General features: G+C 32.7%; 3 protein-coding genes and 1 long non-coding RNA gene across 4 annotated transcripts in view; 2 read left to right on the top strand and 2 right to left on the bottom strand.

Moving 5' to 3' along the window:
- Positions 1 to 1,400, top strand: part of LOC147066187 (uncharacterized) — a 9,814-nt gene extending 8,414 nt beyond the window's left edge. Inside the window, exon 5 of the long non-coding RNA XR_015071611.1 lies at positions 1,259 to 1,400. This is a non-coding gene — a long non-coding RNA (uncharacterized LOC147066187). The remainder of the gene's footprint in view (positions 1 to 1,258) is intronic.
- Positions 1,401 to 9,719: 8,319 nt separating this feature from the next.
- On the bottom strand, positions 9,720 to 19,075 carry Tpr2 (Tetratricopeptide repeat protein 2). Its single transcript, XM_085955576.1, has 8 exons — positions 18,948 to 19,075; positions 18,515 to 18,765; positions 18,126 to 18,324; positions 16,287 to 16,425; positions 16,088 to 16,205; positions 14,402 to 14,819; positions 12,843 to 13,012; positions 9,720 to 11,688 (listed from the first exon to the last, which is right to left on the bottom strand). Exons 1-8 carry the CDS (start codon positions 19,019 to 19,021, stop codon positions 11,585 to 11,587), a joined length of 1,473 nt encoding a protein of 490 aa, XP_085811702.1. The 5' UTR covers positions 19,022 to 19,075; the 3' UTR covers positions 9,720 to 11,584.
- An 11,132-nt stretch (positions 19,076 to 30,207) lies between these two features.
- On the bottom strand, positions 30,208 to 86,826 carry LOC147066189 (muscle, skeletal receptor tyrosine-protein kinase-like). The gene is made up of 8 exons (XM_085955735.1): positions 86,823 to 86,826; positions 86,557 to 86,709; positions 71,221 to 71,315; positions 69,454 to 69,621; positions 39,210 to 39,381; positions 32,361 to 32,522; positions 31,145 to 31,296; positions 30,208 to 31,059 (listed from the first exon to the last, which is right to left on the bottom strand). The coding sequence occupies exons 1-8, from the start codon at positions 86,824 to 86,826 to the stop codon at positions 30,343 to 30,345; spliced, it is 1,623 nt and encodes a 540-aa protein (XP_085811861.1). The 3' UTR covers positions 30,208 to 30,342.
- Positions 86,827 to 129,758: 42,932 nt separating this feature from the next.
- Positions 129,759 to 131,367, top strand: LOC147066190 (uncharacterized). Its single transcript, XM_085955736.1, has 3 exons — positions 129,759 to 129,900; positions 130,191 to 130,218; positions 130,419 to 131,367. The coding sequence occupies exons 1-3, from the start codon at positions 129,759 to 129,761 to the stop codon at positions 131,365 to 131,367; spliced, it is 1,119 nt and encodes a 372-aa protein (XP_085811862.1).
- Positions 131,368 to 144,179: the final 12,812 nt, after the last annotated feature.

Here is a 144,179-nt window from a genome sequence, read left to right on the forward strand (position 1 = left end):
TGGTACAAGTCAGTTTAAGGGGGAAGCCAGGCGGAAACCGCGACAATTTTCATTGACAAAATTCAAGAATGAAAACCTTACTAAAGCCGCGTTGACACGGTCCAAGTACACTTGGACCGAGTGCCATCCAAGTGCACTTGTATGAGACATCTTCATACTAATTATTCCTATCCAAGCTACTTGGACCGCGTCCTACTCATCCAAGTTAACTTGGATAGGAATAATTGGTATGAAGCTGTCACTTGGATGGCACTCGATCCAAGTATACTTGGATCGTACTTGGACCTTGTCAACGCGGCTTTAACCTAACAAATATATCAGCTATTTTCAAAATTTGTTTGCTGCTGACTTCCCGTAAATCAACAACCCATGTTTTTATATTATCTGTACACCAATATTTCTTGATGCACTTGATTTGGTGGTACTTCGTAATTGGCGATCAGGCATTGATTCTCTTATATCAGTATTTGGCAAAGTTTTAATTGAAATATTGATTCTTAACCCTCATTTACTCAGGGTTTTGCCATGTGGTTGTTTGATAGATCATTTCTGTTTGATTTTTATTTCGTTTAACGATATTTAAATTTAGCAAGAAACAAATTATAGTTAAGCAATTATTTGTAATTCATGAAAAACTACACTACAAAAAATTTTGTATTATTGAAGCAATACTCTTCAATTCTTGGTGGAAGGTTTTACTAATTTTACACACTTCGTTTAATCTGCAGTTTACTATAAATACTCTTCTGAATGGTTATGATTAAGTTACATTACTCGATGTTGTATCATGGGTGGGTAACCTAACATATTAAACAACATTATTGTTTACAGTATGTTGTGGGGTTTTGGTTTGTTTATAGGCCTCGAAAGAACCGGATCACGAAAATAATTGTCTTTTACTTGCTTCTATTGTCAGTGTGAAAGGGGGGGCATGGTGAGAGTTTGCATGTGGGCATCCCTGCAAGTAATCCACTGACTAAATCTTACCACTGCCGACAATACAAAGCGATACAAAACAATAGAAAATACTGCATCTTTACCGATGGCTATGTTATTCAAATTGTTTTGATAATGATTTTCTTAGCATTCATTTACAAGTCTTTCATTTAGAATTTTCTATGCCAGTCAAGCGACCTAAGATAGAATATGTGGTAATCTGTGATATTAGATTGCGGGTTGATTTTTAAGTTAGGTTAGAGTCAGACTACCTATTAGTTTTTTCTTTATAAATATTTTGATTTGATATTTTCCTTTTCAGGTTCCATCGCTGCACCTGGTGGCACCTGGCATATAATGATGTACAAAACACTTTTTAAATTAATAAGTACAATAAACATTATTGCCGAATTAAATTCTTTTAATTTTTATATTTTAATAAATGGTCCATAAGTCAAACCTTTCATTTCTGTTTCATTCACACAGCTTTTCCTAATCCATTTTTCCTATTTTCGTATGCTTTACACATTTTTTGTTCAGTCACGGAGTATCTTTACTTGGTGTTATACAATGAGCCCGTGTTATCAATATGCAAACAAGTAGTGACTATGAGTGGCGTTCACATGTTATAAATTTCATGTTCGGATAAAATTTGTTTTTTTGCAGCTTAGGATTTTGAATCTTCCATTTTTTTTCTTATCGGCTTTTTACTGAATCTCAATTGAACATTTTTCTTGGAAATACACTTACGGTAGAAATAGTATCGATAACATGTGTTTAGTATCATATTGAAAGAAAATATCATTACTCTACATGCGGTATCAAATTTAATGCTTGCCCAGAATGATTTATTTCCAAATAAAATCTGAATGCTTTGGCTCTAGGTACAAGCTCTTAAGGGGGGACATGCTCGTCGAAGGTCAAAATTGAGTTTTTATTGTATTTTCAAACCATGATCCTGGACACTCCTTAAACGTTGTAGATAATCTATTTATATAATTTTGAAGCCTTATTATCCTTTATAGTTATTTTAAACATTTGATGACTGCATAAAGTATTTTTGTTACATAAAATAGTATTCTTTTAAACCTCTCGCTCTAATGTTTTGGAATATAGTCATATTTCGGTACATAACTGTGCAGTGGTGTTAAGATTTTTTACATTTATTAATTTTTAAACGCATTTATAAAACCATTAGCATAATTTATTGCGAGATAATTTTTGTAAAATATTCACGATAAAAAATTATATTGATAATCTCTGTGATCCCAAATTTGACAAGAATTAGGCATTATATTATTCAAAAAATCGGCAAGATTAACACATTTGAAGATGATTCTAAAGATATTTATTATAAGCTATGTCCTTGACCATTCAAGTGTGATAAAGATCTTATGAATAATGATTGCATTATAATAATTATTGACCTAAGAATAAGGTAGTGTTTTTTTGAAATACACCGTTTAAAAAAAAATTCGGTTAGGTACATGTTCAAACACGCGCGTCAATATCATTTTACTCCCTACTTCAATTATAGTTTGTCAATTTATGGCTACGGCCGTATGTTGTAGCTTAACTACTGGGGAATGACAAAAGAAATAGCGTATTTCAAAAAAACACTACCTTATTCTTAGGTCAATAATTATTATAAAGCAATCATTATTCATAAGATGTTTATCACACTTGAATGGTCAAGGACATAGCTTATAATAAATACCTTTAGAATCATCTTCAAATGTGTTAATCTTGCCGATTTTTTGAATAATAAAATGCCTAATTCTTGTCAAATTTGGGATCACAGAGATTACCAATTCAATTTTTTATCGTGAATATTTTACAAAAATTATCTCTTAATAAATTATGCTAATGGTTTTATAAATGCGTTTAAAAATTAATAAATGTAAAAAATCTTAACACCACTGCACAGTTATGTACCGAAATATGACTATATTCTAAAACATTAGAGCGAGAGGTTTAAAAGAATACTATTTTATGTAACAAAAATACTTTATGCAGTCATCAAATGTTTAAAATAACTATAAAGGATAATAAGGCTTCAAAATTATATAAATAGATTATCTACAACGTTTAAGGAGTGTCCAGGATCATGGTTTGAAAATACAATAAAAACTCAATTTTGACCTTCGACGAGCATGTCCCCCCTTAAGTAATTAAATTTAAAGGGTGTTACCTGCCGTTAGCTATTGGGTGTAAACAGGTTGACGAAACTAAGGCTCACAAGCTACGTAATACAACTTGAAAATATTGTGAATAAAAGACACGGATTATTAAATTAGTGTCCTATAAGTGAATACATATAAATGTTTCCCGATTTCAATTATACAAAATGCCTTTTTAAATAATATGTAAAAATTTATGAAATACATTAGAAGACATTGGCCACCAAACTGATGCGATTTTGTGATCGTAGCACCGAATGTGGGGAAAATGGCACACATAATGGGAGAAAGAAAAGTGAAAGTCATCACCGTGGACTAGGCTGGGTAAGTACTTTTATAGCCGAGACCATGCCTGATCCTGAGATAATATGGGCATTTACATTATCCCTTGGCCGCACGGATGCCCTAAAACCTGCTGGATAGATGAGCTCATAAAGTTCAGTGAATGTATGTGGTAGCAGAGGACCGAAAAGAGTTGAGAGCTGGGGGAGGCATTCATCCAGCTGTGGATTGACCCTGGCTGGTAAAATTTACACGGTCGAGGTTTGCCTTATCTACTAGTTTTTATGAGAAATAGATGTTGGCCACTTGCTCCACCTATTGGGCCAAGGGGCCCTGGCACTCCCAAACATGAAAATCAGAATGATTTTAAACATTGAAATTGAAAGCCAATAAACTATACCTTTGGGCTTAGACAAATAAAAACACTGCAAAAAAATTATTTGTAATTCTCCAGCAATGGAACTCAAAATTCTCGGTGTCCACCCAATTTCCGGAGTGGTGTAGGTCATGGTTGGGGAGGGCTGACAGGTCTCGAGCCTGGGGGCCCGGCGTGTCAGGTTGACCAGATAAATGAGTTTAACACATCGCACCATGAGTGTAAAACCAAGGCATCTGCAAAAGACATATTTTGCATAATAAACCTGTTAGTGTTTGAAGTCTTCGTTTTAGGAGAAATAGAGTTTCTAAAAAAAAGCCATAATTGAGGCGCCTAATTCCAAAAAGTGATACATTTGGTCAAAATCGAGAAAAAAATACGCATGCATTCGTATAATTTTACACAATATGTATGTATTGATCTATAAATTCCAAAACGCGACATAACCCTACGAAAAAAAATATTTTAAGTCTCGATTTATTACAATAAGCGCCAAGTCCGTGTTTCATATTATTTAAAGCTCGGTTGATTTCGCGCGTGTTTAATTCAACCAATAAGGGAACGTTCAACATTGAAAAGGGCGTCTCCCATGCCGTAGCATCTGGTAAACTTATGACAGTGCCATGGAAATATGTGCCTTATGCGGTGTAAATTAAAAAGTGAAGTACAAATAGCGCTACATCCAATTTTATTTTGCCTATATTACATTTAAGAGTTTATCGGCTGAAACAAATTGCCATTTGGTTCTAATTTCGACATAGAATACAACAGAGAAAATAATCTCACGTTAAAACAAATAATTGGAGCTTGAAACATAAAAACGTTTCCTGAAAATATTGAATTGTGGACTTGTCGCTTTTTGTAATTAGACACCTCAATTGGTTTATATCTACAGTATATTGCATGTTCTTTCAGTTGCTTCACTTTTACATTATCAAGTTCACGACTTTTGCAGTTTTGCATTTAATCTTGAAATTGAAAAATTTGCAGATGCCTTTGTTGCAGTTGTAAATTACTTCAAAGGGACATCACACCCGTTTAATCCAAGTTTCGTGGCCATTCTAGAATAATTCTCCAGACTCCAGATGTAAATAAAGAAACGTCACTTTGACACTTAGCTATTTATAAAAAAAAAGCATTAATAAACAATAGAATAATTACATATAATTAAATAATAAGTTATAAATAAGTAAATATACTAAACCAGAGGCATATTAAGCTAGAGTTACTCTAAGGGAGAACCTAAATTTAATTGTCAACTATTATCGAGATTGGTAATAAATTTTATCTAACGACATATAGTTAGAAGTGAAGCCTAGTGAAGCATAATTAAACCAAGGGTTCACTGAAAGCGGCCCTAACTTTTTGTGGTTTGTGACTATCAAAATAATTGAGAAAACAAAAGTGTACTTGTGTTCTGAATAAACGATAACTCAAAAGTTCTGAGCGTTTTATTACTGGAAATAAAATAAAACTGTTACACACCCGGATATACATAATCAACGAGAATGACTATAAATAACAAGTTAGTAAAAAAAAAAATTATAATTTTAATTTTGTACTATCGAGGGATGCTAAACACACCACCTGAGCTACCTGACACCCCCTAGATATGTCAGTACCAAGGCCTGAACAAAAACGATGCATGAGTGCGAGTGAAAGTATTCGGCACCCTTATTATCTCTGCGACACGCGCTAGAGTAAGATAAAAGGTCTACATATTTTTGAGTCAGTTTCCAAAAGTATCGCTGGCAAATCGTGGTGAATCGCTTCACGTAGCATCGATAATCTGCGAGTTCGTGTTGTTAAATTTGCTATTTTTTGTGTTGAACATAAAATCAGTGGTATATATTTTTAGTTAATTAAGTAGGCTTCATTTAGCAATGCAACGGGTGGCGTCTAGATGTATCTATAGTCTATGGTCAGTACCTTGGGTACCAGGTACTTGGGTAAACTTACCAGGAGGCACCTAGCGGAAAAATACAAAGCTTGCAATTTGAAACATTTTTGTTAATAATTTACACTAAGTACAAAATAATTTATTATGTAGGTACCTATCTAAAAACATTAAAAAGAAAAAAAAATAATTTTAACTGTCTAAGATAAACTTGTAATTATTATTACATATTATTTTATGGTCATATTTATTATTAAAATTTAGTCATGAAGAGATTTTTGACTAATAAATTCATAGTTTTAATATTTTTTATATTTATTTAAAAAAACGGATTTTTATAAAAATATGTATACCTTAAAATCGTTCTTATTTATGTTGCAAATTGACTTTTTTAGGTAGAGAGTAGATTATTTAAATTATCATTTATTATAAAATATTATTTATTATGTAGGTATGTCATACTAAATAAAACAGTGTTATAATAGTAATATTCTTACTGTAATAACATTAGTTTGTAGTCTATTCGAAAATTCCCTCCACAGATAAACAAATGAAACTCAGATAAAATAATTATTTGGTACATTGATGTTTGAAAATCTTGCCTATTTTTGTTGACATTTCGAACGGTTTGTATTTTTATTGTTATGGCTACTTTGGCAAGATTAAGGAATATAAGGAATATAAAATGCGAGAGAGTTTTACCAATTCGTCATGAAGATAACATCAAGTCTTCAGAATACCAAAAACATAAGCCTATATCTTGGAAATATTTGGTGCGTACGTTTTCAAAATACATACTACAAAAAGTGTACTGAAATTTTATTTTGAATGAAATTTACTACTTACCTAACTATTAATCTATAAACTTTCCATTATATCATGCCAGTGGACCTCAGCATTGATCTGTGGAATTGCGAATTCCCATCTCTTTTACATACATTATATTCTCTGACTTAACAGTGCTATGAAATTATAGGCATAGCAATATGTTAGTGTTAGTCATCAGACCAACTGGTTTGAATAAATACTTTTCGTATAGAATTGTTTACCCTATTGAAATCAATATGTAGCTCTCTAAAATTCATCATTGATATGCGAGATAAAATAATAACGATTCGAGAATAACGTTTTTTTGAGTACATACGCAAATCCAAAACATTAGCTGTTTGAAATTTATGTACTCACTGGAACACTAGATTCCGAGTGTTAAGCCCAAAATACCTTTGGTTGATATATTAATTTAGCTATTAAATCATTTGAAAGTGGTTCAAACTTTTGAATATTAACTGATCCCAGAATCAACCCATTGGGTCTGGTTTAGTCAGCTTTTGAACAGAATGTCGGCAAACAATCTACAATGCTTGCTCAAAGGAACCTTTATGGCAGTGATTCCAAACCTTTTTTGTATGGTGGAACCCTGTCAACGCCAGTTCAATTAATAGAATGATTCCTTTGATAGGAAGGTGAGCCTGATATGTGTTTGATAATGGCCCACGAGTATCAGAGGATGTGGGTAGAAGAGGAAAAGCAGTGGCAAAGTATCATGCACCCTGAAGATCCTGAAGAAAATAAAGTTAAAAAGTATGTGCAGAACTTTAAGGCAAATCATCCAGTAAAAAAACCTCAGGAGAAGAAGCTACCATTTAAAATCAAAAGGTAAAAACTATTACACTAAAACCTCGATATAACGGACTTCAGATAAAATGTGTCTATTCATCTGATAAAGAAATTCAGTTTTATTACATCCATTTTCGTATTTTTAAGGAGTTAAAATAACTGCAGACTTCAAAAGTCCAAATCGAACTCGATAGTATTTTCAAATCAGGATTATCGAAACCATATGTCTTGACATCAAACATTAACATTGCATTACACGGGTGTGTGGATATATTATTTGAATACAAATAAATAGGAAAACCCAAGGTTATACTGTATTTGGATATTTTTGAGTGTTAAAATGTAATTTGACACAAGTTGTCATCTTGTGGAAATAATGATTATGTAGTTTTCATGTTGCCGTTTCAATCTTATTTGCGGCCACCAGATTGACTTAAATAGAAGTTTGCATCGTCATGATCAGGGTCATGCGGTGTTTATGCACTAAAACCGATAGAAGGTGGCGGCACATGCGTCAACCGTAATACAATATGTTCTAATACAGCATGACAGTTAAGTGGTGATGCCATTCACCCATCTTTTTCATTATTTGGCCTGTCAATCTGAATTTTTCGCCAATCTATTCTTTGTGATTGGTTTCCCGATAGAAATGTATAAAAAATATTTCACTACATGCTAACTAACATGGGCAGTCTGCTTTTTTGTGTGTTGAGTGATGTATCGTAAACCCCCTGCCTTGGGTCTCAGTCAGACAAGGACCCTAATAATTTAATCCTCAGTCCAATATAGTACTGCCAACTTAGCGTTCTTCTTGCCAGATATATATAGCATTTTTGAATAGGCATCTAGCTCGCAAATACGAATCTGGTGTTAAATGTTGCTTTTTTTGACACCATAAACGGTTTAATAGTTCTAATAAAAAAGGTAGAATATTAATTTGTTTAAGACCTGGTTAAGTTTAGAATCTACAGTATAACCCCTATTTTACGTTTTTTAAGGGACTGGAAAAAAAAAACCTAATTGGAGGGAAAATGTAAAAGGGGGGGGGGGGGGTATTGAAAAAAAGAAGATTTAAATTTTATGTTTCTAAAAAAATAACGTTTTATTAAACAAGATTCAATTTAAATCTTTATTGAAAAAATCATGTATATTAATTTGTTGCATTTTTGTTATGTAATTCTCTTTCAAGACTATATAAACATTTATAAGTGTCATCTTGAATATCAGCAAAGCTTGTAAAGTAGGTTTTTAAACCCTCGGTGATCCTCATTGCTTCTTCTTTTGTTGGAATATCAACCTCTTCTTCAGAAGCGCGCGTAACTCGCATATTTTGAATATTTCCGACGTAAATCGCAGGAAAGAAAAACGTAAATGCGGGTATTAAATGTACTGAAATACATCGGGACTGAAAAAATTACACGCAATTGCCGGGAAAATGTGGATTCCGGGCACGTAAAAACGAGGTTATACTGTATATAATTTTTTAATTGTATGACTTAACTATTAGTTGAGAAACAATAAATTCTTCTTCTATCTTTGTTCTCGTGAAAACAAATTCATAAATGACTTCTTGTTTCTAGGCATGTTTTTCTGCCAAATAGCTTATTTTATTCCAGTGTCTGGCATATTATATTATTATTTTTGTGAGATGTTTGCAATTAAAAATTTTGATAATTTAAATTTCTTACATTCTTGAAGGTTTAGATATTACCATAAAAATACTTCTGTGTATCATTTTCATAGTTTTATATCTTTTTGAAAGTAGGACATTATAAAATAAGAAGGATCCATTTTTTTTCCAAGATAATTTTGATCAAGCCTGGATTTAGTGAGCGTTTGCCGAGAGAAAACAAATTAGTTATAATTTATTGTAAATTTAAATAAAAGTGATAGTGAATAATGTGACCAAACAACCGATGAGAGGAATAAATAATATTATAATTATGTATTTTTTATAGATACGAAAACATACCAAGTAAAATTGATGATAGGGGTAAAAATTTGAAAATACGACCAAAAGAAGCACGGATTGAATTGAAACATTAATAAAAACTTGTATCAGCGATTTATAAAGACAATTATAATGTATTCCTCTTTGACCAACACAGAAATTTTGATTAAATACATGAAGAAATTGAATATATTATTTTCAGTAACTTCATTAAAATCATAAAAAAGGTGTTTTCATTTCATGTGAGTAGTAAATGGGTTTATATCAAAGATGTTGAATAAAACTTCAAAAAAGAGCTCCAGTCTACTAATCCATAATATAAAGTACAGGATTAGTACATTGAGTTTATTGTATAGACAGATAGCACTTCTGGCGTATTGGAACTTGCTTTAGCTGTTTTGGTTTTGAAACTGCAGAAGGTTCTAACGTCGCAGAAGAAAGGTTTCTTTGACATCTCTGGTTAAATAAAGAAAAACAATGTTCATGTAAATATTTAGGAATATATTTGGAAACGGTTCTTGTATTATAATAATATATTATATTTTGTTTACAATAATTTTTTGATGTGGGTATTATTACAACACAATTTGCACATATTCCAAAACAAGTCTAAAATGCTCCCAAAAAATAAAATTAAAATAATATTAATGAGCTATTTTTTTTTCAATTAAAGTTATTAAAAATACTAATCACCAACTTAATAATTTACTGTCAATGCAAAAAGAAAACAATTAAATATGTTATGATTTATTCGGTAAGATTATAAAATTTCAAGCTTCCTAAGTCGGGTTTGTAAGCGATTTTTCTTCTACGTTTTTCATTCATCAATTCTATTTGAGCCAGCTGTAAATCAAGTATCTCAATGAACACATGAAGGTGAGGATTAGATACGAATTTTATGCAAAGTCGAATCTTATTAAATTCTTCCGACAGATTAAAAGCATTATTTTCACCGACGGCTTTATTAATCTGAAGAATGTTTCACTATGTCCCAAATGTAAATTATTAAACATAATGTTTTCTTTGTATGTAATGAAAAAAGTCAACTACTTATAACAAATTGACATGAATACAATTGAAGAGTTAGAAACACTCTTTCCAGAGTAGTACACCGGTAACACTATATCACCATAAGACTAACATGTTATAAATTACACAACATCTTGTGAATCCGTCATAACTGTATCAGATGAGCCCATGTCCCACAATTCAGTTATAATGTATGCCAAAGAATATATCATTATTGTGTAAAATTAGCTATTGATGTACAGATAATTAATTAGATATAGTACCTACATACATGTTTTGGCATTTAGTTTATAGAATTGTATCAAAGTGTACAAGTAATCATTTATTACGATGGTGTTACTATTTCATTTGACCATATGTATTAAGACAGTGTGGCCAACCATATTATAGTACAAGACGAAATATGTTCAAGTACTCTAGCTTTTTTAGAAATACTGTATTTTTACACCGTTGTACTATAATCAGCATAGAAAAAGATGGCAACACTGATTTAGAATATCATTAAAATAACTTATATAGCTACCATAATAATCTCTCGGATATCAAAATACAGTGGATTGAGCCACCATTAAAATTATTAATCAAGACTAATAAACTGCATATAAATCAAAGATGTAGAAGAAACACTTCTTCTGCCGAGGGTGCCTTTTGTGGTTTCTTTCTCAAAATCTATGAAGCTAGTTTCAGTTTGCCATAACTGCCATTTTTCAATGCAACAAACAACACTTATTACCATTTCATAAATGCTTAGATAATATATAAGAAAGTTTTCTTTAACATCTTTGATAAAAACAGAGAGCAACATGCTAAGTTTATTTTGGGACATATTCCTGCCAAGATATATTAGTCCAAGAATGTTTCAGATTATAATACTTTTCACAAACGGCCTATAGCTAAACATTGATAATGACAATATTGAATGGTAAAGAATGGGACAAATGACCTAAGTAAGTGAATCTTAGTGAATAGAGGACGTCCTAGTATCCGAAGTAAAGAGACTAAGAGAGAAGTATAAGTAGATTACTTTTATATATTCCTATAGTCGATATAGTATTTTAAACTAAACACGAAAACACTGTCGATTGGAACATACATCTCAGCGTTTCACCGCACCGCAAAATGGATTCAAAACATTTCATTCAATATTTTTCTATGCATACTTTTATTAATAATAATTACAAATAAACTTGAAAATATCGTTAGTAAGAACTCACATATCAGTTCTCGGCACACTACGATTAGTCGATTCATGTAAAATAATACATTCGTATGAGATAATGTCTTTTCGAAAAGTAACCACCGAAAGGAAATTTCTTTTAACCGAATTGGAAGCTCACGCCTCCTCCGTTGCTGAAGCCAGAGTTGGAGAAGTTGAAAGGGACTCCCCCACCGAAGAAGGTGTGGAACATCGCATTCGGGTCTGCAAAACGAACAATAGGATTCAAAAACAGTTACATCATCATATTATTAAGATTCATTTGACATACATCCAGACCAAGATACATCTGTCCGTGAACAAATTATAATATGTCTGTAAACATCTGTCCGAACACAAATATCAGTGCATAATCATTTGCTTGTAAGTAGTGTATGTCCACATATCCGGTAGACATACAATTTTTTATAGAATATCAATATGCTGGTTTCTATAATTTAGTGCCTCAGGTAAAATAATAGTAAAAAATTGCCCCCTATAAAGTCGGAATGTATGTAATCACATCATCATTTTTCTCTGCATATTGTATTATTTCCACAACCACACAACACAAAAGGTTAATAAATTAATGAAGTCATATAACACAAAGTCACAATTCAAACAAAAATATACAATTAAAATTTTTCCCCGAAACAAGCATGGCATTCATAAACTACAAAAGAAGTTGTTTATTGTAATGAACGTTGGTAGGTATCTAGTAAATTCACAAACCTTGGATTTTTTACATGCAATTTCAACCATATGCGTGTATATTTTTTCAATACTGTCGGCAAAAACACCAATTAGGTAGGTACTTAGACACTTAACTAGTGTCATAAACGTTATCCAAATCTGGCAGCATCCTGTCTGGTCAGATTTTATTGCTTAGGGTCAAAATGTTTTTAAACGATCGAAACATTAACAGTTTTAAGAAAATTTTTGACCATATTTAAGCTCGGTATAACCAATAAGTAGGTTGTTATAAAAGTGAATAAATGTATCAAGAAAATCATAAACTAAAATATCAACGAATGTTTCATCCGAGATCTCGCTATATCCGTGATCGTTAAAACCGAGTGCGACTGTATGCATGTATAATTTAATTAATTAACTACTTTTCAATGTGTAATGCAAATTTCGGCAGCACTATTTCAATATGTTTTGTTCATTGTCATTGACTTCAAAATATTGTATTGAAAATTGGAGCTAGGCTTCATTTCTTGGAAAATGTTAAATTATATAAATAATATGGGATAGTTATTTTAAATTTGTATATTATATTCGTCACTTACATAAAGAATAAAATAATTCAATACCAAATCAAATGAAGAATAAGGAAGTTATATTACAAGTAAATTTATTATTATAAAACACCATACCTTGCATATCAGGTTCAAGGTCTTCGCCGCAATCGTAGGGCGCTTTCTTTTTTGGGTCACTGAGCACTCCATATGCCTCACCGAGTTCTTTGAAGCGACTTTCCTGCTCTAGGCGCTCTTTCTCTGTTGCACCGACATGTCTGTCAGGGTGAAGTACTAGCGCTCTCTTCCTGAATGTTAAAAAAAAGTATAACGATTTGATTATTGGCTGAAGAAATTCTCATGAACAAATCAATCCGGGGAAATCGTATGTAATATTAACCTTTCACTAATTAAACTCAAACATTGAAATGTCGGTAATATATGTGTACATAATACATGAACCGTAAAAGGATAATTTTAGCTAAAGATCATTAATGAGAAATGTGTGTCTTCACCTTTCATGGTGGGGCACGCAAGTCGACGAGGATAATCTTAATAATTCTTCAGTATTGGAATTAGGAATATTTGGATGTTTTTCCAGACGAACATTTTCCTAAATCTTTTTTAAGCTCCCTGGCTTTCAAGATTTGAAGTATGTTATAGCCCGTTCACACGGTGACATATCGTCTTTTTTCAGGATCGTGATTTAAAACAAATCGTTATATTTTTTAGTGGCTTCTACCAGCGAGTTCACATGCGCCTACGGCTTTACGAATCGTGAAAAATGACGAATCCGTCAGAACGCGACATACGGTTTTGTCAACACATCACGAATGCGGAATAAGGTAAAAAGACGGATCCGTCGTTAAAAACATAGAGATATATGAACGAGTTCACACTATACAAACAATTTTTTTTTGACGAATCGTTTTTTTTGCGATCGCCTTTCGTCGTGTGCGGGGTGGAGGCGAAATGCAGGACGGGAGCTTCGGACTCGGGACTCTTCGGCTAATATAATACATTGTTACATTCGTTTTTGACGGATCGCATAGAATCGTTATTGACGAATCGTGATTAATTACGATTTGTCAAAGACGGATCGCCGTGTGAACGGGTATTTAGGTGTTTATATGAGGGTTCTGGAATAAAAACGGTTATTTACAGAACCCCTCATAATATAAACTCTTGTATTATTAGGTTGAATGCGTCAAGTTTAGAGTAGAAGCTCTTTTGGAAACGTGAAATATTGGAACACCACTCAGGATTAATCTATGACCTATGTATTAGGATAGAGTATTTCTCCCTGCCTGCCTGTCTTGTGCTGGGGGTTCTGTATTAATTTGGGTCCAAGTCAATTATCACAGCACAAACTAACTAACACCAAGGTTAAAAACCCTATTGTGCTGCAGGGAAATTTGGGATTTATAATTTGCGATACGGAAAAATAGAAATACACAGACGCAAAGGTGAGTAAAAAAGCTAGTAATCCTATAGATTACTTCATAAGAAATGAATAATTTATTTAGACCGTGACTGTACACATAAATATAAGTAGCTAATATACAGAGGTTTAAATGTGACTGTATGAAGCGGGAAGCCATATCGCTCCTCAGTATATTAAGCTTGATAATAATGAAAGGTAACTACGATTCAGCGTTTGGAAAACAATAAATAAATAAACAAAGACTTAAATTTACCTGTATGCTTTTTTAATTTCGTCATCGGAAGCATTTTTCTCAACACCGAGAATTTTGTAATAGTCCTTACGTTTGGATTTCTTTAGAGCAATTTTGGCATCATGTAAAAATCGTTTGTTTGTGTGACTCTTGTCCATTTTGAAAGCTTTTTCATAATCATTAACCGCTTCTTGATGTTCCCCAATATCTGAATAGCATTTGGCTCTTTTGAGTAACGCTTTGAGGTATGTTTCGTCAAGGTTCAGTGCGTCAGTGCAGTTCTCGATGGCTTCTTTTAGTTTATCCAATTTCGAGCAGACTATCGCTTTGTTGAAGAATAATTTTGCGTTGACGATTTTATTTAACGGATCAATTTTCAATGCTTCAGAATACAAGTCATATGCATCTCGCCATTTGTTCATTTTAAACGCATCATTGCCTATAAGTAAACATAACAAATACACATTATTAATCATTCACCGTATTATGTGAAAATTCAGATAAGTGGCCTACTGTTTCAAATAGAAAAGATGCGGTTTGGTGATACCACATGCCTTTGCCTTTGCAGAGATATCAGATAACTAATAATTGTGTTATTATTCAAACATATTTTAACAGATTAGGTAAGTACATAGCTTATCTGTTGTCAACACAAAAACAAATATTCAATGCGACACAAAATAATATATAATATTTCCATGAGATATGATAATACTAATGAGACTGTTTAGCTGATACTAGTTACTAATGATAACATTTCAGACTAGTTGACAAATGCACAAATACAAAAATCTAGGCAATCGTTATGATGTGTACCAAATGATCATTTTCTGGTGTACTAAATCTAAAGTAAAAATCGTTGTTACTTTCGTGCTTGGACAACACTATTGATTGCAATGATTTGTTTTTCGAGAGCAGGCATTAAGTTTTTCAGTAATGTTTTTACAATAAAGCCTTGATTAATCAAATGAAAATGATTTGGCATAAAACCACATTGGTGGACTCACTTCAATTGTAAAATTACACAATCGTTTAGCGAAGGAGAAAATAGTCACATTTCAATTAACACAACCACTGCTGACCTGTTAATTAATATTTAATTACCACATTTAAATAGCACGTTAATTATATCTAATGGCCAGTCGCGGTGTCGGCACTAAATGAGTTAATGTCTCAGCGATTTAATTTGTAATTGAATAAACAAAATGGCTTTATAAATAGTTAAATATTAGGATTAGAAGTGAGTATAAAAAAATAATACTATTATGATTTTTTTTTGACATATCTTTTATAAACCTTGAGAATTGGATAGCTCTATATGAAAATTCGAAAAAAATTTAGTTCATACTCACAGAAATATCTCTCGATTCATATTTTTTTTATTCATTAGCACTAGATGTTTGCTATATGAACAAATGTCTATAACCTTGTGGTTTTTAGGATACAAAAGATAGTTTTTAATTTAAGAAAGCAAGATTAATATCGAGTTAATTGATATATTTTCAGTAACACCCTAGAAAAAAGCTACAACTTAGTAATGGAATAACTTTTACCTACAGGACTTTGGGATGATAAAAATGAAACTAACATTCCAAACAATTTAACCACCTAAGTATGAATGAAACTCATTTTTACCAAAATCTCATTATGCCTATTTCGCATGGCATTGGTACCTATCTTCCTCAATATAATAATATGCAAACTTACCCTCTTCTTTCTTTTGCCGTAGTAATTTAGCTTTCTTGTAAAATTCCATAGCCCTACGATGGTCTGGCGCCAGTTTCAGAACGTGCTGGAAGTGCTTCAGTGCTTGGTCTACATTATCCTGTAATATAAAGAAAAATTGTCAAGAAACGAGAGCAGAGACGAAAGAGATGTTAAAAGAAAATGTAGACTACCATTTTACCTGGTAATAAAGGCACATTCCACGAACGTATAAAGCATCAGCGTTCGAGCTGTCCATGCGCCAAATATCATTTGCAATATCTAATGATTCTTGACATCTGCCAAGAAAACTCAGACATTCAGCTTTGATTAATTTCAACCTGAAAAAAGATAATGGACACATGAGAAATTAAATCTTTAAAATGAGATAGTGAGGTGGTAATGGAGTGGAGCTGCCAGTGACTGCCGTATTCTGGGGGTATAGGTCAATGACATTAATATGGACGAAGCATCTAGAAAATAAAATGACACTCACTTTGTGTCGGGTCTGCCGGATGGCGAAATTCATATTTTAATATCGGTATCCTACGCTCAAATGAACATTCTGCTTGCAAGCGGTCTGGTGACACTGCTGGGTCTGCCCATACAAAATTTCTGACTGTCAGGTTTCGACTCCACCGTTATTATTGTGTTACAAAATGTCAATGTGCCTAGTTAAAAATTGTAAAAAAAATCTACTAAACACTCCAAGAAAGATGGGATATCACTTTTCATGTGTTAGTATGATTTATTATTTATAAAATGCCATTTTAAGATAATGTTTATTCAATGCAATTGAATGACAGAAACCATTGGACAGTCGCCTGTGATGCGCTGGGTTCACTTGCGTCTAATCTCCGAGAAGTCGTAAGTAACCGAGAATCTGTTTCTAACGCAATGAGTCATGACACTAATACGCCATTACAATAAAGGTTATATTACTATAAATTCTCGAAGCTTGTATCGCATAATGGAAATGGATACGTCATATGGTCACGTGACGTCTACCTATACATATGTGAATGACTTTCATGCACAATTTCTCGTGCGCGCCGGTATGAAGTGAGTTGTCCATTTAATATGTCATTGGTATAGGTAAATCGTTTTACAGTGGCACCATGGGTACGGCAAATACGGCTTGCAGTTGTAGTGGTATTGTTTGCTAGCATTGAAACAGGCATTGTCGTAAGCAATTCAATACACGCCCGAATCGCCTATGGTGCCACTGTAGAATGATTTACCTATACCAAATTGGAAAGCAGCCACACTGGATAGGGACAGGTGGAGGGAGCTGTTGGAAGAGGCCAGGATCCACACCGGGTTGCCGCGCCCCTGATGATGATGATGAGTGAGGTGATAATGGGAGTCTATTGTTCAATGAAGCCACTATAAAAACATATTCTAAATGTCGATTGAAATTTTAATAAATTAACATGACTTAAATATAAATACACTTTAAGTTTTTATCACCCCGCGTGCACTGCCAGCATAAATAATGGCTCGATGACATTGAGCTACTTTACAAGCTACAAGCCAGCGAATTTACAATCTGCTTGTAAACTCGCCCAGTGTCATCATCGAACTAACTAGCAAGCAGATTGTAAACAATCTACTGAGAAAAGTTGAAAACCGGGCTACTTTACACGCTACACACTGGGCGATTTGCGTCTGCGCAGTAGAGCGACCTCACGGAAAAAAAACCAACTACTCAATACGTCCTATCAAAATAGTACCAAAAACGACAGTTTCAACTCGCTAGCTTGTTGGCTTCTGAGCGAGTGGAAAGTTATGTGTGCCATCATCACAATCGTACTAGCTGACTCGCCCGCTTTTAAATTCGCCGACAAGCAGCTTGTAAAGTAGCTCAATGTCATCGAGGCTTAAGATGATGCAATTGATTGCATCATCTATAATTTTTTAAACAATGTGCAGTTAGTCACCCTTTGTGTGCGCTTGTAGATGGTGATACTCAGTTAAAATTTGGAATTTTACTAGGTTTTTACATAATTAAAATGTCAGGTTTAATAAACGGTTGGCTTACTTGGTACTGGCTGGGCAGTGTTCAAGGCAGCGATCCATTAGGTATATGACTGTTCGGTAATCTTGCTTGTCATAGGAGGCTTGGGCGTCATTTTGAATACGTTTCACTACAACTAACGATTTTGCTTCTGCTGCTAAACTATCTTTCCCTCCCAATTCTTCAGTGCGGACCATGGCTTGCTCTAAGCCTACTAAATCACCTAAAAGAAAAAATGTTTTTAATTATAATCACATAAATAATATAGATAGGAAGGTAGGTATTAAATTTTATCTTCATTTTAGAAAAAAAGCCTTTTAATACCATTAATTATGTAAATGCAATAATTGATGAAGGTAATAAAACAATCTGGTTAATCGACTGTATACAATAATAGTAAGATTGCCACTTACCAAGTGCGAGACATGATTTTCCAATACGTGAATAACCTTTCACAAATGAAGTGTCTAAGGCGACAGCTTGCTTAGCATCTTCCAATGCTTGGTTGTATTGACCAAGCATAAAACTGCAGGCTGAACGATTTCCATAGTATGATGACTTGTCAGGGCACAAACTTATTGCTTCCGTATAATGTGCTAGTGCTGCTTTGTAATTCTTGATTTTGTACAACTGATTTCCAATATCTTTTTTCTCTTCGGCAGCCCTAAGACACATAAAATAATGCAAACGGCATGTAAAACAAAAACAAATTATATTTAAATGAGATGTGGTATAATAGGTAGGTATGTATAGTATTTTTTTCAACAACAATGAGCGTGAGCGTACGTCAATGGGTTCAAGATGTCAGGGTTATTACGAGAATTGAGTCAGCATCTTAATATTTACCTTTCTTTGTCTTTTGGGGCTACCTCTTCAATTTGTGCATCCAAATCAATAATTTCCGAGTCTGCCATGGTCATGTCGAAGCTGGGGAGAAAAAATGCCAATCTCCTAAACAACGACGTAAAAAGAAGAAAGTGGGTTAGTTCAGCACTGTGCTGCCAGTGTAAAATTTAGTTTTCGTCACTTGTCTTTTCAAAATAATTATTTTCTCCAAAAAAATGTGTTTTCATGAAAAAAAAATCACTTAATCAAACAAGCAAATATTATATATTGGTTTCAGTATTTTGATTTGTTTATATGGGGAGTGAAAAATAATTCAAACTAGTTTTTACCTTGTCTCTGTCCAATTATGTTTAGTCTATGCTTCAGGCCCAGAGACAGCAAATCGGCAAGGCTACCACTATACTAATAATATGACTCGTAGAGAATAATACAATGCACCAACATAGCAAGATAATAGCGCCAAGTATGAACAATTCAATAACGAAAAAAATTGCATAACATAAACAACTTTGAATAATATAAGTAAGTATTCACAATTCTGTTTGTGTTCTAATAAGTTCAAGGCGGTTATTGATGAGTATCTATATAGATATTTTAAGTTTGTAGGTTGGTACTAATATCATTTAATTGTAAAGAAATGTCCATAATGTTAGAACTCCTGAGTTTTTATCGACATAATTCAATATGATTTTAATTTCCAAATCATATTCATTAGCTGTTGTCAGTTATGTTATGATCAAAATAATAAATACCTACATCAAATTTATATTGTATGTTATAATATTTAGTGTCTGGGAAAAATAATTATGCAGTGGGTACCTACACTACCTACCTATCGTATTTCATCATTTACTATAGGTACATATTTATAAATATATGGTATTTTATGGCCGTGTTCAATTGGAACCTAAAACCAAGCCAAAACCAAAATCTAACATAATATCCTGTATTAACCCATAATAAAATAGTTTGTTTTAGGTTTTGGTTTTGGCTATGGTTAAAAACTGTAATACTATCGATTTTGAATTATTTTTCAATTTTTTCCATTCGAAGAAATCGATGCAATATAGATAATATACATAGTGCGCAATAAACTTTTCATTGTGATTAAAGAAATGCTCCAACTTCTTTGGAAATGAGCAATGACACAGTGATTATGGTGTAGGTACCTACTGTACTTTGGCGAAAAACACATTTATTATTTCGTTGAATGGAATAGTAGGTAGGTACTTCATTTTCTTCGTCGGTACCTCATGACTGAATACGTGACCTGAATGATTTTGCCATTGAGCAGTCTCGGCTTTTACTCATAGTAGATACCTAATTGTAAAAAAATATTCGTTTATCTATAAAATATCTGAAATTATGACATTTTTAATGATTTTACCGAGGATTTGACTCGCTGTCGTATCACCTCTTCTCATCGAGAAAAGGGTTCGCCGATCAGGTCCTCACTCCAATTCTGTTAAAGAACTTTACAGTTTTTCCAAGCTCTTCCGTCTTACCCACCGCTAGGGCACCGCACCTTTCAATTCGTCGACATTCTCAAAGATATCCGCAATTCGCAGCTGTACTCTTTCTCGTTCGTATTTAAGTATTGTACTGCTATAATATGTACAATGTCCTCCAAAACATGACATTCATTGCAGAGCTACGAATCGCTTCTTCCTATGAGGACATCAAATCTTTTACCGTTTACCCATTGTGTGTCCTGTTCTTAGTCTCTTATGCCACTAATGTATTAAACTAATTAAACCATACATCATTTTAGATATTTTATAGATAGAAGAGTAGGTTTTATCGACAATGGTTTGGTTCGAAAGGGCTTAATGACTTTTACAAATAAGAATGACTGAAAAAGTGTGCACTATTTTTGTCGGATCGCCCATAACATACCTCAGCTATTTTGGCTTGTTTTTGTAAGGTTTAATTGAATTTTAAAAACTAACCAGCACTATCTGCAAACTGTATTATTCGTATTATTAGTTCAATGAAAACAAATAAGTATGACTGACGAAGATTAGTGTGCACTATTTATGTCGAATCTTAACAGTAGGCTCCACCTCTCGCCACTGGATGATAGGCTATGAAAGGATTGACATAGAAATAAATACACCACAATTATTTATATTCAACAACTTGGAACGTTCAATTTTTATTTCCACCAAAAATACAACAGTCAAAACATTTAAAAAAAATATGACAATATATAACACAGAATAATGTAGTCGTCTATAACTATGCCTTAATGCTATTAATTGCACTTTGAATAAACTTATAATGTAATATTAAAGTAGATACATATTTACATTGTTTATTTGATTCATCTTAAAATAATAAAATGTTTCAATAATTATAGAAAAATGTAAATAAAACAATCATTACTGTCCACATTTTAATGGAAGTTTATAATAAATTAAATATCACTATAAGTACGTGTAGGTATAAATATCTCGTATTCAGTATGGAGAATAGGTACATAACAGTTGTGGAATATTCATAAATGTAATATGTAAACATGTAAAATAAAAGCATTCTTTTCTATTGTCATGAGATATTTATTAATCGAAACATTGACTAGCTATTCGTACTATTACATAAAAAAGATCATTTCGAATATTTTATTCTGGTGAAGTGATAATTCGAGTTATCGCATTTTAAGCTTTGAACAATAATTTATTAAAGCTTTGATACTACATTTATTATGTTATAAATGTCAGATTTAATAATAAAATAAACGGAAAACAAAGCTGAAAACGTTTTTTTTTCTATTTTATCCACATTGTATATCTTCACCCTAACTAGATTTATTCATTTTTGAAAATATTACTGGATAATGTGAATTATTGAAACCCCCTTCTCTAAATACTACAATGCAATCAGAAGATAACTCATAAACACAAATAATTATTCTATGCTCTAACTCAGGGTTTCCCAAACTTTTCCTGCGATGGAACACTTCGCAAATCCTGAAATTTTAAAGGAACACCTTGTTTATTTTGTAAGTAAATAAAAATTTTAAATTGATAATTCAATAAAAAAAATTAAAATACGCGATAAACCAATACTTATTATTTATTTAGTAATAATTTTTAAACATAACACCTACAAATATAAGTGAATTAAGTTCTTAAGAAAGTCAAACATGTTTGAATTTGTTGCAGCCGTTCCAGCATATAAAACCATTCCAGGTTTTCGCGGAACACCTGTTCACGCTCCACGGAACACCAGTGTTCCGCGGAACATAGTTTGGGAAACCTTGCTCTAACTCAAAGGGAACCGTCTAGGCTTGCTTTCAAGCTTCTCACTCCTTAGATTCAACAACAATATAATATCTACAGTAATAATATACTGACAAAAATAGTTATCTTAGCGTTACATACTTTTTAATATTAATTTGCAAGTGCATATTTCCACAATGACGTGACATGAAAGAGCCGGATCACTCTTGTAGGAATCATGAGCTAAATCATAATATATGATAAAGTTGAGTCCAGACTTTTTTAATTATTATTGAAACGTACTTATCTACACAAGCACAGAACGAACTAGTCAATCATCCAGACTTCAGATAATGGAACGACCCTCGACAATGTGTCTGAAACGTATTATACCGTTATTTTGGACATATTATTCGGCATGGACCGGAAAAAATGGAGAGACTGGTGATTTTGGGGAGCCTTCAGGGAAGGCAAAGCAGAGGAAGAGCGTCAGCGCGCTGGAGCGATCAAGTGAAGGAGCTTACTGCATTAGATAAGCAGATGACTGAGAGGGGTGGAGAGTCTTGGTCGCTCAGAAGATGACGGAATTTGAAGGTGGTACACGATACTAGATATAGATATTGTCATTAGAGAAAATAAAGATGTTGAGAAATAATGATGTCGCGTAAATGATTTGATTTGTTGCTATCTGGAAAATATTTTTTCTCTGGTCAATTAACATATTTATCAGGATACGGGGTCATTTTAACTGAAAACATTATTATTTTGTAGGAAGCAACTTTTTATGTACAATATATAGTAGGAATGATGAATAGGTATAATAGAATTATTATACAATGCGAGAAGAAAATATCACTCATTGAATATTATGTAGTATTTTTTTACTGTGTATAATGGTCAAGAAATGATCTTTCCATAAGTGTAGCTCAATTTATGTTGTTCAAGCAATTCTATACAGGTGGCATGATTCGTTTTTAAAGTGTATTTATAATGATATTTTATCTTCAATGTCAGTCTTCAGTCTACACTTATGTTTTAACGTTTTTTGTTACAGAAGGTGTACAATACAATATTTTTTCTGATACTTTTATTCAGCATACGTATAGTTTTAGTTATAACTAAAATTGAGCGTAGTTATGCAGAAAGCAGACAGTTCACAATTTGAAAAAAAAAACGAGTTAAGTATCGTGTTTGTTCTGCCTTCTGCAAATTATTAGCATGCCAAGTACAACCAACCTTTACGTGTACTATATATGAACCAACCTCTAGAGCCGCCTCCTCACATTGGGACAAGCATCGCGAATGTTGATGCCCTTTGAATCGTGTATATATCAACACTGCGTCGAAGTGCGACCGACATTTGCCGACCATGGGTCACAAATCACATGTGACGCTCTACGTAGAGTCTACACCAGTGGTCTCCAACCTTTATGTTACTACGCCTCCCTTTAAAAAAAATCTAATCTTGGCGCCTCCCTCCCTTTAGTTCATTAAATAATACAGACACTTTTTTAACACACAAGTTTTTACTACTTACTTATATCAAATTCATTTTTAATTAATTTTTTTTTCATGCGACGAATGAGCTTGTTTATTACCACAATCAATTTTAAAAGAAGTCAACCAAATTCATCATCGTTCATTGACAAAAATTAATGGATTCTATCATGAGCTCCACATAGTGAATAGGGCCCACAGGCCAGGATCTTTCACCCATATATTAAAAATATTTAATAGCCCTGAAACAAAGCAGCGCCGCAGGCGACTTTTTTTACTATTAATAAAATTATATGAAAAATGCATTAGCAAACTAACCAAGAACTCAGGAAATAGATTTTTGTTTGCTTCAATATATCTGGCGTAGAAATCATTTAAAAGTGGAGACATGTATTATTGTTATATTATATTAAAGAAATCACGTCAAAAACAATTTAAAAAAAAAATATCACACCCTGCTTACACGCTTCAGTTGACACTTTAGCTACGAGTGACATTTAAATTTGAGGTTATTGTTTTCATGCAACCAGCGGTCGTTTTGTGCATTACCGAAACAGAGCGTTTGCAAAAGCGCCATTTTTAAATTTCTCTGCTCCAAATATTTTTTTAATAGGATTTAAATATATGTATTATATATTAAAATAAACATTCATGCACTGAATTTTCACTGTTACGTTAAGATATGAACTTTTATTTATTTGTAGATATTATGGTATAAAAAATAATTTATTCAAAAATTTTGGCGCCTCCCCTGGCAATAGATCGCGCCTCCCCTGGGAGGCGCGCCTCCCAGGTTGGAAACCGCTGGTCTACACAATGGTGATCGCGTATATTTGCCTTGCTTGACCAAGTGTGAAGAGGGAAAATACTGTTCGCGTTGGCCTCTAGGTTTTTTTTCAAACACCAAATTTTGTCTTTTATTATTTGTTTGGCATTTAAAATGAAAAAAAAAACTAGTTTTTCCCGAATTGCAAAAGTTTTTTTTATTTATTAATTTATAATACAGCACCAAGGCCGCCTGTAATGAGGCTGTGGCACTAAATGGAGAGTTCCGATGGTAGTGCTAGTTATTGGTTAATTTAACGTATTACCATTATTTTCAATATGAAACAATCACAATTTTCTACAAACAGTTAACCATTTCACATTTTAAGTAGAAGCTATGGCTAGCACTACAATCTAAATTCACAGATTCGTGCTACGGCCTAAATATACTTAGGCTTGAAAAATGCAGTTGTACACACACACCTTCGATGATTACCATACATCTAGGTACTGTTATTGTGAAAAGTGTGATTGTAACTAGTATGATTTCTATTTATATCAATGATGCACAACATCTCTATCAGGAGGGCACAACTGTTCGTAAGCCATACACAAGGTTGGACATAGTTGGACTTTCTCCATACATGGTAGAAGATAAATATTCTCTTCCGAACTCGAAAAGGAAGGAAGCGAAAAATAGTGTTTAATTTTTAAACTTGCAACTTGACGGAAATTTGGTTCTTAAGTGTATATATGTCTATAATCTATATATATATATCAAAAATTCCCAATTTTTTGAAGTTATACTTCTTTTGGCGCGTTTGGGAAAACAGATCAGAGTGTATTTTTGGCGTGTGACGCCGATGTAACGCCTTTGGCGTGTGACGCCGATGTAACGCCTTTGGCGTGTGACGGAAGTTGCGCGTGCCGATGCAACACAATTTATTATTATGATTATTCATTAAGATTTGGGGCTATATTTATGTAAGTATTATTTATTAGTAAAATTATAGTTAAGTATATCAATAAATAAATAAATTGTGTGAATGTTGAGTTGGTAAATAATTCAAACAATGTTATGTTGTAAATTTACAATATTTAGACACTTCATACACGAAAATACTTATTGTTACAGTTTAGGATAATATTTGTCGCATATCCCATGTCAATTTATTTATTAGTGGTTTATTGAAGACTATAATATTGTTATGTTTCATCACAAAAGCCAATATCACGTTTCAGTTAAACCATTAAATATGCTGTTTTATTCTTGATTTGTAATACATTATTATTGTTAACGAAAATAGTTGTACAGTCATCTGTTTAAGGAAAGATGGTCGAAATAGCGGTTTGCTAAATTTTTCAAACACAGGTTTTGAGATTTTTTTCTTCCAAAGTAGGTACATTCTGCAATAATATTATTTATTCGCATACATAATGTTATTGCTGACGGTACCTATATCGATAAAATACCCTTGAGATCTAAATGAAAAAATCATAATAACACGCCAATAAAATTTGATTTTCTATTAAATCATCATGGGTACTTCTGAATCGATTATAACCGCTGTATGGCAAAGATGAGTTTTTTGTTTTGTTAAGCCAAAGAAGTATAACTTCTAACGTGCGTACATAAGTACACACACCGATTTTTTGTTTAGTGGAACCCTCTGAAGATTTTGAGAAACCTCAGTGAACCTGGTTAACTCACATTTTGGTGCAGAGGGGTAAATTACAACAGTTGATAACACCAATACAGCAGACATTGACATACATAAATACAACTTATCGTCACCCTTAACGAGACTCAAAATGCCACCCCAAAGTACTTTAGTCCCATATTATATAATATACATTCATAACCTTTTACATATATTTTATTATTTATGGGTATCTAGAGCATCATTACTGGATACCTAAATACAAATAAAACCTTTAAAAACTGATACCCACAAATATTGATTACACATTTGCGCCGCAGGTGAAAAATTGTCATTTTCACGTAATCTATTCCAAAAAGTTATAGGTAGGTATTGTTCATTACTTCCTTACCACCCTCCATAAAACGTGACGCAACGCACAAACTCGTAAGTAAGACGATATTACCAGTTGAGTTAAAAAAATGATTAACTATTTATATTTGAATATTTTAAAGCAGTAGTTATGTATTATTTTTATTGTCTACGTTTTGGATACACATCGAATATACGTATTTTCTTAAGAATTTTTAATGATATGCTGTAATTGTAATTGTTTTTCACTCAATTACCAAAAACGTTTCAAGTTGAAAGTTTTAGCGATATTTAAAGAATTCTCGCGGAACCCTTGATAGCGGTGGTGGAACCTGATTGTAAATCACTTAACATGATATCTGTTGCAGTACAATACATTTTATAAAGTATTTTACTGTGATGCACAGTACATTTGGTTTATGTTATTATTTAAATATGTTAAAATTGTAGCATACCTATTTCATTTAGTGGGTAGGCTGCGGATTATATAGGTACCAAAAAAGAAAATGTATTTTCAACATAGAGTAATTGTTCAAGATAAGAAATCAACAATAGAAAGTGAAATGTTAGAAATTTACGACTAATTTTTATATCACGAGTAGTGGCAGAGCAATACAGCGTATTACACATCAATCAAAACAACAGGCCTTAATGTTACGGATCCATTTTTTCTTTTTTTATCTTATTTTTTATCTGTTTGATTTATTTTAATAAGATATACGATCACTTTTCTAGTCAGTTGATTTGCAATTTTCACAATGTTATCCCCTCCTTCTTTCAGATCGGTTCATTTTAATGAAGAAAATATGGTCACCATAAAATAGATACAATAATAATGATATAATTGAGACTATTAGTTTCAAAGTCGGTTATCTCAATATTCCGCCATTTTCAGATAGGCGCAAAACACCGTCTAGCACATTTAGGATTGCAAATAGAATGTTGTGTTTTCGCCAAAGAATTAGTAAATAATTGGACAAAACTAATATGGTGAAATTAAAAGAATTAATCGAAAGCTATAAAACCCACAATTACCGAGCGGCTTAAGCGTCGGCCTATAACATCGTGGGTCCCATGTTCGAATCCTGGGTCTGGCAAAGGTTATTCTATTTGTGTCTTGAGTCATAGCATGGACCCTAATAAGTTGAGCAAGTGGCTAACATCCATTTCTCGTAAAACACTTTTTTTTATAGAAACCTCCACCCTGTGGAGGACCATTTATGACCTTATTAGGATCGGACATGGTAAAAAAAATGAATAGAAAAAAAAAGTGTGGTAACCGACTTTGACTGACCAATACTTATCCTCAATTATCACATAACTAAAAATATGTTAAAATTTACACATTTACACATTGACAGTTGACACTGTTAACACCTAGTCCAAATCGACGTACATCCCGCAAACAAATAAACATATCATAAACTATTTACTAAGATTTGCATATAAATATTGTGAAAGTTTTATACAAATGCCCATGTTTGTTGGGATTCCGCCGCGGGTGGAAAACATGTGCAAATGCACACTCAAACGAGTGTGCCACGTTTGCGAGATTTTTTTTAGTTTCATCGAAAGTTGCGACTCGTGGTCTCGTGAAATGTTGTTTTGATTGCGCGGATTTTTACGGCGTGGACTGTGCATACTACATTCTATATGTTGCTGATGTTTGTAGGTGTGGAAATTGAATTTGAATGTTGAGTTTCAGACAAATATTTGTGTAGTGTCAAAAGTTTACAAACAATTAATTGTGTACTTTGTTTGCGGGAAGGTGTATAATATCGGTATTTATATTTTTATTACTTATCCAATATGTTCATTATTCATTACATTTTTTTATAATTAGGGATATACATTACATACACGCTTTCTTCTATTATAATGGTTTTTATATTAAACATTTTCACATGGCATCATAAGTATAGGTATCTCATGGCAGTGGCGAAGAGTGCATGTTGGACGAAAGTAAATAATGAGCTATGGAAAGACTAAATTGTGTGAAAATAATGGTGGTCAGTTTTTGAAATTTCTTACTGCGACGTTAGTTGTTTTCGTACATTTCCGAGTAATAATACCACAACCACAGAACAGATTAATAAATATAATTCAGATAAACTATACCCCCAATACACTACATTTTGAAGCAGGGTTTTGAATTTGTGAGTGTCATACGAAAATGCAACCTTCAAATACACCAATATTGAATGAGCGTCGGTGCATAAACTGAGAGCAGTTATCAGAACGAAGGACAAGCTTAGAATGACGTATTCTTGACAGTTGTTTAAGTTTGTCCCATACTCTTTCACACTCGAGATCGGTATACAAAAGGCTGCTTTCGTCAGCTAAAACCGCTAACTAGGGTATGTTTGTATCAAATTATTAACACGTATTGTAACAATTATAATTAGCCGGTATTAATTGTTGCAATAAATGATATATTTTAACGGCATGCCCCCTGCCTGTGCTAAAATTTAGAGCATGAGCGATAGAGAGAGAGCGAGAGAGAGACAGTTTCGACTGATTAACTGATTACAATACAATTACAATTATAATATTTCAATATAAAATGTATGTAACAAATACTAACACATTATCACGTTAGCACGTTAGCGGTCGATATTCGCCTTTTGTATAGAATAGACCCGCGTTCCAATTAATTCTGTGTTCCCTGAACATGAAAATAATAATTGTTACACTACAATAAAATTAACACCCCGCTGTAATAATATCTACTATACATACTTCTATAAATAGGAATAAATCAATTAATTTTCACCATTTGTTCCATTTATGGTTAACAAATTCTCGAAGGTAAATGTTAAATAATAGCTAGTAGGTAATAACTCTTCGTCAATATTTTTTGACATCATAAGTATATTATAATATTATTATACATTGCATTTTAGTTTGGACACTCTTGGAAATGTTGAGCATTATTTGGTAATTTTGGTACATACATATTATGATAAGTAACACTATTGTAAATAAACATTATGATAAAATTCACTGTTACGTGTTAATATAATATTAACACTAGGTATATTAAGCTCACAATTATTTGGTCAGTGCATATAATTATTTCCAAAAGTTATCTATTTTCCGGATATAATTGTGCTATTAACAGATATATAAACATTACGATCTGATATAATTAATTACTTTCATGATACATTATGACAACAGTAAATAATTACTGATAATAATAATATATGTACTCATATATTATACTTTTTAATAAGAAATTAATACAACAGTCTATTTTATAAATTCGGTAAAGTTATTAATAATTAGATATATTTACAATAATACAATATTCTAGTCGTATCGGCATAGATTATAGAGGGACTGTTACCAAATCCCTAAAATATAAATAAATATAAAAATTTGCGTTATGTACATAAAACTTTTTTAGAATTTTCATCGGATCATTGATTAGAATATCGACTTTAGAAATGAAAAAGGACGTAACCCTCCGTTTTTTAAAAATAGTTTTCATTGGATAATAACGTTGTAAACGACTAGTAATATACGCTGTGTCTTGTGTCAAAGTATTTAAGCAGCAAATGCCAATTTATAATCTAAATTAAGTGGAAAAAACGACTTAACCATCATTTTTGTTGGTTTTTATTTTATTGACTGTATAATTAATACCTATCAGATTAGGAATATAAAAACCAAATGATTAAATCTCACGCATTTCATGGTTATGTATATTGTGTATTTTAACGTTGACCGAAAACCATAACAAAAATCTCTTTGTACCTCCTGTAAAATTTGATTTTTGTGTATTACTTCCTTTTTCCTGTTTACAGTCGATATGAACATAGGCTTCTTTGAGAAGGTCGATATTTTTTGTTTACGATGAGGATTTATTCACGGTTCATTTTAATTAAATAAATATTACTATGCACTGATATCAGGCAAGGTAGTGAGGTAATCTGATATAAGAGGGGGTAGAGCAGGTAAAAGATACCCTTCAAGATCCGTAAGTTCCAGTTCCTGTATCATTGGCGTAGCGGGTGGCAAATCAATGGGAGGTCTCGGTAAAGGTTCACTCGATTCGACTGACCACTTGCTTCTCCGATCTATCGATCTCGTCCAAGTGTTCATGTTTATTCTGGCACTGTTGTCAGACCCACCGGATCCTTCCCATTCTCCATTTTCTTGAATGACCCTTAATTTGTCGCAGATTTCTAGAAATCGAATCCTATCCTTAGGATCTGTTCTCCAACAAGCCCGCATAAGCTCGCAAACAAAAGTAGGACAGTCTTCCGGAGGTATCAACATGATCCCCTGTAAGATAAGCTTGCTGGCACCGTCGTTGTTGTGGCCGTAAAATGGCTGTTTTCCTAAACTGTAGATTTCCCAGAGAACAACGCCGTATGACCAGACGTCGGACTCTAGGGTAAATCGCGCGTAGACTATTGATTCCGGGGACATCCATCTTATAGGCATTGGTCGATTACCGCCCATTTTGTAGTAATCGCACGTGTAAACGTCTCGGCTCATGCCGAAGTCTGCAATTTTTACGATGAGATCTTTCCCCACCAAACAATTGCGACATGCTAAGTCCCGATGCACGAATCGCTGAGCTGCCAAATAATGCATGCCGCATGCTACCTATAACAATAAAACGGTGTTATTTTCGGAGAAGTGTGATGGATACAATAAGGAATTCGTATAAACAAAATGAGTGGCTACTTACTTGAAGTGCTATAAAAAGCAAACTCTTGCTATCGAGAGTTGGAAGGCCTGGTATCGGCTGGCGCATGGCATGAGAGTTACTCCGTAGCACGCCAGCTAAATCGCCGAATGGCATAAACTCGAACACCATCCACGGATTAAGCCCGTTTTCTACTGAAAACAATAATAAAATATGATATGAAATCACAATGGGAAAACTCCTACCTAAACTAATATCAACCATTAGTTGAAATATTTATAATATTCATGTACTATTAAGAGTTTTAATCTGAATTGAATCATTTTGTTATGTGTAAATACTTTGCAATGACTACCTGTGGAGGCAGATAGGTAATGCGTTGCTTAGGGGTGGCACATACAGGGCGGCAAATGAAAGAGCGAGTACAAATATTACAACTTTTGAGTAAAGTATCGACATCTTAGTTTAAAAAATCTTGACATCATTACTATTGTTGTATTGTAATACACAATGTAATACATATTGTAATGGCGGTTTATCGCAAAGGTAATATTTTATAAGAATAACTCCAAATTTATCAGTGCATTCACACACCTAAAACTACTGCTTTTTGAGAGCAGGTTTCGTGGAAATGCTCTAATTTTGGGTATAGGGTATGTTTGTCAATTTAAAGATGTTTGGTGTATTTGTCTGTTTAAGATAGTCGAAAATTAATAATAAGATAAGTAAGTAGGTACCTAACAACGAATTTGCTGACCATTTAAAACTAAAAATAAAATTGGACGTTATTATAATTCTGTTTAATACTTTGGACGCGGAAGACGCGCACGGCGCGTAATGGCCAGGCGGCCGATCGATGTAATTAACGTGCATTTTAAAGGGGGCAATTAAAATCTCATTATCTCTTCAGCAGCGAAAGCGTTAAGGGCGGCACTTTGCCTAAGGAAGTCACTGATTGATTAGTAATCGATATTAATTCATCGTGTGACTACTCTGTTCGACTTAATGATTATAACTATTTTATTTTTAAATATAATAGGGTTTTTTATTATCACTGATTGTTGTAAATGAGAGCATTCCATATCAGAATATCAATGAGTAATTTAAAAATCATAATATTCGATTAAATTTTACAAGGCAAATGATACAATTTATATCAAAATAAAATAAATCCACCGATTGTGTTAAATAATAGTTATAGCAAAATATATATTATCCTGATGAATTATCTAAAAGTAAAGTAATTGATGATGCAAACCTCTCTGAACGACGCCGATGAGAGTAAGAATATTTTCGTGGTGGAATGCGCTCATGATGTTCACTTCTCTGATGAAATCATCTTCAGCCGTTCTGCTGGCACTGTCTTTCAGGACTTTGATCGCTACGGTTTTGAAAATATTTCCCTCTTCCTCCATTTCACCTATGAAGTGAAGAAAATGATAAATTAGTAAGAATAACATAAAACTACGAAAGTCAATACGATGGAAAATACTCAACAAAATAATAAAAGTTATAATATTATAATGATCAAGATGGAAATGCCTGTATAAAAGTTACGCTAATATGCAAGTCACTCGACTCTTTGAAGTATTCTATCTGGAATCGATATAGTACATAGGTATATTATAATACAATATGTATACAGAGGCAGTCCCAAAACATACCCAAGTTTCTTACATACCTTATACAAAACTTATAGTAAAGTTATGGACACTTGTACCGATCTAGGTCATATTAAGTTCAACTATAATAATATAATATAACCAGAGAAAACTGTTCAACAATAAAAAACTATTTTTATTGATAATAAAAACAAAAAAAAAATGCAGGCGATTTTTTTAAACAATAAAACATTATTTTTTATGTTTCCTATAATTTAGTGATTTCAGGGTTGAAAATTCCGATTCACTATTTCCGTTTTCTTACTTTAAAAAAACCGGGAACACTGCATTGATATTTGGTGGAAAATTTGGCATCTATATTCTATCTATATAGAGGGTGGAATCCTAGAAATGAAGGGGGCATGGCAATATTAAACTTTCCGTCTCTTGATATTCATTGAATTAAACACGACAATATAACGTAGGTATATATTTTTTTCTAACTCCATACCTACAAACATGGTAAGGTAAGTACCCACCTACTATGTTATGTTTTTTTAGCAGTTATAATCATATTTCCGCGATTCCCAGCTTTAATACTAACATCATAGGATAATGATATAATATTGTTTTATTGATAGATATCAACTAACGGATTTATGAAAATAAGCTGATGAATTGTGGAAACTTTTTGAAGAATTATATTTCCTTTCTTTCATTCATTCAATTTCGTAGCATTATTGGACATCTGGGTTTACCTATAGGGTATCTACTTAACCATCTGACGTGGAAAGTATTTTTGTATAAAGATTCTTATGAATATAATATATTATATTATCCTATAAGTGAAGCGAGGGTAGGATCTTCGACCATGTCCGATCCTGATAGGATCATATGGGCCTCCACAGAGTGGAGGTTTGTATTGACAGATTTTGTTTTTTACGAGAAATGGATGTCAGCCACTTGCTCAACCTATTAGGTCCATACCCTGACACACACAAATTGAAAAACAATATGTGTACTTGCCAGACCCAGGATTCGAACCTGGGACCCACGGCTTTATAGTCCAACGCTTATGCCGCGCGGCCACCGTGGGTAGGATCAGTCGATATAAAGTACCAAAGGCAACAAAGGTATACTAATATGATATACAAATTCAATCATAATAGTATGTATATATAGGTGAGAACAGAATATTCAATCACTCACGGAGATACACGTCCAAGTAAAATTATGTCGTTTTTATATTTCTTGTTATTAATAAATTATGATTTTTTTTATTAAGTACAAAAAACACTCGTAATTAGGTACTATAAATCTCACATTTTATAGAACTATCTTTATTGATGATAAGTATAACTTTTAATTATGAAGTTTTGTATTGTCAATAAAATATGTAAAAATATTATGCTATGATGTTAGTACAGGGTCGTACAATAATTAACGCTAAGAATCACGTAAACTTTAGAGAATCCCGGCAATATGATTATTACTGGTAAAAAAATTTGACAACAATTTAAATAAACAGTGATATACAAAAACAAAGTAAGAGAAAGAACCTTTCCACTGTGCCGCTATGGGTTATAATAATGTCGGCAGTTATCTATAGGTCATTAAAACTTTTGTTTTGTGGGAAGGTTGTTCATAATATCTTTGATGACTTCATTGATTACTTTTTTGATTTCCGATCTACAAAAATTGGTCTTCAAAGTCTCAAAACAATAAAAATACGAATTATGAAAAAAAAATGTAAGCATGAGCTTTGGCATGATGAATAGGTTTAGTGTACCTATATGGGTGGTTCTAAACATATCATGTTTTATTGTAAAATTCTTTAAAATTAATGTTTTAAATAGTGTAAATCTTTTTATAAATTTAATATAATTGCTTAAAAAAACATTAGGCGAATCAGAAAAAATTAACAACGTGATTTTTGACCGCCAACTTGGCCATACTGTCAAGTATTTATTTTTCAATTAGTATTCAGCACCATAAAAACATATCTTAGTATACAGAAATGATACACTACAACTACACTAACTTACCAAACATGGTTTTATTTTCAATTTTAATACGACCTCGCTTACACTAATACTATTAGTATATTCAATGAGATCACACAATGTTAATTTCTACGTTAATCAAACATATGGAATAATATCGACATTTCTTTCTATCTTTCATATAAAAACCTACAGTATATTTAGGCTAAGGTTGCAAATATACCCCAAATTCTTCGTTTTTGACCATCACGCAGAACTTTGCCATAAACAAAAATCTAGATGAAACAAAATGTAAAATATATTATTTAATATTATTATAGAATATGAGCATTACAACTACGCGTAGTAGATTGTTTGTATTTAATTGTTAATTTGAAAAACTCGACTTAATAATAATAATGATTTCATAATTTAAATAAAAGATTATAGATTAACGACATATATTTTTGTAAATTTTGGAAAATATTAAACAATGGTTTATTAAAATAACATTTTATGTTCTGTAATATTCAACATGCTTTCTTTGTTCATTACGAAATCCTAGTATTAACGGATTAGTCCAGATTGGGTATATTTAATGATCTGTAATAATGATTTTTATCAACAAATATAAAGCTGAACAATAATTTTATTATGAATCACGTTATTAAATTTATTTAAGGATTTGTGTCCATCTCCTTATTTAGATTCTCCATCTCCTTAATTTAGCCTTAAGAAATGGGATTATTCTTCTTAGAGAAATTTGCCATTGTTCGCTTATATTGTTATATTAATTTTAGCTGAGGCATTTTCTGCATTAAATTGCAAAAAAACCTTTTTTAGGTAAGTAATTTTATATCTACGCAGAGAATTTGTAGATACGTAGGTACAACACAAAACTCTCAAAGACTCTCAAAACCAACCTCCCCACGCACCAAACACAGTTTTAATCGAGCGTATCACGAAGCTCTGTATTTGGATGTGAAGCATCAGTAATTCTTAACTAGGAATATCTCAGGAGCAGATACCAAAGTCGCTCTCAGGTGAGCTTTGACTGAGTTTAATAATGAAAGACGTAATTTAATAAAAACGTGCCATGAGAGAGAAATGCACGGAGAATATCAAACATGAATGCATTTAATGATATAAGAGACAAAAAACAAAGCTAAAATAATACGGACAGAGATATGTCATTTTTTAAATGCAATGTAATTTGTAGATAGGTACATGCTAACGTAGTGACAATACATTCTATTACATTTGGAGATGGTCAAGTGCTTCCACAGAACAGTTTAATAAGATAGAAATGCAAAGCCAACTTCTATATACTAAGATTTTAAAGAAAGCCTTTGGGATGTCTTCAAATATTACCAATGTTGAATGCGCGTTTTGCTTACGTGGCTAATTTAAATGCGTATAGACGAAACTGTTGAAAATAACATATCCTTCAACACGTGTTTAAGTTTATGTCATATTTCTCCACACTCGAGAATTAAACCTTTTAACTGCCCTACCCAGAAGGTAACATACTTCCTATTGTTTTTATGTTTCCTGCATGTTTCAGACGTGCCATTCCATATATTTAAATTTCTGATCTCGTAATCTCGCGAACATTGGGAGATGCTTGGTATTTTCATGAGATTTGAATATTTTCACGAGCCAATCGTTTTATTTAAATTGCAATTCTTTAGCTGACAACAATGTTTTTTTTTTTTACACAATTCCAACATTTAAAATTCCTTGATTTTTGGATCACCGAACCGAGGGATATTCTGGTATCACCGACACTCTAGTAAGTAAAAATACTGTGTACCTACCTACCTAGTCTGAGTATCTAAATTGATTTTTAATTTGCTAAGGATTGGACTATAGATTTAACACTATAAGTTGTCCGACGAGTGAGGGCGCCACATGCTAACATTTGACATATAATTCAATACTTTTAATACTGCCATGAGCTTAGTTCTAAATTCGAGCACCGGACGATTTATGATGTTATATCTTTAGCTCATATTACTGAAATTGTTTCTTAAACCAGTGGTTCTGAATACTAAATTATGACCAACTTTATTTTTTAAGTTCTGCGCCCCAACCTACAACGGGCTCCTCATGCACACCCCTAGTTTCGCCTATGGTTATAATATTATGTGCAGATGATAGAATACAAGAAAAAATCACCCTGTTCCATTAGTGACCGAAAAATTATTAAATCCATATTATAATATTATCAATTTTTATCATAAATAATCTTTTTTTTTTGCAAATTGCATTCGTATGTTGATAAAAAAAATATTACGGAGATAACAATATGATAAGCATGTTTTAATATTTTACTTATATCATAAAAAAAGAAAGTAGTACTGATATAAGCGAAGCATATGGGTCTCCATAGCGTGAAGGTTATGGCTATGTCATAATTAATTATTTTTTGCTTGCCGTTAAATAGACGTACACAATTTATTGTGCTCGATTTTTGATCCGAATTCCCACAAAGTCGATAATATCAGAATCTTCGAATTTCAGGATTAGTTTTGTGATTTAATGAAAGTGGCAATTTTATAAATTAAAAAATGTATTAAAATCTCAGAAAAATATTATGATTACTATCAACCAACGTAAATTAAGAGAAAATTTTAAATCTGTTGTATTCTTTCAATATTGATTATAGTCGGTGCATTGATTTTTTCCCACTGTTTTATCAGTATGTACTGGAAACACCGATAGTAATTAATTAGTTTGGAATAAATACGTCAACACGTCGATGAAACATTTATAATTTTTGAAGCTAGTCACATTAATAATATTATTATTACTTACGTCGGTACCAGACGGGGATTTTTGTTAAAATTTCACTATTGTTTTCTAATTACGGGATTGAACAAATTTCATGCAGAAAAAATACTAGATAGATATATTTTGTAAAAATGAAAATTAAGGGAAACATATATTTTTTTATATTGTTGTTACTAATTACATAATACCTACTTACTAAATAAATGTTTCATAATGTAATACTCATAATCAAAACTATTCGTATGTACATATTTTATTATAGGTACCTACCACGTATGGGATAATCGCTATCGAATGGAGTCTTCAAATACAAAAAAGGTTGGACACCCATTATAGTAATCAGTCACTATATTAGATTCCGGTATACTGGAGTATCACTATATACCATTCCCTTTCCCTAGGGATTGCAATACCGAATAAATATATCAATACCGGTATTTCGGTATTTCTTATTGTATTTATTCATATTATTATTTTATTATAGTATTATTATAGTATTATTTCGTATTAATATCGGTATTCGTCAAGACATATTACAGAAAAAAATAAGTACCTACCAATAGACATAACTATTGAAATATATTTAAAACATTATTGTATAGCAGCCTAAAGTACCTACCTACATTAATTATGTGGACCTTTGTAAATATGTATAGATCATAATATTTTAGGACTGCTAATTTTTACAAATACTATAAGTCCTGGGTACAGAAAAATCTCTGAAATTCAACGTTCCTTGGATGTTCTATAAACGTTGTATCAATATAGTTATAGAATAATTGGAAATATTTGCCACGAATGTTTTCTTTTTCGAAATATGTTAATTTATCGCGACAAATCTTTATTTAGTATATTTGAGGGATTATGTTTTAATTTTATTTAACTTTTGTTGTTTTCCAGTCAGTATATTTGCGTTTTGGCAGCAAAAAACTTAATTTAATATACACTACAATAGTCAGTAATGAAAAAATAACATATACGTGCATGCTTTCTTTATACCAAAAATACCGGTATTTTGGATTTTTGAAACCGGTTTTTCGGTATTGCAATCCCTACTTTTCTCCGTGCGATGCCGTTTTTAGGTCGGCGATCAAATTTCACGATGTGTCCTTATCCTGAGGCTGTCGTATTTCATCGATATTACGATGAAAACACTTGCGGAGGCTACGAAGCCAATAGAATATCCTTCTGCTTAATTTGTATACTGACTTCTATCTCCTCCTGAATTATGAGATAGGTAAGCAGCCTTTTTGCGCTTAATAGTAGCTATAAATTCTCTTTGCGTATTAGCTCATCTTAAAATCTTTTCGTGGATAATATGACTAGACCATGCTACACAGACACAGCAATATCTATAAAGCCTCCAACCCTTTTATGTTAAGGCTTTGACTCAATAGATTAGTACGAATATAATATAACATCTGATCGCCGAGACTTATGATTCGATAGCAGAAGACATGTTTCAGTTAAGTTATTCAACACTGGGCCCCGATCTTCTTGTAGACGGCAGCCGAAGAGTTTCACATGGTCCACTTTATAAGTCGGCTCACACTCAAATATCTTCCACGTGGCTTATACGCCCGAGCTGATGGTGCTGACATGATTTGGAAAAACCTAAGAAAACTGCCGAGTGACAGGGATTTTCGGATGCGTCACATGTTGTACACCTAATGAGCGAACTTTGATAAAGAAGAAGAATATGTATTATGTTAAGTTAATATTATATTATACCTTTATATACTTTCCCATAGCACCCTTCGCCGATTTCTTCTAGAAACCTGAGTGCTTCACGCTGCAGTAACGGGACCGCTGGACCTCTGGAATGAGCAGGGGCATTATATGCGCTGCTGTATTGTGGGTTTGCGATGTAGCGCTCAGCCAATAAAGGCTCGCCGGTTCGGGGCTGAAAACAATATCAAATAAAAATATATTAAATTTTAATATATTACCATAAAACGACATTATTTTAGCATTGACATCGTGATATATTTTAAAAGGTTTTATTACTATTTTATAGAACTGGAATGTGAAGTGCTTTTGGCCGCCTACACAATGTCTTTAATAATGATTGTGATTAAAAAGAAAAGTGTTTAAGCAGTAACCAGCAATCGCCAGTAAAATAGAGATCCAGAAACACAGAGGAGAACAGTGCTGTATGGAAAGGTGCATGCTGTTCATAACGAGTATGGCCAAAAAGCGAAATGATTGTAAAAGGAAACAAACAGAAAAATGTATACCAATGTCCAGATTCAAAAAAATTTGAATTATAAGTTTTTTTCGGGGAACCCCATCCCATCCATAGAAAAATATATCTTAAAATAATATTCAAAGTAGATCAATGTGTTACAGTTACTTTATGTAAAAGACAATTAAAGAAAATTATTGTAATTTTTATTAATTTTTATTAATTTTTATTAATTTTTAAACATAAAATTAATGTAATTCACTCACTAGTAGCATCAACTAGTTCCCCAGCTGTCTCATACCTTTGCATTATATTTAGTGACTGGGGTGTGCTTGCATTTTTTACACAATTTTTCGAAGTCTAGGTCTATTTGTCGATTTTTTTTGACTCGCGAATTTTTATTTTCACTCGCGAAACCCCGCCAGAAAGGTGCTGTGGAACCCAGTTTGAAGACCACTGCTATATATGCAGCCAGACTCTATTTTCTAAAAAAATAGCTTACAATAGCAATTTTGTTTAGGTTACGTAAGTAATTTGATCTACAAGGTTTGTTATGTGGTAATTTCGTTTTGTGAAAAGTCTATTGTCATTTCATTTTAAAAGCTGCCTCCCTAAAAGTAAAATTATACGAAGCCAGCTTATTTAATTTCTTGAAAAAAACGGCGCTTTTAATACAGCCTTGCTCCATAGTAATTATATAATATAGATGTATTTATTACGGTATTATTACAAGATATTTTTTTTAAATTATAAACCATTTTAATATTACAAGATAAGATTTTAAATTATAAACCACTTTAATACCTATTATGCAGATACATTTGTACCGGTTAAATGATCGATATTATTGCGATCTCACTTGGCGATTTTTGTCGTTCAACAATGTATTGAATGACAGTTAAAATCAATGTAAGTAGGAACCACATCTGAACAATGTTAACCAACTCGCACGTTGAGTTGAACGAAGTTGGGGTCCTTTCTACTTTTACTCCTTTCACATTCAAGTCAACTGGTTGCATAGGCAACTAACATCTCAGATTGACACGTCAAATTTGTTTGTTTCATATCGATTTATTATTCAACATTAAACATTTGGCAGATTTGAAAAATAAAAATCGCCGCGTGAGAATGATGCATAAGACACATTAGCTTTGGTGTCCCAAAGCTGTAATGAAAACAAAGATCTTGAAGAAAAACCTTCTTATAAGAATGTAGAGCTTTTATGTATAAGGGTGAAACTAAACATATTAATTTAGGCTTTGCTTAAAATAGGCGCAATTCAATTCATGATGTAACAAGTTTTACTTGCGATTTCTTTACTGATTAATAAAAAGTCTTACATCATTGTTACAAGCCAAACAGACGATTTTTTATATAATGAACCACCATTATTTACATAAACATACATCGTAAAAATAGCAGGTACATAGGTAAATAATCAAAGCAATATGTCAACATCAGCTGCCATGCTCTTTTACAAGCATATTGTCAGCGTGGAGAATATTATAATTTGTTTTATAGTGCTGAACAGGAACAAGGTCATTCATAGTTCATTCAGAGACTAATCTCAGCGTTGAAAGGACGTCATTTTAATTCAGTCTAACCTCAAAAACCTCTAACCATCGGGGATTTATTTTAAGGAACGCAATAATTATTATTTACAATTCTCGGTCGAATGAATAATCATTATTACTTTTATTATTATTACCTCCAAACATAACATATGCGACGTAGCCTGGTGCCGGCCGACGGAATACAGGGCTGTCAAAAAATTTAAAGTTAAAAATAGCTTATTGTACAGATGGAATAATTACATACTTCCAAGCGTCAAACGGCATACAACATTCATCTAAAATAATTATGAAAAGACTATCTGATTATGTTATGTTATTTTTGTATTGTTCTTATTTTTTTGCTTATCAAAATATTTCACATATTATCTGATGATGTGTATTTTGGATATATCGTAATATGTATCTGGTCTCATTAAAATTGCTATTAAGTTGATATAACATAGGAAAATCTGTAAATCATTAAAACGTTAATTTCGTTATAGTTTTTAATTAAACCGGTGCATTACATATTAGATTTAAACACTGTTGTACTGTGTGACTTTTATAATATCAGATAAAACTGTAGGATGTCAGCAGAAGAGTAAACAAAACCCAGCTCATGGGATAACCGAATGGTAAGCAACTGTATATATTATATTTTCCCGCCAAATTGCACACAATTAAAAACAATTTATCATAAAAACAAGTAAGACGTCTTCGACAGCCCTGGGTGATTGATTCGATAAAGTCGGCAGTTTTTTTTGTCTTGTTCTCTGCGATCGCTAGCTTTGAATAAAAAAAAAATCTATGGGTGACCACGTTAATAATCATTTTTATGAGTATAAATTATTTCTTGCATTGGCTTTTATTAATTAATAATTATTGTACCTACCAACTAAAAGTAAAGTTGCGTTACTTGTTTGTAAAAGTGTCAGACTAAATTAATTAAACTAATCGGGTAAGTAATAAAAAGTCATTAATTGAGTTAGCATTTACTTGGTAGAATTCCATTTTAAAAGAAATGAAAATATAATTAATTATATTTTCATTTCTTTTAATGAAAAGTCACTTTCTTTTATAATAAACAGACATCACTATATTATTTTTTTTTAAAATATGCATTAGAATTAAACAATATGTACCTATTTTTTTTAATAGTTATGTAATAGGTCTTACATATTCAAAATAAATACTATTCATTAATAATGTTTTTTGGATAGCACATGAAATAAAAATGTAGGTAGATATGTATTTCAACATCCTTCGTATGTTTAGCTCTCGGACAATTTCAGGTTAAAACGTTATTAATATATTATTATTAAGTTTATATCGTGGCTATCCATCATATTGGTTGCAATGTTTTACACCAAACACCTGATTAACAAATTGAATTTAGTAACATTTACGTATATCAGAAGATATCATTTTTGGGTCACCCCATATTTTATACACTTTGACAGTGTTATGATTTAAATTAAATAAGAGATCATTATTATTACTTTAGCCCAAAGCATTGTCGGCGACCTTTGCATATTACCAGTAGAGCAACAATTCCGGACCACATGTAAAAAAATCATATTTTCAATTCTCAAGGGCAATTCTGTAGAGCGTCCCCTTAACAAATTGTACTATACTAAAAATGAAATTAGTAATAGGTCCACAGTGACCGAGCTGGTAACGTATCGGTACATAGAAAACATGCTTTATAACAAAATTCCTTCGAAATCTCATTCTTATAATTATTAGAAATATGGAATACCTACTTAATACTTTTTTCTGTTACACGTGTTACAAATCCCATTTTTTACCATATCCGACCCTAAATAGGCTTCATCAAAGTAAAGGTTGCATTTACACATTTTTGTTTTTACGAGAAACGATAGCCACTTGCTCAATCTAGTAGGTCCATACTCTGGGTCCAAATACACATTGAAGAACAACATGTGAATTTTTCGCTAAGTAGGTATTCCATATTTTTTATAATTATAAGAATGAGATTTTGAAGGAATTTTGTTATAAAGCATGTTTTCTATGCTCACACAAAATTTCAAATTCCTAAATAAATGGAACAACTCCGCTCTTTGTATAAATTTTCTTTATATATAAAAGGGAAGCTAAAATTGAGTTATAATTAATTCATAGTGGAGCTTATTTCTAAATAAAAAGTTACCAAGTGTATTTTTGGAATATTGTTAAATTTCGCTCGATAGTCAAATTATTTAGTTTATTCTATTTCCTGAACAAATTGCTCAGATGGATTTACCCGGTTTGCAGGTTAAGCAGTCGTATTGTAATGAATAAAAGCTATGATCTAAAACTTAAATAATCTTAATCAAAGGTTTTTTATAGATAATACAAATTAAAGCAAATGAAAATATTTCTGTTTCACAATTTTATTCCATATTACCGTTATTTTCTTTGATAAATAAGACAGACCATCCAAATATCCAGATACTAATAAATAGTGATGTAATTCGTTTGTACAATGTAAACAGAGGAGTTTAATAATATTATTTTGCCATGAATATAATCATCGCAGCTTTTCTTCTTCATCTTCTTGTCTTAATAATTTTTTCGTTCGACAAAAAATGAATATTAGTACCTATTGGGTAATAGTTTAGCCGATTATAATCCCAATCCAATCTTTAAACCCACACAAATATCTCATACCTACTATCCTCATTTATTGTTGTCATCCAGGCGCTTAACTATTTAACTAGTCATCAGTCGCCTGTGATTGATACCAAGACAGTTATCCGTAGACCACGACCGTGTCAACTTGCTACAGCGTAACCGTCGTCGAAGCAATGCTTCAATTCCAGTCTCCTTACGAACTCAGTTAATTAGACTACCTACCAAGCCGTGTTACCGGCACAGGTGTCTCATATAACATATCTGTACGACCGTCGAAGCGCTAAATCTGATATGGTTCGAGCGAACGCTGCGTCTCATCATTCATACAAACTTAAGTGTAACCGTGAGAATAGCACTCAGAACCATCCACCTACGAGGACGTGATTGCATGAACCTGGGACCTGCTCCAGCCAGATAGCCGAACAACATCAATATGAGTGACTGGATCGCCTACCGTTTAAACCGCCCTAGCAAATCATCGATATTCACAATCATCCCAAATTACAGTCCACTAAAAAGCGCCGCCAGGTAATAAATAAAATGTAAGTATTATTACGATTATACTAAATACTTTGGCCATCACGAACAAAGTTTGTGAATGTGAGACTTTTTTTGTTTTATTATATTATAATGTGGGTGCACCCTGGGTATTGCTGACCTATCCAGTGTCTCATAATATGAAACTTGATATGATTTTTCCATGTAAAACATAATTCCCAAAATTTGCGCTGCTCTCCTATTGGGGGTGGTGGAGAGATCTGGAGGGTAAGTTATGACCACAAGGATAGGAGAGAGCACTAGGAAGCGAGTTTAGCAAACAAATGTTCGCTTTTCACTTTTTTATTTCCGTTATTCTATAGTAACTAGGGAATCCAATCCCGAGCCAAAATTCTGATCCCGGAATTTCGGAATTTCGGGATTACAATTTGACAATCCCGGGATTGGCATTTTTTTCCATTGTTAATATAAAGTTTTTATATTTACAAATAACATTGATAAAATCGATCAAAAATAAATCTAGTATAATTTATACTATTTAAGACATTTATTGTTAATATTGTATATGTTCAATCTCGGAAATACATAAGTTTACTGGGGTAAATAATATTGTAATATAAATAGTAATGTGAATTTAATATGAGATTGCTGTTTCTGATAGTAAAGCAAATCATGGTGTACTTATGGCCTTTCCGCTTCATAAATCTAATTAGTCAGCCAAATATGAAACTGCCGTAAAATGTATGGTGGAATGGTGGAATTACTTTGTTAATAGTGCTAAGCATTGTTTTTTCCAACCTTTCTCATTTTTATTAATCTATGTGAAAAAATAAAATGAATCGGCAACTTACACATGAGTATAAATCAAACTTCATTCAAACTCAGTTTATTTCTAACGTAGTTATTGGTTATTAAAAGTATTCTTTCTGTTATATTTTCGTTTTTATTTTATTTACCATAACAATTGATAAAAAGAAAGTTTCAGGATTATGTTTATGAATCCCGGGATTCATAGGTATCGAAAATAGCTCGGGATCCTTGGATTGGAATCCCTAATAGTAACCCAATGACTTATGGCGGCAGAGGGTCAAGATAGGATTAGGGGTTACAGGGTTTTTTTTATTAAAACAAATGCATTTGTATTGGTTATTACGCACTACGAATATGATCTTAGCCTTAGACACAGTTACAATGGGGAGTTATACAAAAATGTTTGCTATAAATTGTCTAGGAAAGTACATCGATAGAGTAGGTAAATATATATTTTTAATTTCTACATGGAAACAGAACATAAAGGAAGATTTAAGAACTATAATAGTGCCAAACAATTTAAAAAAATAGTCATTGGAAAACCTCGACTGGCGTGCAAGTGGCGTCGGGACGTTTGCCGCTCCACCGATTCTCACGTGGTGATAAAATGGCCGCCCGCACCTTGTTCCACTGAGACACTCTGCACTATTAGTTTACATTGTATTTTGGTTGAGTGATCTTGCAATTTGTCAAAGTGATGCTAGGCGCCATCGCCACGCTGCTTTCTGTGAGCTATGCGGACGGAGGAATACAGGGTTCGCTAGAGAAGTATAACTAGGACATTTGAAAGCAATCACGATTCTCGACAATGAGGGACACAAAAAAAGAAATATACTTTTAAATAACAGTGTTTACCACATGAAATCGCACTCGCATTATACGAGGGTGGGTCAATAAGTCCTTAGAAAAGCCGACAGGTGGCGCGACTAGTACTGCAAGCGGTTTGTTTTCATGCAGCGGCACTACCGATTCAGTATGCTGCGAAGTTTCAATCAGATTGGTCGGGTTGTTGTGTGTTTCTCGTACATTTAAAAAAAAAAATTTGCTTGTGGAAAATGGAAAAATGGAAAATGGAGAAAATTGAGTTTAGAGTTGTTATTAAACATTTTAATATAAAAGGGTTAACAGCAAAGGAAATAAAAAATGAGTTGGATTTAGTTCACGGCATATCTGCTCCTTCACTTGCAACTATTTATAACTGGTTAAATGAATTTAAACGTGGTCGTACATCAACAAAGGATGAACCACGCTCAGGACGTCCTGTAGAGGTGACTACACCAGAAATGATCAATAAAATCGACGATATGGTGTTAAGTGACCGAAGATTAAAGTTGAGTGAGATAATTGAGGTTACAAGGATCTCAAAAGGTAGCGTCATTTCTATTTTACATGACAAATTGGGCATGAAAAATATTTCTGCAAGATGGGTGCCGCGTTTGCTCACAGTCGACAATAAACGCAGTAGGGTGGTGGCCTCTAAAGCCCTGTTGTCGCTCATGCAACGCAATCCGGATGAATTTTTTTGTCGCTTTGTGACTGTAGATGAAACATGGATACACCACTATACTCCCGAGACGAAAGAACAGTCAAAGCAGTGGATTGCGAAGGCAAACCATGTCCAAAGAAGGCGAAAACCGTAAAATCAGCTGGTAAGGTTATGGCTACTGTATTTTGGGATGCACGTAAAATTATTTTCGTTGACTATTTGGAAAAAGGAAAAACAATAACAGGGGATTATTATGCATCTTTATTGGACCAGCTAAAAATCAAAATTGAAGAAAAACGGCCTCATTTAAACAGGAAAAAAATCCTCTTTCATCAGGACAATGCCCGTGTTCACACATGTTTACGATCAATGGCTAAAATTGAAGAATTGAAGTTCGAATTGGTCGACCACCCACCGTATTCGCCAGATTTAGCCCCCAGTGACTTTTTCTTTTTCCCAAACTTAAAAAAATGGCTAAGTGGACAACGTTTTTTTTCAAATGAAGAAGTCATCGATCGGACAAATGCTTATTTTGAGGACCTTCCGAAAACTTATTTTTCTGACGGTTTAAAAAAAATGAGAAACGTCTAACCAAGTGTATTGAGCTCCAAGGAAATTATGTTGAGAAATATAAAAAAAATTCAAAAATAAAACCTGTTTTAATGCTTTTTTCTGAGGAATTATTGACCCACCCTCGTATAACAAGGTCACTTAATTTATGCCAGTGGCGAAGGGTGGAGGTAGGCTGTTAAGTTTCGACATATAAATAGTGCACACTAAACTTTGTCAGTCAGACGTATTTGTTTTCATTGAACTCAGACTACGATGTGTAGATAGTGTTTGTTACTTTTTAAAATTCAATTATACCATCCCTAATCCATGCCATAGTAGATAACAGTAAAAAAATATTCGTTTATCTATAAAATATCTAAAATTATACCATTACACCATACATAGTTTTAAATATTTTATATATAGAAGATTATTTTTTATCGATTATGGTTTGGTGTAATGGATGTATATGTACAATATTGTACATTAATTAAAAAAAAAACTCATCAACATCATCTGTAATATGTATTCTTTTCAGCGAAAACAAATAAGTATGAATGAACAAATGTGAACTATTTTTGTCGGATCGCCCATATCATACCTCAACTATTCTGGTTTGGTTTGAGCAGTGTTTAATTGAATATTTTTTTTTTTTTTTAAATTATTAATAACCATGCCCTTGCTTTTTCGTACAAGGTGGTTGTTAGTAATTTTGAACAATCACAAACACCCAGGCTTTGAGAAATACACATACATATTGTGTCCTGACCGGGATTCGAACCCAGAACTCCCGGGTGGAAGGCAAGCGCCTAACGTACTGTACCACGAGAGCCGCCTTAATTGAATATTAAAAACTAGCCAGCACCATCTGCAAATTGTATTCATAGTTTAATGAAAACAAATAAGTATGACTGACAAAGTTTAATGAGCACTATCTATGTCGAATCTTAACAGCCTACATCCACCCCTCGCCACTGATTAATACTATATTTTTTGACAATATGTCTGGTTATATCAGAAAAACCATCTCGTTTTAAAAAAAATTAAAAAATTAATGCTCAATAAAATATAGTATTTGAATTACTTTATTAGAAAGATGAATGATATTGTAAATGCTATGAGAATGGGCGGAGTACAATGAAAATGTTTGGATAAATCAGATTTAGCGTAATGCCTAAATATACATTATAAAAAAAACTAGACGTCTGATCGTCATAGACAAACAATCTTAAATTACTCCGCACAAGAAAACATTGATATGAGAGTAGACTGTAGAGCAGTGGTGCCCAACCTTTAATCTATCTTGAGCAAATTAAGAATTTAAAAATTTTGGGCGTGCCACAAATAGGACAATGATCTTTTTTTTGAAAAAAAAAATCAGCACAATAGGTAAAAGAAAACACAATAATATTACACTGCTACTGTTTATTACTACTTTTAATCTACTACAAATTAAAAACAATACAGGACAAACAAAACTTATTAATAAGCAATGTGAAGACTGGCATTGCATGTCTTCGGCCAGTTTATTATGACCTTGATTTAGTTACGGGCTAAGTAAATATAGATTGTTGGGCATCTAATGTGCTTCTCAATCTTCTTGAAAATTGTAAGTGTCCGTTTTTTCTTTTTCTCTATCTCATATTCAGACATAATTATTCGGGTAACTATATGATAAATATAATTGTCGCCTTTTCGCCTGTGGTGATTGCCGACGAGGTGTTGCCACAGTGAGTAGCAATTTTGTCGATTTTTTATATACACTGCGTGCTTAATACATAATCTGAATACACGTGCCGCGAGCCACAATAAAACGGTACGCGAGCAACACGATGCTCGCGAACTACGGGTTAGGCACCGCTGTTGTAGAGTATAGACTATAATGTAAATTATACCACATATTTGCTTTTCCGATAAGCTTCAATCAGAAAATATGATTCAATTGTTTTCATTGAACCGAAAAAATCATATTGACGTGTATAAATAATATGAGTCAGTTTTATGAAAATGTTTTGAGGGGAAAATAAAGCAGAAAAATAATCATATACTTATCTCGAAGTCTCACAAAAGCGTCAGAATGTCAAACTATATTGATCATATAACATCTTAGACATATTCTATAATATATGATGTAGCTGTAGGTAGGTACGTATTATTTATGTTATAGCATTTGCCATTTTTATCCATTCCCAATTTCCGAACACGGAAATGTTTATTCGTACAGAAAACTTACTTAAAGAAAATATGGTATTTGTTCGGGGTGGCTTAGCACACGAAAATCAATAACTATTTACATACACCATAAAATGTGTATTTATTTCGTTCATATTAATTAGCGAATTGCCATTCATTATCATCTACTAACAGTTTACCATATTGCAATCGAAGTATAAGCAATAATTAGCACTATGATCGAAATTCACAGTTTCGTGCCGCTGTCTGAATATAGTGGGGCTTGATATGTGATATATCCTACAAAATCTTGTCTGACTTAGAAGGAACGTTGATTAATGATTTGTTTTCGAGATCCAGCCCTGCGCGTATGGACATTATAATATTAAATAATGCATGGGTAACTTACTCTTAAATTGTAGATAAAAAGAGAATAAGTTCTCATTATAAAAGGGAGCTGTCAAAAAAATTAAAATGTTAGTATTGAATATTAATATGCTTTGAAATTAAAAATGTGAGATGTGAGAAAAGCTTGAAACAATACGCCTGGATATTTTCGCACATTGTGGTGAAAATTTAATCAGAATCTAGACCTAGAGGGTAGGTTGTTGTATATTATGTAAAACGTACAAGGTTGTTTATTTTTATAACCATAGCAAGAATGCGGAAAGAATGAAAGCCTCAAATACCACGATATTTTCTCAATAGTTCAATATTATTATTTTATATAAGATAATTAGATATCTATTATAACTGCAGTACCCATCCGTCTTTTAATCATATTTTATTTGAGCATGGTGTTCTGTAAATGTATTTTATTCTGAAAAAAATAACGGTTTCATACTTTAATGTGAAAATTTTAACGTGAATTTCATTTTAGTTGAACTCTGTAAAACATTTTTGGTTTTTAGTCGAAAAGTGTACTTATCCTACTGGAAGTAAAAACAATTTTGGTCCGTGGATGCCAGAGATGAAGATAATATTATTATGCATTTATTGTGCAATTATATTGAAATTTTTACTTAGCTATACTTCCTATGATGGTTCTATGTATGTATCTATCTATGGTAGTATTATAACGCAAATATTTTTAGAATATTGCAGAGCTGCTACTCCAAAATACTATAATATTTCATTATGTATCGTCTATCCGCCTCTAGAGTAATATACATATCAATATATACTGTATGTGTGTGTATAGTTTTGAGTACATTATTGTTTTTTTTTACCAAGAAAATTGTGTTTTTTATAGGATTATTTCCGACACGATTTGGGTGACGCTATACCAGTTTTTAATGAAAAATATATGCTATTTTCAAAAAATCAGGATAACCTATAAAAACTCAATATTTCCTTTAAAGTTTATTATATAGGTAATTATTATTGAAAAATAAAGACTCGATAGAGCCAGAATAAAACAAAAGCAAGCACTTTGTTAATGGCTCTCCATACATGACGACCACTAGACGTTGCCACAAATAGCATGACAATTTTCTCAAAAAATGAGAAGTTAAGATTCTTAGTTTTGATTACGATGTGACGTTGAACTTGGCTTGGCTACGTATTACTACTAAAGGTATGCTAAAAATTAACCTCATCGCTGAACGCAATTTTGCGATAAAACAACGAGTCAGCAACTGCTCTGGAGCCAGTTCAGCGAAAGAATGTTCGTATGAGTAGGTACGTTAACTCTTTTGTAAGTTATATCTAAGCAAAAAAAAAACACCGCTATTATGTGTTATTTAACCAATTATTCAATGAATTTACCTTATTTAGAATAATTACTAAGTAGGTATAATTCGTATTATTAATTCATTTCCATCTTACATGTGTAATATAGTTTTAGCGATGTATTTCCTTTCAAACCTAAATTAATTGCCATACTCAAGAGTAAAACCACGCATTAATAAATAGAATTCAGATAGGCTATTCCTCAATACACTACATTTTGAAGTAGGATTTTGAATGTGTGAGTTTCCTACGAAAATATAACACATATTATAAACGTGCAATAGTGTGTGTTGCAACCTTCAAATACACCAATATTGAATGAGCGTCAGTGCATAAATCGAGAGCAGTTATCAGAACTTTATGCAGTCATCAAACGTTTAAAATAAATATAAAGGATAATAAAGCTTCAAAATTATATAAATAGATTATCTACAAAGTTTAAGGAATGTCCAGGATCATGCTTTGAAAATGCAATAGAAGCTCCATTTTGACCCACGCTGAGCATGTCCGCCCTTAAGGGCAGTTTATTGTTTACACTGTAGTGTTCTCCAAATGGTATTCAGTAGAACCCCAGACTTCCCCGAGATTAAATGAAGAGTATTACATGTATTTTAGTGATTTTTTGTATCTTTCAATAAATTCACTCGATTTATTGAGTTGTCGGCACTCGACATTATCTTTATTTATAAACATAATGCATTGATCGCAACCCCATTTAATGTTAGCCAAGTAGGTAATATGCGCCCATAAATAGGCATTTTTATTAGTCAGGAAACACACTAGGTACAAATAATTATAAAATTAAATTTATTATACACGTGAATTTGCATTTAATTATAGCACATATTTTAAAATTATAATATTGTTCAATTAAAATAACACCGCAGGCGACTTTTTTTTTCCCGGATACCCCTAAGCCCAGGCCCAGAGACTAGAGCCCTGTCGACCCCCCTACTCGACTTCAATTTGACATGATCAAATGTCAAATTGAAGTCGAATTGAATTAGATATTATCCTGTGAATTTAGGTATTTTAGGCTCTGACAATATCTACACCTAGAATCATGTCTGTAACTAACTGTTTGTGTGAATCTGAAATTATAGTGGAATGTCATCGTAGAAGTGTGAATTTCCCTTCAAATGAACCTGCCATTCGAAGTCATTAATTGTAGCTGACTTAATCAGTAGACCAGAGTAGGGATTGCAATATCGGTATTTCAAAACCGGTATTCCAGTATTTATCTATACCGAAATACCAGTTTTAAAAATCCCAAATACGGAAATTTTCGGTATTAAGAAACCATACACTTTACGTTTTTGACGATGAATTTAACGTTATATCTTCATTAGTTTATACTGTATTTCCTATTCAATTTAGTGTATAAGTTGTGTGCTGATAAAATGCAAAATATTGACTGAATCCAACATAGGTGAAATAACAATGAAACACAATTCATTAAATATACCCATTTATAAAATTGTCTCGATAAATTAACCTACTGATATTATTTCGAAATAAAAAACATCCGTGACAAATGTTCAATTATTCTATAATAACATTATTGATGAATGATGATTGTACAAGTTTTGAATTGAAGAAGCTTTTCCTGCAGCCACGCTTATTTACACTTAGTGAACTAGCCTTTTTGAGGGCTTTAATTGAAATTATCAATATATTCAGATTATTTGAAAAAATCACTAATTCTACAATATTGTGATTAATACATATTTTTAAATGTCACCATAATAAATGTGGATAGGTAGGTTTTTTCTATAAAATAATGTTTTAAAGAGATTGTAATAGCTATATTTACCGATAAGTAGGTACTTATGTTTTAACGAATACCGGTATTCAATAAGAAATACCGAAAAAACCGGTAGTGGTATTTTCATTCGGTATTGCAATTCCTAGACCAGAGATACTTTTTTGCTTCATTTTCATACATATAGGCTCCATCTCTATAGAAGCAAATATATGCAAAATAAATTTAAGCAAGAATATTGTTAATATATTATGAAATAATGATGGAATGAAAATACGTTGGTAGTAAAGTAGGCATTCAGAATTATTCGACTTTTAAAATATTAATTATCTGATTGGGTACTAAGTTGACCGAAAATAGATTAAATGGTTTTAAATTTTGATACATACAATAATGAAACAATGATATTTTTTGCGTTATAATAATATGTCGGTGGGTTGTTTTTTTTGAGACATGTATACTTCAGAAACAATTACCTCGCTTACCATTCTTTTATATAAATAGCTCCCTCTGTGTTGAAACACTGTAAATTTAATAAGGAATAAAAAAGTAGGTATGACTTGCCATGTTATATTTAGCTAACACAGCTTTATCTAAAAGATTTTTATGATATACCTCTAACAAACAATGGTAAAAGATAAATTAAAAAATAAAACAAATTAAATTATATTTATTTTGTACGTATTCTCTTATAAGTAAATACCTACTCAATTCAGTGATATATTTATCCGGATGATTGGTTGGGTTTCACTCACTAACCTTTTCGCAAAGCATTCTAATGTCTCAGTCTAATGATATTCTAAAAGCTTCTCTATACTTATTTTATTTGTCCCGAATTAATCCAAAGGTAAATAGATGGATATACCTATTACTTCCTGTAAATCAATTTTGATATATTACTAATTAATGAGTTCCGGGTTTGACAAAAAAGATACGAGTAATTAAGCTTTCGATGAAAATTTGTAATACGGGTAGAATTAGATGAGTCGAAAGTGATTATAGTGAGAGTTAATAAAATTGGTATGTGTGTATTCTTCTTCTTGTATACAAAATTAACTCCGCCCCAATTTTATAAACAATACTAGCAGCATGGCCCCCACAAAGGGGGGCTGACAGAGCTCTAGCCTAGATGACCTGATAATTGAGATAAACACACATCCCAAATTTGCCCTAATACGGAAAAAAGTCGCCTGCGGCGCTATTTTATTTGTAGAATTTTAACATGTCTAGTTGTGTGATGCAATTTTTGATTATTGTGTGTCGATATTCGACAACTCCATGATTCAAATGGATTTATTCAACAATACAAAAAAATCGCTAAAAATACACGGAATACCTTTAATTTTACCTGAAACAACATTTAGAAAACGGTTCTGTAAAAAATTCCACTGCCTTTAAATCCTAGCGATAGGTAGGGGGGCCCGCCAAATATCCCGGTCTGGGGGGCCGCTTCAATATGTGGGGGTCATGACTAGCAGTATCACCCGGCGCTGCCTGGGAGTGGAATGGTTTAATATTTGATAATACAAATTCTGAATTGAATACGTAGAGTGAAAAGGATTGAATTTAAAAAAGTAAAAAAATATTATATTATAATTTTTTATTTTTAACATATTATAGTGAGTATATTTTTGTACATGTATTGCATTTAAATATCTTAAAAAGTAGTAGATACAAATTCAATTTATTATTTTAAGGCTTTTCTATATAATATAAATATCCAATCCATCATTCCAAGGCTTTTCGATAATATACAATATTTGTGGCTTTTCCATTTGGTGCCAAAATATATAGATTTTTATTACTCCCCTCTCTTGATGCCGCTACATAAAATACTTATCCGTGAGAGAAGCATTCCGATCTAATGTAGCAGCACTACGTCGCCCGGGCCGCGCCGGCTCGGTTGGCTCCCTGCCGATTAGCGATTCTAATAACACAAATATTTGCATCTAACTTTGCCATTATTTGTCCTCTGATTGAGCTGAAATAAATGCCAATATTTTTTTAAATATACACATTCTAGCAACATTTTCAATAAAAAGTGAGGTTTGGTGTATTAACTGCGTTTCAAGGTCTTTTTCCACAAAAACCGTAAAACTGTTCCTGAGGTGCAACGAAAACGCAAATGAAATTTGAGACCCCGACCACGCACTCCGGTTCGTCGGTCTCCGTCTACTGTCCAAATTTTGTCAAAATCCGACTGCGCGTGTGGATCTGTGTAAAGAAAAACCGAAGGACGGTACAAACATCCAAATATATCCTTCAAATTATAGTATAGATTAATCGCATTTTCTTTATTTCCCGTGTAAATGGATATATACAATATAATATATGAGATTTTTCACGGATTAAAGTAGTGTAATGTTATGAAACGTATGCTTTTAAATATACGTATAAGGTATAAATGTCATGAATATTCTGATATAAGAGTAAGATTAATATAACAATATCAAATACGCCCTCCTGAATAATATAGCATCTACTTAATAAAAACTAGGCAAAATTTACTGACAGAACAAAGCAATTGATTTATTTTTAATGCTTAATGGATGAGTGAATTCAGATAATGTTGGTTTTTTAGAATAATTTCAATTTTCAATCTTAATATAATTTTCCTATCGGGCGGCTTATTTTGTCAAGATTAACTCATCAATAATTGATGAGTCTTCGTTATAATAGTCCGTGGAATTGCGAGACGTTGACAAGTTTGGAGCCGCCCTTGAGTCAACCTACGTGATAAACCGCAATTGAACGTTAAAATACATCAATAGGTATGCTGGTAAAACCGTAGCAAGACGCTTAGAAAACGAAAATGCTTTACATAATCGAGACTATATGGATATGCAGATATCGCGTAGTTATAGTATCCTGGACGGAACACATGATGAATGCCTCGATACTGCATAAGCTGTGTATCAGCAAGAGACTGTCCTTTGGGTGTATTTGTCTTAATTGTTAGATTTGATACACTGTTGCCCCTCGAAAAGCTACTTAATTATTTTGGGCATTGTGCCTGGCCAATGGACCTGAGAGCGAACATCGATGAGGTGGAATAACCAGGTGACCAACGGATAGATTGCAGAGGATATAGAAAATTGGAGAAAGCTGAGAAAAACTCAGTAATCCCAAAATGATCGTGAGGGTAGCGATGAGGATGAGGATGAGAGAATGTGGATGATTGGGGCGGGGAATTTGATCAAACGTGTTCGAATTTCTTCATTCACATTCAACTTAGTGGAGGGGTTGGTGTGTTAAGGTGATAGTTTTTTTTCGAGATTGTTTACGATTACGAGCCATTCTATGAACAGCAACTGGTTTAAATTGCGTTATACTGTGTTATTGTGCTAAACCGATTGTATCGAAGAATAATTTTGTCATTCACGAGTCTAAAATACCTACACTATATAACGAGCTTCGCCGACCTAATAAAACCACAGCCTTTCCACCATCAGTAATAAGTGCTGCCATTTTATATAACGGGCGGAACATGAGGACCTGTCGTCGCTCATTTTTGACGTCCAAAGTTTGAAAGCGTACCGTGACAATAGACAAAACCACCCGTAATTGTGATTAGGATATAAAGAGATGTGGCTAAATTCTTAGACATAAACGACTACAGATGCGTGACTCATTTCCAAATAATGTGATAATATTCAAGATGATGAGGATGCTATATGCAAGCAAGCAGACATGATTTAGGTTGCGAAATGTTTTTATGTTCATATTGGGAGGAAAATGATAGCGTATTCAGCATAACCTGGAGCTCTACAACGTCTTCCAAGTATATCTTCTATAGTATCTCCGCATCTCCACACAAGGTAGAATCCATTGGGCGGACCATGTAGTAAGAATGGACAATGTTCAACGGCCGAGAGGAGTCCTGGATATTCCAGTGGTTGGACGGTGTCAAAAAGATACTAGAGAGGCCAGCGTATGCACCTGGAGGACACTGGCGCAATATAGGGGGAGATGGAAGACGTTCTTCGAGGAGGCTAATGCTTCAAATAAATTATCATCACGTTATCTACTTTCACGTGCTGTCACAGTAAGCTGTCGCTACAGGGAAAAATGTGTATTGTCGTTTTTATTGGTATTTAAAATGTCATCAGACTGATGTTCCTATCCAGTAGCACATTTTGGACCTTTACAAACATGGTCAGTTAGCAAAATCTGCCGAAATCGCCAGAGCAACAATGAGATCATCTCACGGGTATCGCGCTACATCATAAACTGCACTAGTCAGTGAATGTTTTTTTCTAGGCAGGCCAACCCATTTTCGACTCGCTTCGTTCTTTCTTTTTAGTTGTTTTCTCTGTGGATTTTTTTATTAAATTATTATCTATTAATATAGTTGTTGGGTCACTACTGTGGTATTCGATGTGTGGGTTGAGGATGATGATAATGAAGTCTACGATGTAGCAGGGTGAGATTTATTAGCAGCGTATCGGTACAATAGTATATTATACAATGATAGTACATATAATCTACTGAGATAGTTACGAGCTAGGTACTTGGATTCGAGTGACATTTAGATAAATTATTCTTCGTTATTTATACAATAAATAGTAACACATTAACATTAAATTCTGGTACGTAATATTGGACTAATTATAGAGTCAGCGTTTTAAATCGAGTAGCGAAATCAAATATTATTTATTATTACAGTCGTAAGAAAATATGATACCATGAAAAATGATTATTCGGCTAATACACCGTAATGATATATTGTGCTGTGATATGATGTAATAATATACCGTATCTAATATTGCCAATCAACTTGCTGATCTAGCTGAGAGTTGTTTGCTGGAAATTGATTCGCTCGGAATATATTACTGCAGAGTAATTTGATACATTAAACAATAGATATCTGATCGATATTATTCTACAGCTACATAACCCCTTTCCAGAAATTACGAAATCTCGATACTGTATAATATAATTGAGTGGTTTTTTGTGTTGCAAAAATGGATATAAAAATGGAATTTAATTACGTGTTAACCTAAACGATTTACTAATGTATAAACGAATTATTATATCTATGTTCCGTAGCACTATGGAATATGCACTTTTGGTATGCTTCTCAGTAGCCTAGACGGTCAGGAAAGCGTACACGTCTGCCTATACGTGTGACGTAATCATGCTGTCTGATGTCTTCTGGTGCTGGATCGTTCAATGCCGGTTTCTCCTTTGATGAGTTGTCGTCCTCTTCTGCCATTATGTATGCGGGTTTAAGGTGGTCTAAAGTGACTGTGATGTCCTTGCCTCGAATGCGAATGATGTAGGTTCGAGTATTCCGGCTGATTACTTCGTGTGGGCCAGTGTATGGCGACTGCAAAGGTCTTTTGACGGTGTCATCTCGGAGTAGCACATGCGTGGTCTTATCCAAATCTTTGAACATAAATGAGTGTTTCCTGCCATGGTGCGTTGTTTTGGCGGGTTGCAACTCATAAAAATGTTGTCGGAGATATTTGACAAAATTAGCTGGTTCACAGTCGTTGGGTTGCTTTGAACCTAAGAATTCGCCTGGTAACCGTAGAGGTTTGCCTTAGACCAGCTTGGCTGAGGTAGTTTTGAGATCTTTTCGCCAAGCTGTCCTGATTCCCATCAAGACTGTGGGCAGTGTCTCTGTTCAACGCGTGTTTTGATGGCATTTGATGGCTGCTTTCATTTGACGATGTAACCTCTCGACCATGCCATTTGCTGCGGGATGGTACGCGGTGATGTGAATGTGAGTTGTACCTGCCAGACGATTTAGTTGTCTGAACAGCTGTGACTCAAACTGTCTTCCTTTGTCCATGGTGATTCGTACTGGAGTTTCAAACCGCGTGATCCATACGGAGTAAAATGCTCGTGCCACTGTCTCTGCTTCTTGGTCTTTCAACGGGAAGGCTTCTGGCCATCTAGTAAAGCGGTCTACACATGTTAAACAGTATCGATATCCCTCCGACGGTGGTAGGATGACAATGTCGATGTGGACGTGCTCAAATCTAGTTGACGGTGGCACAAACGTGCCTAATGGTGCTGAGACATGGCGTGTAACTTTATTTTTCTGACATTAAATGCAACTGCGAATCCATCGCTTGCAGTCCTTTTCGATAGAAGGCCACACAAAACGCTGTGTTGCGAGTTTCGTGGTTGCGATAATGCCAGGATGTGAAAGTCGGTGTATTGCATTGAATGCAGCTTCATGGGACGGCTTGGTGATGAAAGGTCTTGCATATGCAGTAGACACGTCGCAAAAGATAGCTACGTTAGCTTCCGGAATCTGCACCTGTTTCAGTTGTAAGGCGGATCCGTCGCATAGGAATATCTTTAGCTCTTCATCTTTTTGTTGATCAGCTGCCAGGCTTGCGTAATCGAGTGGGTTTTTGGCAATCGCTTCTACTTTGGAAAGAGCGTCGGCAACGACGTTGTCCTTGCCAGAGATGTGGCGGATATCGGTTGAAAATTGTCCGATGAAGTCTAAATGCCGAAACTGTCGTGGAGTACATTTCTCGGCTTTCTGCCTGAAAGTAAAAGTGATGGGCTTGTGGTCCGTGTATATGACGAATGATCGAGCTTCTACCATGTGTCGGAAATACTTGACTGCCACGTAGATCACTAGAAGTTCACGGTCGTAAGCTCCATACTTCTGCTCGACTGGGCTGAGTTTCTTGGAGAAAAACGCGAGTGGTTACCATTGATCATCGACCAATTGGTGGAGTGCTGCGCCAACAGCGGTGTCTGAGGCGTCACTGATGATAGTTAGAGGTGCGTCATTTTTCGGATGAGCTAGCAGTGTTGCATCCGCCAAACTTTTCTTGCATGCTTCAAATGCTCTGATAGTCTCGGGAGTCCATGGAATAGGCTGCTTGCCTTTTACCTTAACCTGGAGAAGTGTGTGCAGAGGTGCTTGAGTACCTGCAGCATTGGGTATGAACCTTCTATAGAAGTTCAAAATACCCAAAAACCGGCGTAGGCCCTTGACATTCTCTGGGCAGCTGTACTCCCGAATGGCTTCCACCTTGTCGGGTAGTGGACAGATGCCATCCGCAGATACGATATATCCGAGGAACTTGACCGTTGAGGTACCAAAGTCACATTTCCTTGAGTTTACCACAACTCCGTACTCCTGCAAACGTGTGAAGAGCGTTTGCAGGTGTTGGAGGTGTTCCTCTTCTGAGCTTGAAGCGATCAAGATGTCGTCAATGTAGGCATAGCAGAAGTCCATGCCTTGTAGTACTTCGTCGATGAATCTTTGAAAAGTTTGCGCCGCGTTACGGAGACCAAATGACATATATGGGAACTCGAAGAGGCCAAAAGGTGTCGTAATGGCAGTCTTCGGTATGTCTTCTTCGGCGACTGGGATTTGATTGTATGCTCGGACCAGGTCGATGGTGGAAAATACCTTCCTCCCGCGGAGAGCTTGGGCAAAATCTTGGATGTGACGTACCAGATACCGATCTGGTATGGTTCTGGCGTTCAGACTTCGGTAGTCACCACATGGACGCCATTGTTCGTTCGATTTGGCGACCAAGTGTAATGGTGATGCAAAACTGCTACCTAATGGTCAAGCGATTCCAAGTCTCATCATATTCTGAAACTCCCTCTTTGCAATCTGTAATTTATCTGGGGCGAGTCGCCTTGAGCGAGCAGCCACTGGTGGTCCCGGTGTTGTGTCGATATGGTGTTTCGTTGTGTGATGCGGCGTTTTGACTGTGCCATCAGGACGTGTGAGGTCTGGAAACTGCTGCAACAGGTCGTGATACGCAGACCTGCCTGAAACGGTTTTGATTGACAGAATCTCTCCCGTACTGCGGTTTCCGGAAGTGGTGAGATGAGTGGTTTGGTCCAACAGACGTCTATTCTTGGCGTCGACTAACAATCCAAAATGGATTAAAAAGTCAATTCCAATGATGGGCTTACTAACATCGGCAATGACGAACCTCCATGTGAAGTCTCGTCGTAGGCCCAAGTTTGATGTCAGTGGAAGGTGTCCATATGTAGCGATTACTGTTCCGTTTGCCGCTGACAGTTCATATGTCGTTTTCTTTAGACGTCCTGGAACCTTAGAACGTGGGTACATACAGAGATTGGCACCTGTGTCGACTAGAAATTGTGTTTTCATGTTGCGGTTGGTGACAAATAAGCGGCTTGACATCGGGCTGTATTCGCTGGCCGCTATCAGTGATTGCCTGGAGCATTTCCCTCTTGATGGCGGCAGGGTTGTCTGCACTTCTGTGCAGCTGCGCCGAGCCTATGATGGTACCAGCATTTGCCTTGGGTATCTTTTCTGTTGCGACTGGATGAACGTCCAATTGTACGGCTTCGTGAACGGTCGTTGAATCGCCGGCCGTGGTTCTTTACCCGTGGGCGTGAGTCACGGCTGTGGATTCCGGCAATTTCATTTCGGATGCTTGTCATTTGCTCCTGCAATGACAATGTGAGTTTCCGCATCCTGGTCTCAATCAGTGCTTCCATAGAAACCTCCGAGATTGACGGTCTTTCTGTGGCTTCTACCATGGCATCAGCCAGGTCCGCCACTTTATCCAGATCTGTGTCCATTTGGGTGGGTGGCAACCTACCCATCCACAAAGTTCTTAGAAATTCATCGGAGATGGCGGTACCGGCAAGCGCCTTTAAATGCCATAGGAACTGTGCCGGTTTCCGATCTCCCATCTCTTCGTGTTCTAGAAGACGTCTTGTTTTTTGCTCTTGAGTGGAGCTGAGGCGACGAATTAATTCCTTTTTCAAGAGCTTGTATGCTCCCTCGTCTGGTGGGCTTAGTATTATGTCGCGTACTTCGGAAGCATACCGTGGGTCCAATGCTCCTAGAATGTACCCGAACCTCGTCTCCTCCGTTACGACTCCTGCTGCTGTCTGCCATGCAGAACCACATCTCTGGATCCTCTGGGCAGAAGGGTGGGATTCGTACAGCGACCATATTGACTTCTCCGTCAGCCTTTGAAGGTTCTCTGTTGCTGGTTGCGGCGTGGCTGTAGGTGTCGTCATATCCTCTCGGCATTGTCTTGAATATGTTGAATTTGCGGTTGCGTGGAACCTCGGGTTCACCACTGTTGGGTCACTACTGTGGTATTCGATGTGTGGGTTGAGGATGATGATAATGAAGTCTACGATGTAGCAACGTGAGATTTATTAGCAGCGTATCGGTACAATAGTATATTATACAATGATAGTACATATAGTCTAATGAGATAGTTACGAGCTAGGTACTTGGATTCGAGTGACATTTAGATAAATTATTCTTCGTTATTTATACAATAAAAGTAACACATTAACATTAAATTCTGGTACATAATCATATTGGACTAATTATAGAGTCAGCGTTTTAAATCGAGTAGCGAAATCAAATATTATTTATTATTACAGTCGTAAGAAAATATGATACCATGAAAAATGATTATTCGGCTAATACACCGTAATGATATATTGTGCTGTGATATGATGTAATAATATACCGTATCTAATATTGCCAATCAACTTGCTGATCTAGCTGAGAGTTGTTTGCTGGAAATTGATTCGCTGGGAATATATTACTGCAGAGTAATTTGATATATTAACGCTTTCGCTGCTGAAGAGATAATGAGATTTTAATTGCCCCCTTTAAAATGCACGTTAATTACATCGATCGGCCGCCTGGTCATTACGCGCCGTGTGCGTCTTCCGCGTCCAAAGTATTAAACAATAGATATCTGATCGCTATTATTCTACAGCTACATAGTGTTAATGAAATACCTAGCTAACGAGAGAAAATATAGCAACAATGGATTAAGGAATAAAAATTGAAGAGTTGAGTAGTCAATTATGAGTATCGCCGCCTACTATGCACTGTTTGTATTGTGTATGTGAAGGTGTTTAAAATATGTATGCTAACGTCATAGTAGCTCAGTTGAGTGTTTATTTATATTCCAAGTGTTACAATAACTCGTATATCCGATTTTACAAAACGCTTCAAGTGATCTACCAACCATAAAAAACTTCAAAATCTCTTTTATATCACAAAGACCTAATTGCCTGTACAATGAATATAATATTATAGTACTATTAATAAGTACCTAATACATTACACTAATTCAGTTGTTTAGTCTATTCCGGTTTTAATACTATGATCAATAGATACTGGTGTATTCATGTTTGACTTACATACAGCAAAAGGCGAGATGACACTACTTCTTCATTATAATCGTAAAAATAGCTAACGACTTAATATACATAATAACATATAAACATAATATAAATTTATGAAACCTCAATTTCAAATTATTGAATGTTGCCCAGCTGGTAGGTACCTACCAAGCAAACCTAAGTAAATTACATAATAATATATGTAAACCTTCCTCACTAATGATACTTTATAATTTAGTAACCAAATGTAAATCAATATCAGTTCAAAATAAACCAGGTAGATAGGCACCTTTTTTCAAAACACTAATGTTCATGTTTCATAACTATGTCTGCTGTTTACGTCTATTATTTATAGTCGCCTTGTTGGCTTCTGCTTAAAATATTATCTATGGATGCAATATCGCAAGATATTTTAACGTACGCACACGTAGAAACTGTTAAAATTAATTGAACTTAGCATGACTAAATACTAATACGTTAGAGTTGGCATTATCGATCATTGAATTTATAGAGAAAGTGATCATTCAAAATATTCTGCGGAATGACGAAACCATAGACAAAATTTGTCGCCGTGACAGCACATAACCTGATGATAATGTATTTGAAGCATACTATCCACCCTGAGTTGTTGGGCTACTTGTGACAATGAAGTCAAATTATATAATATTTGACCTGATTTGCAGTTTTAAAATGTCGAATTCAATCCCATTCGGGGAATTAAGGTTCGACATCACTGACATAAAATAATGTATGTGTCTACTACACAATATAGGTACATACTATACTTTTCGAAGTAATCAATCTTGTTTATCTCCCATATTAATATTAAATTTAATGTTTGGCATTCACACCAAAAGTTCATGACATACATACGATGACACTCTTCGAAATTAGTTCCGAGCTACTCTCAAACTTCGGACGAATTAAATACAAATTAGTTAATAATCTGGGATATTCTAGTAATTCTAACTATAAGCCACCTCTACTAATATTAGATTATCCAGATTATTATTACCCAAATCTTTTTTGTAAAAGTATTATCCCAAGTTATTTATTAATTACTTAAATCAATGTTTCTAGTTGTTTCAAATGTTTTAGTTTTAGATTTAGCCATTTTCGTTATTTGTGCGAGAGAAATTTGTCCGAAACCATCTGGACGATTAACTAAAGACAGAATTTAATTTCCATCGAATATCTTTTTGGTGACCCGGTAATTTATACAAATTAAAAAAATACGTGGGATTTAACATTTTTATCAAGTAGACAGTTTTTAAAAGCAGTTACATGTTTTAACAACTGGTACCATATGAGGTTATATTACATTATAACAACTTGGTCTATTATGTAACCATCAAATTGTTTTTTAATGTTTAAAGCTCAAATTACTTTGGCAGATTCTCAGACCAACCGTCTGACCCGACCGTGTGCCACGTTTACCCCCGATCGTGAAAAGTCACTTTTGAGTCGTTCCTTGGAGTCGTGGGGGAATTGGAAAATTCCTATTTTTTGAGCACGGTTGCTAATATCCGAACTGACCTTGAGCATCCACGACTGGCCGCGCGAACGTGTCATGTCTTGCGTCTGACATAACAATACAAATTTGACGTTTTCAGCGCTCGAAATGGAAAAGTTCACGAACCGGAGCGCTCAACAATTTTCTGAAGATATTTACATAGTTATCAAATTGTATGTGTATTTTATAATAATAAGTGTATTAGATTGTCTATTATAATATGGCCAAAATATTTTTTCCACGAGACGGAGCGATAATTTTACCGATTTCACTAACCGGAACGGTGCTCCGGTGCGCTCCAGCAACTAACTTTTACAGATTTACTAAACTATTTAACTTTATTAACAACTTAAATTTAATTAATCGCTTTATTTATAATTATTATTGTTCACACTAGCAACTGAACGTATATTATGAACCAATCAAATCAAGCGGCAACATGATTGAGTTGATAGCTGAATCGTTTCGTGTATTTTGTATTTACTATTTAAAGTCGACGATTGATCACGACGATCGTTGAATCTGGATGGGTTTTCGAGTCTGCTGGTCTAATTAGGCCACCTTTAAATGCATACTGTACCTACTACGTATTGTACAAACTTTAGTTTCGGTTTTTTGAGCAACACAGAAATCGATTTTACCATACATTTTAATTATATCTAATCGCAGAGTAGGAATCATTATTTCAATTTTGCCGATATGTCATTATACGTTGTGGTTGTTGGGTATAATTTGTTCAAAAGACGCGCCGGAGATGATAATATTATTGTTATTTGTATGAGCCGAATAATATAGGCAGCTATTTTTCTTAACAGCTATAATATTCAAATTCAATTTTAACCACGAAAATATGAGATTTTGACCGGAAAAAAATATTACTGGATTCTATTATACTCGTATTTATTGATTGAGTATTTATTGGATGAAAATATAAAGAAAAACTATTAAATATTTTTTCAATCATTTTTCCCGTAATCACACTTATCTGATGTATATGGGTATATCGTATATATATATTATATTTATTAAAAAGTAAAAAAATCATGCATTTAAATGTTAGCAAAGAATACGACGGGGAGTGCTTTCATGCATAATAAAAATACCGTTGGGTTAATTCATTCATGATATCAATTCGCTAAAAATACATTATACAACCAATTTTATGTTTGCAAAGGCATTATGCTAATACAACGAATTTGGGCAATACCATAAAAATAAAAGTAGCTACTCGACGTTTATATTTCAATTTAGAATTCAGTGGGGGAAAAAGGTTGAAAATACAAAGTGTTATAGAAACATAAAGAAGGTCGGAGATAATAATTAATACTATCCCCTTAGGACAGGGGTTCCCAACCTTTTTGTACTCTAGAGCACATTCTAAAATATCGGTAGGGTGGCGGGCATCACATATTTTTAATCGACAAACTCCATCCATAACTTCTCATTTTCCCATAATTTATTTTCTTATATTCATAATTTATTAATAAATAATAAACAAAAATGTTTCAAAATAAAACAATTATTCGAATTGCATACACACAGAGAAATGTATTTAGAAAACGTAAACAAAGTAAACAAAAAACACAAATACAAAGAAAACATTTTAAGTATAATAAAATAGAATATCAATATGTCAATGTGATCTTTGGCATTGCATATCATTGGCCAATGCCTCATAATTAGGAGAGAATGACGATAATCCTGTTAGCAAACAATCATAAAGATGCTCATCGGTGAGTCGAGATCTATATCTTGATTTTATTAAGTTCATGTTTGAAAACAATGATTCGCATAAATATATTGTCGAACCGAAAAATGATTCAATTTTATATGCCGCTTTTTTCAAAAATGGGTACTTTTCTCTGTCCACTGTATTTCAAAAGTCCTCTGATATTAAGGATTTAAGCAAAATATCATTCTTAAGCTCCAAAATTTCTAACTCTAGTTCTTCTGTCTTACCTTGAACAAAATCTGCAATACATGCGGCCATTTCCATTACATTTATTTGGCAAGTAAAAGGATTGATACAGAAGGAAACAATTGGCTCGATGTCTGTAAACTCCAAAAATCTCTCTTCAAATTATTTTTTAACACTTGAAGATGCTTAATAAATAATGACCCGTTTAATTCATTGTTACTTAGCATTTTATTCATATGTGGGAAATGCACGAGAGAATTGATCTGCAGATGTGATATCAACAAATCCAATTTAGGTTTAAATGACTTTACAGAGCTTATCATTTCAGCTATGTTTTTGTCTTTCTCCTGCAATTCCAAATTTAAAGAATTCAATTTTTCCATGATGTCAGCGAAAAATCCCAAATCCATCAGCCAGCGAGAGTCAGCTAGTTCATCATAATTTTCCTTTTTATCGTTTATAAATGTTTTTATTTCTTCAATTAAACTCACAAATCTTGTAAGAACCTTTCCTTTACTGAGCCAACGTACTTCAGTATGCAGAATAAGATCATGTTTTTTATCTTCAGTATCTTCTAACAGGGCTTTGAAAAGTCGGTGCTGCAAAGGAGCTGCTCAAATAGAATTGATTATTTTTGTAACTATTTTCATAACGTGTTCAAATGGCAATATTTTACAACACAGAGCTTCCTGGTGGATTATACAGTGGTAGGACATAATGTTTGAAAATGGTTCATCCTTTTTGCAGAGGGCATTAAATCTTTTCTTTTTACCTATCATTGCTGTTGCCCCATCGGTGGTTATTTCAGACAGCTTGTGCAAAGGCATATTTATTGACTTGGCGTATGTTCTGAATGTATTATAAATATCCTCACCCCTTGTCTGTCCTTTCATATGTAATATTTGCAACATATCCTCTTTTACTGTGAAGTTACTAAATACCATTCTCACCATAACTGCTAACTGTGCGGTGTCTGATATACCTGTTGACTCGTCAAATTGTAGCGAGAACCAGTCACATATTTCCAAGGCAGTCTTTAACTGAGTTTGTATGTCTGTTGGAAATGCATGTATTCTTCTTGTGACGGTGTTATTTGGCAACTGTAAGTCTTGTATTGCTGAGACAATCTCAGGTTTGTTAGAAAATCCACCAAACAAACAATCGGCACCAGTCAAAAATAGTTTTTTAAACAACTCACCATCAATGAAAGGTTTCTTCATTTTTGCGAGCATGTGAGAAATTTTGAAAGAAGCAATGGTGGCCTTTTTAGAATTTTCCACATGTCTAGTGAAACCAGTCTGTTGTGCAGTAAGACTTGATTTTAGTTGACATATTTTTTTCTTTCTAAATTCAGATTTAAGTGGATAATTCTCATCAAAAGTGGCATGAATTGTCTGAAAGTGTCGTTCAACATTATGTTTTTTCGGCACTGCAATACTATTACCACACAACAAACAGACGCATTTATTTTTCACATTAAAGAAACAATACGATTCCTCCCAGTCAGTGTTAAAATTTTAGGTTCGTTGTCTTTTACTCGGTCCACTCATTTTAGAACTATATAGAAGGAATATCAAAATTCCTAATTCGTGTTTCGTCAGACGAAGATGTCTCCTAGCTAACTGTCGCGACCCGAACTGGGCAGCAATCGCAATCACAATGACAACAACGCGGTTCCAGGCGGGGAATGCTATTTGCACATCACTCCTTGTACACGCCGAAAACCCGAACTGAGCCGATGATAGTCACGTGCTCCGGCGTTCATCGGCTCAGTTCGTGGCGTTCGTTCATTTCGGATTTTCTGCGTGTGTCAGGCTAGCGTGAAAATTCTGTCTCTGTCGAATAGTGGCGGGCACATACGAATCGTTCCGCGGGCGCCATGGTGCCCGCGGGCACGGGGTTGGGAACCCCTGCCTTAGAAGATTGTCGTGGCCTTTGTTTTACATTTTTGTAAATATTGACACACTAGGATGCTGCGCATAAAAATGATTTGGTTGTGTAATATACGTTTTATAATTTGGTATTATGTGCCCCACTTTTTTATTTCGTAATGTCCCCATATTTTAATGCTAGATAATATAATAAGTACCTACATAAATTTATTGTTCTTGTTGAATTCAGGTGTCAACTTCTTGATGTCGTATAGGTATTCAATAGAATTAGTTGTAGTCTAGTATGTTATTATGTTTTTTTATCCACGTTCGTCGTTTTCTTTGGGCTGAGCATGAAGACCCTCCCATCCTTCACATTATTAGAAGAATTCTTTTAATGTTTATTGTGTGTAGAATACATAGATCAAAAAATCGAAGAAATACGACTGGCAACATTAACAAGAATATTTGTGTGATTGTTAGTCAAACTAGCGCACAAATTGTAAAATTTTCCAAACCGGAGTACCGTAAATATTTAAAAAAGCGTGAGACTTTTTATTACCTATATACCTATATATTATATTGTCTACCTAAGACCAAGTTATACGTTCTTTACCAGCGCCCCAGGCGAATAATTATCGTATCTATGAAAAATATACTCCCGAAATTTGTATTATTCCTTTTTTCTTTGGTATAATACCAAAATGTCGACTCTGCACGTATGCATGAGCAGATTTTTCATTAATTTTGGCTAGCTGCGTGATGTCACTGTCTCGGCATGACCTCACCTATGCGCACGGAAGTAAGTTGCAACATTGCGCCCAGTTTTGAGAAGTGAGATTTTTTTGAGTATAAATTAGTGAGTGAATGTGACGAGGTGCGGTAAATAAGGAGTGGGGGAAGTCAGTCTAAAGAAATCAATAAGAAATTATTATATTACGAATACCTTTTCGAAATGTACCCCTATACAATTTTCTGTGTGCGCGAATGGTGCATGTCATATTTTCCGACATGCTACGTCAATGCACCATATGGCTAACAATACGTGTTCGCAATGTTTTGTACATAATATCTTTGGAGACCTAGACTAGGAGAAATAAAAGGATATTGCAGGAGATTAAAATTCTTATAGAACGAATTAAAATAATATAATGCATTCTCTTACCGCTTCAGATTTCCTCGAACTCTTGTCTTTGCACATGACGTTGCCAAAGTATTTTCTCTTCCACCAGCAGATCCCAGAGAGAGCTATGATGAGAAGCAGGGCTAGACTGGCGGCTCCCGATATTATTATTAAGTCCGGTCCTTTGTCGAGTTTGTTGAACTTTTCCGCCTGAAAAACAGGCTACAGCATTAAAAAAATAAACTACGCTACAACGTCTCTATATTATGGTCGACACGTCATAGCGATACATGTAGTGTAATATAACGAAAACCGGGAGAGAGATATAAAGATGAACGAGAAAGTAAGAAAGGGGGGAGGGTATTGTAGTGTCTAAGCTCTCTGATATTATATGAGATTATCTGCAAACAGCAATAATTATTAAACTACTAACTGACGAATATTTCAATTAGTATAATACATTGTAATATACAATATATATATATATGTATATATATATATATATTTATATATGACCTTTAGCTACCTAACTACTACTTTCATGGATAAATAAGTCAGTATTATTCAACTGTAATCTTTTAAAAATTTGTACTTTCTGTCAAATTCGTTAAAAAGGAATTAACAATCAATCCATCATTATAACTAGAAGCTTAAAGTCTTTAAACGATTTGAAAAAGTTTTATAAGTATAGATGATTCGAGTTGATAAACTTTTTTCCATTACACTGCTGGGATTAATTAGGAAAATGTTTTCGGTAATATATTTAAAAGAAAACGACATTTCTCTATCGACATTTTTTATATTCAATAATGTAAAAAGGTCAAAATTTTACATAGTACCTACGTTTAACCTTCGAAATCCAATATAACACATTTCAAATAAGAAATCAAAATTTCAATACAATTTTGTGTCTATTTTATATACTTATCATTATAAAAAAATCTAAAATACAAAATAAAGCAACTTTTATTTTTGAAATTGAATAGTGGTAGGTATAGCTAAAGTTTTTGGTAATTAGTATAATAGTGGAAAATCAAACATTTTATCATTATTATTCATCGCTTTTCGAGATCTACGAAATTCCATTTTGTAGATCTCAGAAAGCGTATTGTCCACGAAAGAGATAAATTTAATGAATAACAAAATATACAGAGAAATTAAAAAAAATATATGAATAAATTAATAGATTATATTATAAAAAAATAGTATTTTATTTAATATGTGTTTCATACGCGGTGAAAATGAGAATTCTGCCATTCTTGGTAGTATTATCCTGTGTCTTCCTGATAACTATCTTAGAAATAGGAAGCATCAGTTGTTTGTTCTCTCAATGTGCAGAACTAACCTGCCATTGGTAATGTTCAACCAAATCAATTTGGGTATTGAAATATTCCACATACGTGAGGAGGAGTATAAATAGGTGGACATTCTTAAAATAATATGGTCTGCTTAGCTCATTCGGTGTACTTCCTTGTACCTAATTTATATTTTTTATATATTACACAATACCTATATTTACACTTTTCTACTGTTTAAATAACTTTATATTGATATATATATAATTTTAATAATACTGTTATAATAATATTTCTTTGTTTCTGACTGTCACGTTAACGTATTAAATTAATAATTTATAATGTTCACCATATATAAAAATAAATCAAGTTTTAATTTTAATTTTAAATTTGCAGATATTTTTGTTTGCAGTTATGAGGAACTTAATTGCGTGAAATGAAGTAAACGGGTCATTGATTGTATGAAATAAATTATTCTTATTTATATGTAATAAACAAGCAAAAGTTACCTTACCATTTCAGTAGACGTGCTGATGTTTGATGACGGAGATGTGCCATTATTTCCGGTGGGTGGAATAATGTTGTGAATGGGCCGTGGCGTCAAAGGAACTGAAACAATGAAAATAAACAATTCAGTTTTATTTCAATTATTTTTTTTAAAGTAATATTCCAATCATCTTTATATCTGTGACTTAAGCCTTATAGTCACAGATAGTTATTTGGGAGTCACTAGTTGATCAATAGCCCGAATAAATATTAATTATTTCGTAAATAAAGCTTATGAAATTATTGGTTATTACGTTGTAACAAACAGACGTAAAATAAAATCCTTTGATTGGTGTGGAACGAAAAATCTCTTTGATAAAAAAAGATTTTAAAACACAAAACATTGTTACCTGAATTCGCGTTGATTGTAATTTGAACAATAAATTTTTAAACCACACAACAAAGAAAACAATATTTCTTTTGACACAACATGCAAATTTGGAAATGTTTTTTGAAGATTACTGTGAAATAACCGACATGATCATTAGAAAATAAGTAACTATACCTAAAAATTAATATTAAAATTTGAATGAACGAATAGCTATCGAAATTATTGTTAATTATTATGTTGGTATATTTATAATTAAGGAACTTGTCTCATGTAAAATAACAGAAATATATTGCCTAAAGTCTCATTATAAAGTTGGCATATTTTGCCAAAGGAAATGTTCACTATTAATTAATTTAATGAAGTCATTCAAATGACAGGAATGTTTTTTTTTTTTTTTTTTAATATTTTAATAAATCTTTTTTGTGCTTTGAAAAATGTTCCCCATTATTTAAAGATTCCGCTATAATATTATTATATAATGTTCTTGTATAATTCAACTAATACATAATACCCCGTTTACACGTGCATAGATTTACTGTGCACAGTAATAAAATGTATGGGGAAACATGTACTATCCTGCAGTTGGCAAGATTGCGTGCATGAATCAAACATGTTTGAAAGGCTCCAAATTTAACGCGACAGTAAGATTATTTTCGATCTACTACTAATAACGTAACTAACGAACTACTCATTTTGAGCTCCGATTTTCAATACGACCTGTCAGATAGTAATATAAAATGATAACCTCACGTCCCGCTTACTCTTGAAGAATGACAGTTTAAAATAAGCACAATTGTCGACAGTAATTCCATGCGCATGTTTACAGGCGCTATAACCTTCTAACCTAACAGAGGACAGAGACAAACAGAGAAAATGATACATACACAAATCATGTTATTTTTGTAAGAATTATCTTTTATAACAATATTGATAATAAAATTTGTATAAGAAAAAAGATAACTAAACAATAATTGGTACTTAGTAATAATGAATTAAATTGTCAATAAAAGAGAAAAATAATATAATTTCTAATCGATTAGATTTTTGTACTATTCCATAGGTATCACCATCGAGTTACATATAACATTGAATAAATACGATAGCTATAATAGAACCTTGTTATGACATTTGACAATTTTGTATATATTCCATTATAGTCACCTTAAATGCATGTTTCGACAAGCTGTACTAGGATAATGTATATAGAAGGTTTTTTTTTTTTTTTTTTTTTACATATTATGATATTTGTGAATGTCTATTTTTATTTAAAGCGCCCCCCCGGGACTGCTTCTGAATATTGAATTTGATATTTTGATTAGTCGCACTGAAATTTCACTTAGCCGAAGAACCAGGGATATGATCAAAGACGTTTCTTTTGTATTATGAAAGAAAGACAGGAACGAAGCGAAATTGTGAAAACTTGAACACGTTAATCCGAAAAAATATATCACGTCAGTATTTTCATAATATGAGGCATTCGTTTTTTTTATTAGAACGAATGTTTAAGTGAAGTTGGTAATTTGATAATATTTTATTTTTCACGCTTTTCTAATGAAGTCTGTTTTGCGAATCGTTGACTTATTTTGCTTACTTACTTTCTTAAGGCTGTCCACTGGACGCGAAATATTCCGCACAAAATTGCACGAACGAAATGCCGGCGCTCCATTGGCACGCAAGTCAGACGATTTACAGTCTTCGGACTTTTTTTTCGCGTGGAGCACCCCAGGTCTGCGGACTTTTTAATCCGCAGACCAGGCTCGTTGGATTTCAAACATGTTTGATATTTTACTCTCCGAGTTGCCAGACTTCGTCCGTCGATCGCAATGCAAATTCGATTTGACATTAATACGCAATCATTCGGACCGCAAAAAAATCTGTAATTGTTTTAAACATTTTCATTGATTTATTTGTTAATTTACACATTATAAAATGAGAGATTTACCAATAATTTTTTTATTTGTATTTATGAAATTCATAAAGGAAAACGTAAATCTTGTGTTGTTTTCACTGCTATATTATTTTACGCAAGTCTAAATATAAATAATACAAAATTATAGGGTTATCAGAAGACATTACGATAATCGCAATTTTTGACTTTTGACAGCTCGACTTTTTTATTCGTTCATTGATCAGTAGCAGGGCATAGACAAATCGGACGATTTATTGTCCTCGGACTTTTGGCTTGCCAATGGAGCGCTGGCATAAGAATTTTGTCGAGCTTATTGTTTAAAAAAGTAATATTGTTGAACATTTTCGATCAATTATAAAGCCTCTTTGGCAGGTGTCTATGGGCGCCGAGGACAACATAGGGAAGTCATATTTTGAGTAATAAAATCTCGGTTATTCGATTTATAAATTAATTAAAAAACAAAAAAGTCTTATAAATAGTTTAGTAGTATTATGAAATAGCCAAAAATGTAATGACTGCAATTATTTTTTCAATATTTAGAAGCTAATTATTGATATTCAGTTTGATGGGCTTTTAAAAAAGCCCTGAACAATTGACAACTAAACGAACAATTATTGAAAAAAAAAAACATTTTGTTACATAATCACAACCTCTACAGACGTAGCGTTATATTATTGTTTGTCTCAGTGTTAAAATCACATTATCATTTCGAAAGAACGACCACATTTAAATACAATTTAATGATATTATATAAACAAGAAAAATTTGAAATGAACAACAAAATTTTCAGAATAGAGTTTTCTACGTAGGTAAAAAAAGTTGTATTATTCATTTTTCATTCATTTAGAAAATAACATCAATTACAGTTATGTTTTCAATTTATATTAATAAATCTACATTATATACATTGTAAAAATATGATTTCCTTCAAAAATAAGTAGGTACTCACTTTCAATTGACTGTCATAGTACAATAATTATTATAGTTTCAACAATTCTTTGAAGAGGGAATATTTTTTCAATTAAGTACAAATAAGCGATGTTCATCATAGATTTTTTAATGTAAAAAAAGTGTTTGGAAACTCTGCGTTTCCTCTTTTAGTTACAGATTTTTGGTTAATATAAAATAATAATCGTGTTGGATCGAAAGATGCTGAAGCGTAAAATATAGATTACAATACGATTATATTGTCAATCATAAAACATAGGATGTTTGTGTTTTAAAACAACATGTTTGCTTATTTGTTGGGTCAAAGGGATTGTGTTGAAGTAAAATATTTTCTTACTGATAGGTCAAAGGATTGTGTTTTCGCAAAGTGAAGATTTTTTTTAAACACATTCGAATATTCTCAGTTCGACGAATAATATTTGAAACAAATAAAGCGCTTATTTGAAAAAAAGAATATTTGAAAACGTTCTTTGTTATTATTAAAAAAATCATATTTTGAACATTGAGAATATGAATATTTTATAATACGATACGACAAAGATTTACTATCGGGTGTTAATTTCTTTCATCTTATGTGAGAAACCAAGAAATAAAAGTTATTTTTACACATTAAAAAGACTGAGAATATGCATGATAATATTTTTGACTATTTAGCCAACAATTGGTGAATTTGGATTATTGGTTTTCACACACGTTTCACATTTATTTTTTTCACAGAAAAATCATTTTCGCAAAAAATGTTCCTGGAAATGAAAGCCTGAGACGAGTCCAGGAAATTTACTGATCAATCGGGGCAAAAAAAATGTCACCCATGCACTTACTATATATTATTATATTACCATACACATTCCGGCCACTGTTCTATGCAAATTTACCCACATGGGTCTTCTTAATTACTTTGGAGAGATCAGTACGCCGATAATGAATGAAGATCAGTAGGTACCTTTTATCAGTATCTTGATTCAAAACACGAAAGCCCAAATGTTGCCAATATTAATAGTCGGACCGTGACACGAACCTGTAAACTTTGATGGTACTGCTAGTTATTGCTTATACTTCGAATGCAAAACGGTAAATTGTTTGTAGAATTTGATGATTATTGCATAATGAAATAAATGGTAATAATTTGAACGAAATAAGCAATCGCAAATCTTTATTACCTAATTGTGAACAGGTTACCGAATTACGTTCGAAGATAATCAATAACTAAGCACTACCATCGTAATTCGCGAATCGTTGCCACGGCCTAAATATAGTCGCCCTTGACAAAATTCGAGAAGAACTTTTTGAAGGTTTTTTTCTGATTGTTATGTTTATGAGGTATCTCCACATTACGTGTATTCAATATTATTTATATACATATATTTTAACTATATTGTACCAAGTTTATTATACCAAAGAAATGGTTCCCAAAGTTTCCGGTGTCGCATTATGATAAATAATTGGACCCAATTAATAATAATTTTACGAAGGCATATTTCGTGAAACGGAAATCTTTAATTTATTCTATTTGAGAATTCAGTCGTCAAAGTTCAAGTATTTATTTATATATTTTTATTAGGTCGGCTTATGTTTATACTATAGGACGATACAAGATCATATTATTAATAATGTTGTATAACTCCTGGGAAGGCTTGCTAAAACTTCGGATTGTAAATAATATGTTAATGATTAAATACTGATGTGTACCCCCTCAGAACTTCCTTACGGAGAGACTCAACCTTGAAATTAAAATATAACTCAAAAGCAAACATCACTGAAAATTATTATTGGTATTTTGATCTATGGGCAGGATTTTATTTATTAGTATTTAACCCTTCTTTTACTGTGGTATGCTGTGCCGTCAAAATGGGTTAAAATGAGTATTTCACTTTTGATAACCTGTACAGATACCATTATCATCAGTCAGGGTTGATTTACAGCTGGATAAAGACCTTCCCTAGCTTATCCCACTCTTCAAGGTCTATAGTTCATCGCTGCTGTGTACAGTTATCGGATTTAGTGAGTTTGTCGGTTTTTAGCGGTCATATTGTCGGTTTCACTATTTGACTGCATTTGTCCAGCGGTTATTCAAGGTCGATCTACACTTTTGAAGATATATGTATACATGTTTATTTATCATTCATTGTCCACTATTGGATCTTTCTAAGAATAGACAAAATATGAAGGAGAAGGCCTGTATATTAATTGAAATATAAACTATAAACCACCTGTGTAACATAACTTGATATCACATAACGTACAAGGTTAATAGAAGAAAACATACACATTTTTTAGAAGGTGATTAAAGTCGTAAGTACTCCATTAATAAATTGCTTAAATTTTTAATAATAAAAAAATACTACAGAAGATTGTGTTGTTTTTTTAACGAGAATATTAAGTCTCTCTATTGGAGAAATTGTATTTAAGAGATAGTAGACAACCAAGCAATTATTTTTAACGGCTTTTGGCAATGCCAGAAGAAAAATATAAAAGATTTTTAACGAGGAAACTTCCCATCTGGATTCTGGATGAGTAGGTTATCAGTTTGATGTTTCTAAAGAACTACTTATTTCACTTAAATGATGTGGAAAATACAATATTGTGTGTTATCTAAACATAAATATGTAAAGGATATGATATAATCATTATTTACAGTAAATTTGTAATTAAAAAAATTTTTTTTTTTGCACTAAGCATATTGTTGTGTAAACGAAATTACTTGTTCACTCCTAAACGCAAGCCAATTTGTATACTTAGATAGAGAATGTCAATTTATAGTCAACATTAAATCGTGTATCAGTGGCGAAGACTCCATACTAGACGATTATTTAAAGACTACCTTCTTAAGATTTTCTTTAAAATTGCATAGTAAAATATTTATATGGAATATATTATATTCTATAAAAATAATTTAATTTGCCAACGACAAATGTCATATAATGTAGGAATGTACAATACAGATTATAAAACAATCTGCAAAGGCTTAAAAAATGTACCACAGCGCGCCATCTGACGTAAATAAATGTCGGATTATTTATCAAGGAATTGTGATATTTTTTCGTATGGACTATACGTCAACGTAACCTTAGTCAGTCTATCAAACTGTATGAAATATGGTAGGCTCCTATCGCAGATCCTAAAACCTTCACATAGGTATAATATTGTTGACATGACTGCACTTTGTCCAAAATAATTAATAATTGAATAATTTATAGCGTTTAATCGCATATCAATAAATATTGATTGTTTTTAAAAATTAAAAGAAATTTTATCTAATGATTTTCGATATGTATAGGACATGGTGTGAAAAATATGTAATTTAAACTCATCTATTAATTTTATTTCGTCAGTGGGTTTTTGATGTTTCATTGAATTAGTGTGTCGTTGTAATTAGTGAGTACCTATTCATTAGTAGTAATATCGTATCTTCTTATTTTTTGTAAGTATACCTGACGAGTGTGTACTTTTTTCAGATCTCCATTGGGTCTATTCTATGCTTATCGACCGCTAAAGTGATAAAGTGAAAAATATTATCAAACTTAGGGTAGGTTTGTATCAAAATATTAGCACTTATTGTAACAATTACACGAAGCCGGTTTTTATTGTTGCAATAAGTGCTATATTTTAACAGCACCTATCTTGCTGCTGTTAAAATATCGCACTTATTGCAACAATAAAAACCGGCTTCGTGTAATTGTTACAATAAGTGCTAATATTTTGATACAAACCTACCCTAAGTTTGATACTATTTATCAATTTAGTGTTCGATAAGTATAGAATAGACCCACATAGCCTACCTCTTTCCAAAAGTCACCCTTGGCCACTGTCGTGTATGTATTTTAACCCAAAGATAGAATGAAAAGGTTTGGTTTTAAAGCTCACTGTTGACAAGGGTCGACTTATGTATTTTTAGCCAAAAACCACAAATGTAATCAACTTTCTTTATAAGGAGATGAAGGTTATTGATGATTTGATTCGAGATTTTGATACCCCATGGAAGCAATTTACGGTGTTGTCAAGGTCAGTCAGGTTAAATGTGTGAGTGATATTAATTTAACTGTTCCTAGAAATTACCGATATTGATCGTTGATTTTTACATTAAAATAAGCATACATTTTTCAATAGTATAACAAATTATTCAGTATAAAATTCACATGGATTTATTTTCCAGTGCCAACATATTTTAACTCACAGAATTTCACTACACCAAAACGTCTGTGATGAAAGTAGATATTAAAACTGTTTTTGGCCTACCATTGGGTAGCCTAATCTAACTTCTAATTATAGTTCCATTATACTAAATATACATAAACAATAATTTAAATATTTTTTTTTTTATACTGACTATAATGTTATTTTTTATTACCCTTTTAAGGTAGGTATTGTAAATTGTATCTAGGGTTGCGATTGTACTGAAACAATATCCAGATAGATAATATATAATAATTTGGTAATGGTAAGTGAAAGTTTTTTTTTGTCTCCGTTAAATTTCATTTACAATCTAGCTTCCATCTGAATTTCTCAGTGTTTCACCTCACTATTTGATTCTATCATTAATCATCAAAATCAGCGTAAAATACCGTTTAATTTACGTCGTTGTCAGATTTGCTTTCCTCTTCTAATTTTTGCCGAGTTTTATGTTTCATTTTAACTTACTGCTTTTCTTAACGTACATTACGAGTCTACTAACGGCTAGGGTTAGAATCTTCTTTCTGGTGACGATTCCGGTCAAACTGCGATGGTTGGCAACCATAGTGGTTGTGGGATTAAGGCCCTCCTCCCACGGCGCAACTGAAATCTGGTGATACTGGTTGGTGATGGTACTCATAAACTGACAAATGTGATGATTCGCACACGGCGCTACTGAAACCACTTGAAATAATAATCACATAACCTCAAACTGTCAAACTGGACCATCAGTTCAATCAGCTGTTTTGTACAAAAACCAACAACACGCACGCTGCCGCGTTTACTTGAATAAAATTAGGTTATTTCAATTTTGCTTGTCTTGTACTTTTGACGTCTTGGGTTGTAAATGGTTTTTATAGCATGACACTTGTTCGCAGTGCTACCAATTTTGGTAAGAAAATATGATTTTTCACCGAATCTAATGATGTTGGTACCACTGTTTTACGGTGACTGGAAACTTGAGAGACCGCGCGACTAGCATGTCGCATCTCTTCGCGACCGTTTTGATGCCGAGAGATTCCAGTCTCGCCGTCAGCGAGCGGCCATTGAAATACATTAGCTAGATACTGGCTGGAATTTTAGTTTCAGTTCCGACGGACATAAGTTGCGCCGTGGGAGGATGGCCTAACAGTAGCTAAGTAATATCCGCAGTGACGTCCCGTGGGAGTAGGCAGGCCACACAGGCGCCACATTATAAAGGTCGGCGAATGAATGATAGAATACAAAGTATTACAACTTTTCAGAGCAGTGGCGGTTTTCTATGAACCAAACGATGCAGTTGCTTCATTAAAAAGTATCAACATCTTACTTTAAAAATAATCGAAGTATACAAAAAAATTGTAATACACAATATTGTAATGGCGGTTTATCGTACAGGATTTTTATTAAAAGGGTGCATCATTCAAACATGTCAGCGCCACAGATCTCCACGTATCTAAAACCACCACTGTTTACGAGTAAGTTTCGTAGAAATGCTCTAATTTTCAGTAGATGTTGTGTATGTCAATTTGAACATTTATAGTGTATTTTTATGTTTCTGCGTCCAACGCAACTGGTGCGTTGTCCATCAGGTGGCCATTAGATATAATTAGCATGTTATTTAAATGTGGTAATTTAATATAAATTAAAGGATCCGCAGCAAATGGGTTGAGATACTTGTGAATTAATATAAAATAGGTATTTAATGGATTTTCAGACAATTTGAAACTTAAATGAAAGGTGGCGGTATTCTAAGTTTGCTTGACGGTGGCGATTTGCCTAGGAACGTCACTCAATATAAGATTTATAATAATTATCAGGTGCATCAGGTGCGTGTAAGGTAGTCTTTAGATCATGAAAGAGCTTTGACGATGATGTTTTTTATCAAACGTTTTATAATATTTATAACATGAACAATTACACAAGCGACAAAATAAATCGCCGGATCACTCTGGGCAACGTGTGTATTTTGGGCTCCGAAGGCTTCTAAAGAACAAAACTCTCTCAAGAAAAACAGAAATAACTTAAAATAACTCTCCTACGTATAGATCAAAATGCTGGGCACTCAGTAAATAGAATGAGGGAAATGTGAATATCTTTAAGAGGAGAGTTTTGAGAAGAATTTCTGGGGCTGTTTAAGAAAGTAGTATTTGGAGGTTTAGGTATAATGAAGAGCTGTGCACACTTTATATGGGATATAAAAATGCAAAGACTACGCAAGAACATACCAGCAAAGTGGGCCAGTGGCGCACCCAGGGGGGGGGGGGAAGCAAGGGGCCTTGCCCCCCCCAAAAACACTGAAATTGAAAGCCAATAGATTAGACAAATAAAAACACGGATTTGAAATTCTCCAGCACCCTCTAGAAAAATTTCTTAGATTTTAATTTCTAACACAAAAATTTCGAAACACTAATGTCGGGTTTTTTTAGAAACTCAATCTCTAATGGAAATGTCAAAAAATTCTCGGTGTCCACCCGAATTCCGGAGTGGTGTACACCGAGTGCAATATACAAAAGTCCGATAAACGAGAAATTAGGCTGTGTTCTGTTTGTAAATTTGTACGTAAACAGTTCAACGTAGAACACTTATTCGTGTGCCGCAGTACGTGAAACATGAGTTCGTGCAACATTTAATCAAATGACGAGTTCTTCGTTGAACATTTTACCGTGGAATACATTTCACCGTGGAATGCGTATTCTACAACATGTGGTGCTAGTTTGCTGTTCCAATTAGATTCAATACGAATTTTATGAGATGTCTTAATTGCTTTTAAATAATTTAATGTTGAAACTACATACATAATATACCTATACGATGTGATTGTATTTATAATCTACTAACCTACCTATTTTTTAATGTGTGTTCTTTGTATTACGATGGTGGATACCTGACACCTCCCAAACATAAAAATTTTAAGAATGATTTTAACCATTGAAATTGAAAGCCAATAAACCTTTGGGCTTAGACAAATAAAAAGACTGGCAAAAAAATGATTTGTAATTCTCCAGAACCCTTTTTAGAACAATTTCTTAGATTTTAATTTCTAACACAAAAATTTCGAAACACTTATGTTAAGTTTTTTTAGAAACCCAATCCCTAATGGAACTGTCAAAAAAATTCTCGGTGTCCACCCGAATTCCGGAGTGGTGTAGGTCATGGCTGGAGAGGGCTAATAGGGCTCTAGCCTGAGAGCCCGGGCTGTGGAGGGCCCGGCGTGTTGGGTTGACCAGATAAGTGAGATAAAAACACATCATAAATTAGATTTAATAGTAAAAAAAGTCGCTATTATACTTCATGGCCATGAAAATTTTCAATTACTTATATAATTGTGCAATATATTTTTGATTATTGTGTGTCGATACTCGACAGCTCCATTATTAAAGTGGATATATTGAAAATCGCCAATAATTCACTGTATAAGTACCCTTAATTTCAACTAAAACACAATGTGAAAAACGTTAATATAGTGTTTCACACTGCCTTTAATCTTAGCGGTAGGTAGGGGGCCCGCCAAATATCCTAGCCTGAGGGCCCGTTTCAGGATGTGGGGACCATTGTGTAGGTACACCGAGTGCAATAGACAACGAGAAATTAGGCTGTGAAGAAGAAAAAGAGCCTATGGGACTAATTTACTTTCTCCTCCTTGCCCCCCCCAATATTAAATCCTGGGTGCGCCACTGAGGTGGGCTATGTGCGCAACCCCTGAGTATAAAAAAAGACCTGGACGACCGAAATTGAGATGGCTGGACTGCGCCACACGAGATTTAAGAATGCTCGGTGAAAGAAAATGGAGAGTGTCGATGCTGAATCGTCCAGGATGTAGGAAGTTTTTGAAGGAGGACAAGACCCGTCAAGGGTTAAAGTGCCATAAATTATGATAATATGAGCATTCTTTAATTAAACACGAGATGGCATATTATCATACTGTATACAGTCACAGTCACACAACTTATCTGAAGAACGGACAAAAATGGAACTACTATGATGCCATATTGACACGTCATTCCACTGTCAGATTCTATCCAGTTGCGAGTCTTGACTGGCTAGTTTTCGACTGTGGCTACCACATCAATTCTTCAGATAAGTTTGTGGGCACGGTACAATATTGTATGATAGTCAGACTTAAAAAATGGACAACGACTGTAATATGATGGCTTATACGTTTATGTTTCTAGTCTTTTATTTTAATGTTTGTAATCTGGGTGGCGATTATTATATGGGATTTTATATTTTTTGTATTATAAAATAAATATTTTTTGTTGGTTAATTTCATGTCGTCTTCCATTTTGTATTTTGTAATGTGCTGTCAAAACAACAGTGGCGCCCCAGTGATGACAAGCTTACTCAAATTTACTTAAGTATCAGTAGATCAATTGATACATTTTTGATTTAAAGATTACATTTCCTTGACTTTTTAGAAGATACTTGAGATTTTCCCCAATAGCCGACTGGTTACATATCCGCTTGGTAAGTCGAGTCGGCAAAATTCACTTTTTCTTTTTCAGTGCGTGTTTAGAGTATGGACCTTATAGGTTGAGAAAGTAGCTAACATTCATTTTTCGTAAAAAAGTTAATATTCGTTATGAACTTGAGACGGCCAATATTCACACAGGATTGTAGAACCATTGAAAAAAATTGCGAAATTCTAACAATACCACTCTTTAGACACTTTTTAGACATTTTTGTAAATCTATACTACTATATTTTAAAATTTTGTCTGGCAATATTGTAAAACGCCGTGGCATAAGAATTTTTTTATTAAAGACGTATTTTATAAAAAAAGACAATGTAAAATGTTTTTATAAAATATTATTTGTAAAAGATATTTGTCAAAGGTATTTGATACTATAATACACTTACCCGATAAAGCTTACCATGTGATCGAAACACGTGTCGTATGAACAATTTGCAAATGTGTTTTTTTGACCATACCCGATCCTCATATCATAATATGGGCCTCCATTGAGTGGAGGTTTCGTATTAACAGATTTTCGTTTTTTTATGGGAAATGAACGTTAGCCAATTGCTCAACATTATTAGGTCCAAACTCTGACCCAAGCACAAATTGAAAAACAATATGTGTATTTGCCAGACCCAGGATTCGAAGATGGGACCCACGACAGTATTTGAATATCACGTGATATACATACCTATTTTATAAAATTATTACCAAATACCTACCAACATTAAAAAGTTGTCGGTAGCAAATAAATGGATACTCATTATATACCTACTGAAAATGGCTGCCATAGAAAATTATAATGTTAATTATATGTTATAAATATATACATAGTTCAGATTATACTATTGTCACTACTTTGTGAGTATTTTCCGAAGCGTGTCTTCATTGGCGTGCTTCGGTATACTATGGTTTTGTCAGTGAGTTAAAATAATGTATGACTGTTTTGTTCCTGCCTATACTTAACTATTTATATTCGAGGTATATTCTCACTACAATTTATAGAAATAGTGCGCTTACTATTTCAGTCTTTGAATAACATTAGCCATCAAATACTAGGTCTATGAGCAATCAACTACGCATTTCAAGAGAAAGGGATTAATGTACACAACGCTCATCAAATGAATATTTGAGAACCTTTATTAAACTCAAGTCCTTTGAAATAGTATATTTGCGGAAATCTCCGGAACAGTTTATTTGTTTTGGTCTAACGATTAAGTAAATCTTATTCTCAGAGCTTTTAACATATATTTAATATTAGAAAGCTACGTATTACTTACACAGTGCCATTTTTTTAACGCAGATGACCCAATTGTTTCGTCAGAAGATTTAAAATGGGGTCTCTCAGTGCTCGAAATTGGCCGGAGCACACCGGAGCGTACCAGTTTACAAAATCGTTTCGTGAAAAAAAAATATTACATTCCCATTCATGAATAATTAAAGGATAAATAAATTAAATTATTTTAGGTACTTATATTTTTTTTAGTTTATTTTGAAATAATATGTTTGACTCATATAATAAAATAAAAATCATAAAAAAAATAGTATTTTATGACAACTCTTACATGCCTTAATATTATTATATGCGACAAGTTTAAAGAATGTTATTCCATTTGACCGTCTGAGCTAGGTAGCTATAAGATGAAAAAATCGAGCACACTTATTTTTATACAATACAAGCTGAAGTACCCGGCTTCGCACAGGGTCGCTTCGTGGATACATTTATCTTAGATATTAAGAAATATAATAAGTAGTTATCTTTTTAATATAAAAATATCTGTGTAATACAATATGACAATATGAAAATAATTCTAATAGGAGGTCAAACAAAAGAACACTAAATTAAATCGGATAGAATAAACAAACAACAAACTTTGTATTTTACATAATACTAATAAATTTAGAAACCTTCGCGGGTGTGCGCACAGTAACTGATCAAAATTTCATTGCAGTCGGATGAATGGTATAGGAACGCATGTGAATAGAAGAAGAAGAAGATTATTGTACTAATTCAGAAACCTTTGCGGATGTTGGCACAACAACTGACGAAAGTTTTATTGCAATCGGATGAATGGTCTAAGAACCATACGAATAAAAAAAAGATAGAATGAAGAAGAAGAAGATGGTTGTACTAATTCAGAAACCTTTGCGGGTATTGCCACAGCAACTGACGAAGGTTTCATCGCAATCGCATGAATGGTATAGGAACCATACGAATAAAAGAAGATAGAATGAAGAAGAAGATGCTAATTCAGAAACCTTCGCGGGTGTGCACACAACAACTCACCAAAGTTTCATTGCAATCGGATGAATGGTATAGGAACGCATACAGACAGACATTCATTTTTGTATATAAGATATAACCTATAACCTTCGCGCAAGTGCAAGCAATAATTTGACAAAGTTTTACCGCAATCGGATGAACCGTATGGCAGCGCATAAAATACGAACAAACAAACAAATATTGATTTTTATGTATTAGATACATAAATATAACATTTTTATCAGAAAAATATCGATCTCTTTGGTTCGTAAAATTCTACATTAGCATATAATAGAGCGCTGGCGGCATCCAAACGGTTCAAGTCAGTCATACAATTATTAAATTATACCAAAATCATAAAATATGCGTATTTCACATAAATTGAGTAAATATAAAATATTACCCAAAGCATAACAAAATCCCTACAACTAAAACGAAAATAACCACTCACACAGATACGTACTTCTACCAAAAACAAATCATATAATTATGTTATCATTGTCATCTTTTATAACAATTATTTTTAGTTATTATTTTATTATTATCGTAGGGCCTCAAAATCAGTCAGCGCCTCGGGTTTCTACGTCCCTTAACCCGCCACATAAAAAAACTCCGAGCTACGACTAATGCATCACAATTTTATACCAAAAGCATACTCTCAAAATCTCAATAGAACCGGCTAGTCTTCTAATTATAGGCATAGAATTTTTTTGCAAAAATGATGTTAGGTATCCGGACGGGAAGGAGTGCCAGGAAATGGACTGGGTCATACAACCATAGCATTTGAAAGATATTTTGGATTATCATGGGTAAGAAAAAAATCGCCTGTCACGAGATATTTTTTATTCTACTCCGATGATGGGAATAAAATCTTTTATTCATTTATTTTATATTGTCATTAAAAATATTTATGTTTGTGAGTAGGAGTGATAATTTCAGGTTGGTAACCAGGCGGAAACTACTCTTGGTGCGGCCCTGTACTTAATACTAGGCAAAACTAAAACATGATATGCGTTTGGTGCGTAATTCTTATTACTGATCATATCTGATTATATATATGTAAATTAATTATTATCAGTCTCTTTAGTATGTTTATAATTTTATTTAAGAAAAAAAATCTTTATTATTTTCCTGTAAGAGTTCGAAATGTAGGTGCATGTGAGTGGTGTGAGTGCACGCGTATCGGGTTGCTACTACTATACTAAGATTTGATTTTATTTTATACATATTATCAAAAGTTCTCACCTGTGATGCGAATGGGACATTTGAGGTCAACTGTAGCCGGCAAGGAGTTCTGTGGACATAGACAAACGTACTTGTCACCTGTAATTCTCATGCAGGCAGCTTCTTTTCCGCAAATTCCTGGCCGGCATTGTCCTGACTGCTCTGGACTCCGTTCTAAAACAAAACGAAAAACCCTTGGTAAGTTCATACAAACTGTATATTTTTTCTTCTTAATTAATTGATTATATTACCATTCTAAATTCAAAACGATGTATTTTGATATCTACTCATTTTAGACAAGATGAAAAAAAATCAAAGGCAGGTTGCAATGAAATAATGTCATTTTGATAAAAACTATGTTTATATAATAACTATCAATTTAAACCAAATGAAAAAAGTGTCATTTATTTTATTACAGTAAAATATTAATATTTTATCAAGAAAAGCTGCTTCAAAGAAAGTAAATTGTACATTATCTCCTGAAAGGAGTGGTTCTGGGCAGCTAGTGTATTAATTAAATATGTTAATAAAATAGGAAATAAGTTAAAAAAAGCACAGGTCATACAAGTAATATCATGTCCTAAAATGTTTGTAGGTATCAGAAGTAAATTTTATACTGAATGTCAAATTACATAAAACAGATAAATAAAAATGTATAATAATAACAAGTGTTTTAATGACATTTATTTTTTGTATTATTTAGTTGTCCATATATGTGGGTTGTTTAATTTGAAGGTTTAGTTTTATGTTTATGTTATTATAGTCTTTAATACTTTGGACGCTGAAGACGCACCTGGCGCGTAATGACCAGGCGGCCGATCGATGTAATTAACGTGCATTTTAAAGGTGGTAATTAAAAAAATCATTATCTAGTCAGCAGCGAATGATAAAATTTAAGAAATTTTAGCGGTACATTAGGAGGATACTCAAGCACAGCGGTTGAAAAATACTGGTCCAAAAACCCTATACTATTTCAACACGGGTTTTTCATGTCCACATAACAATATTTAATATATACATTTCGATTTTGCTGCACTTGATTTCGATGCACACTATTTATTATCTATGTTCTTTGTTCGTGGTATGGAAAAGGAGCAGAAAATCAGCTGAATTCAAATTGATTACACAAATTGATTGAAAATATTAATAAGCTATAGCTGATATTGGTATAGCAATATTACATAATGACGTCATTACCAAAATAGCATCTAGTTTATTCAAAATTATTCTAAGAAACTGTCGTTTCAATAATTCTTAGCGTGGAAAATTTTGGTTGTCAGCGAAGTAAAGTCTAAATTTAGCGATCCACAAAGTTGGCAGTGCTGGCACTGATGGGTACATAATATAAGCCAGACTATGTAATGAGGGTTGAAAGCGGAGACTGGATGAATTTGTAATCCTTGACATATTTTAGAGTAGGTAGGTACCTTAATATTTAAAGAAGCCAAGATTTTCAAAATCATTTTCTTTAAAGTAATCCAAAAAAGATCAAAATAGTAGAGACCAAGTAGAGGTAACAGCTCCTATTAATTGGATGAAATAGCTTCATTTATTTATTTTTATTGGTCTGACGGTCAGTTCCATCTTGGCCGCGTTGAGTTTGTTATTCATCAAAACTATTATTCAGTATTCCTAAAACTTTTTTATGCAACCCTCAACGAGGATCCAGCCCAGAGTATATATCTATAGACTAAAACATAAGACTAAAAAATAGAGCAAGGGTTCCCAACCGGTCGATCGCGAAGCAAAATTTGGTCGATCCCAATTACGATAGTGTATGTTGAAAATAATAATGATTTCCATATTTTAAATTTGATAATCCACAACACTTGTTCCAGTGATAAACTATATTCTAACGACTGATTTTAGTGTTGAGATATAGCCGTCTAATAGAATAATATAATATAATAAATAAGTACGTGTCGACATCTATTGCTCGCTCCGCCGAAGCTAGATATTGACTATTGTTTGTAAGAGGGAGATAGATTCTTCTTCCCCTTCTTATGCCGCACCGGTGTGTGGCGTGATAGTTGTCATCGGTTTTTTAGAGCACACGCGCATTTAAAATGTGATCATTCTGTATAATAATATTCATGCAGATATAAATAAGTTAATCGTATATTAAAACTACGTTCCTCAAAACAATCCACGATTCCCAAGATTTAGAAATAGGTTTTATTTTATTTTACGGTCTTATTCTATACAAAAAACACTATAATAATTGCTACAAAGATTATATCAGCATATTGTAAGAAATATTGGATTATTTATGTAACAAGATATTTACTGATTTTAATGAGCTTCATAAAATTTGCAGTTTCTTATAATTGCCTCTAAATATGAATGAAAATATTGTACACAGTCTAACAACTCTAACTCAAAACATTGCCTATTTTTCTAATGGATGTGGGGAATTTAGAATTACAATTGAATTGTAAAAAGCACGTTATGTTGACAAAATTGAAGTCTTCTGATAATATATGGAATATACTGAATACAGGACATCTATCGTAGAATTTTATCATGTTTTGGAAGTACATGTTTATGTCAATCCTCATTTCCTCGTGTGGAATTTATAATATATTTAATCGAAATATCGAACACATTTGACGGATGTTTTGCGTTTTGCAACAAGTAAAGCCGAATTATGTGAAAAAAGAATGATACATAAAATAAAATATTTCACTAAATTATTTTTATTCTTCCTTGCTTGCTATAAAAATGTATAAATAGTATTATTTTTGCAGGTATTTAACGACATTTTTCCTTTTAAAATGAATATTTTTAACTTTGAAGAAGTAAAAAAGCAACAACAAAAATTCTTATAAGATTCTTTCGATCGTCATGAAAAATAAGATAAAAAGTAGCTCTCAACCTGAAAAGGGTTCTATATTTAATAGAGGGTGGGTATTGGCTCTCTATATGCAGCCGTTTTACTCTGGCTCTCTATATGCGAAAGTAAAACCTCAATCATCCGAAATAATTGGAAGAAAAGTGTTTCAGATAGCTGTATATTCGGACAGTTGAAAAAAATAAACACATTTTATTTCATTGCACTTTTTTAAAATTAAACCTTTTCTTGTTTTTTATCATAAGGGTCCAGACGGCTAGCTTTAGAGTGAAACGGTAATTAATATAATTAGTCAAAGACAAGGACCTTTCAGTTTTGTCCAATTTAGAAGAGATCTTTATTTAGCTACGTTTTTTTTCGACTTACGAGTATACGAGGTATAAATGAGAACTCTGCCATTCTGGGCAGTGTTAACCTGTGTGTCCCTGATAACTATCTTAGAAATAGAGAGCATCAGTAAAGTTGTTAATTCTCTCAAGGTGCAGAACCAACCTGCCACTGGTAATGCCAATTAGGAGGGCGATAACTCTGTTCAACCAAATTGCTTCGGATGTTGATATATTCCACTTGCGTGAGGGTTTAGTTGGATAAAATAGGGTCTCCTAAGCAAACTCGGTATACTTCTTTGAACTTCTATATGATATTATGTATTTTCACGGCTTTGTATGTTTATATTATGGTCTCTTTTTATAGTTTTTATCACTTTTTCTTTATAATAATGTTTCATGTCATGTGAACGTCTTAAACTTATAATTTGTAATGTCCACATTGTCCAATTGATAAGATTTGTTATATTCACTGGAAATAAATTGAAAAATTATGTCCCTAAAATCGTTAAACCAGAGGTAAACTATCCCTCCTACTATCTGACGTGGTCTGCCAGAACCATTAAGTCAATTCACAAATAATGATAGAACAGCATTCATCCGGACGGAAATTTTGTTGATTACGTCTACAAGAAAGCGGTAATGTGTACGAATTTTAGCAAAAAATGGATACATCGTTATGACCACGTTTAAAAAGTAATTAAAGTCTTACAGATAAGACATAATTTTGGCGTAAATAAAGTTATAAGAGGAAGTTGTGATGAGATTGTGTAAAAGAAGGACAAGGTTAGTATAAAAGGCTTTAGAAAATATTATATCCTCCTAGAAAAATAAGCTTTCTACAAACTTTATAAATATTTTAACTTTATATTATTTAATTTCATTAAAATGATAAAAAAAGTCACGAAGTGTTCAACGTAACACTTTTGTAACCAGCGGCGGCTGGTCTAACATCATACAAGTGCACTGCACTGCTTGCATTGCTATGAAACATCGTTCAACATCGTAAATCATATTTTTTCTTCATAGGTTTTTAATATTATCGCTCACTTATTGTAATGTAAACCATAAACCGATGTGCCCATATTGCCAATAGGCAATAATACAGGCACTATGCACTGTATACGTCATCCTCACTGAAATCATTTGCGCCCCGGCAATATATTTAGTTTACTTAAAATGAACCCAAAGCTAAGTATGAACTAAAGCCATTATAAAACGACTTAAGCCATGCTAATCGTTTTCGCCATGCGTAAGTTCCAGAATATCGTGCGCCGACCGGGTAAAATGAAATCATATTGGTCTGAGTAGAGAGCAATTACAGATTTTAATTATGGTTTGTTATTATAAACGCTGCAGCGTACTGTTCATGGTCAAATTATGTATAGTATCATATTTAGCAATCTCGTATGTAAAATGCCTGTAAAACTAAAAACAATAGAATTCATTATTTTCTAAATTTAAAATCGGTAAGAAATACAATGTCGGTATGATCTTATGATTTATGTGTACTTCAATTTTAATCAGCGAATATAAAAATAATTTTGCTACCTAACGCATTTCTGGAAAATAAATATTTCATTATCCTGTGTTGACTAAACGCGAAATGATGTCGGTTATTTATAATATAGAAAATTATTTATTCATGAATTGAATTCTAGTGATAATTTAATAAATCTTAATACTATTTCACAAAGTGCAGTTTCACAATAATCATTATTCAGTGTACAAATTGCTAAAGATACGAGTACCTAATATACTTATATAGAATAAGATGGCTTCTATTAAATGTAAGAGGTATTTATCTACTATAAGAGATACAATGGTTTCTTAAAACTAATCCAATAAAGATTTAAGTAACTCGCATCATGCTTTATTAAAAATATTTTTAAAACGATTTATTGATGGACGAAGGCCTTTACATAGGTTCGTAGTTCTTCGCAGCAAAACAATTCTACCGAATTTACTACTATAACATGTCTAAATATAAAATTAATTGAAAAAATCTCTACTAACCATTTCCTAAATCTTTTTAATATTTTGTTATTTCTTTGAATTTTGAGGTTGGGATAGTTTTAAAGTTTTTTTCTGGTCATCTCTAGTTTATATTAAATTTAATAGTATCATAATATGTCACCCTACAATAGGAATTAGTAGGATGGGTAAGCTTAAAGTTTTTTCAATGTTGGAATCAAACTATATCTAATCAGTGGCATACTTAGACTAACCCCGGTTTCAGATGGGACACTGGTGTCGCGCTCGTATATAATAAGGAGGTCTTTGTATTCGAACAAAAGGGTATTTGTATTATGTTTATGAACGCCCCGAGCTAACAAGTCAAAGCGTGTATGGTACACTTTTCCGTCGGCCGCTACATTTTCAAGCCGCCGATACACATGTTTTTATGATCGCAGCCAGTTTTATGTTTTAATTTATATTGCGAAATTATACGTTGACTCATTAGCTCTGAGCGTTCATAAACATAATGCAAAGTCCTCTTTATTCGAATACAAAGACCTCCTTATTATATACAAGCGCGACACCAGTGTCCCGTCTGAAACCGGGGTAAGAACTGCCCTTAAGAAGACTCAAATTCCACCCCTCACTTCTTTAGTTGTAAGTTTTATTTAAAGTAATCACCCAGATTGACTGCATTAAATTACAAATGAATTTAAAATTCCAATACAGGTAGGTAGGTACACATCTGCAAATATATACAATTTGTTGACACTACAAATAAAAAAAAACCTTGATTTGCCACCCTCGAGAAACGCATATCACAACACGGGAGGTCACCGTAGCTCCCCATTTTTTTCAGATTTTGAATCCATGTGAACTTTTCCATTTTATCTTCATGAAACTATTTTCGAAACCAGTTGGTGAGTGCGAAGGCGGATGTCCAAAAACAATTTACATTCGCTATAAGAAGTGTTAAAGTGCTAGTAACTGTTGTGCTAAAACTAGTGCAACAATAATGACGTCTATCATTGAACATACATGATTTGAAAGCATCTCATGTACCTATATACACACTAGAAAAAATCTTTTTGTAGAAAAAATACGACACCCGACGGGAGATGAACGTGTATCCGCTGGATTCGCGCCAGTGTGCTTTTCCAATTAGCTAGGGACATCCTACTTAATTACTATGATTTTAACTAGTAGTTGTTACATGAAACACTTATCGAATTGCGATATAATATTGGCTATCGGTTTTAGTATATTAAATTAAGGCGAGTCCCATCGGGTGTCGTATTTTTTTTTTTCCTACAAAACGATTTTTTCTAGTGTGTTAATGAGATGTTTTTAAATTATGTTTATTCAATATATTTAATATTACATTCTCTGTGTCTTATTCGTTGAATAACAGAAATACTTTATTAAGATTTTCTGGGATTACCTTTTAAATTTTTACAACCGCTCGTGTCATCCCTGGCGCATACTTGTCTTTTAATATCATTGCCATAATACAATAATTAATAATTATACTAACACGATTGTTAAATAATATAAAACGAGATTCAAGTCTACTTCAAAAGTGTCTAACATATTTTTTAATTAAATTAGTTTCTGCTGTCTAAGAGAGTTATCAAAATACTTAAAGAGTGGGTATTTAGCTTTAAAAGATCTTGTTTTATTACATTGAGAATATTAAAGTAATGTCAAAGTTATCTGCAAGTAGAATTTGGAAATACAACCATAATAATTATCGCTACAAAAGAAAATTCTTAACGCTTACGTGATGCTAATTGATTTGAGTTTAAGAATATGACACAATACAAAATGCTATAGCAATCGAGACAATAAGGTCTAACTAAACAATGTGCTTATTATCTTAGACAATATATATTTTATATTTATTTTAGTAAGAGCATTCTTTTATTAAACATGAGATTGTATATTATACTAAACATAGGTACGTCTGTTTTGTAGTTTACCGATGTGAATATTAATAATTAACATATTTCACGGAAATAGAGAGGTTCCTCTCTATTTTACAAAATGCTACCGCCAACCAAAAATGGTTGAAAATCAGAAACAAGTATACAAGTATATACTAAACTATATTCAATTAAATAAAACGTACATATTCCTACGTAGATATTTTTTGATATTAAACTATAATCATCTGACACGTTCAATTTACGCATACTGCTTGTCATGTTTTATGTAAATTTTGTCCCATAACATTTAAATGGCCATATTCAATTTGACAAGAAAATATTCTAGGGTCAAATAAATGCAAAGTTCGCAGAGTTAACTGTTTATAAAGTTCTTCAAACAAATTTAATATCTAACAGACTTTTGTTTGACTTTCGATTGTTTTACAACATCTAAACGATTTTCAACCATTAACAAATTGATATCGCATGACACAGATTAGCGAACATTTACAGTATTTTTCTGTTATGTTTATATATTGCGTATACCCAAAGACTTGATACAAACGTGTTAATGAGGTGAACATATCTGTCATTAAGTTTTGGGGGAGGTTCGGTACCTACTTAAAACGTGTCGGGTTCAATACAGCGTTTTTTTGGGAATGGGACAACTGGACTCCGGACAATTGGACGCCGCACTGTCGTAGACACGTATACAGAACGTAGACGAGGTATTTTAATCAGTTTCTCTCTACTACTTAGTAGTTTTAATTCATTTTACTCTTAACATAATGTATTCTTTATTGCGGATTGAGAATTACCATGCCTAAGGCTTTATATAAAATAAAAACTCTTTTTTCGTTGGAACTTAAACATATTTATTTACGTCTGAATATTTACATTCTCACCAACTATTAAATCATAATATAATAATTTAAATATAAATAATAATATTAAATATTTTTTTTCCAAAGTACCTATAAGTAGGTACCTAACGTCCATTTATTTTCGAATTCCGTGGCGTCCAGTTGTCCCGGTGCCAAATCGTCCTAGACCCGTTTTTTTAGAGTAAATTAATCATTCACTAATGTGTATATTCTTACTTCTCGGTTTCAAGACAAAAATATAAATAATATGACATAGTATACAATGGCCAACTGCCTTCTGATGAGAACGTGTGCATTATTTTTTTTATCATTTTGTCACGTTGGTTTGATTGATAATAAATATATTAATTTACCAGGTATTTAATAATCTCGTAATTATGCTTGCCACATAATTGATAGACTCACTGCAAAAGATTAATATCATAATATAAAGCTATTTAGCAGTAAAATACTGTTTGAAAATGTTGTTATAGTACCTATTGTTTATATTATTTTCATTACAGTTGATCCAAATTACGTTTAGTATACATATTTTGAAAATATTTCGATTGCTTTTATTGTTGACGGTTCCGGCTGCAATATAGATAATATTCCCATTAATAATAATAAAAAAACAAGAAGTAAATTGATTTTATGTTTCAAGATTTTTTTTTTTTTTATATTTTAAGGTTGTTTTTACCCGACAAAAATATGAAGCATGGAATTCCAATTCACTTTCGCTAAGCTATGTAAATATGAAAAGTAGTATTTTTCAAATTTCGTTAAAAAAAATCGCGTTTGACACGTTTTCTGAAATCCATTTTAGTAGGAACATTTTATTTGACACTTTTGTTCGTAGGTAAAAAATGTCGAATATTATAATATTTTTCTATTTTACACAATAATATTTTACCTATATTAATGTTTTCTATGTGATAGTTGTACAGAAGCGTGCTCCAAATTATATATTAAAATAATATTTTTGATATTAAACATATATTTTTCTATAAACTTAGTGAACTTTCTCATTCACATAGGTAAAGTTTGATATTTTTAGAGATTTTAATCATTCGTGGAGGGATGGTCTTAGCAAGTGCGAGGCCCGATTAGATTAAAAATATGTACAAGGCTCCTGCTGTATTTTATTACTTACTGAATTTCGTATTGCTAATTATAGCTATACCATTATATCATGGCTGAGGACGTATTAGCAGTGGTCTGCGGAACTACGGATATCCCGTACTTACATCTGATACAGTTCCATAAAGTTGCAGCCACGATATAATGGTTCTCGAATAAAAATATTTCCCGATAATTGTATAACTCTACCATACAAATATTTAAATGAAAATTAAAACCATCTATCGCTTCATTTATTTTTTTATGGCGAATCAGTTATGTTTTATTCTCAAATCCAGTGAATAAAATTATTCGTTGAACAAAAAAAAAGTTTTTATAAACGTTTTATTGCGAAAATATCTCTTACTAATCATAAATGTGCTCTTGATCAAAAACCAGTTGTACAACCCTGCTGAGCAGATATCTACTTGGGTCGGCGAATTTAATTTCATGTAGGTAGGTACCTATATTATAAAGCATCGCCGATAATATTGGCATTACATGCGAAAACAGCTTATATATTTTGCAAGCAAAATAGTTATTCTCTTTTATTAGACATGTAATGCAAAATTAACATTAAACAAATATTTGTAAGATGTTAGATAAATTTTCATAATTTGAATAAACAATCGTGTAGATTAAAAATATAGATATATATATATATATGTATATAAACCAATAATAAAACTAGGTTTCCCCAAGTTTATAAAATACCTTTTCCAGTCCCCTGGATACACCAAGAGTACCTAAAGCAGCGACTGCGTTACCTCTTTGGATTTATATGCTTATTCGCTGTCTCGGGTACTTAGTTGAACGGCACTCATCTATTTTATCAGTCAAGCGGCGACAGATTTCAGCCATCGTCTTCAAAGTAGAAGGTCCGTAGGGTCCAAATGTCTCAAAACCCAAGGGATAGACAATTTAATTTTATTAGTTGACAGACAGTCGTATTTTTTGGTTTTGTTAGACTCAACAAAAAGAGCTGATTATTAAACATGTAGATTGTGCCAAATTGTTTCGTTTGTTTGATCGAAAACTCTATTCTTAGTAAATTTCAAAAGCTCATGATTCCACTAAACAATTAATTACAATCAATAGTTTTTCCAGCACAAAATTGACGATAAAAAGGGACGTTTAGTTTAGATTTAATACAATTTTTTTGTTATAATAATGTACACCTAAATTCTTATATTCATGAATTTATGTTGGTCGTGTATTATGTACCAATTCGCGGTTAAACGGTATTTAATATATGATCATATTGTATTTCCGATGCAACATTTCACGGTGAAGTGTGATACGGCGAACTGCATACGTACAAATTTCCGGACACGATTTGAAACATCGTCTTAAAATTGAAACGTCGTCAAATGAAAAAATCTATCGGGCAAAACTGTTAGCTATAATATATTTATGTAAGTACATATACCTACCTATCGAAAAAATAAAACATTGAAATATATACCTAAAAAATTAATTAAGCCAGGCCCTTGTTATTTTAGTATTTTATATACGTCATAGATAATATAATACAAACATTTTCAGCAATGATACCATTTTTATTACCTAACCTATTATACAATACATTTTTTTTCTGTGTATTATTATTTCAAAAAAAATAATTAGACTTGGCAGAAAATGTTATAACAAAACAAGTGGCTGTATTCCAAAAATTATGTAAACTTGTTAAATTTTGTAATTATACGCTTCATTGTGTTGCTAGGGACAAATAACAATAAATTGATTAACCGAAACTTTAATGAGCTTTCGAAACAATAAAAGCTTTCAGGAAATTGTGTCAAAATTTGTATTCTGTAATATAATAATAATTATATTATCCAAAATGGAAACAAACTTTTAATGAAATTATTAAACCTACAACTAGAGATGGCTATGTGAGTTACATATTATAAAGAAATAATATAGCATGTATGGAATTTAAAATACGAGTCTATGAATTTATTACTTCTTATTTTTTAGTATGTGGTTTCAAATCGCTACAACAGTGGCAAAGGACTTCATAGTAGGCTATTATTTAAATCCCCCCATCTTTAAAAATGTTTTTTTGGCTATTAGCGTACTTCGTTATTGTATATTCTACAAAAATAATATAATTTGGCAAGGGCCTCTGTCAGGTATGTATTATAAATTGATCGTACGCAACTAGACGGACGAAAAACAATCAAAGCAAGGGTGCATGTCATTAAAAAAAAATCACGCATACAACACATACCCACATACAATCACACGCATTTTACTTACATCGTGACACGGCCCCAAAATGTAGGCCATCAGCCGGCATTTTTTCTTAATAAATTAGTGACGTCACAACTTTTCGATCCGACCGTGAATGTCGATTTTACTTGAAAATACGTGCCCTATCTCTAAACAAAGCTATAGTAATTGTGTATTGAGTCCCATAGTACAATCTGAATGACTTATAGCTCCTCAGAATGAATTACGGATGAATTTTCTTTCAAGGGGACCAAATGGTCTTATAAGGTGGAATGTAAGTAATTGAAATGTATAGGATTAAGGTTAAAAATAGATAATAAATTGTAAACGACTTATGGGATATCATTTGCTAAACATTGTAAATAAATGTCCATTTCTATTTAATCTGATTTTGAATTATATAAAAATAAATTTTATTTTTCCAAATTTAGTCGCCTTGTTTTCGCCGCGGCCAAAGTCAAATACATTAAATAAATAAATTATGATATCAAATATTGTCGTAATTAAAATCTAATGATTACGTTTTGTAAGTACTGATTACACACACTCAATTTAAATAATAAATTAATATTTCGAATTGTAATAAAAAGGATACCAATTTAAGTACCTACTTTTGTAAAAGGTAAACGAAGGAATTTCGAAAATGGAAATTCTGACAATGTAAGTCTAAGGACTCGGTTGCTCTCCTAATTTACAAATAAAAATTATTCTTTAGATCTGTCAATTAACCCTGACAAATCAATATTAAATTACCCGAAATAGGTAATTTTCAAACTCAATAAATGAAGACTTGTCATGGAAATTTAGATTAAAACTAATGTTATACCTTTAAGTTGAAGTGTTTTATAAATATAATTGAATAAATTTTAATCGCAACCCTTTCCGGCTATCCGTAATTAGCCCGCAAAAGTTCTGCATAAAAGAAACGGACAAGTTCTGTTTTCTACCATTTTCTTTGCGAATACGTAGCCAGTCGGTAGTTTTAATGACTCACGTCTTTGTTACGTATTATTTTTAGCGAAAATATTTTCATTTTTCCTTTCTGTTAGCTCGATAAACGGACTAACAGATATTTGGACAATTTGTGTCGAAAGCACTATAAGGACTTTCACGATTGTTATCAAACTTGTACCGCCTATAGGTATTAACTAATTATATATTTTTACTCTATTGAATGATCATAATTTTCCGGAAAAGCCGGGAAATAAACGGCTTTTCTATGATTGGTCCAAAACTTTGGCCATTAGCTCTGTGGAGGAGGTAGAACGATCTCCCATTGGTCCATATTTCGAATGACGTCAAAATCTCGGGATTTTCCCGCTGTGGGCCTATATAACGTCCTGCATTTCATGTACCTTCAGTCGACGATTTTTCAGTATTCCCGGAAGGTTGTGCCCGGAGGCGATCCGAATTCGCTTAGTTTTTAGATATTTCTCCGATATTCATTCGGGAGATATCTCGGTCGCGTCGTAGTCTGACGTCACGGCGGATGACGTGTGTGATTCGAGTTGTCAATCGATAACGTAAATAATACTGCGTCTTATCATCGTTAGCGTGGTTATTTCCGCGATATATTTTTTTTGAAAGAGCATAGCTCCTTAAAGTTTACGGTCGGCGACTCATAGTTATAAGTGTGTGATCGTACATAAATTAAATATAAAATAATTATAATTAATTAACTTTATTTAATAATTAATTTAAATAAGATTTATAAAATAATTATGCAATTATTTGAAATTAAACTAAAGTGTATAATTGTCGATTATAATTAATTAAAAAGAAATTAAATTTATTTATCGAGAATAATTTAATAAATAATTTGAACTGAATTACCAAAAGGAGTTTTTATTTTTATTTTTGAAAAACAATCAACGAAACATTTTATGAAAAACACCTGATACTAAGGAAAGTGACAGATAGTCAACTGTCTTTGACGTTTACGTAAATATTTACGAAAATAAGTTCGATTTGAAAGACAATCAGATAATTAATGATCTAGGCACTAACCTGTTGCTAGGTAGTGGTCCTAAATAATATAAAGTTAAATAATATTGATTAGGTGTATTCCAAAAGTGTCAATCAAGAACTTTAGTTGATCACCCTCTCCCCGAATAGTATCGAGCTAGCCAAACAAAGGTTCTTAATCGGTCCGAGGGCAGGACCGGTTGAAGATAAAGTACCTTTGAGACTATTCCAGGACCGGGGTGTCGTCAATCGCCTATATTTGTTTTTGAATCATTAAATACAAAAACCAAATAAAAAAAGTCTGATCTATAGAAACCAGGCGCGCACATAGTAAAATGGCTTGGGGAATCCAATTCCAAAATTTTTTCATGCGGGGTAACAAAATCTTGCAGGTGCCACTGAATTCAGCATTTCCCTCGCCTATTACTTACATTTTCTTTTCGCTTCTTCCGTGAAACTCCAAATTTTTCAAGTAGCTACATTTTCCATACCGAGTCAAATATCCGGTCTGCTCACCTACGAGTTATTGCGATCCAGTCTTGATCAGTAGTGTCCGTTTGTGTCTTCCGCGCGTCTTGTTTTTTGGACACGTCGCGTCAGAATATTAAAGCAAAAATTGGACGCCACAGATGAATGCACCAGTTTCGACTGGTAAATAATGCTCCTCAGCCACGAGGTCCTGATGAAAAAAAATAAGAAGTGATATTTTTCGTTTCGGGAGGGGGGGGGGACCGAATACAAACCCTCCCCCTCTACTTGTGTACGTGACTGACAGAAACAACACGCGTAATAAGAATGTTGTTTACAGAAATGCAATTATTGAGTACAAGCAATAAAAGTATCACTTCTGTTGGCGATATACATAATATGAAATATACTGATATTCAAACAAATGGAATTATTAGAATTTTATCTTGTAAGTAGGTAAGTAATATTATTTATTTACCCGGACTTTGGGTTGGTGAGTTGTTTGACACTGTTTGTACTGCTTCTTATAGAGATATAATGAATGTTACGCACGAGACTGTAGATTGCAGTGAACATTCAGAAATGTAAAATTGATTGGTTATTATTAATATTATAATAAAAGATGGTAGTTTTATATTTTTAGCTATTTTTCACTGGTGTCAATTTGTCGTTTAAAATTTGACTTAAAGTCTAAAGATATGGTAAATTAGTCGTGTATAATTAATTACAGTGCAGGAACGAGTACAAATAATCATAAAAAAAAACTATTTATTGTGTAGCGAAAATTACGTGATATTTTCGGATGAATTTAAGTGACTTGAATCAAACAAAATGAGAAGATTCTAGATCCGCAGGGTGACACCACCTGGCATATTGCGCGCGAAACATGGGAGTTATTGCAGACCTCGTTTCCTGGTTGTGTTATTTCCCATTTGGTGATGTTAACTGGCCTCAAAGATCGTGTGATTTAACAACGTTGGACTTTTTCCTCCTTAAGCCTACGCTGATAACATAATTTCCGGCGTTTCATCGCCGAAATAGAGCCGGAATTATGTGCAAAAGTCATGGAAAACATTGTCAATATAAGGATAATCTGTCAAAGAAGCCGATGGGGATATTTGACAGTTATGTTAGGCATATTACTGTACACAACAAAAAGATTGGGAGCTTTCAATCTCTTTGGTACACAATTATTTTTTATTTTATTTATTTTGTTTATTACAGAAAACATTAATTGTAAGTATCTATAAAAATAGATTAGAGAAAAAATAATGCAACCATCAAAGGTTCCCTTATAAATTGTATTATAGTAAAGACTAAAAAAATAGAAAATAAGAAGAATACAAAATAGAAAGAATTACTTAAAAAATAAGAAGAAACTGGATAATTAACATAAGTACCTAACATTTTTATAATTAATCAAGAATTATTTAAATTTATATTTCAAGAAAGAACAGAAAAAGAGAAAATATATACCTACATTTGAAATTCGCACAATTTAACGGCCCACGTGCTCGTCGTAGGTCAAAATTGAGTTTTTATTGTATTTTCAAACCATGATCCTGGACACTCCTTAAACGTTGTATATAATCTATTTATATAATTTTGAAGTCTTATTATCCTTTATAGTTATTTTAAACATTTGATGACTGCATAAAGTATTTTTTTAAACCTCTCGCTCTAACATAACTGTGCAGTGGTGTTAAGATTTTTTACGTTTATTATTTTTTAAACACATTTATGAAACCATTAGTATAATTTATTACAAGATAATTTTTGTAAAATATTTACGATAAAAAATTATATCGATAATCTCTGTGATCCCAAATTTGACAAGAATTAGGCATTTTATCATTCAAAAAATCGGCAAGATTAACACATTTGAAGATGATTCTAAAGATATTTATTATAAGTTATGTCTTTGACCATTCAAGTGTGATAAACATCTTATGAATAATGATTGCTTTATAATAATTATTGACCTAAGAATAAGGTAGTGTTTTTTTGAAATACGCCATTTCTTTTGTCATTCCCTAGTGGTTAAGCTACAACATACGGCCGTAGCCATAAATTGACAAACTATAATTGAAGTAGGGAGTAAAATGATATTGACGCGCGTGTTTGAACATGTACTATTTAAAAAAAAAATAAAAAAAAATCGGTTAGATACATGTTCAAACACGCGCGTTAACAACGTTTAAGGAGTGTCCAGGATCATGGTTTGAAAATACAATAAAAACTCAATTTTGACCTTCGACGAGCATGTCCCCCCTTAAGATTATCATGTATCTGTATTACAATGGACACAAAATCACAAATATTCCTGATACTTTAATTTTTATCAAAAAAAACAAAACATTAAATATATTATTCTAGCTATATTTTAATGAAAGACACATACGGCACTAAAGATCCTAATAAAGTGGGTACACAAGTGGAATAGAACTAGGGAGAGAGTGAAAATGTGGTGAATTGGCTACTTGGAGGAAGACTAGCAAGATAGGATGGCTTGGAGATTAAAGAGGACTGGCAAAGGGATATGAGTTAGTGTCAAATCCCTCTCCTCTAGAGGAAGCCAAATGTAGATCCGAGAAAGATATTTTTTAATCGTAAACATAATTTTTATAATACAAACATCAAAGAGAATTGCGCCTTTCTTTTTTGAAAATTTTATCTACAATCTAGGAATACTGCACTGATGATTGGTAAGTGAATTAGGATCATAATATCATAGTTGAGGTAGGGGGTATTTTTTATCTTGTATGACGTATATCCATTTTATAGATATTGAATGACATGAGAAACCATAAACCAATATACGTACCTAAAAATATATATAAAACATATTAAAAAAAGATTTTTTTTTAAAATATTAGTATATGGTAATGGAGAATGTTAAAATATGGTTGCGATTTTCATTAAAATTGACAGTAATACCTACTTATTGATCAGTATTAATGTTACCTAGTAATATTGATTATGTAGAGCAGTGGTCACCAAAGGGGGGGGGGGGGGGGTAGGTACGCGAGTCGATCCGATCTAAACCGATAATTGCTTCTTAGATGGGATCAGTGTTTGTTAAAAATACAATCCCATCGTTCACATTAAAATCTAATGACACATAGATATGTAGGTAACTACCTAAAGCTACCCGTAAAGTCAATAATGTTTGATTATTACATCATGATGACATTAACGTATTGTTTTCTTATTTACAAAACTTTTCACTGTAGATTTCTGCTCAATTAAATCGCAAATAGGTATATTTATATTTACAAATATATATTGGGACTATGCGCTATTATTTTTGCCTTAGGGGCACACGATTAAAAAAAATTGGAGACCACTGATGTAGGCTCTGATAGTTGACGGTAAAATATTTTTGGTATTATTTACGTCATTACGAAAAGCACAATTATTATTGAATAATAAATATTTACGAGTATCAATAATGACAAGGTCAGCATAACATGTTTACAAATAATCCCAAAATAACAGTAAGTAGTTAGTATACACGAGTCACATTTATTTAACCAGAACAATATAATATTGTTTATATAAGATATCGGAAGATAATATTGAAATTCCCAAAATATAAATCACGACAAGATGACCGTTATCGCATAAGGAATGACCAGGATTGCAGAGGTCATCGCGCGTTTGCGACCTCTTCATATATTACAATATTATGTTATAATATATAGGTACATACACATGTGTATAACTGTTCCCATTTTTATTCATTTCATCGATGTTTTTAATGTTCTCTTTTGTAATAAATAATAATGCATTATACATGAATGTCATCAGATCACTCATATTCATCAGTGTGCCAGAAAGGAAAAATATCATTTCACTATTTTCATTGCAAATTTATAAACATAAGTATATTACCATATAGAACAAACAGGATATAGTGGATTTACATTGAATAAACAATTTTTAGCGGCATTATTATTAACCGACCAATATGGAAATCCCGGCATTCTTTGTAAAGCAGTGCAGTCTATGCGGATGACATAGGCATCATTGCTAGATTTACATAATATGTTCTAGTTAAAGTAGAAGCTTTGGCTGTTCTGAGTCCGAAAAAAATATGGGTTTTTAGATCAATGAGAGAAAAAGTATATATCCATTCTGATTAACCAAGTACATAATCCATCAGAAGTCCAAATCAACGACTACCTCTTCGGGTGTGTCGATAGTTTTGTGTACCTCCGTTCCCTGGTAACCAACAAGGATATCATAAGTGAGGTAATAAAACGAAAAGTATTAGCAGCGAACGAGTGTTACTTTGGTCTACAAAATCAGCTAAAGTGTCGCATCTTCTCCCTTAGTACAACAATTCTAATGTACTAGATCAGTGGTTCTTAACCGGTGCACCGCGATCTTGTTGCAAGTGCATCGCGAAAAAAATGATAAGAACAGAAAAATCTTCCATTTCCACTATAACAGAATATTTAACTTTATTGGAAGAAAATATTGCATATTAAATTCCTTCGTTAGATATAGAAAATTATGACTGAATACGAAATCCATTTGCTACGATTGATATGTACAGGTAGTTGTGAATTTTTGTGCCAAGAAGACGAAGAATTGGTCACCTTGTCAACGGATCGTAAAATTAAATTTTATGAAATAACTATGGAGGAATTTTGGATTTCTGTCCAAGACGAATAACCACCTCTCTACATGAGGGTACTGAAATAATGATATGATTATTGAAAATAACTAATATAAAAACTAAAAACGAGAAAGACTTACAAATTTAGACTTAATTATTGAGGGTAGCTATATCAAATATTCGACCTCATGTTTCTGAAATCTGCAAATCCAACAAGCTCAGGTATCACATTAATTGATTTTCACATCAAATAAATTCCATTTTATTATGGGTAATTTTAGTTACAGTTTTTCCATGCATTTATATATCTTTTCTTTGACTGTTTTGTTATCTGTTAATTTTACAATAACAGTTATATTCGCATATTTTTCTTTGTTTTATGACCGTTTGATTTTAGTGCACCGCATTTTTTCCTTATGATCAAAAGTGCACCGTGATTTCGAAAAAGTTAAGAACGACTGTACTAGACGTTGATGGTTGATCCGAGCAATACTGACCCACGGGTCGAAGTGTTGGACTCTCACCAAGGCCGATGAGCGTGCGCTCGATGTAGCGTAGGATATAAGGGTCCGTAGATTATAATGGCATCTTCGGCATAACCTCGAACTCTTTCAAGAAGAATGGATTGTAAAATTGATAAAGTCCGATGGGCGGGGCGGCATGTTGCAAAAATGGACAGTGCCCAACCGCCGAGAGGAATCCTGGATACCAAACCGAACGGGGGTTTTAATTTAAAAACTTTTAAATCTGTTTGAGTGAAATGCGTTTTTTTATTTGTAAAATAGAGTTATGTATATATTTTAAATTAAGATTTCCAGTTGAATGAATAATAAACCCAGAAATTTTCATAATATGGAATAAAATTAATAATTAACTGCAGAAAATATGATTTATAATCATAATATAGGTAATCACGAAGAGACGTTTTTCGTTTCACGTTATATTGTGTTCCAGATGCCACCAAAGAGTGCGACACTTCGTACCCTTGTGGCACAGCCTCAAGGGTTCCATCGACGTGGTCGGCCCCTGCAACGGTGCTACAAAAGCGATCTACGCGCTGCAGGTCTGGGATGGCGGGAGGCGCAGGACTTGGCGATGGATCGAGGGAAGTGGCACGAACTTGTCCTTGCCCTATGCTCCAATGTTGGGTCTAGACAGGGTGAAAGAAGAATGAAGATATTAGAGACATTTTCGACTCGGTTTTACTGAATTATAATGAACCGAAGTTTCTATATCGAATGGTATAAATAACTCAAAACTTTGAAATTTGAGCTGTTTCCGTATATAATTAGGGGTTTTAGGGCAATTTACTATACTACGTATATTAATTAATATAATTATTATTTCATTGTTATATTAAATGTCATACCATCCTTTCTTTCATTAATTATTGTTAAAATTTCAAACATCGAATTTTTTCAAAATGTCGCATAACAAATGTCAGATAAAATAACAAATAATATGAAATTGATATAATATTTTCTATTATTAATATTAAAATTTATGGTTATCCTACTACAAAATATGTTTAGTCATCATTAGTGTACTTTATTTCTGCACATAACCTTTTTATACCTACATACCGGATTTTCAATGGATTATAGGTACCATTATTAGACAAATGGCTTTAGGTACTTGAATTAAATTATCACCAGTGATATAGGTACGACAGTTGTTAAGCTACTTCTTCTATAACCCTATTTATAACCCTAAAATGTAAATAAATAATAACATGACTTGACAAAAAGTCAAATATTTTCATATAAAGAATCATTTGAGATTGGTAAAAATTTTCAATTTGTAAATGTAAGGTATGTATTAATATAGTATAAGTGGGTATATGCCCACCACCGTTACCGAATTTCTTTTGTACTCGATATTTTCGATGGTTTTTAGATACTTACCATTTTCATCGTTATTTTTCAGATTTTAAAACAACAGTTTTATTTATTACTTCCGGTCTCCTTTTCAATAAAATATCAATTTTCTCAAGATTCACCCAAATTTCAGAGATATTTCTTATATCATATTATTATATCACTTCTTTTTGTTATTTTGGAAATGAATTTTGGACTCTCGTATATTTGAAAATTCTCTTTTTTTGTTTAAAATTAATTTAGACGACAGTAAAAATGCCGCAATAAAAAAAATGGCAGTTAATATTGATAGAATTATTCTATATTATGGTTCCACAAAAACACAGGGTTTCTAGGCACTATAATAAAACAAAATATAAATATTTAAAAAGATAAGTAGGTACATAATTATTATATTTCTATGAACGATGAGTAAATATTTTATCGAGTATTCAGTTATTTCTTCAATCTTTGTAATATCTTGTTTATAAACCGTCTGAAAAATCGAAAGTTTTCACTGAAATACCGAAAAAATAAAACCGAAAATCATATGTTTTTTTATACCATCACTTTTAGGTGGATCCCTCATGGCTGAGGATCATGACCACCTTGAAATTCAACGCTATTGTGAGCGAAAAAATTCTTCACCCTTCGTGGTCCTTACTATATCGTAATGATATTTAACTATTGATATAGGTAGGTATTCCATTTTTATCCACATCGATGATACATAAATTATTACAATGTTTTGGATAGTCCTTATTAGTAAGTTTATCCATATTATTTTCATTCACGTGGAACTATATTAGTAAAATAACAAAAACATTACTTAAAACTCTATGCTTGCACTAAAAATAGCAAAACTTCCACTTATTTTTTAGTAACATGGAAATAATAATAAAAGCAGCGATGATAATAAATTTTCCACACCATAAATTCAGATTTACGAAAACATTTAAAGGACGTGGCACGTTTGGTTCGCTAGTGAATAATTATGTATCCTTTCGCGAGTTGTATATGGTTTTAAGATATCCTCAGTCATATTAATTTGATTATTATAATGAACGATACATATCCAAAAAAAAATGTTATTACTAACTATATAATATTATAAAAAAGACATGAGTTTGGTGGTGATTGTCTGAGGTTTTTATGTCACGATTTTACGCTCAATTTTAGACTATATTTCGCCGGTACGGTACATGAGGTTGCCATACAAAATTTAAAAACCATCGTTTTTGAATAATTCTGTAACACTAATAGTTTTGGATTCCAATGTCAGATGTTCTCTATCTTTGCAGCCTGACGTTAGCCACCCCTAATGTTGTCATCGTTTGAGGTTTCACGTTAATTTTTATGTCGTTCTCTACACTTTTATTTATATTTATGTATTCATTGAAAAATATAGTAAGTAAAAAATAAATTACAAGATGCTTACAATTGGACACTTGGTATAACAAAGAACAGGTAAAACAAATTATTATATAAATACAAAGCAAAGAATAATTTTTGAGAAAAAAATAAACAAAAACAGAGAAATAAAAAAAACTTTTTAAGCTAGATTTGCGGGGCTCTGAAACTTTTGGGAGCCTGACGTCCGCTAATTCTGATGTTCTCAATCTTTGCGGTATGGTGTTGGCTTTCGCTTTCACGACTGTCTTAACTTTCAGGAGCCAGCTTTAAAAAATAAAGTCAAATAAATGTGGCTTAAAGTTACATTGAAGGGACAATATTATCAAAATTGATGACATACATGTAAAACATAAATAAATGATGGGTAAGTAATTATTTTTTCCGTATTATCGTAATATTATGATTATTTATATAAATAAATTGGCATTGATATTCCAGCAATGCTGCATTATGCAGACGGTTAGTCTCACGATGTCGTTTAGGTGCAAGTTCCACCAATGGTGTGATAAAGTCAGTATGTAACGAGAATTTTATAGTCCACTTAAAATGAATCGCAAATCGCAATGCATAATATTGGCATTCGCAACCTATCGACAGTTTAAATTTAAGTAACAGTACCAAAAATCAACTGTTGAAATAAAATCAACATAAACTGAATGCATATTGTGTATCAGCTAAACTGATTCTTAACAAACACCAAACAATCTTAAAACAATATAAATATATATAATCAAATGGAACGAATTTATCGAAATATTAAGGCCATGCATTAGTTGAGGCACGGTCTAAAAAGATCGTAGCTAGGCGATGTGCGGATTGCGGGTCGCGGGTGAAAATGACGCCTGTCAAACGTAATATTATTTCTCATATAAATCCAACATACGTCCATTTTATGTTCTGTTTATTATTCTATTAGTAACAATAATAATATATTCATTGACATGTTTTCTTTTTGAAGTAAATGGGTAAAGTTTTTAGTCATCTTTACACGATTTTAGAATTAATTGGCCCGTCGCCATCACGCAGCAAAGTGACGTGTGTCTGACTCGAGTTCTCTCAATGAATGCGAAGCGAGTACACAATTTCGTCGCGCGTACAGTTGAAAATTATTTGGCGTTTCACTGATGCGTCACCTTAAATGCTTTCAGATATATTGTAAAATCGCGACATCATATTGAAAGAAAATGTACATATGGATACTGAAATTTCAATACTAAAAAAAATATTACGAAGATGCAGTTTTTTTGTTTCGTGAAAAACAGTAATCATGATAATAGATACAACATGCAGGATGTATTTTTAACAAAAAACGAGTCTTTAGACATTAAATAGTTAGGTGCAATATGTTTTAAAAATAACAATCGTTAAATTTCACCCCAGGTAGCACCCCAACAAAGGTAGGTAATAAAAATAAAATAAAAATAACCATATTTTTTAAATAAATTTTCGTCTTGCTTTATTTCTTGCAAATTCCTCAATTATTTTGGCAGTGTTAATTCGGTTTGAAATTTCTTGCTCAATATACAAAATGGCCATACTATTTAATCTTTTTTTCCCATAGTAGATAGGTACTTCTCAAAAAAAAAATTTACACGCTTTAAAACAGAAAACGATCTTTCACCTGACGCACTAGATAAGGGGATTGTTAAAAAAATCAATAATATTTCTACATTTGGTAATGTGCAAGACATTTCTTTGGCGGCTCGATAGATGCCTGGTGTGGTTTTAATAGTGTCCTTGTTTTCTTTAAGAAATATTAAAAAAATGGTAAAATTCATCTTCAAAAGTACAAACATGAATGTCCTCTTTGTAAATATCCATCAACTTTTTTATCGCGTTCTTTTTTTCTTCCCTTAGTAGAGTTCAATCAAAAAATATTCGAAAAGGCTCTGTAACTATTTCATATGTTTGTGTTCTTTGCTATAGTTCTGCCTTGGTCTTATCACATGTGACATAACATGAATTTACTTTGAAATCTTCGCTAGTTGTAAATTCATACCCGACTTCCTTGTTTTCATCAAAAAACATTTTTCTTTTTTGTTGTCTGCGAGTTTGTCCATATTCATAATTAAAGGATAATCCTGATAAATCAGTTGTCTCTTTTTCAACTATTTCATGTTCTTCTCGGAAATTATTGATGACAATATATTCTAATGACTTCAGTGGGATAGATCCTTTAAATAGTTTGCATTCCACTGTTTAGTATCGAGACCATAATAAAGTAAACGATGAACTGCACCCAATCACATAAATTGTCAAAAAATTATCAGAAATTATCAAAATCCGTCTGTAAGACAATTCTTTAAAGACATTTCAAGATCTCGGAGCCCTACGCGGCCGCTTAGTCCGCTTACCGCTAGACCCGTCCCTGGTGATTGAATGTTTTTAACACATCGACTCAAAACGATCGTTAAATAATTAACTTAAAAATATGTATTTATTAATCAATGTACTATTTACGATATATACCTATTTATTGATGTATAATGAATAAAAAAATAATCTTAAAAAACACTTACCTACTACTAACTTCATCTATATGCTCTGGCTGAAGTCGAGTTATGCTGAAATATTCGATAACAAAATGGCAAAATATTCTAATGTATGGTGATCGTCATTCAGCATTTAAATATTCCAACTACTGAACATGACGGTGTCGATTGATTCGATATCGACAGAAAAAAGTGTTGATACTGGTTTTGTGTTGGAGGAAAAGAAAAGATACTTTTTTAGAGTTTTGTAATGATAATGAACATGGAATCCGCATGTGCGTAGCGTGAGTATTGGTACATGCAGTAAGTAGATTTTCTATAAACCACTATCACTCACGGGAGCGTGATATTGGAACCTAAATTAATATAACTACCACAGCTGACGGAAGGTATTTTTTTAGGGTGTGACGTGTGCCAAAAATGATTCTCATTGGGAACCCAAGAAAAAGGCCATTTTTTATGCAATGAGAGAATTTGTCAGTCATATGTATTTATTTTCATTGAAATAAAACTACAATTTACAGATGGTGATGGCCAGTTTTTAAAAGTCAATTAAACCCAGCGAAACCAAGCCATAATAGATAATAGTAAAAAAATAATTGTTTATCTATAAAATTATGCAATTAAATCATACATAACTTTGAATATTTTATAGATAGGATAATATATTTTATCTACTATAGTTTGGTTTTGGCAGATCTTAATGAACCAACAATATTTGTGTAATATGTACCTACTCTTAATCCAACTAAAACAAATGAGTATGAATGAAAATGTGCACAATGTTATCGTATCGCCTAAAATATACCAAAACTATTATGGTTTGGTTTAGGTAGGGTTTAATTGATTTTCAAAAACTAACCAACACTATCTTTAAATTGTAGTCTTAGTTCTACATAAACAAATACGTATGACTAACAAAGTTTAATGTGCAATATTTATGGCGGATCTTAACAGCCTACCTCTACCCTTCGCTACTGGATCTTATCTAATTGCGATAAATTTTAACTAATGGTTTTTAAAATACTCTCTGAGGTACTTTCTAAATTGCATTACTAATTGGCAATCTGATTTTGTATTTTAAATCAAAGTATTAAATTACTTTAATTACTAAACTATGTCGGGAGATTTTTGTTATAACATTTAAAAATAGTTAATTAGCCTAATTATTCTGATTATGTCACACGATCCTTCGAGAAATTAAAATTTTCATTATTTTATTTAATTACAAGAAAAAAACAATCTTTATCTATTCGCCCACAATTAAGTATCGAAATCTTTTTAGATATAGTAGAAGAGGTTAAAGAAGGGTTAATAAAATTAATTAACAGTTTCAATTTAAAAAAAAGTTCCCAGTTGTACTGTTTCAAAATCTTTTGAGAATGCTTGCAGAACCTCTGACATAGCTCATGGAACCCTGGTGAGGAATCATTCCCTTATATCTTTACACGATCGTTACTGCAATAGTCGACATTTACGAAAAGAACAGTGTAAACGTGATGAAATATTTTTACCTTGTCTCCTTTTTATCTTATCCATTTGGTAAATGCTTTATAATAATCCGATTATCCGCGATAAAGTTAAGACTACTCATTCTGTCAAAAGCAGATTTTGTGTGTTGCCGATTAAATTTCACGAAGCTATATAATAATTCAACTGCCATTATCAGGTACATATTGCTAGACAACTACCTACTTACTGTCAAGTTAAGTTTATAAATGTAATTTTCCCTTTCATAAACATCCAACAAAACGATACAAACCAGGAAACTAAAATTAATATTTTTCTTTCATATATAAGAAAATTTTAATTTAAATATGATGCCTAATCATCATAATATTTTCTCAAATATAATTTATCGGGTAAGCAGGGTTATTTATTGTTAAGTATATGATATGGTACAATTGAATGCGGATTTACGTCCTCCACTCTCTGTGTTGATGATTTTTTAAAAGAGATTCGATGTGTACTTAACTTGTCATAATTCATGCAATGGCGGATTGAACTAGTGCAGATCCCACAGAATAGAAGATAGAAATGTCAAAACCAGTCGCTATGGACGAAGATTAAAGCACGGTTCACATTATTATTTTACGCCATATTTAATGAATATTATGAGACAGATTCTTTAACACGTGTTTAATTTTATTCCGGTAAGCTTTAAGTAAGTAAGTAAGGTTTTAGCCAGTTTTCATTAATTTTGTGTTCCCTGGTGGGGCCTTACTGGCAGTACCAATTGGGTCTCTCCGATAGAAAAATAAAAATTGATATAATTAAAAAAACTACCTATCTAAAATAGGTTCTTAAATAAGGTTTTTACTTCCTTTCATTGTATAAATTATTATATAAGCGAGAATTAACTGTATTCATCATTGAGGGCGTACGAAGATGCCGGAAAGCAAAATCTGGATCGCAAAAAAACGACTCAAATAGAATTAGTACAAAACTTAAATCCATTAGAATTAAAAGTCCATAAAGTACCCTCGGTCCATATTATTAATAGATTTTTTGTATTGAAGAATGTATTTATTATTGTGTTGTTAAGTAAGATAAATGTATATCGAACAATGAAGTGATCTCGTGCGAAGCCGGGTAGGTACTTCAACTAGTTATAAATATGTTGTATTGTTGTCAATGTTGTAGCCAAGAGAACTGTATACTAATATTTTATTCGAGTTGAGAGGGTGCGATTTCTCAAGGAACATTTTTGTGGAAGGGGTGCAATAAAGATTAATTAATACGTTGTTTACTTGTTTCTAAGAATTAAGAATAAAGAATTATTTTTTATTAAGTACTACAATTATTTTCTTTAATAACGTTATGATTATGTTTGATGAGTTGGTTCATAAATTATAAAAATTATTATTAATTCTTCAATAATTAACGAGGAGTTGCTACTGTATTTTTCAATATTTTTTAGTAAATTTAATATAAAATGAAACTAACAGAGGTTGTAATACATTGTTTGGATTCAATAATATCTTCAATATCTACATTTTTTTTGTACAAAATGATCACGTATTTATGTGGAATCTTAAATATTGGTTGGCGAGGAATAACGCTGCAACTAGCACACCGCGTGCATCTGATAAACTTATCGCCAAGAGTTCATCGTCTAACCTTTTAGGTGGAAATGGCTGACAGCGAACGAGGAATTGATATTGTTTACTGTAAATACTGAATCGATTGCTGCACGTCAGTCATGTCTAACCGGCAGCTTGCGAGCCCTTTGAGTCATTTTAAAATGAATACTCCACCTACCAGACGCACCTAGCGGAAAGATACGAATCTAGTAATTTGAGACATTTTTTGATAATTTACATTTTACATTTTACATTAATACGTACTTATTTAAAAATATTGAAAAGACAAATATTTTTTATTTCAAACCAAAGATAAGTAAACAATTAAAAAAACCTTACAATGTGTGAAGTCGTTAAAATTATTTTACATTATGTTTATTATTAAAATTTAGTTCATTAAATTTTCTCTAGGGTACAATTTGAGTTTTTTTTTTTTTTTTTTGATAATTTACAATTTCAACTATATTAATTAATAAATATGTATCTGAAAATTCTCTCTAAAAAGATTTTTTTTTTAAATTCAAAGATAAACTTACAATTGTAAAAAAATGTAATAAAATGTAATTAATGTATGTAATAAATGTCATATTTATTATTAAAATTTAGTTTATTAAGTTTTATCCGCTAACGAGTGTACATAGAGGAATATTTTTACTTGTGTGCGTGCGCTGTATATAATTTGATTATGAGCCGTATTTACTACAGGGGAAAGAGAGAGAGCTCAAGGTTAAAAAAATAAAGTTTGAAAATATTTGATGCGAACTAAATAGCTGTCTCCTCCATGGATAATGTTGAAGGGTCCAAAAATAGGAAGCTGCTGTGAATGGAATTATTTGCAATTAAAATGTACTAAAAAAGTAAATTACATTGTTCGATCTTAAGCGGAGCATAGGTTATGGGCCTCTAAGGAAGGAGGCAGTTTTTTGTTTTTACGAGAAATGGATAATAGCAAGTTTCTCAAACTATTAGACACACGACCTTATAAGCCGACATGTTACCGCTCCGCCATAGTGAGCGCTGTGTATTTACTAAGCACATATTATTTGTATAGTGTACATCAAGATAGCCTAATTTTTGCATGCGTCAGCTAAGAAAATTCATGATGAAAGATTGCAGCAAAATCTGCTGGTTGGGCCAATTATCGCGGCCTTAATACAATATAAATGCCTTACCCACCTGAACACCATTATTCTTGCCAGGCCTACTATCAACAGTCATTCTTCAACCGCGCGAGTGTAAGCACCTATGGCATAAAGTCCACTAAAGCAGTCTTGCGGGGCGCTCGCGCATTTTCTATGTGAATCATCGAAAATAAAACGTAATCAAATACGCCAGCGCACACTGGATTTGACGACGCATTGTGCCCGCCTGCCCCATGAGTCACCGTTTTCGCTTCTCAGCGATACGAATTAACGAAAATACAACGTAGTCCATTCATTAAACACGGCAAGCAAAATCACACTCCTTGAAGCGTCGTCGATAGACGGGAGAGAAGCCATTATTTAAGAACAGTGAACTCTTTGTTTAGTTATTGCGTGTCTGACATTAATTACAAGCCCCGAGAAATTTAATAATATTTTTATGGCTTTGTTATGAGAGACGCTGATAATAATAATTATTTTGTGCTCCTTGAGCTCCTTATTACATAGGTGAATGGTAATGCGCGGGTGGGAGGGGGCCTACTCAGTAGTGAGCGCACCGAACGCTTTTTTGGTGGGCTTTATGCCTATAACCTGTAAAACATTACGACGTCATTACGTGCACTGGTTTTGACCGTCAATTGTCGCGCACATAGTGACTCAATAGCCAATTAACGCGCGAGAGTGGTGGTGCCAGTGAGTGAAAACCAGACCACGGTGAGAGCCTCCTGAGAAGTCCTGGGCCTCTGCAACCGTTACTCCGGCTCTGTATACTATTACATTATAGTGTAAAGTGCCAACTTCTTATGTTATTGATTGTGGCCAAATTTTTGATATGATATTATGGAATGGACATTTTTGTTAATCGAGATAAACTGCGTGAAGGATGTAAATAAAATATCATACGTTTTGACCGATATATCAATACTTTTATTTCTATATCGACAGTTCTTTTAGATATCGGTGAGGTACACTTTGTTATACCTACAGGATAAAAAGTGAGTAGGCACATATACAGTTATTTTAAAATACGGAATATTTACTATAGGTAGATACTATAAATTGGTGAATAATACAGGCTTTTTTCAATATTTTGAAATTTTAACCATCAACAGGATTAAAAGTAATGCTATTCGAAGACACTCTAAAGAAAACCTAAATCAAATACCAGTGTCTGGGGATGGAGGAGGGTGTCAATGTTTGTATTAATTGCGTCTTCCTTTCTATTCGTGCCAGGGTAAGAGTAAAAGCATTTAATAATTCTTCACAGATTTTTAGGCTAATTTATAATCCATCCACGGCTACGTTATGTCGTTATATACCAGCGACAAGCACTGCCCGTTGGAAGAAGGTAAAAGACGGGTAAAATGAAAATAATAGGGTATACTTGAACAGTCATACTTAGTGAAATGAAGTATAAAATAATATCACGTTTATACTCGATTCAGGCGCGCATACGAAAATGGCATGGAGAGGGGTCTAATTTTTTTAGAAAAAATATTAGTCAAAATTTATTATTGATTTTTTACGTGTGTTACGGGTACATTTTACATATCGATGGGCAGCTGGCCTGTAGCTGTATAAACTACGAACTGTACTGCGACCATTCCATTTAAAAATGTATTTAACAGAAAAGATGATTTTAAATTGTCTATTTACACATTATGCGCTTTGTACCTAATAGTCTAATAGATACTACTCCATTTTCCATTCCATTCATGTTAACCTCCTAAAATATAGTAAGTATATATTTTATAGGTAAATAAATACATTTGGATTATATTCTATGATAATCAAAAATAAACTAAATTGCGCCGCCGGCGATATTTTAAGTATATAAAGTTAACTTAATGAGGGAAGCAAATAAAAATACGGCTCTCTACTAGTTTGCGAGAGGAAATATAATGACACTAGTTGAAAACCCAGATCGATAATTTTGAGAAGAAAAAGAAATAATCTTATAATCACAGAAATATATTGTATTTTTCGTTCCTGGCAGAGGGGTTCAGACCTAAGCATCCCCCCTTGTATACGTGCCGTTATGCAGGAATTATACGTTCAATTTGGATCGCGGATCGTGGATATCTATAATTAAATCGATTCAGTTGACACACCAATCTGTAACAGTTTATATTTGTGATTTGTAGTATACTTGAGCTGCGTTCTGATATCGACAACAAGGAATCATAATATGTATCACGAACATAAGTCACGAGGTCCTGACGAAGAGGAAGAAGAAGTAATATTCCATTAATTTAAATAATTTAAGGTGTTCGTACCCAAACCCTTTCTGTTGTTTACGCGCCTGCCACCGTCAGACCCAAAACCAAGTTCCTGAAGCCTTTATAGAAATGAAAAGGCAAATCATATTTTCTGTGCCACACGCGTTATTATTTGTTTGTGTATTATTGAACAAAGGTTGTGACCGGTTACGGAAACAAAGCAGGAATTAAATGTCGGTTAAATTATTCGAATTAATTCTTGATTGTGGTTACACTGAGCACACTTATAATCGAAATGCTACGATGTATTTGAACTGCCTGTGAAACTTTGATATTAACTATGAATCTAATTAAATGTTGTTTTGTAATTTGTAGAACTTCTGGACTGAAAGTGATTTATGTCCGATTCAAATAAAGTTAGCTACTTGACAGTGAGTTTTATATGTTTACTTGTTGAGTTGGTAATACGGATTCCATGCTGCTGGTTTATCATCCTATTATCTATATAAATATATTTTTATTAGTTACCATAATATTTCTCGTGTTTCACTCATAACATCCATACAATATATTATATAACAACCGGCGAACAGAAAATTAAATAACAACCATTTAATTCTATATGATTTTTGGGGTAAGAAAGTTTTATCAAAAATTGGATAACAGCTGTAACTGTAGGCCATGTTTTGGAAAATGTTATATAATAGACTATTAAATTTTTAGTATTCAACGAATAATTATTTATTCACAAGGTTTAAGAATGTATCATTATTTATTGAACATACATATTATAATAATATGTTAACACCCCAGAAACATACATATTAAAAAAAAACTTGTAAAGATTAGTATACAAATATATGCATTCATGCCATTGTGATTTAACAGTTTAGCCACCTACATTAAACGGGTCATATTTTTCTAATTTGTATGTTTCTGAGGTATTGTCAAATTATGAATGTTATAAAAAACTATTTAAATAGTAAAAATAAATGTGAAATAATAAGCGCTTGAAATAGACAATTTTACGAACCGGAGCGCTCGATAATTTTCCCAAAATATTAAAATATAAGTATATAAGATTTTGTGTTATACGGACTATCTAGTTAGGATGGTTAAATTATTTTTTCCACTTTAACGGATCGATAATTTTTCCGATTTCATGAACCGGAATGGCGCTGCGGTGAGCTTAGGTCCATTTCGAGCCCTGGAAATAGCAAGTATGTATAATGTATTAAAAAAGAAAGTTACTTTAGTATTTTTGTTACGAGGCCATTTAGAATTAGATAAACATAAAACCATAAAAAAATAGTAAATATATAAGTAGGTAAGTAATCAATACAATACGTCAGCATCAGCTGCCATTTTTTTTACAATCATATTGTCAACGTGGAGAATAATATTTATTTGTCCTATAGTGTTAACAGAATGCACCATACTTCAAAATGGGATGTGTAACACGCCCACGATGGCCGAGCGGGTAAAATGAAATGACAAATTCACATGATGTTTTTCGGTGTATGTATAGACCCAGAATATTGACCTAGTAGGTTGAGCAAGTGACTAACATCCCATTTTTCGAATCGAATCGAACATCGAATATGGTACATATAGCAGGGGTGGCCACACTTTTTTTTCTAGGATCGACTGATATCACTTGTAATTATATCATGCGAGAAGATGAAAAACCATTTTTTTATAATTCAAATATGTATTTTGATAACAGATATTTTATACATATAACAAATAACGATATAGAAACATCGAATTAACGAGTATAATATACTTAAGTAATATTATATCTTTCACTTCTAAAAAAAATAAGTAGGCACACATTAACTGTACTTTTGACATATTTACACAATAACCTATATATCGAATATTAGAAATTTTGTAGCAGCCAAATAACATGCAACCCTTCGCCAGGAAACATACTTAAAATAAATTATATATAATAAGAATTATCATTTAATTACATCAATAATCATATCTTATCAAATTGCATTGCACAACCATGTATGTTAAAATTTAAATATTCTTTGAGGAAAATAGCACCGCAGGAAACTTTTTTACTATACAAGCAAATTTGTGGTTTGTGTTTTTCTTACTACACTGGTCAACCCGCTACGCCGGGCTCTCCCCAGGCTAGAGCCATGTCAGACCCCCCCCCCCCCTTGTAGGAGCCATGCCTGCTGGTGTATAATGCAATGATAACTGATAAAAGTGCGTACTGTTTCCTCTTTTTTACATAAAGTAATAAACCCAACATGATTCCCAACAATAGCAGAAGCTCCATCAGTTACCCGAACAAGTTTATGAATAGGAAATCGAGTACGATTAATATTCGACTTAAATGCATTAAATATATCTTCTCTTTTAGATCGTTCCTCCATTGGTAAAACTGTTAATTATTTTTCTGAAGCAAACATGTCTTTAAAAACCAATCAAATAAAAACGCATAGTTTTGCAATATCCGTGTAATCTACTGACTCGTCAAATTGCAAGGATAGGAATTAACATTTATTTTATTGATGTTTTCCTGTAGAATTTCTTCCAAGTTCTCATCACTTGTGTTCTTCGCATGAGTGTATTTATTGATAATGATAATATTATGTAAGAGAAGAGATAAGAACTAGCGGATTTTAAGAGCTGAAACGTCGAGTAGTTTTGACTCGTTTGAACAAGAAATAGTACAATATATTATTATGTCCGCGATCGACGCACTGGCCATCCCTGAGATATAGGTACTTAGGTATGATATGGATATCGAGTAATAATTTTAAATACTAGGTATATAAAGCACTTATTTTATAATACGTCCATTCGTTGTATACTCGTACTTAAATAAGAATACAGCTCTACAATATTCAAATAAGTCCATTTTGTGTAGCAATAACTCTCTTTAAAATAAATTGTATACCTAACACACACAATAACAACAAGAAGCTTTTAAATTTGTTTTTGTATCTTCAGAATTACTTCTAAAATGTTTTTCTCGAATTTCACGCCACTTGTATAAAGGCGAGTTTGATTGATTGAAATCGTGAAAAAATATTTATTTGGACACATCAGAAAAATGTCAAAGATTTTTTTTATGTACACAGGCATTTTGTTAAATTTATCGAATACCAATTCCACACACAGGCAGGTATGTTACATAATACCTTTTCGATCATAATGAAATTCGAGTATAGTATATTGCGTTGTGTCGTAATGCCCTTTCTCTATTCCTTATTATATCGCATAATATTATTCAGTTGGTACGAGTAGATAAGCGGAGTTTTCTTGGTACATATTTAGAGCGGGAATGGAGCTTATTAAGCCATTTTAAAATATACATATGATTAAGCTTAGGATTTTTAGGTGCTAAAAAATGAATAACAGGTACCTTAAATATGTAGATAATATAATTGGAAAATATGTTGTTAAAATTTCACAATTATGTGCTAAAAACAAAAATAGGTGCTAAAAATTTAAGTAAGTAAGTATTACAATAAATCATATATTTTCAACAGTTTAATTTATTATTTATTTGCAAACAGAAAATGCTTTATTACAATAAATAATAAAATAATGCTTCAAATTTTCGAAAGTGAATCTTTGGCGATTTTATCCTAGCAAAATTTTATACATGGAAAAACTTCTTTTCGTTTCTACAGTGATGTTATTATTGCGTGTGTAAATTAAACTATTTCTGAAGTAGAAAAAATTGAAACATCTGAGGCATCTGATGGATTTTCCAAAACAGCTTTAATATTCTGCGGCATTTGAAATCCAGTATTTTTATTTAAAACACTTTTTAATTTTGTACTTATTTTTATTCTAATTGGTCCAGGAACATTTTATTATTTTAGCAGAATTATCATTTAAAATATTAATTTGCTCCACTAGTGACTTTGTAGATGATTCTAACAATTCAATCGTATTTACTATGTAGTGTTAGTGTGTTAATTAATTGTGTGTTTATGTGAAAATATGTGCTTAAACCAAAAATGTGTAAAAATATGTAATTATTCAAAAGTATTTAAAAATAGGTGCTAACAAATATGGCTTGAATGTTTCAAAATTACCTGAAACAGTTAGATATTTTTGATATTTTGTTGTGGGGCCGCTCAAAAAAAAAATTAAATACCTAAGAATCCTAAGCCTACTTATGACGTATATTTGTAATAAAGTGAATTCTAACGATTCATCCATCCGTATCATATTTAAGGTACCTTATTCTTCTTCTTTCAATAGCGTTACAATTTGACTCGAGCCTTCGAGCCCGAATACATTGGCGTTTTATAGAAGCACCAACTCCGAGCAGCGGCACCATGTTTTCGTCAAGTATGTATGTATATAAATAGTAAAACCGGCGTTTGTGGCGCTTGTAAAAAACGCCAAGGGGTCTTGCCCTTAGACTATAGATACATCGTCTTGCCGCTTTCCTCCAACCAGTGCGATCTTCTCTGGCTCCTGGGTATAGGTTTCAAAATTCCGTTATAATGGCGGCTACAACTAAAAATTGCAAAATTACGACCGATTTTTTCACCGTTACGAATATATCAGAGTTCATTTCTCTTAGACTGGAATCATTTTAGTGGCCCAGTGAGACCATGGGTATGGGAAAACCCATTCGCAGTTATAGTGGTACCTTTTGCTGGCATTTAAATAAGAATGTAGCAAGCAATATCAACAGATTTAATAAACTATTTTTTATTCAACAAATAAGACACAAGATTTGAGAATGTAACATTCTATATATTGAATGAATTTAATTTGAAAACATCTTATGCATACACACTAGAAAAAATCATTTTGTAGAAAAAAATACGACACCCGATGGGAGTTGAACCTGTATCTATTGGATTCGCGCCAGTATGCTTTTCCAATTCGGTAAGCATTTCATGTAACAAATAGGTACTAGTTTAAATTGTCGTAATTTAGTAAGATGCCCGTAACTTGATTAGAAAAGCATACTGGCGCGAATCCAGCAGATACAGGTTGAAGTTCTGTCGGGTGTCGTATTTTTTTTCTACAAAATGATTTTTTCTTGTGTGTATGCATGAGATGTTTTAAAATTATGTATATTCAATACCAATAGATCTGCGAAACGTCCATGACGCCACTATATAATGATTACAGTATACATAAATGATTTTTGTTTTTGAGATAGCAATAATTGTGAAAATATATTTACAAAATACAGTTTTTCCAAATATTTAGAGAAAATATTATGAAGAAATTCGGAATCTAAGTTTGATCGATGATTTGTCGTGAAATACACACAGAATAAACATATCCACGCTTTTACTAACCTCCAGTACCTACGAGTCTTTCTGTCAAAAAACTTGTGACATACTGAAAATTACTTTTATTTAATTTCCTCACTGAAATGCTGGCTTCGATAACACTTTCGACAGCTGTATTTATCGCATAACGCCATCATATATATTTTAATAATGTGTCAATTGTATTGCAAAAGTATTGCTTAACGTAGGTATGGCTAAACCAAACTATTGATTAGATGCTTTATAATATGTTGCTGTATAATAATTAAACTATTACCTCACCATGTTCGATCCTTAGCAGATCAAATAGATCACCACAGAGTGGAGGTTGTGTTAACAGATTATAGTAAAGTTGTATTATAGTAAAAAAAATATACATAATAACAAGCAATATTATTATATTTTGGTGCTATAAGAAAAGCAAGTAGGTGGTTAAGAATTCGTGATAACCTGTCAACTGTGAAAAATAGCAGCGAATATTTTTACATTGTCGTATAAATATGTGATTATCAATCATAACTTTATTACATGCAGTTGAATTAATCGTGACGGTTAGCTTATATTTCACAACATTTATTTAAACGGCAATAATATTAAATGTGTAGTAGATACTTACTCAAATATTATACAATATAAATACAATAGCACACGAGTAAAAAATACACTGTTTAAATAAAACTGTTTTATAAGAAACGAAATTATAGTATTTTATTAGAAAGTATTTTACGTAGATAAGTTAAGATCCAAACCAGATTAGAAATGGTCACAGTTCAAACTTATCAATAAAGACATTACGAGTATTAACAGATAACTGCGAAAGCGATCGGTCATATTTCGAGTTTTCTTCATAATACAATGAGGAATGGAATCATGGATCAACAAGCAATTGAAACAATGCTAGAAACATAATATGTACGAAGCCTTAGCTATCATAAAAATTATAATTTCTTACCTCAATTTCCAAAATCTTAATAAGCAGTTTCCACGACTCAGCCATCGAATTTTGGTATAAAAAATGAGATCGCCGTATTCAGATTCGAGTTCGCGAAAATATTCTTGAAATTGACGATGTTTCAATGATTTCTTGATTGGTCAATGCTCAGATTATAGCCGTCTCACTCTCACTATTGTATCACTCGCCGAGTGTGTGGAGCCGGCATAAGCATAATATAAACAGGTACTTACAAGCACACAGCACAACAAGACAGTTCTAATTTCATAAAATATAATACAAATGGGGTAAATTTACGAGAACGATTTTTTTATTGTGTGAATACCAAAATGTAAAATATAGAAGGCCAGGGCTCGAAATGAAACGGAACGCACCGGAGCGCCGTTCCGGCTCGTGAAATTTGTCAAATTATCGCTCCGTCTCGTGGAAAAAATATGTTGACCGTCTGAGCTAGATAGGGCATAGAATAGAAAATCTGACACACTCATTTTCATAAAATACACATACGATTTGATGACTATGTAAATATCTTCAGAAAATTTGTCGAGCGCTCCGGTTCGTAAACTTTTCCATTTCGAGCGCTGTAGAAAGCTGAAAACTTCAATTGTTCCTTGGTGCACAAAAAGTCTTCATTTGGGCCGTGGGTTTCGCATGCCTGGTCTAAACTGTCAAAAAGTGTTATGTCTTAACAACCCCTCTTTTGGCTGTGTTAAGCCTCTTTTAGAGTGCGATAGACAGTTTTGAGAGTTTAGACGGCTAACTTATTGTAACAATTATAATACCTCAATACATAAATAATGATAATGTGATAATATTTATCACTTTAGCCGTCGATAGCCGTATTGTATATAGAATAGACCCACTGGTAGTTTTTTTAACCCTGCCCCCTTGCGCCGCCATAAAATTAATATTTATGGATTTTTAAAAAAATGGATGCTTTTATGACTTTGAGGCAACCGTGTGTAGGGTCGTCATATCGAAAGAAAAGGTAGTAAAAGGTGGTATTGTATCAAAAGAAAGTATCAAAATATCGGTTTCGATAGTTTTTTGACGAGCCTAGGTGTGTGTAACTAGGAATTGCAATACAGAATGAATTTTGCATTACCGGTATTTCGGTATTTTTTATTGAATACCGGTATTAATACCGAAATTCGTCAAAATATTATATTATAGAAAAAAGAAGTACCTATCAATAAAATATAGCTATTAAAATCTATTAAATACACTATTTTGTAGCAACCTAAAGTACATTGTTCTGTGCCTTCAGTGCCTGTTCTTCAAGCCGACCGGATTCCGGCGTCCTGGAAGGCCGCTAAATACAATCTACAGAGTATATACGGCAGAACTACGGGATGCTGGTTTGACCTGGAACGAAGCATGAAGACCGGCGAGCGGCATGGATTCTTGGAGGCGCCGCGGCGTGTCCATATGCTCCAGTTAAGGGGCGGATATGGCAAAAAAGAGAAAGTACATACCTACATTTTTTTTATTATGTTGACCTTTATAAATATGTTTAGATCATAATATTTATAGTTATATGATAATTGGAAATATTTGCCACGAAAGTATTCTTTTTCGTAATATGTTAATTCATCGCGACAATTCTATAAGTATATTTGAGGGATTTTGTTTTATTATTATTATTAAACTTTTGTTGGTTTCAGTCAATATAGCAAGTTGCGTTTAGGCAGCATTAATCTTATATACAAAATTAAATATACAGTATCGTAGTAAATAATGAAAAAATAACATTAAATTCATTTTCGAAAAACATAAACACGTATGCTTTCTTAAAACTGAAAATACTGGTATTTTCGATTTTACCGGTATCTCGGTATCGATAAATAATTGAATACCGGTCCTATACTGGAATACTGGAATCTCTATGTGTAACAGGTCATACAGCTGATAATAATATTATTTCCTCCGGATGTGGAATAGTATGGCAGTCTTGTTGGTTAGTAAACTTAGTCGACGAAATTACAAGGTAAATACTTCATACTACGGTGCACTGTATTAACTATGTATAATAAATGAAATTGTATGAAATATTAATGTTATTGGAAATCAATTTATTAAGACGTTTGAGCGTTTATACAAATCATAAACAGATAAATTACTAAATTCGAACACATGGCCACTTATTGTGTTGCCATTACAATAATATGAAATCAGACATTCCTTGTTGCAATAATTCAGCAACGAATGCCAAGTTGTATTGGTCTGCAAGTGAATCTCAGCGAATTTATGCCCGCCTTACACCTCGCCATGACAGTTGGCAATAAAGTGTTTAAGTGGAGTTACCTACTTATGGTTATACCATGTGTGGCGAATTATAAAGCAATGCACAAAAATACTATTCAATTTGTTCACGTTGACAATTGTATGTTTTATTAACAAAAAGAATAAGGCATAAAGCCCATTGACGCAGCAAGTGCGGCGCTCGCTCAAAATTTCTACAAGTGGCGCGTAAATAATCGAAAATACAACGTAATCAAATACGCCAGCGCACACTGGACTTGACGATGCCTTGTGCCCCGCCTGCCGCATGAGTCACCGTTTTTCGCTTCTCGGCGATACGATTTAATGAAAATACAAAGAAGTCCATTCATTGAACACGGCTACCAAAATCACGCTGCTCGAGGCGTCGTCGATTGACGGGCGAGAAGCAATTATTTAATAACAGAGATCTCTTTGTTTAATTTTATTCCGTGTTCTATATTTCGCTGGTTGAATAATGTCGTCGTAAATATTAATTACAAGCCCCGAAATAATATAATATTTTTATTGCTTTGTTATGAGAGACGCTGTAATAATAATTATTTTGTGCTGCTTGGGCCGCTTATTACATAGGTGAAGGGTAATGCGCGGCAAGAGACGTGTGATTATGGTTATGAATAAACGCTTCATACACCGACTTCGCCCGCTCGACGCGTTCTATGGGCACTATCGCTAAGATATTCAATAAATAATATTGCGATGAGAATTATTGAGTTCAAATACCGAATTCAGAAACTTTACTATTTATAGATAAATTACCGTAGCTAGGTAACAACGATTACACGAACGGTCGTTCAGTATCTATGGTAGCGAAGCGTAAACAATTTCTGCGAAGAATGTAGAATTCCTTTGAAAGGAAAGTTTTCAGGAAGATTTTGGGACTAAAGAAGGAGGGAATAATACACAATAAAGAGCTGTGTGATATATTATTATACAATGGCTCTAGATAATAATTATTATACATATTAAATTGCTACGGCTCAAGTGGCCCATTGATTTAGATTTAGGTAGTGTCACACTATTATTTATGGTATGGTAAACGGCAGAAAACTCGACATGATTTCGATTTGAGGACGCGAAGGGTAGGTAATTGATAATATGTACTTTATTTAAGGTCACACGCGTATTTTGATACTAATTTACACATTAGACAAAGCACATTTATATGTTAATTTATTATACATGGTTTTAGAATTGATTTTTAACTTATTGAACGGAGTTTGAGATAACAACACGCTTCCTAGCCTAAAAAAATAAATATAGATGTTACATTTTAAATCGGATGCTTGTTAACTCCGTTGAAGGACGATTAATCTCTTCACAAGTATACGAATGTGAAAGCGCCTATGTTAGCCCTTTTGCTGAAGTAGTAAGTTACATGGCTAAAAGGTTGAAGAGTTAGGAAAATGACTCTTATTACAATGCAGGCAGAGTTAATTTTCCCCCGATTTAATCTATATTTATCTATTTATTACGAAATAATAAAATTTGTATGAGATGATTCTGGTAGACTAAAATTTTGGTGTCATATCATTATTCACTAATGCATTATTGTTGTAGTGGTCACAATAAACTGTCGTAACAAGTTTGAATGACATTATTTTGAAGACGTTAACGAATCCTTCAGTAAAATGAAGATGTCGAGATTAAAGCATCACTGGTAGAAGTGTAGTCAGTTTCAAAGAGATTATAATGGACAAAATATAATTAATTTTCATTCTGCTATTTTTAGTACTTAGGTAGGCATATAGAGGGTGTTTCATCAAAAAGGAGGGTGGTACCTACAACCATGATGCTTCTAATTTTTAATTAACTATTATTTAAAATTTCATTATTAAACAATAAGTGGCCAGGTCCGCCTGCTTCGTCAATTGCACGAGGGCGGCCCGAATTCAAAAAAAAATCTTTTTGATTTCATTATTAAAATCTGGTGACCGTTTCTCTTAGTCCATAATATATCCTTCCGGTTGAACCACAGAATAGATTAATAAATAATATAATTCAGATTGGCTACACTCAGAGTGTGTGAGTGTCCTACGAAAATGAAGCACACATATGCATGTAATAGTGTGTTTTACAACCTTCAAATACAACAATATTGAATGAGCGTCAGTGTATAAACCGAGAGCAGTTCTCAGAACGAAGGACAAGCTTAGAATAACGTATTATTGACACGTGTTTATGTTTATTTCATATTCTTTCACACTCGAAATCGGTTGCCTGTTACTCCACACCCGTTAGGTATTACATTTCCCATTAATTCTGTGTTCCCTGGGCTGAAAAATGCTTACATTGAACAATAGTATATCGACTAAGCTTGCGGCGTCAACCATACCATCCAATGCTATCTATGGTCAGGACGCGGCACTAAATGGCGAGTTCCAATGGTAGTGCTAGTTATTTCTTAACTTCGAATACAATACAGTTAGCTGTTCGCAGCTTATAAGATATTCGTTTGCATATCAAGTTCATATTACCTATCGGATTACTATTTGTTTCAATATAAAATAATCAAAGTGCTCTACAAACAATTTACGATATTGAATTCAATGCATACGCAATCTCTATATATATAAAAATCTCGTGTCACGATGTTTGTGGTCGAACTCCTCCGATATGGCTCGACCGATTTTTATGATTTTTTTTATGTATATTTGTTAGGTATGAGAATAGGTCAACAAGTATATTTCATACCGCTAGGTGATTAGGGTATCTCTATTCAGAAAAATTTTCTTTTATTTTTTTGACAATTTTTTTTTGTATTTTTTTTATTATTTGAGATCAAAAAATACCTACAACCCCAAATTTTCATTCTCCTACCCCCACCCTCCCATTTTTTAATCGCGATTTTATTATTTTTGTATGAACAAATTTAACCGTCGTTCGTATTTCAAACAGACCGAAATAATTTATGTTGTTGAATGACAGATGGCGCTTCGTCCGAGAAGAATTCAAGAAAAGCGTCGCGTCATTTTGACATTTCATTCGGCATATCACAACGCAGTGCGTGCAAAATTTTGTATGATTTATTTTAATTTATCTATTATTATGTGCGTGTATTACAGTGCAGAATGCCAGCAAGACGCAAGGGGGGCCATTTGGGCCGTCGAACGAATAAAGCAATACACATGCAAAATAGTAAAGCAGAAAGAACAGACAAACAAATCCAAAAAGATAACAAAAACGAGCGTGTAAGCATGTCGCAATTGCGTGCATCCCAATCACAAGAGGCACGAGCTGAACGAAATCAACAACGACAATTGGAACGGAGCCAAGCGCGCCGGTTCGTAGTTAACACACGCAGAGCAAATGACCGACAACGCCAACAAGTACATCGAACATTTACATCCGCTTCGTTCCTTCGTCTCGCATTCGAGTACGAGCCAGATATTGAATATTCCGCTCATCCGAAAGTGCTGATTAGTGCTATGGACAAAAAATGTCCCCATTGTCATGCGCTCAAATTCAAACATGAGTCAGCCGGGATGTGTTGCGCATCAGGAAAAGTGCATTCTACCATCGTAATTTGGCGGCCGGTCGAATTTGAAACTAAAATTGTCTATCGAGGATAAATTTGTCACAAACGCCATTTAATTTTATTTAACTCTCATGGCGTCAAAATATAAAAAAACACATTATATTTAGTGTTGATACATAAAATATACTTACTTACAAAATATAAAAAAAAGATCAACAAGTAAAAAAAGCTTTATCCTTCTAAATAAGAAATGTACCTTATACATAATTTTATATTTGATACAGTATTTTATAATCAAACGTGTGTTTGTTGCTAATTTAAGTATGCTGATTTTCTTGCTCGCAAGATTTTTATTGTTTGTACATTTGTAAATATAAAAAGAGCATTTTAGATTATTAATAAACGAATGTGACCTTATAATATTTGACATTATTCGATAGCTACTTAGCACCAATTAATTTGTAAGTATTTAAAGTAAGCTATATTTTAATATAATCAACAACCAATTATAATGTCTCCACGAAAAAATGAATGCAGACGAAGTGCAATCTAAAAATAACTCAGTAGCGTTTACTGATTGGACGTTATGACAAATTTATTCCAGACGGAGTCAAATGTTTACATTGTCAAACGTCAGCGTGCAGAATTCGGGATATATATTTTGTTATTGAAAATACAGAAGAAATAAGTATAGTGCATAATGGCAAGTAGTTCTAAAACAGTTCGTGGGAATGCCAGAGACATAATTCTAAAAGTATTGCAGTTCTGCGATGACGAGAAAAGACAAAAGGGATTGATTATTCCTATTGATAACGCGATACAACGGGTAGCGGCCATGACAGGTGACGTGTTATTTTCAGTGTTACCAAGTTGCATTTATATTACAACGCAAGTAAATTATTCTGTTTTTTAGTTTTGTTCAAAGTTATGATATAAAAAAATATTAATGTCGGATAGCAATATAAATTAATACTTATTATTTGTGAATGTAAACGGATTTACAAAATTTTGTATATTAATTAAATTGACATTTACAAGTTCGAATTCCATAATAACGCATCGACAGAATTATCGACATGTATTAAATTACGATACTTAGATATATATTATATATTATTATTCTATATTTCAGGTGTATCAAGTAGGACAATTAACCGAATTAAAATTTAAGCAAAATTCCTACGCCAGGGAAGAAAAGGACAAGGAAGAAGATAATAGAGCTGGATAGCTTTGACCAATGTGCCATACGCCATAAAATACAAGAATTCTATTGTGTCAGAAAAGAAGTGCCAACATTAAATAAAATTTTGGCTTCTATAAAAGAAGATATGGACTATAAAGGAGAATGAGAGACGCTCAGAAAAACGCTTTTTGCAATGGGATTTAAATTTCAAAAATGTCAGTCCAAAAGAAAAATTTTGATTGAGAGATACGATATTTGTGCATGGCGAGCAAGATACCTAGACATTTTACGTAAAAATAGACAGTTAGGTAATCTAAAGCGCCCAGTAGTATATATTGATGAAACTTACATTCATCCTACATACGCCGTATCAAAATGCTGGCAAAGTAATGAAGTTCACGGCGTTTTAGCTTCTGAATCTGTCGGGCAAAGATGGATAATTCTGCATGCGGGTGGAGAAATGGGTTTCATCAAAGATGCTTTATTAATTTTTAAAGCAAAATCATCCACAGGAGATTACCACGATTCCATGAATGCTGACAATTTTAAAAAATGGGTGACAGAAAGACTTTTACCCAATTTACCCGAAAACTCAATCGTTGTAATGGATAATGCATCTTACCATTCGGTGCAGCAAGATAAATGTCCAACAATGGGTAATCGCATGGGTGAAATGAAGAATTGGCTTCTTGAACATAGAATTCCAGTTGTTGACGAAATGCGAAAAAGCCAACTTTATGAATTAATTTTGTCCCACATAGGTCCAAAGAGATACGTCATTGACGAACTGCTTGCCAGTCATGGTCACACGGTAGTAAGACTCCCACCATATCACTGTGACCTTAATCCGATAGAATTAATCTGGGCCACAATGAAACGGAGGGTTGCTCAAAAAAATGTAGGACAATTGAATAGCAATATATGTGGATTAACGGAAACAGCCTTTGAAAGTATTACCACAGAAGAATGGCAAAATGTGTGTAAGCATGTCATAAAATTGGAAGAGCAATATTACGCCAGAGATGCTATTATGGATACAGAAATGGATGGTTTTATTTTTACCGTAAACGGTCTTGAGAGTGACACAGAATCGGATGATAGTCTTTCTGGAATTGAACCATTATAATAGTAATTATATAATTTCTACATTGTTTGTGTAATTTATAGTTTGTTATCGTGTTTTATTTAAAATTCCATTGATTTTGATACTATTTTACTGTCTTTAGAGTGAATTTAATTTATTTTCGCCTTTTTTATTATATTTTTTCCATGACTAAAATATACACAATACTACTTTATATTTTACAATTTATGATTTTTCCAACTATGCATTTCTTCCTCATGGTTATAAAGAAAGTAACGCGTTTTTATTTTGATTGTGTTTATTTTTTATTTTAATATTTTTGTACATAAATCTACTACCAATAAAAATGTATAAATAACCATTTTTTTGTTAGTTATGGCAACATTCTCAATGTCATACTAGCGCCCTCGCTAGATCTATACCAGAAATTGAGATACCACCAGAACCATTGAACGGCTTGCTCATCGGCACGGTTCCAGATTCAAACCTGTTCCTGAAGTCCATTCGCACATTCAATTCATGCTTCCAAATGACTTCGTTCGGAACAACAGAAATAGTTCACAATACTGCGGCAAGTGGTCAACAATTCCATTCTACGTTCAAAATCAAAGGCCAAGTATGCCACAAAGTAGGCTCATTGCTGTAAATGCCAAACGAACCACATAATTTTTTACAAATCTACTTCATGGGCGGTGAGGACATCAATCGTGTGGATGCACGTTGCGGCTACAATAACCTCAATTCGCCTAATGCCAGGCGCATCGTCGGCAAACTGGACGCCCTATTGAATGAGCACAATAAATTATTGAAATTCTTTAAAGCACACATGCACGAATTGCAAAGTGACAATCACGCTATTGTCATCAATCCTGATAAAACACCAGCTGGAGAGTACGTGCGTCGATTCAATGCACCTGTTGTTGACGACATTGCTGGAATCATGGTTGGCGACCGCACATCGACGCGAAAAATCGTGATTCGAATTCACTTACGATACATTCGTTATTTTTTATTATGCAACCAAAATATTCACTAAAAATAATTTATCTGGCAGAACAACGTTTGCCGGGTCAGCTAGTATTAAATAATATTCTTTATAATACTACAGCAGGCCAACAGGCTCAACGACAGTAGTGTATTGAATTGAATATAAGTGAAACAATCACAGATAGAAATTTGATAAAAAATCACATAAATATATTGTGACCTTTCCGGGAATCGAACCCGGAGCTCCCAGATGAAAGGCCAGCGTCTTACGGACTGTAACACGAGAGCCGCCTAATTAGCACTACGATCGAAGTTGGTCTTGATACCAACCAATGTGATTGTTTCAGTTTGAAAAGACATTTCACAGTATCATTCATGATACTTATTTTAAATATATATGATTGTGGAAAAGATTTTCTCAATATTTTAAATTTTAAAAAATATACCTAAGTAGGTATATATTAAATTTTAAAGGGATTTAATTTATATTTTGTAGCAATCGTAAACTTCATTTAATTTAAAGTAGTTTATCTTTAACTAAATAAAATGGTAAATACCTACTTTGTATATTCCTAGTTATCCGTTTATCCGTACTAAATAAAGAAATTTCATACTATGTTTTCTATTTCGCCCTCCGGTGAAATATAAATAAACGGACATTTGTGTAAAAACACTTATATAGTTTGAAAATTATTTTTATACATTGGTAATTTGAATGTGGGCAGATGTATGTAGGTGTATTAGGCTTTATAATCTTCCATTGGAGTTTAAACGTTACACGGATTTTAACAAATCCCGCATAATATAATATAAGTATCTAAACTGAAAAACGAAATTAATAATTATTATTGTCTTAGTTTAAAACATTAATGTAGAATTTAAAATATGCCTTGATGTATTTGATGTTGACGTACCGTTGAGTAGGTAATAAAATAATTCGACTGATTCGAAGAATTTAAGTCAAAATGTGAATATTACATTTAATTTCACGTCAAAACAGATTAATATAATAGATTATAATATTATTTTCGACAGTTTCTATTCTATTTTATACATCAAAATATTAGCTCATCATCTAACTCTAAAGGGAATATAATATAGTATATTTCAACACGTACCATTTCCAGGATAGCTCTCCATGTCTCATTTCCAGGATGTATTTGGTAGTCTCTCTTGACGTGGTTATTAATTCGCGGATTTGTTTTAAATGGCGTTAAGATCGCTGTCAGAATTAATTAGTAACGTATTTATAAATGTATTTTACTTAGATCACATTTTTAAAGTCTTTTTGGACAACTTCAAATCTGTACTAATCAATATGATGTTTTTTTCATTGCTTTATTTTCTATTTAGTTGAGAATAATATATTAGTGTGTTGGAGTTTGAGAAGCATTTTTGGAGTGAACCCTGCTACGACACATTGTTGATTCACAAGCTAAACTCAATGATCAGTGTCTGTCAAACTTTGATTTAACTTGACACGCTGAAGAAGTGTAGTTTATTTGGTAGCATACTAAATAAAAATCTCTCAAAAAATAAATATACCTACCTTAATAATATTAATAAATAAAATAATATTATTTTATCAACGTATATATTAATAATATTTTTATCAGTCGGTAGGATGCACAAAACGTGGTTCTAATTTACATAAACAAACACGTAACTCCTCATCTAACACATATAATTAATTGATCCCGTTTTGTTGATTTCATTATCACGAGCGTTAATAATAACCCTCACTTTGAAAAGATCCAAATGGCAACAGAGATTTATTTGTTGTAGTAGCCAATCGAGGATACCGAAATCCAAAATGCTGACTACTTTATCTCAGAACTGCTCTATCTTATATGAGTGTAGCAAATTTCACGTTCCTTTTCGTTTATAAGTAGATATCATGGTGTGAAAGTCTTGAATTTATTTACATAGTTTTTACATAATTATTGTCGTTCCACAAATCTGCTTTGATATTTTCGCCTATTTGTTGTGTACTTATAAAGTTGATATACTATTACATTATAATTATATACTATTGAATGTATTTTAAGCTTGGTATTGAATACTATTTTTTAAAATCTTCTTTTTTCTTGCTTATGCTGGTTACCGAATTGATTGTAATCATCTCGATATGACCACCTATCATAGTCAAACAATTCTATTGCATGGTTTACTATAAAATTATATTTTGCATTTCATTGTCTAAAATTCATTTTCCGGTTGTAATTGAAATATAATATAATTTTTACAACGTTTTTATTAGGTCGCATTCTTATTTGTCCAGTGGTTGTTTATCCAGTACAAATCTGGCAATCGATTTTTAACTAACTTCCCGACTAGCTAGACATTTGAAACTTTTAGAATAATTATATCAGAACACGATGTTAATGCATTTTTTTAATACTTTTAGCCATCTTTAAGTAGAATTGAATTCATTTTCAGTTAATTCTGTTTTGTATGAAAAGTTATTTCGGAAGAAATCCGTTAAAAGTAAAAAACTATTATTGGTTGCTAGGAGTCTGAGGTCCTAGCAACTAAATTATTAATACATACGTGCGTTACTATGGAAATCAATATGAAATGTCAAAATGACATTTCAGTATTCTATATTTATTCAGTATTTCTATCAAGTACATTTTTTTTTTGATCGTTTAAGCTAGTCAAGTCAAGTTTATATGATTCAACAGAAAATTTAAAAACGTTGCATATAAAAAGTTCTTTTTATCTTGTAATTTATTTACTTTACTTGATTCTCAATTAATATTGTGTAGTTTATTTTTAATCTTGGTGTTTTAATCTTTTACGTAAGACAAATATTTAAAATAAATCATTAAATGCTTGCAATATTAATAATGGCAAGTGTATCTGCAACGTGATGTTGTGTAAGAAAAAATAATTGGTAGAAAACATATTTGTAAGGATTCAATAACAAAGAATGAATACAACGAAAAACGAATCAACGCCACTCGAATTTTATAAAATAACGATGAAGCTTCTCGCTAAGCTATACAGAGGTTTTTCGTTCAATATTTACGCAAACAGAAATGATTTGTGAGAGATTGTTCTCTTTTATATCTGCCATTTCACATATAAACCCATTTTCTTAGAATCGAAGTCTGTAATCAATCAAAATAATTTATTGTTTTGTGAACCGAATACACTTCCATAATAGCTTCCATTTAGCTATTGAGTTTTTATATAATATAGAAATAAATGTTGTATAAGGTTAGCCTTAAATGTAAACAAAAATAATAATAATTATGATTATTCATGTTCATGATTTTTCATTTCAAAATAGTTTAAAAGTTGATTGACACCTACATAATGTATATTATGTGTATTGAGTTTTATGTGAGAATTATGTAAAAGAAAATGGCTAATTATTTTTCTCTCTCGACCATGTCCGATCCTAATAAGATCATAATATGGGACTCCACAGAGTAGAGGTTTGTATTAACATATAATTTATTTTATGATAAGTTAAAATAATTTAATATATTATCGAGCAGGTGGCATTAATAGGCCAAAAATATTGCGTCTTTTCAAAATTTAATTTGTTTAATTTTACAGTATCTGGCAGTAAGGCGTTGGCGTATGCTATTCACGAGAGTATTAGGGACTTATGTACGTTTATTCTATTTTATAATTAAATTTAACCAAATATCTATCACTAATCTACTGTTTCATTTATCCAGTGATTTAGTTTAATAATTTTAATCTTTTCACGTCCATTTATACCCCAATATATATAGTATATTTTCTTAACATTACCTATATGAGTAGAATAGGGCACCTATTAGGTACTTAGATACACTTAAGGATTCCAATCCTGGGATCTCGAACTATTTTTGATAGGTATCTATGAATCCCGGGATTGGTAAACATAATCCCGAAACTTGCGGGATTGAGTTTTTTTTATCAATTTTTATGAAAATAAAATAAAAACGAAAATATAACAGAAAAAATACTTTTAATAACATACAAATACAAAGAAATAAGCTGAGTTTGAATGAAGTTTGATTTATTACCCATGTGTTGCCAATTCATTTTATTTTTTCACATAAATTAATAAAAATGAGAAAGATTGGAAAAAACAATGCTTCGCACTTTTAACAAAGTGATTCCACCATGTTTTTTAATGCATTTGTCATTTTTTTTTATTTTAATTGAACTTTTCTTTGTTATTTTTTCATAAATAAATAAAACTGTTTTACTTTCACATTATTATTTATACATATAACAATATTATTTACTCCATTAAAGCTATGTATTTCCAAGATTGAACGTACACAATATTAACAATAAATGTCTTAAATAGTATAAATTATACTAAATTTATTTTTCATCGATTTTATCAACGTTATTTGTAAATATAGAAATTTTATATTAAATATTGAAAAAAATCCCAACCCGTCCCGGGATCAAGATTTTGGCTCGGGATTGGATTCTCTAGATACACTACATAAAATAACGCCTTGTGCATTGGACCACGAGGGATTTTATATAATACGATGAGGGCGAGCAAGTGACGTCCCTAGGCAAAATGCCGCCCTTAGGCAGAATTGGAATAACGTCCTCTTTCGTTATTAGTATCAAATTGTTAGGTGCTTACCTACTTATTTTACTATCTTAAACTGATAAATAGAACAAAGATCTTTACAAAAATGACGAACATAATATGTTCGTCATTTTATCATCTACTGAGGGGGCCCCGACAAAGCCGACCGGACATTACCGCCCGGAAATTGCCGCCAATACAATTTAGAAATGAGAAAATTTATATTTTTGCATAATATTATATTTTAGATACACAAATAAAAAAAAACATACGAATAAAGATATAACAAAAAATATATTTAAATATTGTGTGCTAACCTTCTTAATTCGTAACAGATTAAATCCTAAATTACACTGATTATCGTAAATATGTAATTTTCTATCGATACGCAATTTGAAAAACCAAAAAACCACTTGTTTATATATTTTTGTATTTTTGCGGGTTGTTTTGATTAGGCGTATTGACAAGTACTGATACGGGCGCATTTGGTTTGGCAGCAATGCTCTGGGGCGTTCATAAACATAATACAAAAGCCCCTTTATTCGAATACAAAAACCTCCTATATTATATCGAGCGCGACACCGGTGTCCCGTCTGAGACGGGCCTAATGCTACACGTCGCTAGGTGTAAGCATCAAAGACAAAACAAAACAAAGAGTTAATACGATATACCTAACTACTGCAGCCTACCAATAAATTATGAACAGCAGATTTCACTTAAACGAATTCTTTATACTCAGATTTTTTTCATCAAACTCAAATAACATCAAACTCTGTGTTGATGTTATTTTCTGATAAAATATAAATGATATAAAATTTATAAACGTTTGTATGGATAAGATTCGCAATTAAAATTTAACCCACCTGCGGAAAACCAGTGCATTATCCCTGGTATAATACTATTAATCCTGGCTGTAAACCGAAAAATCAATACCTTTATAATATTTCAATGAAACGATAGCTTTGGATAGCTTAAGAAAACCTTTCATGGCCTCTATGTATAATGTACCAATACTTCATTATTCATAGTGCTTCTTACTATATTTCTTACGTGATAGATTAAATAGACGGCTACGTATCGGATTATTCAATATAGATGTTGCGTAGCTACCATATTTATCAATGGCCTCTAAAATTTTGAAAAAGTATATTTACATAATCCATTAAAATCAATAGAATTTTGGGATTGATTTCACACTATGTATATTTTTGTTAAAATACACATTTTTATAAAATCTAACCTTATATGGAGACTAAGAAAATTGAACGATAAATATTTTTTCAGGGCGTGGGTTCGAATCCCATTTGGCGTTGTACATTTTTAAACAGATTTTTTATAGTTGTTATCTATTTATCGAAGTGTATTAAGTTATGGAACATTTACTAGGTACTATTTTATTTACTTCTCTGGTTTGAAAGAAATACAAAATAAGACATACTTATGGAGGTTGTTCTTTGTACTCATTTACTAAATATATTTCGTATATTGTAACCAAAGTATGAAGAAATTCATTTATTTGGTTACATTTTCCACGTCAATAGTATTATTTAACATTCATAAATTCACTAATGTGTATATCGATTATCAAACAATATAGTACAGTAATTTAATAACACAGATTACACGATTATACGCACTTTATTAACCACGAAGATTGGGTATCAAAGGATATGTCATTTAATTACAACCGTATTATATTATATTATACTGAGAATTCGAATATTATTATCATAAAGACAATCATTGCCAAAATCATAATAATAAATTGACAACTATACTGTTAAATATATATATACTCACAAAAACATAATAACATACTTGTAATTTTATCAGCATAGGTATATCCGTCTCCAAATTACATGTACAGTAGGTATTGACGCAAACAGGTTGTAGATGCCGTAAGAAGATTAATTGTGTATTGGAATTTTGCATTTATTAAAAGTCCGTAATAAGTCCGCAATATTTTTACACAGGGCTATTTTAAAGTAATACTTATAGTGCAGGATCCCATAGACTTTTCGTATACATAATATGCGGAACGCATTCTGACAATTTTAATGGGTTTTTGGGGTCACAAAGATATTTAATGTCGATGTTGCCAGGCGATATTAGTGGTAAATTTTTTTTTATTGAGGTTTTAATTTTTTTTCTTATAATCCACCAAAAATTGTTCTGAGTTCTTCAATAAAACCAAGACCGAATCAGGGATTGATTGAAAATACAATAATTGTACCATGCCATCGGCATGGTCGTAGAACGGTTCGTCCCATTTGAAAAAATAAAAATAGCGGGTAGTGCAATGTGTTCAAAATTATCGATTCTTAGGATCCTCCTTGGCTTAAATTATTTTATTTAGTAATATTTTTGTATAGAATCACCCAGATTGGTTTCTTTACCATATACATGCATGTGACATTAGTTTTAGTATAATGGTCAATCCAAAAACAGTGTAAGTTGCACATATAGGTAGGTGAATAAATGAAATAATGATAACCACTAATCACACTAAGTGCACTTTATTTAAAAAAAAAGAAACAAGTCAAGTGTTTAAACTGCTTTAAGTATCATGATCACAGTTTTTACAAATACTACTTACAGATTTGAACAATGATATAGATGTCAAAGCTGATTTCTTATAACTACATGATAATGTACGGCAGTTAGAATTACATTTGCATGGTTAAACTAAATAATTTGGTAGAGGTTCATTCGTCATTTGTCTTGGATACAAACTATTTTCTCGTAACTCATAGCCAAGTTGTAGGAAATCAATAAGCTCAAATAGTGGGTCAGATGAGCTTTTTCATAAGTTTCTTGTGTAACATAATCACTCACGGCCAGCCAAAGAAGTGAAAGCAATAGAAAACATGAATTCCCATGCTTTAAACTGAGGCGTAGTTCCCTTTCTGTCGTGCAGTAAGCTCTTTGTAAAATATTTTTACGCCTAAGAATCTTCAGATAAATATAATGTTGAAAAATTATAATAGTAAAGACGTGTAGTAGACCATTGCCAGTTTTGATACTGGATCACAGTCTACTTGGTGTTGAACATGCTTGATCGATACCATTCATCGCTGAAAAGCTTCTTCTAGGGATTTGTAAAAGCGATAATTCAATCACTCACGTGTAACATTTTTGTTCTGCGGCGTTTCCTTGGAAAGGGTGTCATTCGTCGGCCGGGATCTACGTTCGCGCCCTTGTCGCATACTGCCACCGTCCCCTCCTCCGCCTACTTCCCACGAACTCAGCCCCCCCACCACTGCCACCTCTAATATGCGGAATCCTGAAACAGTAATCAACAGAATACTAGTTACTAAGTATAATTAAAATTGAAAGGTTATTTCTTGAGAGACAATCTGTCAAATTTTAGGTATTATGTGAACTGACTATGAGATTAAACGCACCGCTCTTTCTGCCTAGTGGAAAGTGTACTTAGTAATTATTAGTCTCTATTATCAGCGTCAAGCTTTACAAGATTATAATAAAGATATTGAAATAATTTTACATATGGAAACGTTCGTGCGTGGATGTTAATTGTGGTCGACATAGATTATTTTCGAACCGGAACGGAGCGATGATTATTTAAACTTAACGTTTTGAAGTTTGGAGTTTGAGAAAAAAGTTTCTTAATGAAATCTACTATTAACTACCATGCGTTAAAATATATCTTTATTTGTTTTGGTTTTTATCTCTCAAAATCCACCACTATATGATTAATAAATTGCATGATATGCATACCCCTATGGGTTATCACTGTTACCCCTAGAGATTATTCCGTCTTTAGAATAAATCTAATAGGCACTTCTATTTTTTATATCGTATTTTAATCATTGTATGGGTTAAATATGTACCATAATTATCTATTTTATAGATTCATTATTACTACCAAATAAATGATATTTCTCAAGAGCTTAATAATCAGACCAAAACCATATATAATTGTTTTAGTTTTACAAAACGTTTTCTCAGACCAAAAAAAAAATCCATGCACTGCTTTTGTGAGATTGGCTACAATCCCTTGTCAATATTATTTTTGCAAAATGAATACTTTTGAGTCGTGTTTAATGCCATTATTTTATTATTGTGTAATCGCACGGCTATGCAAAAATCTATTGGGCTTATGATATAATTTTAAATACTTACTCAGTAAAAAATATTGAATGAGTTTAATAATAAGTATTTTCTTAATAATTTAACAACCTGAATGTAATTTATTGTAAACCTATTGACGAAACGGAGCGATATTTTTGAGGATTTCATGAAACGGTTTATTGTGTCGGTCCGCACCATTACATTTCTAGCCTCGTCAGTTGTCAGTTAATGAATGACAATATTATTAAAGTGATCCACCCAATTAGTTTGCTGAACAAAAACGTATAAATAAATATCTTAATACCGAATGATTGACACGAAATATCATAGATCTTTCGAGTGAAACTAATAAATTCCAAATTCACAAATAAATGATTTTTATCACTAGTATTAATAAAATTATTATCGATTACTACAAATAACTAAGCTTATCATTTCAAAAACCTTCCAAAAATTATGGGAGAATTTGCATCCCTTGTAAATTTGAACCGTTGTTATTTCGCATGGTTTTGTTTGATTTTTTTTAAAATTTAAAATTTGTATTTAAAACAAATATAATTTTGACGATTTTTACTTTATGCTCTTAAAAAAAGTTGGACTGGATTAAAGTTGCTAAATTTGCTATTTTTTGTGTTAAACATAAAATCAGCGGTACTTATATATTTTTAGTTAATTAAGTAGGAAAGGTGGTTCTGCGTGTTGTATTAAAATATGGTAGCCATACTGATAAGCAAGAAGATGGTATTACGTTTTATAGGTAAGTTGATATATGTTCGTGACAATTTATTTGTATATTATTATTTATTTTAATATCAGTGACCTAGTGTTTCTTTAAAATAACTTAAATTATGGATATCTTTACCTAATGGTTGCATTTTGACCGCTTAAAAATACTATATAACGTAAAAAAATAGAAAATTATATTTTAATTCTGAGCATCTAGTGCGAGCACTAGCGAAATGGTCTATGGTCTCGAACCTTTGTAGGCGAATGCGTTCGCTCGCCCACAAACCAAACGCACGGCACGTAGCTTCATTTAGCAATGCAACGGGTGGCGTCTAGATGTATCTATAGTCTATGGTAAAACCCTAATTTTATTATTATTATTAACTTACATAATATTATGAAATGTTATACCACCATCTCGCTTATCAATACAGTAACCAAAATTAAATACAACACAGTTAACCATCTTTTCTACTAAATTATCTTAAAATATTGCACAGGAACTTTATACGAGTATTTCGCATAAAAAACTATATTTTTCAGCAACACGTTCTCTCAGTTTTTCCCTAAGGACTTAAGCAAACCAAAATTTACAGGTTTTACTACTAGTTTCCGTATGTCGATTATTCGTGTCTTCTATCTTTCTCTAACGCATATTGCGGAGATTATACGCGTGTCGAATGGTTTCTCACTCGTACTCATGGTTATTTTTGGTTCAGGCCTTGGAAATTACCGTTAATGTATCACAAAAATGAAAGTACAATTAATAAAATTAAAAAAAAAAACTTGTCTTTGAAAAGAAATAAAATATATTATTTTGTATTTTCTGAATCGAGTGATTTGGTAAAGCAGAGCTCCTTGTCGTCAAAGACGTCAAACATGCTTTTATTGATAATAAAATATCATTACATAATCAAATCAATATTTTTTTATTTGATAGGTAGGTATAGGTCTATTACCGAAAGTTGAGACGATCACGGATAAGAAAAATTGTGTGTATTGGTGTATTTTTGAAAAAATACAGTATTCTTTTACAGGCTGTTCCTTTTTTGATTAGTTCGATTTTTTTTCCTAAATCAAAACAAAGAATCTCGGTTTTAAAAGTCGATTTAAAAATTTGAAACATCCTGTTTGTAAACAATGCGTCTGTGTGAATATTCTGGTCGCCTCAACTCTGGTTGTGCTACCTATACTACACTACGAGTCGTCTCACCAAAATATGAAACAAAGTATTATAAATTATATAACGAAATTATCCTCTATTTCAAGAATTAAACAACTTCCACCTATTATCCTCGCGTAGGTGAAATATATTAATACCTATCCAAATTGATTTGATTGAACAGTCATTGCTCTCCCAAATTGGCATCACCAGTGGTAGGTCAGTTGTATACCCTGGAAGAACAAGCAACTTACTGATGCTCCCGTTTTCTAAGATAATTATCAGGGACACAGAGATCAATACTGCCAATAATGGCAGAGTTCTCATTTACGCCCCTTATAAGTTGGAAAAAATACGTTGCCAAATACCTATAGATATTATCTTCTAGTATTTCTGAAATGCTAAAATCATCATTTATATCGAGTAAAGAAAAATATATGTCAGACCGTTAGAAAATCGACAGCACAGTGTATTTCTACATTTCAATAATACCACAGGGATATCGGATTTCATTGTAAAATACTATAACTCTCTGTAGCTTTGAGAAGCAAATTTATTTGGGAACGTATAAAAATATCTTATTTCCTCACAATAGTAGATACTTGAAAATTATATTTTCTCAGTGTTTCAACATTATTTCCCTTTATTGTATAATATAGAAAGGAACTACTTGAATATAATATTATGTTCTATAAATAATGTTTAATTCACAAATCTGTGTTTGATCATACTCAAATAGAAATTTGATAAGGCTACCATCCGAGTGAAACATTTGTAGCATAAAAATAAGTTATTACGAATATCCACAAAGTAAATGATGAATCTTTTTAAAATATTAAAGTTAATGAGTTTCGTAACAACAACACAAAAATATTTTATTTTTATATTAACAACAACACAAGCCTATCCTGTTATCTAATAGAAATTTACCAAGCGCAAATTTTCATAAATTGTTAATTCAAAACCGAACCAAAAGTAGCTGGCTACCCAGAATAAATAAATTTTAATATCAAGAAAAGATACGACGTCAAATTAGCGATTCGTGAAACCATTAAGGGGGTACATGCTCGTCGAAGGTCAAAATTGAGTTTTTATTGTATTTTCAAACCATGATCCTGGACACTCCTTAAACGTTGTAGATAATCTATTTATATAATTTTGAAGCCTTATTATCTTTTATAGTTATTTTAAACATTTGATGACCTCATGAAGTATTTTTGTTACATAAAATAGTATTCTTTTAAACCTCTCGCTCTAATGTTTTAGAATATAGTCATATTTTGGTACAGAACTGTGCAGTGGTGTTAAGATTTTTTACGTTTATTAATTTTT

This window comes from Rhyacophila brunnea, unplaced genomic scaffold, assembly GCF_057557595.1.
Source record: "Rhyacophila brunnea isolate RB1 unplaced genomic scaffold, BYU_Rbru_1.0 scaffold_5, whole genome shotgun sequence".
NCBI lineage: Eukaryota > Metazoa > Arthropoda > Insecta > Trichoptera > Rhyacophilidae > Rhyacophila > Rhyacophila brunnea.

Coding starts and splice junctions, on each gene's coding strand:
- Tpr2 (XM_085955576.1), bottom strand. CDS start 19,021: ATGACCATGGCAGACTCGGAAATTATTGATTTGGATGCACAAATTGAA. Junction 18,766..18,947: donor GCCCCAAAAGACAAAGAAAG/GTAAATATTAAG, acceptor TATGTGTCTTAG/GGCTGCCGAAGAGAAAAAAG. Junction 16,206..16,286: donor GAATGTGCCTTTATTACCAG/GTAAAATGGTAG, acceptor TTTATATTACAG/GATAATGTAGACCAAGCACT.
- LOC147066189 (XM_085955735.1), bottom strand. Junction 39,382..69,453: donor GTTCGAGGAAATCTGAAGCG/GTAAGAGAATGC, acceptor TATTGTTTTCAG/CCCCGAACCGGCGAGCCTTT. Junction 32,523..39,209: donor CTATGGGAAAGTATATAAAG/GTATAATATAAT, acceptor TTCACTTCATAG/GTGAAATGGAGGAAGAGGGA.
- LOC147066190 (XM_085955736.1), top strand. CDS start 129,759: ATGGCAAGTAGTTCTAAAACAGTTCGTGGGAATGCCAGAGACATAATT. Junction 129,901..130,190: donor ACGGGTAGCGGCCATGACAG/GTGACGTGTTAT, acceptor TCTATATTTCAG/GTGTATCAAGTAGGACAATT. Junction 130,219..130,418: donor AGTAGGACAATTAACCGAAT/TAAAATTTAAGC, acceptor AGAGACGCTCAG/AAAAACGCTTTTTGCAATGG.